The sequence below is a fragment of the Manduca sexta genome, chromosome 9 (genome assembly GCF_014839805.1).
Source record: "Manduca sexta isolate Smith_Timp_Sample1 chromosome 9, JHU_Msex_v1.0, whole genome shotgun sequence".
In the NCBI taxonomy this organism is placed as follows: domain Eukaryota; kingdom Metazoa; phylum Arthropoda; class Insecta; order Lepidoptera; family Sphingidae; genus Manduca; species Manduca sexta.
In genome coordinates this window covers 10,205,669-10,329,324 of record NC_051123.1, presented here as the reverse complement: position 1 = coordinate 10,329,324, position 123,656 = coordinate 10,205,669, and the positions used below count along the sequence as shown (strand labels likewise).

Below are 123,656 nucleotides of genomic sequence, written 5' to 3'. Positions count from 1 at the left end.
ATTCCACTGCGCTCGCCATCCTGAGACATGAGACGTTAAGTATTATGTCTAGTAGTTACACTGGCTCATACTGATTTAAACTATGCAGAAGGACTTTTCTTGATAAAAACATACATTTTATTGAATTAATACGTTATTCATTTTCAGGGCGAGCAATCTAAAGGTCTGAATTTTGGCCTCTTCGCTGGAGACAACAAGAGGCACACGAATCCTCTGTTTATAAAAAAAGTTTCTCGACATGCTCCGGTATTCATCAATATCAATTCTGGTCTTCCAAGGATCTCAAAACCCAGCTTACCCCTCCCCAAACTCCCTTCTAAAGCACTCAGGCTTGAAGAACCAAAATTACCAAAAATCAAAAAGCCTTTGGTCCGTAAAGTACCACGCTCGTTATTCGCACCAATGATACCGAAATTACCAATTTTGCCGCCTGTAATTCCCAAATTACCAATTTTACCGATAATTCCACCTTTACTTCCTCCATTCTTGCCGCCATTACCACTCTTGCCCATACCTTTATTACCAATACCAAAATTACCAAAACCTTTAAAAGTACCTATTCTGGGTAAAACTCCATTGCAAAGAGCTTTAGGTACCGAACTGAAGCCTGTTATTGTCCCCTTAGTCAGTTCCATTGCAGGTACTGTTAATGACAAAGTTTTGGAGAAACTTCTAGAATTAAAGAGAAAAGGGTCTCTAACCACAGCGGAATATATTCGTTTTAAAAAACTTTTATTAAAAAATTGAGCACGTAGTATTTAAATGTGAGTATTAAATGTTATAATTGTAGTTGTATTTATGTATTTATTGTTTCGTAGTAAAATAATATAATATGTTTTATGTAAATTATTTAGCGAAGGGCAGTATTTAATCATGTCAATATCAGTATACAATTTTAAGCAATGTGATATGTAATTCTAAATTGATGTATGGTTTTTCTTTCAAAATGAAGTGCATTTTATTATAAAGGGAATAGAAATACACATTAAATTATATTTTGATGTAATTTATATATACCAATTACTTGTAAAATATTAAGCAAGAAATGATCTATAGATAACCTGTAAAAAATATTTAAAATGTTTTTTTAAGTTCGTGATAATTACGTAAGCGTATTTAGTAGTTAAATTGTTTGTAATATTATATTTATATAAAGTGTGATATAATTCATTTATTATATACATTTTTTTTTCATTTATAACCTTTATTTAAATCAAATCATACTAAATATACCCTTTTATTTCAATTTTAGATATTGCTTACACAATAGAAGTGATATTTGAAATTTGGTAAAGTATTATTAACCTACTTTAAATGACCACTCTTTAAAACAACTCTCCATCGAAATACTCTCGAATATGTAAATAAAATTAATTATTACTTTCTATATTTAGGGTTACGTACCTCTAAAGGAACCTGAATCTACGGTCTCTTCCAATTTAATCGATCAAAATATATGACCGTTTAAGTCACATATTTTGCGATTTTACAAGATAATCAAGAACTATATGATACTTCCTGCTGACCTAGATTCATGAAATATGGCAAGAAGCAAAGTCTTACAGCAAATGTAATAGAAAAAAAATCTAAAATCCTTTAATATATATTTTAATAACTAAAAAAGCTAGTTTGTACGGAAACTCGCTGACCGGTTGTCAGGTTATTTTTTACTTCATGTGTGCTAGGCTCGGCACGTCCGTCTGGAAATCTTTGGAGGAGGCCTATGATCGGCGGTGGATTTTATGTGCCTGATGATGATGACTTTAAAATTCTTTATAAATATAAAATCGAGAAACTTAAATAGGTATTACAAAATAATACAAATATTAATTAGATTATTTATTTAAAAAAGTATAAAACATGTATATAAAAATTACTTATCAACACAAGTAATTCTATAACTTCATATTTATTAAACTTTAATTAATTTTATACATACAGCCAAATTGACGTTTAGTTCTCTTACGAACGTGACCTTGGCGCGTAATCTTATATTTATTGTAGTCTACTGTTTATCAATAATTACTAAAATTATATGTGCAGTTAGATCGTATTGCGTAAATATGTTTCACCAAAAAAACAAACGCTATATCAAGAATTAACTATAGGTTTGTTCGTAGTGATGGTTTTGTCTTAATTTTAAATGTAATGCATAGTTAGGGGATCTATGCCGTCTACGAGAGCACATCCGCCTTTTTGCAATTGTGGACCTTCTAAGCAAAGGACAGTTTTGATACCCATGTAGGTAAAAAAGTCAAAAAATGTCCTTTTTACTTAATAGTTTTAAAAGCTGTCCTACAACTAGAATGCTCGTGATTGCAAGAAAACGGAATTGCCCTCGTTGACGGAATAGGGCCCTCTGATACATATTCAATAAAATATAAGGAGTATTTACACTTTACATACGAAACAAACGCAAATCATTTTTACACAACACGGTCTAACGGGTATAGAGTTCTTCAATTAAACTTGACAAATATTTATGTCAGTCCAATTTATACTGTTTGCTCTTATCCAGCAGGACGTTGACTCCTCGCACGAACATGTCCTTGACCTTGGCGAGGTAGGATATGAGCGAATACGCGTACGGCCGGTCCTCGGCTCGACACGAGAAGCAGGGCTCCGGTATACGCGGTCGCAGCAACGATCCTTTGAGCAGTATGCTGCTCTGGAATGGATAATTGAGAATTAGTTCCATATGTTGGTTTGAGGTCAGGCCCTTGTCACTAAAGGGGTAGGCAGAGGCTAAGTTATTGATCTGCTCAGCTTATTTTGGTCCTATTGTCTTATTATGTAGATAAGTCAGTCAAATGTGGGGTCAGTACAAAATACTTTTTCAAATGATCTAATAAAAGCAAATGTTGCCAAACCGGAAAAAGGGACGATAATATGAAGTATAAAATTAAATACGCCATATAGGAATGAAACAGTAAATACTCTTCTAGTAAACAATAAATTATCTTGCACAAGAAGAAAAAAAGATTTTAATTTGATTTATATAACTAATACATTTGGATAAGTTTATCACACAACTAAATTGTGACTTGAATACTCCGGTACTTTATAATAATACAATAATAATATTAGCCCTATATTATACTGTCCGACTGTTAGGCACGGGCCTCCTCTGCTACTGAGAGGGATTAGGCCTTAGTTCACCACGCTGGCCTAGTACGGATTGATAGACTTCTCATACCTGGAAATTATTACAGAGAACTTCTCAGGTATGCAGGTTTCCTTACCATGTTTTCCTTCATCGTTACGCACTTAACTTCAGAAAAGTCAGAGGTGCGTGATCATGGGTTTGGAACCTGCGGACATTCGTCTCCTCAGTCCGTTCCACTCCCAACTAGGCTATCGCTGCTTGCCAAATTTTACCCAATCGAAAACAACAAAAGCTGATATAAAGTACGACGTCTATTGGTCCAAACGTTTTTGAATACCAATAACTGATGTTTTATTCTCCACGAACTTCAATACCAATTGAAACTCATACCTCGACAGCAGTCACGGCGACGACAGCTAACACCACGCACACCAGCCTTCTTAAATTCATTTTGAAAGTAAAACCTAGCTACCAAATACAGCAACACACTGGCAGTATAAAAACTACCAACAACCCACTGCATTATGTACGGATCGACACGACACAGTTATTGTAGATCAACACGTATGCATAGATAAGATGCGACTGATTAATTCTAAACGGTTTGTTGTGTAACTAACCTTGTTCGTTGTATCCGCGTCTTGAATTTTTGCTGACTCCGTAAATTTTGAAGTATTGGCAATGTAGTGATGAACAGTAGTGCGATTTGTACAATTTATTTATCTGACTGAGTAATCTTTAGGCCAGCTACATTTAAATATAAAATATATTTTTAAAATCCATAATTTTCAATTTTGTATGATGTACAATTGGGTATTTGACAAATTTTCGTAAAGTACTTTAAAATGTTCTAGAGTCACTAAAGATACGCTTGACAATTGTTTTTTTTATATTTAGAGCCATTTTAATAGCTAAAAGACAGTTTTAATAATTACATTTTGTGTTTCCCACTGAAACGCTAAGTCACGTGACAAATAAGGGGCGTGACGTCATGATGTAATACTCTTAATATAAACAATACGTGAGATTCGTTTATTATTCAAGATTATAAAAAGGCCAATACAATAAAATACCTTATAAGTAGCACACCTGATGGTATTATTAACTACATTTCTCCTGGTTATGGTGGCAGGATTAGCGATGTATGTTTGGTTGAAAATTGCAACTTTTAGATCATTGGGAACCTGGTGCGATTATACTAGCTGATAGAGGATTCAAGCATATTGAGCAACTGTTATTACAAAAGGGATGCAGTTTAGTGAGACCGCCAAGTGTATCAGTTAAGTCTAATTAAACCAAAGTTGAAGCTCCAAAAACTAAGGAGATAGCAAGTTTACTGATACACATTGAAAGAGTCATCCGACGTCTAAGGGAGTTCTCAATGTTTTTATAATAAGTTTGTAATTTGTAACCTTTGAAATTGTAAACAAATTCGGTTATTTACAATAAAAATTATTATTATTATTAATGTTAAAACCGCATTCAGTTGTCAATACAAATTTAATTAAGTTTTTGGACGATTGCATTGTTATTGCACGTGCCTTAATTAATTTACTAGGCTCCTTAATTAAAAACATTTGACGAATAAAAACAAAATTTAGAATATAATGTTTTATTTTCCTATATTAAATTATAAAAATAAGTTTTTACAATAGATTGTAAACATTATTCTTCCAAAACTTTACAACTTTAGATAAAATATCATTTACTTTGATCTCATCATACTCTATTGGTATTACATGGACTTTATAATTTTTTTCAAATTCCCAATCTGCCACACAAAATAAACCTTTTGTTAAATTACTCATATACATTTGCAAAAGAACTTAGACTGCAAACTTTTCTATGATTGTGTTGTTACATATATAGTATATAAAACTTTTTTGGCTTGTTGGACATTTAATTTCAATAACTGTGTCACCCTCTAAAATACCATCTGGCGATGCAGCTACCATTGGGAATTTTTGGCTAATAATAAAACCACATTCTGCAATCTTGTCATATTTTTTTCCAACTCCTTTCTTACTACTTCTTCCAATGATTTTCCTCTTTTCATGGTTGGAGTATTTGGTACTTTAGCTCCCATTATTAAGGCAACCAAGGATCCAACAGTTATTTTGCATCGTGAAACATCAAATGCTTTTGATGCTTTTATTCCTGAAAAGAAAATTCATTTTTTAAATGTTAAACTAGTGACTGTCTGGTGGCCACATATACATTTATATCCCCACTAGGATGCCCTGTAGAATGGGTGCCCAACACATATGAATGTGAACACAAACATCAAAGACTAGTAAAGCTACAAGACTAATTTACATTTTGAAATTGCATCTCACATGGAAACATATAATTCCAATATATATTAATCTAAGACAGCATTTTCCAACCTTTCTTAGCTGTGGACCACTAAATGAGCAAAGATGATCACCACAGACCTCCTTAAATCACAATAAAATGCTTCTCTTAAGCACAACCTGAAACTTCATATAGCTTTAACATTGAAATCAGCCGACTCTAGATATGTCCACAGACCCCAAGTTGTGAATTTTGCTCTAGAACATTGATTTTAAATATCTTATTAGTTCAATACTTACAGTATCAAATCACATTTAAAAAGGCAACATCACATTTAAAATGCAATCAAATACCTATAAATAAATAATACCTTAACTCATGCCATGCTTGAATTTCGTGTTGTGCTCGAGTCAGACTTTCCACAAAATTTATATTTTCTTGTGTAAAAACACCATTAATTTTGGCTAAAAACGTTTCACAGTCACTTCCTTTCTTATGCTTGATGCTCTAATAACGCATCGAGAACTGAAGAATGTCGGGCACTTTGTAATCAGCTTGATGTTTTAGGATTTGAGTTAGCATATGAATTAGCATCATCACCATACAACTGTCTTGATGATCTGTAAAAATAGAAATAAAGCATCACAGATAGCCACAATACGAGAAACTTTTCGTTGAAAAGATTTTACACAAATAACAGGTACCTAACCAGAGTAAGATTCTTATAAGTTATGATTTTATTGGTAACGTAATAAATGTATTATTTGTATTTATAGTCTACAAAGTAAACATGTACCTATCATATGCATGACACGAAGGTTATTTTATAGCAAAACAAAATAAGGCTAAGTACATAAATCAAACTGTAATCTATTGTGAATTGAACAAAATATCAGAAAAGGATAGTTTTGTACTTACAATGAAGTTTTCACGTTCCTCAATTCTGCAGAACAAAAGTCCGAGTTTGAGGCAAAGAAATTTGCGATCATAAAAGACACAATTTTTGGCAAATTTGCACTGTCCGCTTGAATAAAACCAATTTCCATGTTTGTTTTTCGGTGAAGTGCACTTTGGACACAAAATAATCAAATAAATATTAATGAAACATGCGAAACGCGCCAAAATCTTTTTGGGAATTACAAGACCAATAGACAAGACATTACATATAATACATCGTGACGTCACGTTCTCTAGTCTTGCTCGCTTGAGACGTTTCTTGTTAATGATGCACAGATTCAAAAACTCTTATTTTTATTTAGGAAAATAAAATATTAAATAATTTTTATTTGTAATTTAAGTCAAATATTCTTAATTAACACCTTAAATTATATAATGTTCAATACCAAATTTATTTATTTCTTTACTATGTCAAATACCCAATTAAAAAGAAAATAAAACAAAATAATGTTAATATATTTGAGAGTGTTTTTTGGCAATTTATCCACATTCATCCCATGATGTACTCAGATATCTACATACTCAAAGACTACTGCCAGTAAACCGAAGTAAAATTTAGGAAAAAATATGCTTACTTATAGATCATCTAGACTACTCATAGCCAAAACATAAAATTTCTATATACACATACATTCATCTCTATTAGGAAAATCTAAATTAAAAGCACTGTTCAACAAGTTAATTAAGTAATACTGTTTCTTTACTATGTCATGTTAACCACTACGTGATTAAGTGCAGTTCATGTCGAGCGACGGAAGACGTCGTGAGTGTGGTGGAGAGTACGGAACATGTTTCGGTACGTGGCGATAACATTGTTAATTGTGGTTCGTATCCATTATCTTTGGAACAGTGGCTAACATTTGGAAATTCGCAATAGAATTTCTGTGGTATAGTCAGGGGCCCTATCCCGCCTACGGGGGCATGTCCGTCTTTTTTCAATACCGGGCGTTCCAATCGAAGGACAGCTTTGGTACTCTACTAGGCAAAATAAAAAAAAATCTTCATTTACCTATACGGGTTTCAGAGCTGTCCTTCGATTAAAACGCCCGCTATTGCAGAAGACGGATTTACTCTATAGACGAGTCAAGACCCCAGGGCTATATTATTTCTTATCTAGTTGTAAACGTCCCTTTACTTGAAATTCAAATGCCTTCTTAATTCCTTATTTTATCTCCCGCTTTATTAACGAGGGAAGTGGACAATTAATGTTTACAACTCCTATTTTTTCTATTCGATTAATTTCGTTGCGGGGAAAAGACACATTAGTATTTTCTAAGACTCGCCGAGCTCCATCGGTCCGTGTCATATAATGCGTGCCTTTGCTGATTTTAGCTTATCAGAGTAATAATGGTGGGTGTGTGGAGGGGATGAGGTCTCTGATACATACTGCGATACCCACGTTTCGTTCGTCTATTGACTTTTCTGTAGTCAACATTTAATTGACTTATTTTCAAGGTATATTCAGATTTTTTTTGTTGAGATAAATAAAATTTTAGTTCCCATTTAAAAGGTAGTATAATTATTTTAGTAATGTTGATTGCATTATAAATTTGACTCAGTAATAAGATAAATAAGTTCATAGGTCAATCTTAAAAATATTAACATTGAGATCTCAATTACTACAAATGATGATTAAATAGAAAATTTGATGGCGTTTTGTCTATTTCCTAGTCTTGATGCTTTATTGAAAACCCTTCATAGTTCCTAATACCCACGATAGAGGGCTTAAGTGTAGAGTCGAGATTTTGTATGTTATTAAATGCAATTATTATTATTTTTTTTTTATTTTATTTATTTATTACATAAGTTAAAATTTAACAAATAAATACTTTTACAATTATTCTAGAGATCAACTACTATGCAATATTATTATTTATTTAGAGTATGTCGTTGGCGGCTGTACTAGTATTAACTGTGTCACAGCCGTCAGCGTCCTTCACCCTAAGCAGTTAACTATAATTTAATAATACATTTATTCGCAAAAGTACATGTGTGCTACAATAGCGGTTATTAAAGTAGAGAAATATAATTTTAAAATAAAAATAAACATTTATATATTACCACGGTACAATTAGAATCATGGTACCTATTTATTTACATATGAGTGAATATATGTGTGTGTATGTGTGAGTGTGTCTGCAGGTATGTATAGTACTTTATGAATTATGTAAAATTTGCTCAGTTTCATCATAGTTTTTGTTTAGAAGCCAATTTCTAATTTTATGCTTACATTTATTTAGGGTCAGAGGATAAATATAATTACCACTATTTGCAGTATTATATATTAGGTTACCATTCACGTAATACTGTCGACGACCAAGTGCCGACCTATGAGGAATAATTGAGATTTAATTTTACGCTATAGTAAAGTAAAAAAGCGGCGATAGCCTAGTTGGGTATGGAACGGTCTGCCGAGACGAATGTCCGCAGGTTCAAATCCCTAGGGCACACACCTCTGACTTTTCTAAAAAATCATGTGTGTATTCTTCGTGAATTTATCGTTCGCTTTAACGGTGAAGGAAAACATCGTGAGGAAACCTGCACATCTGAGAAGTTCCTCTATAGGAATTTCGAAGGTGTGTGAAGTCTACCAATCCGCACTAGGCCAGCGTGGTGGACTAAGGCCTAAACCCTCTAAGTAGTAGAGGAGGCCCGTGCTCAGCAGTGGGCAAGTATATAATACAGGGCTGATATTATTTATAGTAATCACAAATCCGAATGTGCTAGTACTTTTACGCACTTCGATCTCATGAAATTTGATTTGCATAGTTTATCGGTGCCAAATCATATAGTTTTACTTTTTATGCCACTGATTTTTAGGTTTGTGTACCTGAAAACCGCATGTATATTTTAATAATATTATCCATACTTCCATACTTCTAAATGCAGTGTCTGTCTGTTACGTTTTCACAGTTGAACAACTAAACCGATTATGATTTTGGTTGGTATAGACATAGTTTAAGACCCTGGGAATGATATAGGCTATTTTTATCCCTAAAACAATATAGCAGGCCTTTTATCTCGGAAAAAAAATCATGTCGGCCGAGCCGTAAGCAAAAACTAGTAGGTAATATTTTTTTTTCAAAAGCGCACTTGATCTACTTTCAACGTAAAGGTCGATTAATTAATTCTTAAAGGTATGCGTACAGAAAATTTTATTAACATTGGTTTTATTTAATTTTCATAGCTGGTACGTCAGTGCGCATGCGCTCCTTCGCCTCTACGAGTTACTATAGACTGCAGTGGATCAGATGAAAGGGTAAGATAAGAACTATATAATGAATCTACTTTCCGACATTCATTTAACCACGCCCTACAATAGTCATTTTATTTCTACTCAGCATAGCTGTATTTAAATGGTAACTAACAATGAGTCAACTTAGGATTGTAATCTAGAATAATACCCTATAATGTATCTTTGTAGAATGTATTGATAGTAATCTGTTTTGTTGTTCAAATAGATAATTAAATGGATTGCTTAGAAACATTAAGTTTAATAAACTTGTCGAGTATTGTAGAATTACTTACTAATTTATCTCATAGATCAACCCTCAGGGGTTAAATCTATATTTCCTTCTAACTAAATCATTTTATTATTCGATAACTTTACATATACCTTGTTTGTTTAATCAGTGATAATATATTCTTTCAGTCTTCATTTGGAGGCAGTCCCCGAGCATCATCAGAGCTCTTCAGTAACCGTCGCTTCGACGTCAATTCGTTTTGTAACCTCATTCACAGCGCCATACCCAAAGCAGTACAAGATGGAAAGTTCATTCTGTTGGACCCTGACGTAGATCAGATTGGATATAGTGATACACAAGTACCTATATCAGTGGCACCTCCAGAAGGATTTATTCCAAAACTAGCGCTAACAAAATGGAAAAGGCCGAAATTAAAAGTGCCGACAATGAAAGTGCCAAGGTTAAGACCACAATCGGACATGCTTTCCTTGCCGAGATTAGGATCTATATCTCTGCCAATTCTTGGAGATCCTGAAGAAGAGTCAAGCGCTGAGAAAATGGAAAAGATCAAAAAGGGAATACAGAAGCTACTTCACGTTGTTAAAGTACTTGGTCAAGTCGATCAGTATTTGTCAGAAAGAACTCGTATTGTTGTTGATAAAATATCGAAGACCCTGGCTGAATAAATTAAAATAAAACTCAATTTACTTTTTCTTAAATCATCCCAATTTATTTGAGGCTCTGGTTAGATAAGTAACGAATATGGATGTACGTAATGTATTCAATTTTAAAGACTAAGGTAAACTTAAACATTTGTCAAACTGCTGGTCTGTTTGTGTCATATGTGCGATTTGTATGTAGTCAGAAAAGGGTTTTTTTGCGAGAGAGAAAAAGGTTTTATTGCTATCACCACTGAAGCGAGAAGAATATAGCCCTGTTCTCAACCATAACAACACACTGGCCAAAACTTCACTGTGGCCCATTTAGGCGGATTATGTACGAATCAGGGTATATTAATCGAGGAAGACCCCAAAAGATTACCACAACCATATTGGTAGTCTATTAACAGATGAATGATTTCTCTATTCATTTTCCTCTTTAAACGACTTAATTTGAAGAAAAAATCAAATCTCGGACAAATTATGAGCACAACTCATACAAATATTGTTTAGTAGAAAAATAAATATGAACAATGGAATTTTGATGTATAATATTAACATGAATAAACTATTCAGCATGCTCTTTCCGAGAAATGTACGAAGCGAGGCCGGCTGACACACATTAACGCATAATAACCAGTATTCAGATCCGCTATGTGAATATTTTTTTATTCCTATTTATAGTGACATGAAACCATGATACCGGTGAGAAAGGTCTTATTTTTAGGATCAAGGACATGGTAGGATAATCATAATATGTAAGATTCTAATTCTCAGGTCGTATTTGAGTCTCTCATTCGGTACCATAGTATTTATATCTATCATCCACGGCTTCTATTTATCAGTAACCAAGTTGTTTTAGGATATTTCTAACTTTGCAACCATCATGATTATTCGGCATTTTGGACGATGAGCCATTTCAGTATTCTGTAATTAATCCTTGCGATTTCGACGAACCAATTTATTAAAAAAAAAAAAAAACCTTTATAAATTTATAATATAAATTTAATATATGCCTATGTATAGTACACACACAGGTACAATTGTTTGCTAGTAGTACGACAAAATTATACTGAATCAAAAAATCTTTTCATAATTGCCATATTTTTACAATCGTTTCAAAATATTTTTTTCAACTAGGTGGCGTTTAGAGCTGACGTTAACTTATAACTCTTTCCTATTTATCGCTTTCAATAGACATACTTATGAAGGTGTCCGCGTTAAGCAAATACGTATCGCAAAGACTCTCATTATCGAAGTTGTGTATTAGCTCTGGATCCAAATATGAGTTAACGATGGCGGCGCAGCGCGCGTCGCGGGCGGCGTGACCGAGCGGCGCGCTGAGCTCGTGAACCGACACCTCGCCGCTCGTGAGTGCGTTCAGCTGCTGCGGGCATGCAGGCGCCGCGCGGCGCGAGCGCAGCAGAACCACGCGCGAGCGCAGCGGCGGCAGCGCGGAGGAGTAGCGGCGCGCCTGCGCGATGCGCCCGAGCGCCGCCTGCAGCAGCGCGCGCGTGTACTGCGCCGAGTGCGACATGCACCCCAGCAGCGTGCGCACGCACTCCTCCACCTTCTTGTCCCATGAGTTACACCCGCGCAGCATCTCGTCCAGTCGTGCGCACTTGTCGCCCGTCATCAGCTTGAACATGTGCTCTAACACGCCGTTCTCTAGTTCTTCCTCGTTCTTGTATTCGCTTAATTCTTCTTCAAGCGCAACTTTTAATGCTTCTGGTTCGAGTCCGACACAAAAGATGGTACCAATCATTCCTGTCAAAATAAACCTTTGTTTATAATACATCGAAAAAAATTATGCGTTATTGTTAACTGATAATAAATAAAAAAATAAGCATCAAAATAATAGCAATTAACTTCAGAAATCATATTTTTAGAGTGTTTTATTTCCTTTTGTTTATCGTACAAGTACAATGTGATATCAATATCTAAAAGATTTTTGTTAGTCTAATATCTACTAAAGGAATGAGCACACGTAATCTGAATGGATGCTATTACATACATTTCTTTAACAATATATGTACTATGTAGGTACGTACCTTGTCCTTCAAATATAGATGCAACTTCTAATGCAACTGGAATTCCCCATTCGTATCCCAAAATATAAAAGTATTTTTTTAATCCAATCTTCTTCAAAAACACCTGTAACACAATGATAATAATATACATATTACATAGCATCGGAAGATCTTTGTTCCTTTTTATTTTCTCTGGATGACGGAAATTTACAAGGCATCCGCTAAGTTATCCAAAAAATTTCAAAAACTAAAACTACATGAGTATTTCTTACAAAGAAATATGTAAGTAAAAAAGGAATATGTAAGTACAAATATACAATTATAAACTTCATGCCAAATTGTAGCCAAAACAATTAACCAACGTCTAAAATTCGTAGAATGTATGTATGAGGAATAAAAAATTATACATACTTGAGCATATTTTTTGGCTGTTTCCTGAATAGTTTCGTTCGGTCTGTCTAAACCGGGCTGGAGTACGACAGCTGGCAGTTTGAGACGCTCGCACATATAGCCGAACCGACTGTGGAGGCCTTCGAGTCCCGGCACGATGCAGAGATAATTTAGAGTGACATCAAACTCGTCTTCTCTCTGAAATACATCAGGTTAGATATGGGTGAATTTCCCGAGACCGAAAATTGCGTGGCATCGACGATAATACGATCGGTAATAAAAACATAGATAAAATGTTCTAACATTTTTTTCTGGTTAGGTGAAATAGTAATCTATGTGTAGCACAAAATATTTTATTAACCGGATTAGCAGGTACTTCAAAAAGAAAAAGTTAAATCTCGAAATCTTTCATTGCCGTGTTTGTCCACACGTAACCTCGATGTATATTATACCTCATTGATAAATATCTATTGGTTATTTATATTAAAATCTAGTTTTATTTGATACGTGAATAGTTAAAGTATTGTTACGGAATACATTTATTCAAATAATTAAATGATACAACGAATGGTTAATAAAAATGCATTTGTCCTAGTACTACCTTTCATCGCAGTTGTCTAAACATGTTTAAGAATATCGTTTCATCTAACTATTTGCGACCACCCCCCCGCCCGCTGTGCGCTAAACATTGTATATAGTGCCGCCTAAGTGCTCGACGTGAAAGGATGTACGCACTACGCACATGCTTGCGTTTTCGCGCCATAAATGTAAGTATTCCGTTTTTATATTACTGGATATTTTTTCTTTCATCGCCGTGGATAGGTAACTTCTATTTGAAAAAGTTTGTCCTCTTGATTAAGCATTCGGTAGAACACCATTTCTCTTATGTTTATTTGTGAAGTGTTTATTACTTCGAATGATTAATAGATTTTTTGTTATGTTATATTTTTGCCTTGATTTTCATCGCCGTGCTTTCATTGCCACGATTTCCGTGGCCAAAATTTTCTATGGCAATGAAAAAGAAGACACGGCAATGAAATTTTCATTGCTATGCCTAGTAACACAATTTAGTTTCATTTCCGTGATTTATGTTTTCATCGCCAAGGTATAATTAGGCAAAGAAAACATCTTACCTATATGTATAGCTAGTATAGAATACTGACAGTACAGAACTCGTTCCGTCTTATTACAAAAAGCGAAATAAACCTTAGCTTAAACCTGTACTAACAAAACCAGGCTTATCTGGGAAACCACGGTTTAAATTTGTTCGTATTACAAAACTCATAAAAACCGTAGACTTCTTAGTACCGCCATTTGAACCATGGCCTATATATAAACCACAAATAATTACAAACAACATTCGTTCAATACGACATCATTCAATCGCAACGTTCAATATACCCAAAAAAAGAAAAACCTTTTCATACAATGTTAATCATTAAATAAAATTTAGGAGTATAAAAATATTCAGACTTGGTTATTTTGCTCCAAGATCAATAATAGTTGTAACTTCGATTGCAATTTTGTTTAGGTTTCAAGTTTTGACTAATGTTGTATTAGCTGGTAATACATCAAAATGCGTGTTACGAAACGTAAGCTTCCCGCGCATTATATGAAACCTTAACATTAAAAGAAAACTATTGCGGTGACTATTGCAAATACCTTTGAAATTTATTATCAGTGTCTTATTGTATAGAACAATTGACTCTTTGTATTATAGTGATGGATCAACGAAAGAAAAAAGATCTGAAAATTGGAGTACTGAGTCGAGTCTATTGAGTAGGCGTGGCGTTTCCAGTAGCTCAACGGCTTCAATATCCTCAATATCGACGGAATCTACCACGTTAATATCCATTTTCGATAAAAAATAACACGAGACAACGAAACAGACGCCAATTTAAGAGATAATCTGCCAAATGATTTGAAATTTGATTTGACATTTACGATTTAGACCATCGTCAAACTAGGGGCCGCCGAGGTTTAGGATTAGACCATCAAATAGTCCATGGTTTATCGTTAAACCACTTTTTGTAATACCATTTTTATATAAACCGTAATTTGCATAGGTTTAAACCAGAGTTTTTAGTTAAACCTCGTTTTGTAATAAGGCGGGTTAAGTTTACCCTCTGCAATACGATAAAAGCTTAAAGATAGACTTTGAGTTTTTTACTGTACAGTCAACTAACCTTACAAAATGATGTAATGTAACATTTGGTATTCCACCACACGTATACACACACACACACACATGCGCAAACATTCGTCCACACACACATACGAGAGTCTGATTTTAATAGTGATTTGTTTATTTTTAGGATGCCAAGATGCCTAAGCCAAAATTATCTGAAGAGGAGAGAAAGGAGAGGAAATGATTGGCCGAACAAAAGCGACGAGATTTCCGTGGATTGGTTATTTCATTTCCATGGCACCGACTTTTCATTGCTGTAGACGCTTGTTTCATTTCCGTGCACGCATGTTTCATCGCCGTGGCACGAAATTTTTAATCTGGTATATCTCGTTAGTTGTAAATGTTTTCTGCTGGATATTAGGCAATAATACATACATTTTAAAAAACATTAATAAAATCGAAATATTTTTTAAACAACTTTTAAAGATAAAAAAATCCACGGAAATGAAGATTTTTTATGGGCCTGTTGAAATTCACCCATATAGCAAATCAAAATATACACTGTAAGGCTCAATATACAATGGCACGAAGTCGAAACGACGCACCGGGTCAGTATACTCTATAGAAGATTTAACAATTATAGCTATTCCCATTAAGATATGCCTTAGTAATTGTGCTTCTCTATTGCTATTTAAATAATATAAACTTACAATGGATGTACTGGATGTGTGTGTAGGCAAGAACATGATTTCAGTAGTAGCGAGAAGTTCGTCAGATTCGACGTGAGTATAGAACGTTTCCAAACCCTTCATTTCTTTGAATTTAGTCGGTGTCATTATCTCTTCCATTTCTCTGATTCTGGAAATTAAAGGAAGAAGTAAAATTACAATTAATTTGTTCTCTTAATAATACAAATCTTCATTATTGTCACCAAAATAATTTTCATCTTGTTCATATCCCATTACTTTTAGATATGGTATGACACCAAAAAGGCAAAACACTAAGATTTTCATACCTCTCTATAGTTAAGATCTTAATATCTTCTTCATTGAACACGACATTATGGGACATCTCTAAAAAGGTTCGAACTCTTTCTAATTTCTCGTTTTGGATTCCAAAACTTTCAAGCGTATCATTATCTTGGGAGTCTTCAGGTATAACAATATCTGAGAACAGATTTATGTTAGTTAAGATGATACTCTGTCGTAATTACATAGAGATTAGTGGACGGCATTTTGTTGTAAGTTTACTGGTTGGTCTCGTGTGCAATAATCATTTTAGACAAGTACCCAATATATTTTTTAGCTAAAAGTAATAATCAATGTATCTGTGTTTAAAAGAAAACATTAAAAATTGATAATATGATGATTTCTTATGTTTACGCGAATGTTAGACATGGAAATAAAATTGTTTTACGGATTTTGTTGCGGTTATTTATATAATTATTTTCTGCCGACGTTTCGAAGACTTTGCAGCTTTCATGGTCCCCCCTGTGACCATGAAGGCTGCGTCTAATCGGTAAAATAGTTTTATTTCAATTGATAATATGACTTAACAATTTATGGCACTTATATTTGCAAAGTGTTTCGCTTCACTTATTCAGCATCAAAACCTGGAAAAATGAAAAAACCTCGCCATGTCGTGGTAATTAATATGTGTTACGAATCTCTTGTACTAAAACCATTTACTTTAAAACTAAAAATCAAAAGTGACGCCCCTAAAACACCTTTTTTATTTTGCTGGTCAGGCTTTAGTAAGTGTTAGCTCACAAGCAGTGTGCGTCACTAACCGGCGACATGAGCGATCTGTTGCAGCAGCGGCGCGTGTGGTGCGCGCAGCTGGTGCGCGAGCAGCGCCGGGTGCGGCGAGTGCAGCGCGCGCTCCGCCGCCGCCACCACGCCGAGCGACTGCGACGCGCTCAGCTCCAACCCTCCTTCATTCGCTGTGTTCTAGTAAGTGTTAGCTCACAAGCAGTGTGCGTCACTAACCGGCGACATGAGCGATCTGTTGCAGCAGCGGCGCGTGTGGTGCGCGCAGCTGGTGCGCGAGCAGCGCCGGGTGCGGCGAGTGCAGCGCGCGCTCCGCCGCCGCCACCACGCCGAGCCACTGCGACGCGCTCAGCTCAAACCCTCCTTCGTTCGCGATGCTCTGACAAAGTTCACGTATTAAGAACCGATTGTCTTGTAACAGCAGTGTCTTCAGGTTTTACTCTATCACCGTTTATGCTTTGGCTTTTTTATATCTTTTACTTTAGTTATTATTTAAACTTTTAAGATTCATGAACCGTAAATATGGCTATAAAGAAATTCAACAAATATCTACTATCCAATATCTACTACTGTTTTCTTTAACTTATCGTCTGACTTCAAGGTGCAATCTAGTGGCAATGGTAACTTTTAAAGTTCAAGGGGAATACTTTACAGCCCTAAAGAGGGTACGTACATTTGAAAGATAATAACACAATTTATATTAAGAATATACAACGTATGGTTACTTACACTTTCCATCATATGTACTAAATTGCAATAGGTAAAGAATTTCAATAATATGACTTACTGTTTCAATGAAATTGAACTTGAGCAGTGTTGCAGGATATCCATTACTGACACGATCTATACAAGTGTGCATTGCAGTCATATCTGAGCTTATAACTGCGAAGTACCTAGTAATACAAAATAGAAAATCTTCATATATACCAATAATATGTAATGACCCACTGTTGGGCATGGGCCACCTCTTCTGAGAGGGTTTAGCTGTAAGGCCACTATGCTGGCCGGTGCGAATAAATAAGAAATAAAAAAACATACCTTAAGTAAGGACATAGTCTTCTGGAAACCAAATCCAATGTATTCAGAGCTGACAAATATTTCTTATCGGAGTTGGCAGAAGCGTCTGTGGCAGTAACGTAAATACCGCTCACTGTCCCCAGACTGCAGACATTCTGCATCAGTGTTGATATTCCCTCGTCATTAAAATCTTCAGATGATGCCTCCACTAGAACACCTTGTTGTTGCCAAGAACTAAAGGAAAAACAAGTTTAATTTACGAATACGCAGTTTGCTACCTAATTTCAATAATTTTTTCTCATGTTATGGTTTGGTAAACATACGCCTGAATTATTAAGAATAAGATATTTAAAAATTCAATTACAGACAATTATGTTTGTCATTAGTCTCTGCTTTGAGCGTAAGTGTATATATATTTGCTTATATTACATCAATTTCCATTATCATTTAGTTAAAATGATTACTTATAGACTCAACATTTTGCCACGTCTCTTGATTTATATATTATGGTGCTATTATATATTTAGTTCTTTCTAACATCTTACCGAATTTTATAGTGTAAATGCGGAGTTAAATATGTGCAATGCATATGGAGTTTCCTGGCGCCACGGTTTATTAGTCTGTCCGCCAGGTGCAAGCCGAGTGAACTCCGGTCGCTCAAAATCAACTGGACCTCGTCAGGTTTGCAGCTAATTCTGTAAGATAAACTTCGTTATTGCAAATTTCTAACTATGATTAAATTATATGTCCTCGATAGAAAAGTCTGATAATGTAGGTAAAGCAAGCTTACAGATACAAATAAAAATATACGCGTCTGTAATATTCCGCACCTGGGCAGCACGTGCAGGCGCGAGTCGCGCAGGTGCAGCAGCACTCGGCCGCGGTGCGCGCTGGCCGCGAGCAGGCGCAGCGCGCGCGGCGCGGCGTGCGGCGCGTACGACACGCGCGACAGCGGACGCACGTACCCGCGCGCTATTCCCTCACTCACCATCGCGTGTAGCATCTGAACACACATTCACGCCCTTCATTTATTTGCTGGCGGCTTTTCTAATACAATTTTCATTTACAGGAATTTGATCAACTTTTAGGCTGGTGGAGTGTAGGATATAATATAATATTTCATACCCAACTACATAGCGATTAGTAACTACTTTACATGGAGCAGGCACACTCTATGTGTGCAAAAAGAAAGATACTACCACGAACGAAATATTAAAGCCAAAAAACCTTGTCAGTTTCCCTAGATTACACTTACCTACATACGTAAAATTCAAACTACGTCGCGTTTTTGTAAAATAATACATTATACATATCCTGTATTAAATTCTGCTAACCTTCGCTTGTCGACAAGGGTATTTTAGCTTTGATATTGTGCCCGCTTTTTGGTTGAAAACGCTAACAAACAATCCTCGTCACAACCCTCGTTGTGACGAGTTTCATACCATGATTGACAAAAGAATATACACTAGAAAAGACTCAAAACACACAGGGCTAGTCTTAGAATTGCCAATCAGCTTAAAATATTCGCGATATGCGTCTTGTACGTATGCCATATGTAAGTATAACTAACAACTCTACTGTGAATATATTCATGTCTTACCTTTATATCTTTTTCGATCCAGTTCTTTAATATTGAAGATATATCTAATGATACATATGATCTCGCATTGAATAGATATGACATCGGAAACATATAGTTTTCGTGATGAATAAGTTGGCACATATCATAGGTAGTGCCTGAACCGCTGCAGCACTGTAGGGACACCTGGGTAAAAGAATTATTGAATAAATTGTATGGCCCTTATCCAGATATAAATATTTGTTAATCAAAATATCTGCTTTTTTTAAATTTTGTTCATTGATTATCTATATTAAATATAAGGAATCTTAATGTGTAACAGCATCAAAATTGGTTTAATAAAAAAGACAACAATTCATATTCTGAATATTTGTTTCTTATGGACCATCATTGTATGCACATCATTATATAACGTATCTACGAAAACATGCGTTGATTTTCTATGTTCAATGCCCTAATAAAATAAATAAAAAATGAATTATTCTGTATTTTGTGCCACATCCTCACATTTTTCATATCTCCCCTGACATTGTTAATAACTATGTAACATCCTTTGCCGTTGGTAGCGCGCAGCACCGAGTCTCCGAAACTGTTGTCACGAGAATTACCGATGTTCTCTTCTGAAATAGAAGTATAAGTTTCCATAAGTCTTTGAACAAATATTGGCCTTAGCCCAATAATAAGGTCACCAATATCAGATTTAATTAGGAGGGTCAGAAATAAGAGTACCTTTTAATTGTGGGAACAGTCTCATCAGAAACTGTTTCTTCGCGACGTCACTTACGGTAGTGAACACTTGGTACCCCAGCCCTAGTCCGATGGAAATCGCTGCCTGCCCTAGGGCACCGACACCGCCATGTACAAACAAAGAAGATGCTTCAGACTTGTCCACTGTTCTGTCCCGCTGATGATAAAAAGACATTAGTCATAAATTATACATTAAATTTTTTTTAAGAAAATACATTCAGCGAGATAATGGGCAAAATATTTATAAACATAATGATAATCGATCCTATTTCCGATATGAAGATTGTGTGATTGCGTGTGAGTGTGTGTGTGCCTTTAAAATTTTAATTGAGAATATAAGGGAGACATGGACAATGTAAGAAGAATGAAAAACTTACCGAGATGGTACGTAAAAAGCAGTAGAAAGCTCTGAGATATGGTAACGGCACGGTGGCGGCGTCCTCAAGCGTCCAGTGTTCGGGCACCGGCCACAGCAGCTCCGGCGCCGCGCGCACCTCGCTGCTGCATGCGCCGCCGGACACCACGCCCATCACGCGGGTACCACTGGGAGGGACAATATTCAAATACAATAATTTGAATGACCTATCCATCGGGATCAATGTCAATTGAGACATCTGGTGAGCTTAATGTTATTTACCTTCATTTAAATTCGTGCAACATCTTGATTTCTAAACCGACTCGCACAATATATAGTAAATTCATATGTATGTTTGGATCTTTATTTCTACATAGCTTTCAACAACGGATCTCCTAAAATTAACTCTTCTTCTGCTTATTCAACGTCAGTACCAGAATATATTCAGATACATACATAAAAAAAGATTTTGTTGACGATTCTTTCTTGCTTAATCCCAGATAAAAAACAGTGTACTAAACTTGGACTGATTTATTTGTCAAGTTAGTTAAGTGTCATTCAATTCTATTTAGCAGTTTATGCATTATCTTATAAGGTATAAACGTCTTCACATGTCACATTATAATATTAGTAAGTTTAATATTTTGCTATCATAAATATCCATTACCTTTCTGTAACTCCGCTAAAATCCATCCCATATCCACTGCTGGTTGATTCATTTTCATTCTCCATTGGAACAGCACCAGTCGCTTTTAATACATCTACCGTGTTGAGCCCTGCATAATGAACCTGAATGAGAGTATAAAATCAGTTTGTTATTTAATAAAATCTTTATGCATCATGATCGAAAAATTGTATTGCGTCGATACGATATTGGAGAGGTATAAACGCAGATGGAATAAGACTATTGCTCTGAGTTTTCGAAAAGTCCTTCTTGGAGTGACATAGACTGAAAGTCAAAATGCATTGTAGTTACTTAAAAAAAACTTAAGGTCCGTATTAATTAATCAATCTCACCTTTGAGTAGGATCTCGAGTAGATATTTAATTTATTGAACTATTTGACAAACAAATATTAAGTTTTTATTTTAGAGGTTTTTCTCAGCTGGGTCGGCGTTGTTTAATTAACAAAAATCAGCTCTCAAAATCCATCATATGCTGTGACTTAAGAAACCAGTAACCAAATCTGTTTATTAAATAGCGACGACCTTAAGATCCTGACCTTAATTTGACAGCGTCTTAGCAGCTGATATAACACTTCATAGCGAACCTGAGTTGCATCTGTTAATACGGCCGAAGTATCGCGCAGATATTGTTAACTTGCTGCCGACAAATCTGAATACGACCACTAAATAATGGCTACTTGCCTTTACTTTAACGCCGACTTCAAGAGGTTCATGAACCTGGACCCAATGCAGGGAACTGATATCTCCAATACGTGCGCTTTGTAACATCCCTCTTGTCGCAGTTTCGTACTTCTCTTGTAATGGCACGTAATACTCTCCACCCCATTGACACTAAAAAAAAATATTTCGGTATTGAAAAAAAAATACTACTCACTGGATGGTTCTGTGGTATTTTAACTTTCACCTGGATAGGTGCTGTTTCTGTATGTCCGTGAATACGTATGTATGTAACAAGCTATGTGTTTTTTCGGGTTAAGAGGGTTTTGTAGCAATAATGAGACATAATGAGTCTTAGTATTATATATATACAATATTTTTATACAATGTCTCACCTTGTTCCAAACATTGAAAGCTAGTTCGATGTTGGTATCCATCTGCTCATCAGTACATTTTGTATCCATTACTACTAGAGAAACTTGGTTGCGAACACGTTCAGTTCTCCAAGTACGTACGAGGTCCTTTAGACCCTGTGGTGGTGGTTGAGGTGCCAGTACCAGCAACTGAGCTTGCGGCTGCATAGCGTCGCGCGTCGCGGTCACCAGAGGAATGTCAGAAGCAGAGGATACAGAAACAGCTAAGCGGTTTGAGGATACTTTTGAAGACCTCCAGCGGACCAACTGCAGTTCGTCACCAGCGCTCACCGTGCGATACACCGCAGACGGACGAATGCGTTTCTCCATAGTATTGTCCTCTTCGCTTACGACGAAAGAGTTTGGCTTCAGTGTTTGGTACAATATATGACAGATCTGGAAAATAAATAGGTAATTTCTGTGAGGTAATTTCCCTCTGTATAATGTCATTGATGAAACGATGAGCTCTAATATAATAAGTACTGATATTCAAAAAGGAACTTACATTATCATCTATCGAAAGACCATAGAGGAGAACGAGGTCAATATCAGCCAGAGCATCATTATTTTCTTTTATGTCTTGCATACTAACTTCTTTGTGTTTGAAGTTTACATTATTTATATCAATTAAAATATTTTTAATCTCTTTAAAAATCCTTGCATCCTTATAAGTCACGAGGGAAGCAATGTTAATGTAATTTCTGTTTAAATTTTCCGCTACAATTTGCAGATACACGTGCAAAGTAGAGACAAACTGAAATAGAATTTTGAAATTAATAAAGTCATGAACGCATCGAACAACTTTAGATCCAAAAGTTGACAGATACTAACGTCTAATTTGGCAGAAAATCGGGGCACAAATTGCAATGACTTTATAGCAAAATTATCTCTTGACTCCAGTGGCAAATCGCGAAGTTTTAAATGCTCTATTAATATTCCTCCACAGCTGTAATCATATTAAAATTATAACAATATAATAGTGTCATCTAAGCACACAACTGTATAACGTACTCGTGACGCTTCACTTAAAAGCTTTCAAACATCGATACATTTGTACTCGGTAGAATATACCTCAATGCTTTCGAACATAAAATTTACTGTTATCTTCGAAGTTTATTTCATATAAAGAATCCTCAACCTAAAGTTCTAACTCCCGTTATAACACAAGCTTTATATTAATGTCCCTACGGACCCAAAATATAGCACCAATATAGTTATTGTTCGCTATATTTAATCTGTACTCTACTATCAGTCTGGATTTTGCAGTATCGAGGTAGTAAAGGAATACCTAGTATATTTATAGACATCAGATACTTTAGTTCTTATAACTGTCTCGCCATCCAGATCCATGTGGTGTTTAGTGTTTTCTGATACGTTTATACACATTCTACCAATCTGTTTGGGCACTGATACGCCATCGTGAGTATGTCTCAGCGCGTTCAGCTGCAGCAATCCGTCGAGCAGTGTGACCCAGTTTTCGCGCCATAATATCAGAGCTTCCGTTATTGATGAGTTGGCACTGTGAATACTGCGAAAATCTCCACTAGCAAAAAAAAAAACAGTGAAGATTAAACTTATCTCAAAAAATTCTGATTATCCGTATAAAAGACCTTATTCCGGATAAAACTTTGCACTGTATGAAATGTTAATGTATCAAAGTTGGTTTAGTCATAGTACAGTTTGGCCTGAATAATTATTCTTTTAATTATAATAATACCAGTCCTATATTGTATGTTCCCTTAAGATATTTTTGTCATGTATATGACAAATGATATCTTGGAAAAATTTCAGGCATGTGCCTTACATTTAGAACCTAAGATCTTTGTCTGGAAAATTCATTCCATTACCAACAAGGCGTCGTCCTTGAAATCTGAATTCAGGATTTGACATGTGAAGAGATATATTTATTAGCTTAGAAAACGGTTTATAATTTAAAAAATATGGTCATTACAATTTCATTTATTTATGTCGATTATATATGTCTATGACACAAGATTTCACTTACCTGTACGAATAATCTCTATTATTCAACAATGTGTAAATGTCTTCGCTCGTGAGATTCATAATATCATTGTTATTGCAACTTTTAATATTTTTATTACATTTGTCGTCTATAAATCCGGTGGCTACTTTGGAGTTGTCATCCAAAACCTAAAAATCATGAATAAATGAATGAATAAATCCCTCCTAGCCGAATTTCGACCACGGCGGCCAATCTCAACGGAGATCAGCCATTATAGTGCCCAAGTGTGTGCGCAGTACACCGGTGCACTCTCATAGTTCGGTGAGACGGCAATCCGACATGACCGGAGAGAGATCAGGCGCAGGACCAACGGCTTTACGTGCTTTCTGAGGCATGGGGGTATCACACCTCCAACTTCCTGACTCCGAGCTGCGACTGAGTAATTTTTAAGATGGAAAATCCCAGTCACAATTATTTTGGCCCGACCCGGGATTCGAACCCAGGACCTCAGCGCGGTAGTCGTACTTGTGCCGTATACAGTTACAACTACGCTACCGAGGCAGTCAAAAATCATAATTCATTGTTAACAATCTACCAGGAAAGGAGTCCCTGTATGCGAGCTTCTATAATAATGCTGTACTAAGTGCAATATAACGCCCACATTAATAAATCAATCTCACGTTTGAGTTCGATCTCAAGTAGACATTTAGTGTATGGAGAATTGAACTATATTATATTTAACTGAAATTGTCATTTAAGAGTGTGTTCTCAGCAGAGTCGGCGTTGTTTAATAAACATAACTTACCTGTGAAAATTCTTCATATCTCATAACTGCATGCAATAAGATTTAAAGTTCAGGGGGTGAATCTAAAATGCCTTTCTACTATACAGTCGTTAATTCTAATAGAAAACACAAAATATATGGGAATGAGATATCCTATCGATGGGTCTATCGCTAGGATATGACGTTTATACGAGTATAACGTTAGCTTTAATGATTGAAGAAAAATATCTAATGTGTACGGGCACTGGATTAAATTGTTTTTCTTTGTCATCGACCGCAATCTATTAAGCAACTTCTTTGTTTAGCCATGCAGTTGTATTCTGATTACCTCAAACCGTCCAGTGCCTCTGTGCAGGTCGACGCTGAGCCGGAGCTGTCGCTGCTCGTGCAGCACGGGCTGCGCAAACAAATGCACGTCGCGGAACTCCACAGACACCTCCTTCTTAGGAACACCCATAAACATAGCGAGGGTATCCCACACAGCCACTAGCGCTGCAGCGAATGGATATAATGTTTTCCCTGGAATAAGTAAATAGTGATTTTTTATAATTAATTAAATAAAAGACGTAAATCTCTTAACTCTACAGCATGAATGATTTAGTTCAATGCCAACACAGTCTATAAAACTGACGTAAAGGGACAGCTTGCTGGTGCATTTCGAACATTGGGTAACACTTTTAAAAGCTGAAACACAGCCTCCCCTTCTTAATTTTTTTTGCCTAGTTCCACCTATCGGACAAGGAATACTTTTTTAATTGTTTTTTAATTTTTTGCTATTTCTTTTTTACATTTTTCTCTTATGTCTATCTTATCTATGAGGCTTACATTGCTAATCTTACTTTTCAGAATATCTAGTATTTTTATGCTTACTAGTATTAACCTCTTAACATACTTTATTTATCTATCTTAATTCTAGTTATCTTACTTATAAATACGTCACTTATTTCATACTACTTGCTTATTACTTAAAATATATTATATACCATTATATATTTAGTTAAATTTATCAGTATTCCTATTTATTACCTAACTCGCTGCTGTTTTAGAAAATTTTAAAAATGTCTGTATGTCTACTTTGTTCTTAATTATCTTATATATATTATCTATTGTAAGTTCTAACTCTATTCTATTCTCTAACTCATATCTTTTTTTGGCGTGTATGGGACTCTCGAGTAGGAGGTGTGGGAACGTCTCTCGAACGTCAAGGTCATATAGGCACGCCGGACTTTCCTTGAACTTGAATCGATGCAAGTACTCGGAGAAGGCGCCGTGTCGAGTTAACACCGCCGTCAGAACCGGATTCAGGACGATCTTGCTAATGACCCTGCGCGCCTCGGCAGCGTCTGGAAAGAACAGCTTCGTCGTCGAAGCTGTCTCTCCATCCACGTCTCTCAGATTCCCGACGGATTCTTAATATTGACTTCTTTCCTTTAACACTGACAGCCCAGTTAAGATCCTTCTGCTACTACAGCAAGATTATCAACTTGCTCTTTAGTGGGCTTAGCTTATAAAAAAACATTACCTCTCATAACATGTCCTCTTAAGTAGCTGTGTTCCTCATCGTAGACATTTAACACAAATTTGCACGATGCCGCCATTTTTCTGTGAGCTGATGTATATAATGGTAAGGGCCTAGAAAATTGAAAATTATTAAGTAATATCAATAAATTCTACACACAAATAATATGACCAACAATATTTAATTAGTACCATTTTTCTTCGTGTGCCCATTCCACTGTATGAGACAACATTGGCGTACTGGAAGACACTGGAAATTCAACTTTGGGATAGATCGCTTCCACTTTAGGCGTGTAGCCTGCCATGTACAATCTGAAAAGATTTTGAATATAAGTACTTTTTTTAAATTGATGCATAGGTACTACATATAATACAATATCAATACTAAAGTCTTTCTCATTAAAGAAATCGATAATTAACGACACCAACCGCTTTTTTCTTTTATCGACCACCAGAATAAACTAATTAAGGCATCCAGGTATGGATGTCAAACAAAATACTTTTACTGGTGGTAGGTCTCTCATATGTAAGCGGCCGCCTGGGTGGCTACCACCGCAATGTCTATTTCTGCCGCCAAGCAGCAGTGTGTAGTCACTTTTGTGTTCCGGTTTAAAGGACAGTGTAACAACTGAACATAATGAGACTTAACGTCTCATGTCTTAGGATGGCGAGCGCAGTGGAATACCTAACAATACTTTGTAATTTAAAGTGTTGGATGGTGTTTCTACGGTTTATGGACGGTCGTATCGCTTACCATCAGGCGAACGGCAAGCTCGTCTCGTCGTTCAAGCGGCAAAAAACAAAATTATAATATGTTTGGTCCATTTTCGTAATCGATTTGAATACATCTATTTGGATCGTTATTGAAATCGGCCACATTATGCTCCAGATGAGATGAAGTGGAGGTATCTTAATACGAAATGCCTGGCACTATGTCATCACATCGTCAAGCAAAAAGAAAGCAATGAACTACCAAATATAAATATGATACTCACTTTCCAATAGCTTCTAGGACCAAATACGCATTATCAGGATGACCACGTCTTGTGAGTGCGATGTTGCAGCAGCTCCCAGGAAGCAAGCGCATCAGAATGGTTTGCAATAGTCCATGCGGCGCGATCTCCACGAGGACAGCATTGGGCGGAATTAGGGCAGCGGTCTCTTCGAACAACACCGAGCTCTGTATGTCAAATATTTGAATAAAAAATATGCTATAATCATCTAAAGTCCTACCATCAGCGCCGTAGCTAAAACCTGACAGCAGGGACCTAAGCCAGGATAATTAACCGCAGAGAATCGTGACAAACAAGCAAATGAAATCATAGTAGTAATAATATTAAAAAAGGAGCATACAAAATTTCAAAAGACGTTATTGAAATCTTGCCTCTCCTTCACTGCCTCGTATTCCATTCTAATGTAGCGTCAACGTTATAAATTTTTATCCACGTTACGGAAAGAATTTGACTTATTTTTTACGGCCGGCCGCCTGATTTCAGAAATCTCCCCCATGTAAATGGCTGTAAATACGGCGCTGCACATTATATTGCTTCCCTTACCAGTAGGTTGTTGGTGTGGTATTCCGCTGAAGACAGTTTGGCGATTGGTTCGTTCCACCTGTCTTGTGGCACCGACGTCGACACCCATCGCTCGCTGCGAGCTCTCGGAGTTTTAATTACTTCTTCTAGATGTTTCAGCAGCGCAGGACCTACGTACATAAAAAATAATATTAATAATTTCTATATTTTTATATGCATTGTCATTTTTAAGATATGTGTAAAAATAAAAAAGAAGTAACTTAAACTAGTAAAAATAAAGGAAATATAATATTAATGGTAACGCTGCATTGATTGAAGGTGATAATGATGATACCAGCCTTATTTTATATACTGTCCACTATTGAACACGGCCCTCCTCTCCTACTGAAAGAGTTTATATCTATTGTGCTCACAGCTGGCTTAACACCGTTGACAGAGTTTACTTTCAACGTTTTTACGGATATCTCTGGATAACTTGAACCTTGTTTCGAATCCTTGACCCTCGTTTTGGCATTTCGTTTCAGTCCCAACAGCTATGTCCAACAGCTATTTTTCATTTTTAAACATTATTAGATAAAACATGTCAGGTACCTGCTTCAGCAATGTATCGTGAGTGATAAGCAATGTTGGAGCACGGAACTTCTTTCGCGAATATTCCTTTGGCAGTGAGCACGCCTATAAACTCTCGCATTACGTCCGTTGGGCCTGATATGGTGCTGGATTCAGAACTGTTGTGACACGCCACCTCGATCTCGGGCGGGCACATTTTCGAGATCTATATAATTTTGGTGATGTTAATATTACAAGGCATTGTGTATTTATATCTAATACAGAGGGCTTATTCTCTATGACAGTGTTTTAGTCTTGTTACGTTATATTACGTTAAACTAGCTTGGAATGCTATTGTGTATATCAATTTCTTTTGTCTTAAACGCAAACTTCGTAGTTCTAACTAACAAAATAACTTTATTTATTTTTAACATGAACCTGCGTTTGTTAGCCTGGCAAGGGCCGGCTTAAACAAACACACCGGACTTTTGGGTGAGCGCTTTAGGCGTTCGCAAATCCTGCAAATTAAGTGACCATGCTGAAGGCAACCCACTAACGGGTTACGAACCTCGGCTTAGGACGGTCACTGGGAGAGGATGAGACATCGACGATTATGCCATCAAAATAAGGCGTGGCATAAAGAATCAAGGCCCTGTAATATGTACAGACACTGTCAGTGGGTACACGAGAATCATGGCGCTAAAAGCAATTACTGTCGAACTAACATTTGCTTTCAAATTGCCAATGATTAAACTAATAGGCGTATATAACATTATAGAAGGTAACTGTAATACTATTATATTTTGTTATTTTACATTGTGCTTTGCTTTTTAGTTTAGGAAAATAATAAATATCCCTAGTAATATAAATAACTATTAATTTGTGTGATGTATTTGGCGCTCTATATTTAAATGTAAACGAATTTACAGACAACACGTCGCGGTCATTTGTGTCATAATTCATGTGCTTCTAGTAGAGCAAATACCTGACGGTATCCCAGACCCACGGCCACCATAGATCCTCGTATGAAAGGAGTCTGCACAGAGACGAAGCCCCGACTGTACGCCGACAGTATCATCTCCTCAGCAGTGAGACAACCGTCCGCGTATGCGCATCCGAGCTCCCCAACGCTGTGACCTGTAGGACAAATGGATAAATAACGTTAATAATGATTTCATATGTTTACGCGAATGTTAGACATTAGAATAAAATTATTTTTGGGATTTTATCGTGGTTTTTAATATTATAATTTTCTCCCGACGTTTCGAAGACTTTGCAGTCTTCGTGGTCACGGGGCAGACTGAGGTGTTGGTCATCCGAAAAGTTAAAGTCACAATATCTACCTACATTTTACAATTATACAATTTTGTTTTTTAAGTTTAGCTGTTGACGGTACGAATAAAAAAAAATAATTATAACCGTTTTAGGACCATATTAATTAATAAATCAATCTCAAATTTGAGTAAAATCTCAAGTAGCGTTCACTTAAGAGCTTGTGCTCAGCCGATTTGGCTGTTACATACTCAACACTGAGCTGTCAAAATCCGTCACAAAATGTGACTTAAAATGTCATTTGAGCTAATGTTAATATGGGTTTATTAAATACAGAGTATCTTAAGACGCCGACCTTAATTTTTTTGCTGCGTCTTATTTGATATCGCACTTGAGAGCATAATTTTACGGTCAGCTCTTAGTATTAGATACTCATCTACAGATGGAGTTACGGAAATAGTTTTTAAAATTGACTAATTACTTTTTAAGAAAATGTCAAACAGAGAAGAAAGGAGTACCTTTAAGTTCATAATTCTGTATGTATATATATACTCTTACTCTACAACATGGATGCACAGACCGCGGCCCGCGGGCCGCATGCGGCCCGCGGGTCGAATACTGGTGGCCCGCCGACAGCAAAAATAATACTCTCGTACATTCGAAAAATATTGAATTCTATTCCAGCCAGCCAGCTTATTTGGTTCTACCTATATATGTGAACAAACTTTTTCAATACTAAATAATAATAAAACAAAAAATCGAAACCGCCTTGCAAATGAAAGTTTGGAAGCAGTTTTACATGTTGCTACAAGTAAATTTGAGCCAAATATAAATAAAGATTGTAAGCACTATGCAGTGCCACGCTTCAAATTAATAAATTATTTTTCAATTTTAATAAATTATTATCAATTCTTTATTGTCTTTAATTACCTATACTTCAGCCGGCCGGCCCGCCATCAGTTCATGATTTGCCCGAGTGACCCCTAGCCGTAATAAGTCTGTGCAACCATGCTCTACAATATAATACTTACTCTATAGTCTACAATGAACACAATTACTAAAACCAATAACAAAAAGAAAGTAACTAGAAATGGCAAAAGTGTTCGCCCTTAAAGTTGTAAGGGGTCGAAAAAATAAACCAAGTGACAGTACAGAAAATGATTGTTGGTACCTATAATTTTGTCGGGTACAATTCCGAGAGCGTGCAGAACATCAGTGAGTCCGATCTGGATGGCAGCGATACCCACAAATGAGTGCAGGATGTTGTCGAACGTAGTTTTGTCCTCTGATGTTATTATATCCACGATATTTATACCTTTAGGTGCCAAAACTCGATCACATCTGTAACCCACAACATCAATATCAATAATCCTTTGTGTTAAAAAGTTAAAAGTATAATTTCCATGGTGTCTTACTACCGTTCAATAGCTGCTGCGAAGATCGGTATGCGCATGAGTTGCGTGCCCATGCCGACCCACTGGGAGCCCATGCCGCTGTACACGAACCAAAGAGGCTGTTTCGAGTTGTCGAAATAATCCACTTTCTCATGTAAGCTGACAGTTGAATCCCCTTTGGTATCTAATAAAATATAATAAAATATTTTTTTTAGGCTACTATGAACCTCAGGAGAACTTAATTTTTATAAAATTGTGAAATATGAAAACGATTTTCCGTTTGTTAACCTAGTATTACTAATCCTCTCGCCATGTGTCCTGTGATTTTTGTTTTGAAGACGTTGTGCAACAGAGCCAGCTCCTCAGGGTCCACGGGGCGAGACTTCAAATCGTCGATAATTTTCTTCACCGCGGACTCGTGGCGGCCGGAAATTGTTACTAGACGCGGGATGTCGCACTTGTAACGATTGAGATCCTAAAAGAAATATTCAAACCCAGAATATTACGTAGTCAAGAATTATGATATAGTTAACGTATCGAATTACTTTACTTAAGACTAGCTTTTGCTCGTATTAGTAAAATAAAATCTCAGAATAAAGTGAAAGCGTCACACAGGGCCTACTTAACAAGTTTCAAATATTTGTCTGAGTTGAATAGCATTTACTCAGACGTTGTGAAATAAGCCCTAACTCTATTAAATAATACTCCAAGACATGGCCTGAAAAATTTTGGAATAAGCTTGTGTTGAGCAGTAGACATCAGATAGCTGACAATGATTATGGTCTATCTATGTCAATTGATATAAATTCATTCCACAATTTAGACTTTAGTCCAGAGGTTCCCAAACGTTTTTCTCATAGACCACTTTCAAAATTTTGCTGGTTCCGTTAGACCCTCTGCAGGTAAATTGCTATCATATTCCCCAGAATATGCTAGTTTTACATGTAACACTCGCTGAGCTTCTAAAATATTATCTGCCTATATTGATAGGTAAAGTCAAGCCAACATTTTAATTTTTTACTACCAAAACCAGATAAATTTTGGTGTACCCCTGCTTAAGAATTGTGAGCTCCCATTTTATTCACTCCAACGTAGATCTCCAACAAGTTTCCCCTGGATCACTTTGGGAATCAATGCTTTATACGATTGGCTAATTAAAATCTAACCCCCTTATTCATAAACATTCTCAGTGCCCAACGGCACTGAGAAATAGACATAGGGCCGTTGTGATTGGTTATTATTGTTGTATTTCAATATTAGCCAATCCCAACGGCCCTACGACTACGCACTGCGAAGACTGCCATGCCGTCAGCACTGAGAAACAGACTTGTTATCACAGCCTTACTCGATCGTTCGATAAAAAACGTCTATGAATAAGGGGGTTAATGTCTTCAGGAATTATTTAGATTTATCTTAACAGCGCATTAAATTACCTTGGGTTTATAATGGCCATGTAAGAGCACGTGTGCGTTTAAGCCAGTGACAGATATTCCATTGACAGCGGCGTATGAGCCTCCAAAGGGTGCGTGGTCAGTAAGAATCTGGAGTCGACCCTCTCGAACAGCTTCCACATCTCGCCTAGGAGTTTCACAATGCAAGTTCCCAGCCAATAGCCCTTTATGGTATCCTAACAAAACCTGTTCGAATTTTAATATTAATACTAATTATGCGAACGTGGTAAAGTGTAATCACAAGGCATGTACTTACGGATTTTAACCATTGATATTGATATTTACTGACTTTTCAATTACTTATTTATGGGTTAATTCTACCAATCTACCTTCACGCAGTCGTGATTATACGTAATCCTACAAATATTATAAATGCGAAAGTTTGTGAGGATGGATGTATGTATTTTTGTTCCTCTTTCACGAAAAAACTATTAAACGGATTTGGATGAAACTTTACAGTAATATTGGTTACACATCAAAATAATACATGGGTTACAATTTATAATGATTTTGTGTAATTTGATCATAATATAACGATACGCATAAAGTAAGTAGGAAAAAGAAATGTTGTCTTGGCGTACACTGCCTAACCGTTGGAGTTAGACAAAGATGATGTACTGTAAGATTGTTTGTCTTTAATAGTTCTAAATAAAAGTCCACGACAGCATAAATCTATTTTTTATGTGGAAGCCACTATAACCAAAATAGTGAGCTATTTCTGTCTGTCTGTATGTTATCGATTTTTTTAAAATCTACTGAACATATTTCTTTAATTTTGTATCTATTTCTTTAATTTCTCATATAACATTTGCAAAAAACAAAATATTTTTTATTATACAACTACAATGAATTGAGTGACATCCACCTTCTGAAGGCAGTCAAAAGTAATATACCTATCTGTTACCTTTGTTATGCTTGAAATTCCTGAAGCAGCTTCACCGTATCCTATGTTAGACATCACACTTCCAACCATAAGAGGATGTTCTCTGTCCTTGCAAAATACTTCGTCAATAACTTCCAACTCTGATTTATCGGCATCCGCAACGGCTGTGGGACACAAATAGATATTAAGGTATTCATTATATAGCCTGGTAATACCTTATTTTGGGGACGCTACCTTTGCCTTATTGTTTAAAAATATTGTTGCCAGTACAAGGAATTAATTAGCTCTATTTTTCACAATACAATAATTGTTTTTTATTTTCCTGGTTTACCTATATTCCTTTAGTCGTGTCGTTATCACTATAATTATCAGCGATAGTTGTACATAGATCCTTTCCAGAAAATTCCAAATTGACCTGTTGGAAACGCCCTGTATTCAGCGACCTTCTGCGTCCTTTAGTAGGTAACTTTTTGATTCACGTTGTTTTAAGTACTTAAGCATATTAAAGGTAAATGTTGTGTATTATATTCGAAAATGAAAAAAGTTAACAACATAATAAAACAATGTTCGGTCAGAGAGACAAAGATGAAAATTCTGAAGTAGTTAATGAATACAATGAAGTACTAATTCGAGTATTCATGTAGATAACCAGACTCAACTTGAACCCTATTCACCACCACATATACACATATACACACATGCACACATGCACACATACGTGCACGCACGCACGCACACCCTCACGCTTGCACTGATGTTTCACATTTCTTTATATAGTTAATAACGTGGAATATACATTAGTCTCCTACAAAACAGGCAGCTGTCGGAACCTAGGAAATGTTAGTATGATCTCAATTAATTTTTATTTTAAAATAACTTAACAGTCATATTTTATTTCAGGAGTAAAATTGTTCTTTTGGTAAATAAAATGAAAGTAAAAATAAATTCGTTCTTATGTTACCTGACCCGAAGGCTTCAACATACTCCACAGTACTAGGAGGCACGCCTGATTCCTCGTAAAAATTCTTTAGGAAATTAATCATAACTCTTGGTTCTCGATAAAATCCATATCGTGGTCCTGACTCGGTGTTCATTAATTGAGTGAATTCGCATTTAATATGACGCACTTCGCCATAAATTCTATAACAAGGAAGATAATTACTCGCCTCTTCCGACCTTATATCATTACACATTATATTTTTAATTCGTGTCTTGCTAGAAACTATGAACTGAAAGTTCCTGGATTTCATTTTCGGGCGATACTTACTGAGTTTTTCTTTGATTTTCCCTTGAATCTACTACACCGGTCTTAAATTTGGTATACAGGTAGAAAGAGAGTAAAAATAAGTAGGCATTATGAAATAGAAACAATTTCTTACCTTAAGGCGTCTTTGGCTTTTTGTATGAAAAGTACATTTACTGCCTCTGACTTGGCAAATCCATCAGCATTCTGATCGAAAGACTTTGTTTTACCATCTCTACATAAAGCCATGATTCTGAAAGAATGTAGTAGTTGAAATTAAACTAATTTTCGGATTTTAAGCCGCCTAAGAAGATTAGTCAATTTTTACCATCTGTCAAGTGTCACATACCTCTACAAGAACCGGGAGTATACAAAATAGATTGCAACTGTGGCCTCTCTTATATCGGGCAAACAAAAAGAAATATAGGGACTCGCGTAAAAGAACATATAGCTGACGTGAAACACCGACGCTCGACGAAGTCTGCAGTCGCTGAACACTCTGAGGGAGGCGCCAATCATTATCTACGACTAGACAAGCCACAAATCCTCGCCAAAGAACACCGATTCCTGCCTAGGATGATTCGCGAGGCTATTGAAATTAAAAAACATCCTAATTTCAATAGGGAAGATGGTTGGAAGCTTGCACAAGCATGGGATCCAGTTCTACATTTAATTAAATCGGAACCCAAAAGACCGGCTGCCAGACTTCAAGACACTGTGAGCTCATTCTGCGTAGATCGGACCACAAACAGCTAAAAATTTCAAAAAAGTTGTATAATTGTAAAATGTAGGTAGATATTGTAACTTTGACTTTACGGATGAACAACACCTCAGTCCCCCCCGTGACCACGAAGGCTGCAAAGTCTTCGAAACGTCGGGAGAAAATAAAACACTATTTACCGCGATAGAATCCGAAAATTAGTTTAATTTCAATGTCTAACATTCGCGTAAACATAAGAAATCAGAATGTAGTAGTATTAAAATTAATGTAACCCTATTTCATAGCTATCGAAATGTAGGTGTGATTTGTGAATTGTGTGATGTCATGTAAACAGGGTTATTTGGACAGTATGTTATAAAATCAAACTATAAACTCGTATTCTTGAAATTAACATTCATAATAAGTTACTCTAACTGTAAATGTAAAATAACTTTACACGTCCGAAAACCATAATATGGTAGCAAGTACCAACATCAGAATTTCGGTCAAAAAAAACACACACCAAATTTGTAATAAACTACGCGATGATAAAAATTTCTGAAATGTTATACCAGGATTTTTGACAAAAATATTATTCGTAGATTATTGTGGCACAAGGTTAGAAGAAGTAAATTTATTAACATAACGTCAAAACGACCCTTTATGTATGTAGTACCTTGAATAATGCAGCGAGGACTGTGGATGAAGACATACATGAGCTCCACCCACGATAGCAGACTCGCAGTCACCTCTCTTAATAGCCAAGTAGGCCTGTTGTAAGACTCCGAGGGAACTACAACAGGCTTCGTCTATGGACACTGACGGTCCTTTTGCATTCAGCCAATACGATATTCGATTCGCAAACATCGCTTTATTGCATCTGCAAGTAAGAAATAATTAATTAATGAGTCGGTTATATTGAGTGCGAGGATGATAAGCGATACTTAGAGAAATCCTCCAAGAGTAACGCTTCATTTTTCCCGCCTCGCTTGGAGCAGCAAAGAACAGAACCAATGGAATATTTCGTACCGTTTGAAGTTATTAGGTATTCAACCTCACATAGCTGCTGGTGGTAGGATATATTTTTAACCGCCCGGATAGCGATCACCGTACACGAGGTGTTACAACCAGCCATAGAGGCCCACATAAGTGAGGTGCGTTCCGGGATCAGCATGTGTATATCCCGTTCCAACAGGCCGGCATAACCAGTGTCGAAAGCCGAGGGATAGTCATCCCTCGTCAGTTGATATTTTATTGGACCTCACTCCACTTTCCATCAGCTGCAATGGAGTCAGTTTGCCGTGCCCAAATAAAAACAAATAGCCAACATACATAGCCGAGTTTGGTATGGCTAAAATATAAACCAGCGTCACTCACCCTGCAATACCAAATCCCCATCTGACATTAGAAACGTAGAAAGCAATTTTCTCCGTCTCAGAGAAGCAGGAGCCAATGAAGACTCCCACTTTCCTCCCCGAAAGTTGCTCTGGACTTATACCTGAAACAATTCAAATATATCTGTACGCTATGACCTATTGTACAGTACAAATAGGGTATTTGACTTATTTTTATTTTTAACTTTTATAAAGTACTAGCTTCCGCCCGCAGCTTCGCCCGCGTGGATTTCGGACTTCAAAAATGGAGCCGGTCGCGAACGTTCGAGAATGTTCGTTTTACGAAGCTACTCGCTACGTGATTCGCTAGCCTCTAGGTGCCAAGGAAGCCGCCTGCCTGTGCGTTCGCGACCTTATATATATACAAAAACTAGCTTTTGCCCGCGGCTCCGCCCGCGTTATAAAGTTTTTCAGGCTAAAGTTTTCCGTTATAAAAGTAGTAGTTTCCCGGGAGCCTATGTTCTTCCCAGGGTCTCAAACTGTCTCCATACCAAATTTCATCTTAATACGTTGGGTAGTTTTTGAGTTTCACACGTTCAGGCAGATAGATGCAGCGGGGGACTTTGTTTAATAATATATTTTTTAGAACTTTTTAAGAGGAACAATCCCGTCATACATCATTGTTGCATAACTTTAACCGTTTACGCAGCGCACGCAACGGAAGCTCTCAAAACTAATAATATTTCCTCGATTTGCAACATGTTTCATTAATGTTCCGCTCCTATTGGTCATAGCGTGATGATATATAGCCTATAGCGCTCCACAAATAAAGGGTTATCCAACACAAAACGAATTTTTCAGTTGAAACCGGTAGTTCCTGGGATTAGACATTACTGCTCCGCTCCTATTGGTCATAGCGTGATGATATATAACTTTGAGCACTCCACAAACAAAGGACTATTTAACACAAAAATAATTTTTCAGTTTGAATCGGTAGTTTCTGAGATTAGCCATTACTGCTCCGCTCCTATTGGGTATAGCGTGATGATAGATAGCCTATAGCACTCCACGAACAAAAGGCTATCCAACGCAAAAATATTTTTTCTGTTGGGACCGGTAGTTCCCGAGTTTAGCCATTACTGCTCCGCTCTTATTGGGTATAGCGTGATGATATATAGCCTATAGCACTCCACAAACAAAGGGCTATCCAACACAAAAAGAATTTTTCAGTTCGAACCGGTAGTTCCTGAGATAAGACAATACTGCTCCGCTCCTATTTGGTATAGCGTGATGATATATAGCCTATAGCACTCCACGAACAAAAGGCTATCCAACACAAAAATAATTTTTCAGTTCGAACCGGTAGTTCCTGAGATAAGACATTACTGCTCCGCTCCTATTGGGTATAGCGTGATGATATATAGCCTATAGCACTCCACGAACAAACAGCTATCCACTGCAAAAAGAATTTTTCAATTTGGACCGGTAGTTCCTGAGATTAGCGCGTTCAAACAAACAAACAAACAAACAAACAAAAAAACAAACAAACAAACAAAACAAACAAACTCTTCAGCTTTATATAATAGTATAGATAATCCTTATAGCATGATTCAGTATTCACGCGTGATGGCTTATTATTAGCGTATTTCATGTATAACATTGGTGTTTCTATACCGATTTCTATGATTATTTTTTATGGAATATTTAATGATGTAAACTTTTTTAATTAGGGATGAATGAGAGTGTTATAAACGTAAAAGTAGATAAATATAATGAGAAAGCTTCGAACTGCTAAGCTATCGGGAGTTACACGTGTTATTGTTAGTCAACCATAAAAGATAGACATATGCTGTCGTGGGATATTTTTTACATAATTTTAAGGAGAACATTTCCGTCATACATGATTTCTGTGTAGCTTTAACCATTAAGGCTGCACACGCGACGGAAGCTTAAAAAATGGAGTAACTTCTCCCGTTTTCCCAACATTCCCCTTCACTGCTCTGCTTCTATTAATTGTAGCGTGATGAAAAGTATACTATAACCAGCACAGGAGTATGAACAATAATTGTACTAAGTTTCGTTAAAATCTGTCGAGTAGTTTTTGTTTCTATAACGGTTATACAGACAGACAGACAGACAAAAATTTTACTAATTGCATTTTTGGTATCAGTATCGATCCGTAATCACCCCCTGATAGTTATTTTGGAAATATATTTCATGTACAGAATTGACCTCTCTACAGATTTATTATAAGTATAGATGTACGTCGTATAAATTTAAAACAGAAGAAATCTGGTGAAAAATCTACAAGTTATAAACCATTGAAATTAGGTGTTAGGGCAGACTGTCAAAAAACAGGAAAGGGACGAAATACGTGACGTCAGCGAGCATTACGCTGTGTGCGAAAAAAGAGATGGAGCGATATCCTCACTGCACGTAGCATTTAAATTTGATTTACTGCCTCTTTTCTTATCGAATTTTGATGCTGTTTTCACAGAAGGATTTCTTTTTTGTATTAAATACTATTACATATTAAAATATGCACTAAAGCAAACATAGTCAAATACTGAAATATTTTATTAGCTCGTAGTCGCAGATTTGGCCACCTCACAATATTTTAAGGTAGAATGACAGCAGGTTCTTAATCCACACGTACTTTTTCTTTCATATTTGAAATTAATTCGATAAAGTATGTCCCTATTTTTTCAAAATAAATGTTCCACTAACTGCCGTGCTCAGAGATTTCACTTAATTTTAATGATTGTTAACCCCATTTTTTAATTAGATTATTTCTCAAAATGGTCAATGAATTTTTATTTCAAAAGCCGCGTTTTTTATTCAACTTTCCCAATATTTAGCAAAAAATATTAGGCGTTAATTTGTTATCTATAGGAAAATAGCAGTATAGCAAAATTGTTTGAAGATCATTTAAGTTACGTGAAGTCTAAGTGTGAATTCAGTTACTTTACCATGCACTCATATAGAATATAAGATTTATTCGCTTTCATCTCTTGGGTTCTATTCACATTTGTGTACTCCTTTCATTGGTACTCACAGAATGTGACATTAATAATTTTATATTATAGTAAGGAAATGTATATCCTATTGGAGAACCTTATTTAAATAAATAAAATAAATACTTATATCATATTCAGCGCTTGGAAGTCCATTGCAGAAAATAGACCTTCCCTAAGGATATGCAGACCAACCTGTCAGTAGCGGCCTCCATCCTACATTATAATGACGTATCTCCGTACAATAAATAGAAGAATGGTACTACGAAATTAAACTTAATAATAGTTAACTGTGTATAATGTATTACGCTGCATAAATAATATGTTATGGATATATTATGATATATCCATATAAATTGTTTCTAATGCAAATAAATTTAGCATAAATTAATACTAAATATTCATAAATGAAAATTAAGGAATTATTATGATAACAATGGATTTGAATATAATAATACTTTTGACCTCACTAAATAGTGATGAATTTTTAAAATCGCTGTGTATAAACACGTCATTACATGGACAGAAAAATAGGAGAGACTAAGCAAACTTAGGACTTTAGTGTTCATTAAATACCCACTTACATAATGATTTCTAATGTTAGTCATTGATATAAAACTATTTTTCGGATTTTAGTCAGATTGATTTTTCCTAAACACATCTCCAATGTTAATGTTATTGTTTTTTTTCACTGCAGTATCAGCTCGTAGATTAAAATATGTACTCGATATGCCACACGAACATGGTTACAGGGAGCAGACCCTCTACCACATCATGGCACGGAGCATACCAGACTAAAAAGGGTGATCCCTTCGAGGATAAATGCGTGATGTGTGCAAATTAACATATTAATTACGACGATTGATAAGTAAAAACTATCGAGAACAAGTACGTCTTTCAAATTTAATAATACATAACGCTAAGCTTACCAGCGTCATAAATAGCTTGATAGGATTGTTCGAGCACCTTGCGCGCCATAGTATCCATAGAGATGCCGAGACGATAATGGACTTTGAAGAACTGCGCATCAAACCGGTCCAAGTCAGGCACCATGCCAGTACACTGGGCCACTTCAGGATGACTGTACTTCCATCGCGTGCTGTTGGTCTTTATTGGGTTTATCTGAAGAAAGGGTATAAAATTAGTGTTAAATCTCTGCACCTGATGGAAATAGGTGTCCAGTCCAGATATAAATCAGATATCTCGATGGATCCTGGAAGGCAAATCACGTAGGGTATCATTGCGGATTTTACATCTTGTGTATCGTAGTCGCTATCCGGGCAATATACAAATATACTACCACTCCTGATCCCTCTCAAGTCACCTCGGATTACAGTCCCACCTGACTATGAGAGTGAAGGAACAGAGAATACACATGTGTACTGCGCACATTCTTGTGCACTATGACATCTCCTGCGTACCACCTGAATTCGTTGAGAATGGCCACCGTGGTTACTACCACTAGCATCTAGAGGCACAATCATAGAATTACCGTAGGTACTAGTAATTATAAGGATTATTACTCCCAAATGCTCGACGAGCTCTAAGGCTGAGTATCTCAATGTGTAATGCTATGTATCCGAGCTTACAAGAATAGCAATAGCGTGTTTAAAGGATAATAATACTTATAGTTATAAATCATAAGGTGACTTTCCCGCGTTATCTAAATCGACAGATTCCAAAGGGGTGGTTCCATGTTGCTTCAGAAAAATTAGGTAAAACAGCTTTGTTCCGTTTAATACTATCAATAATATTAGTGGCGACTTCATATCTTATACTAGTACTGCTATAGTATAAGGTGTCGCGCTGATGCTGACAACTTCTAAAAACAATACACTATGAAACTAACAGTTGCTTAGGTTAGTACAAAACTTTTTATCCGAATAGACTCGACTGAAGCCACAAGCAAAGAGTAGATAATTAATGATAGTATACCTTATTGTATAATATATCCGAGAGGTCTTTGACGGAATGAGACTGAGGATAGAGTCCCGCCATCCCGGATATGACTATTATGTCGCCGTCGGCGGCCGCCGTCTCAGTTTTTTGCGTCGCTGGCATTTCTTTAGGCACAGGCGGCATGGTTTTGTTCCAAGAAATATATTTATGACTTATAAAACTTTAACGTATCAAAAATAGGAACTAGTTTCGACCGCAGAAGATTGAAACTAAAATATTTTAAAAATTTTCTTACTTATATACTCGAGTTAGTAATTTGCAAATAAATGAATTATCCACACGGTTACATACATTAATTACTCGGTTTACATAATATTGATGTTACTATTTTTCAATATCGATAAAATGTCTTGTGTTTCGGTTGGAAGGACATTGTAGCCAGTGAGTGCAGTGGAATAACAAATAAAACTTTGTAATTCAAGGTGTTGGATGGTGATTCCACTGTTTATGGGCGGTCGTAACGCTTACCATCAGCCGAACGGCAAGCTCGTGTCGTCATTCAAAGCAATAAAAAAAACTTCCAACGATGATTTAATAACTTTTCATCCGACGCAAAAAGAGGTTATAAGTTTTACGTGTGTATCTATCGAATCCTGCACCGAGGAGGTGAAAATGCTTCTTCAGCGGTCTCCTGACGCGACGATGATTGGGAAAAGATATGACAAGGCACTTATAATAAGCAAAGTACAAAGAAACATTTTATTTTTTGTTTTTTTTTTCGTGGCAACTGATTTTTTTATTAAAATTATCGCTTTAGTCGTCATCACGTATCGCAATTAATAAACCTCTGATTATTGTAACAAAAATCACGTAATTAAGAAATTCACTTCGTAAAATAATTATATCTGGTCTCCTCCCTAAAATGCTGGAAATGCATAACACAATAAATAATGAATTATTACTCAATATAGTATATAATAGTAATTTCTTGCTATATGGTAATCAGTTGAAAAATTTGGACAAAAGCGACATGCATTGGTGATATAAATGATTTGTATGCTTAGGTCAATTATGTTGGTTTAAATCTGAATAACAATGTAAAGTCTACAATTATATCGCAAATATCCGATATGTATATATCAGCCTTTACTTGCCACGGCTGCTTCAATTAAGTCAGAACAAATAGCAGCGTTTTACCTTCAAATAAAACGCATGTTGTGTCCGGAGACTCATTCGGGGTCAGGTAAACATAATTTGAGTTTAGTAACTTACGTTTCCGCGTCACATCTCAACGTAGGAACATCCGGTTATCCCTACTCTTGACAGCTTAATGACGTATTTCCGATTTCCGTTCACCAGGTGGCTGCGGCACGCTTTCTTGCTCATTGCGACCTCAAAAAACTTAAAACTTATTAGTTAAACACCAGGCAGCCTTTATAATGGTGACCCTGAATGAGTCTCCGGACACAACATGCGTTTTATTTGAAGGTAAAACGCTACTATTGTGTCCTTCGGCCTCATTCGGGGTCAGGTAAACATAATTTGAGGCTTTGTCTGTTATCTAACCGGCTGAAAACAACTTGAAAATGCCTACTTTCTTCAAAGTAGATTTCAACCATCCATGGATTGGTTTAGCCTCCCTAGACGGGGATATATAGCCTACCACTAACACAGACAAGAGGCAGTTTTAGCAACGTCTTAAGGTCAAAAGTCGAATTCAATTGTCAAGATTCGCCCCGATAGAACGTAAGAAACCATTTTATTATTATTTATATGTTAGCACCATTATTCTCCCACGAGAACGGGGGAAAGCCATTTAATGCAGGCCTCTGAGCCAAGCGAAAAATGTTTGTTTGTAAATGAATAATTAATTTATGTAGATAGAAATTGTCTAACAAGTCTGTATTTTTTTACCTTTTTCCTTATGTAAGCTATATAAGATAAATATCTAATCAAGATATATATCGTGCCAGACGCTAAGCAAAGTTATATCTGTATTCTAAGACTCATAGTAACAGAATAGTAACAGGAAAACTGCGCGAACCCTAAAATTTTATTCAATTTTAATTCTAGAAAAGTCTGTTGCATAACCAGCAGACTAGGCACAATGGAACCCAAACAGGAGTTAGGACACTTGTTACCATCTTATTTCTATATAACGTAATTGTTTATGTACTTAAAAGATGCTCTCATTGTATTACATAAGGAAAAAGGAGCAGTTTAAAAATAGGATGGTATGATAACGTAGTGCAAATCTGCCAAATAACTAATAAACTTACTCCCTGATTGAATAACTATTTTAAATTTGAAAGACTAATCCAAAAAATTCTGCCATATTAGCTTATGGATATTAATACCTACACCTGCGACTATCGCCAATCCTCTCAAAAGAAGATACTTGTTCTTCAGATCTTTATGTTAAGGAGTTAAACCCGCCTTATATCTGCAATATCTAGCAGTAAATGTCATTCGGGAAAGGCTCAGCTAAAGAAAGAAGTTAAGAATCACTGGAAAATGTATCTTAATTTTAATGACAAATTAGTTCGCTTTGTATAAAGTAAACGGATTAATAGGTTGGTAATTATATAAACATGCCTCATCCTGGGGGAGGATATCTGATATAATTCATGACCCGGTGCCGACTGAGACTGGTCAGTTGACATAGGTAGTATATTAACCTCAGGGTACGCCCCTGAGATATGGGTTCTTTTTTTCCAGAAATAAATTTAATGAGCACCGATTTTATTATAATATAAAAACTACAGATTTTGCGAGCAGCACAGGACTCGGAATTAAAAATGCTCCGTGCGTATGCTCCTACGGAAGGCTCCGTAGCTTCTATGTCGCACCTCTGTGGTACACGAATTAAAATTAGTCACTATAATTAATGATCATCATATCAAAATTCCTCACCATGTGGTGGAGGAAGACTAAGTTATAGCCAGGGTACACCACCTCGGACCTAGGAGATTTTCTCACGCCCAGAGAAGATAATTTGACTGTAATAAATATTTTGTATTAAAAGGCTATTATAAATAATACTTACACGGAGGTATTTCCTTAAACCACGCTTTGCCACTTGAATATTAATAACCTCCTTTTGTTCAACTATTTCTGTACACACAATCCTCCTGTTATAAACGGGTCCCCGCTATTGAGGGTAGTCTGATAAGTATTATTCATCGTATAATGTCTTAATATCAATACCAATTATTTTAGTTCCACTTTACCAGCATCTTCGGCTCAGTCAACCACATGCCAGCAATCCTGTTGTATTATTTCACTCGGCATTAACATTGCACGAGTTAAGGTGGTAGCTCAAGGTCCATTTTCATACATATTGTTTCGGCTTTAATAAAATTTCGTCATATTAAATTTTAAAGGCCGAAATATCCATGATTATTAATTATTTTTACATTTTTCTTTCAACTGCGAGAACTAATCACTAACTAGACGTGAATTTAAATTCTTTACTTGCCAATACTTGTTTAGTTACCCAGATTAAAGCCGAAACAAAATGTATGAAAATGGACCTTGAGCTACCACCTTAACTTCCCGCCGAGGGTAGATAAATTACTATAAAGACTGCATTACGTCCTTCACTTCAGGACCGATACAACTTTACAACACAACCGATACAACTCAGTTCAGCCAATTGTGGCTGTTTTTGATAACCCTTTTGTAAAAGGCTGTTGGGTATGCACTACATCTTTAAAAGTTCTACTTAAATGGCGCGCATTTGTACTTTCGGCCATATTGTTACTTTATAGTCAGGAAATGTTGGTACTACAGTAAACCCACTCATGCAAGATATATTCTGTACGCGGTACTCTCAACAGATAAATGTGCAATACTCACTTAACATACATAGACGATACAAGTAGTATTCTATCTATGGACAATATTCACAATATAATATACTTATATTTGGTGAAAGATACTCACAATATCTGCGTAAATATAGGCACATACACCTTGGTGTTGCCAGCCTTTCAATGATTTCGCGACACATATAACCGAACCGATTGTGGAGTCCTTCGAGTCCCGGCACGATGCAAAGGTAATTTAGGGTGACATTAAACTCGTCGTCTCTCTAAAATACATAGTAAAGCTCAATTTACAATGGCACAAAGTCGAAACGACGCATCAGGTCAGTATAGTGCCGTGCTAAACACAAAAGTGGTATGTCAGGGAAACCTTATTTCGAGATAATCGAAGTTTTGTAAATATAGTTTTATAGTTTTGTATGTAAAACTAAGATAGAGAAGTTCTTTTAAGTGTTTTTTAACAAATTATAAACAATATATCGTGATTTAGGTAAGTTCATTGGATGGATATTGACGACATATCAAGTTTTAGATTTTTTTGAGATACCACTTTTGAGCTTAGGACGGCTGTATGCTCTATAGAACATTTAATAATTATAGGTTTATCCATTAAAATATGCCTTAGTAATAGTGTTTTTCTATTGCTTAGTATGTGTAGACAAGAACATGATTTCAGTAGTAGCGAGAAGTTCGTCATGTTCGACGTGAGTATAGAATGTTTCGAAACCCTTAATTTCTTTGAATTTAGTCGGTGTCATTATCTGTTCCATTTCTCTGATTCTAGAAATTAAAGGAAGAAGTAAAATTACAATTAATTAGTTCTCTTAATAATTCAAATCTTCATTGTTTTATCAAAATTATTTTCATCTTGCCAATGTCCCATTACTTTTAGATACGATATGACACCAGAAAGGCAAAATACCACGATGCCCATACCTCTGTAAAGTTGAAGAATGTGATATTGCTACTTTTATATTATAAATAAGACATGTGTGTTTTTGGAGAATCTTATTTAAATAAATAAATAAAATAAATATTTATATCATATTCAGCGTTTGAAAGTCCACTGCAGAACAATCAATCAATCATATAGGATGCAGGCCGCTACTGACAAGTCTGTATATCACTGAGGATATACAGACCTATCAGTAGCGGCTTGCATCCTATATTATAATGAGGTATCTTCGTACAATAAATAAAAGAATGCCACTTCGTAATTAAACTTAATAAGTAATTAATAACTGTGCCTAATGTATACCTACGCTGCGTAAATAACATATATGTACATAAATTGTTTCTAATGCAAATCTATGTAGCATAACTTAATATTAAATATGTATAAATAAAAAAATTAAGGAATTATCATGATAACAATGGATTTGATTATAATAATACTTTTGACCTCACTGAATAGTGATGAATTTTTAAAATCGCCATGTATAAACACGTGACATAGATGGAAAAGTGTGAGAGACTAAGCGAACTTAGGGCTTTAGTGTACACCACTACCCACTTACATAATGATTTCTTATGTTAGTCATCAGATTGTTTTTTTTTCTAAACACAGTTGCTCCAATGCAATAAAAAAAGAAAAAATATGTCACAACTCTAAAGATTAAGATGGAAAACTATTTTTCTTATCTTTAGATAGGTATTCTGTGTCGTCTCTTTTCTTTTTTCTAACCTTGTGACACATACAAACAAATAAAGCACAAAAAAATACACCTTTTGCCAAGAGCGTCGCCAGCCGATGAGGGGGTCAAGTTGATATGGAGAATGAGAAAAGTATGAGAGCACATGTTTCTCCGCCAATCCCCCTCTCCCGCTTTAACAATAACATAGAGCAGAGCATAATTGAGCTTACGGAATACTAGGACTGGAATTGGTAAATTCATTCGAGTTTCGACGTACCTACGGGGATGATCGATCAAGCAAGTTAGGTAAAGACAATAGGATTTAGGTTGCTTTACATTTGGTAACTTTTTGACCCCTCTTGGCGACGCACTTGCGTTTTGGTTTTCGTTGTGTGTGAATAATCGTTATTGGGATTTTCTGTTCAGTATTAGCTCGAAGATTAAAATATCTACCTGATATACCACAGGAACATGGTGACAGGGAGCGAACCCTCTACCACATTATGCGACGGGACATACAAGGCTAAAAAGGGTGTCTAAGTTGCACCACACCCTATCCCTTCGAGGATACATGCACGATGTGTGAGAATAAACGTATTACTTATTTTTGTTTGAATGATAGACATGCTTTTAGTTCGCCTGATGGTAAGCGATACGACCACCTATAAACAGTAGAAACACCATCCAACACCTTGATTTACAAAGTATTTGTTTTTTACATGATGTTAAGCCTTATTATGTCCAGTAGCTACACTAGCTACAATGCTCTTTAATCCGGAACAATATAATACATATGTATTATACATATTATATTATTATTTGTCCTTTAAGTAAACACTTACACACAAATAAACACATTTTATCTTTTAGGTTTCTCTTCGTGGCAATTGAATTTTTTTATTAAAATTTTTGCTTTAATCCTCATCATGTTTGGCAATTAATAAACGTCTGATAATTGTAACAAAAATCACTTAACTAAAAAACTAACTTCGTAAAATAATTATATCTGGTTTCCTTCCTTAAAATGCTACAAAAAAAATAACACAATAAATAATAAATTTTAACTGAAGGCAATAATAATAATTTCTTGCAACATGCTCATCGGTTTGAAATTTTTACAAAGGCGACATCCATCGATGGCAACTGATTTGTATGCTTAGGTCAATTATCTTCATTAAAATCTAAATAACAAAATAAAGGTTACAATTAAGTATATCGCAAATATCCGATTTGTTAAATATTGTCCACCTTTAACTGTTACTATGTTTGCTTCAATTAAGTTAGAAAGCGAAAGTTTGTCTGTAGAAAACAAATTAAATATTTCTAGTTTTCAGTTATGGATCATTGCGGGTATATTGGTATACAATCAGTTTACACCGCCATCTCGTCAACATCACTGGAACTGCGAGAGGAATATCGGTATTTAGGAAATAATGCCCAATCACACTAGATAGCGATTGACAATCCTGAATTGGGGTAGCAGAATTTGCTTGGCGCGCAGTATATATACCATCTCCGAATAGGAACTATCGGAGAGACCGCTGCCGGTCAGGCGCAACATCTGTAAGGAATTTTTAAGTCATCTATAATCCTGATCAGACCTTAAGTCATATTATGTATCGTAAACAGACCAAAACTGATGAATATCTGAATCGTGAATCTCATCACCAACCAAAGCAAGTGCGCTATGGACTAATTATTGTTTCAGAGAGCACATAAGAAAATCTGTGACGAGAAACTAGTTGAACAATAATGATAATTACAAGTTATTTGTTATAAATCTCGGCCTGCTCTTACTATATGACCTCTTGGCGAAAGTAAAATAGATTGCTTCGTAGTAATTAAGGTAAAAACAAAATGAAACATTTTATAAGCTTTTAAAGAATTAGTATATTTATTAAAAATAATTGGAATACAAATTTCTCAATTTTTATATTATTGTTGAGTCGAACAGAGTTTTCAAATAACATATTTCCTAAAAATGGTTCCCTCTAGTTGTAAACCTCGTCATTAGATTAATAATAATTATTACGTTATAAATATTTACTTAATTACTCTTATAAAGTCCATTTACCATTAGGCATTGTTAATAAATATTAAAAACTTATTATAAATGTATGTGTATTATTTAATCAAGGTCCTTACTAGCATTCATAAAGGTATCAGCGTTAAGCAAATAACTGTCACAGAGATTCATATTATTAAAGCTGTGTATTAGCTCTGGATCCAAATATGAGTTAACGATGGCGGCGCAGCGCGCGTCGCGGGCGGCGTGACCGAGCGGCGCGCTGAGCTCGTGGACCGACACCTCGCCGCTCGTGAGTGCGTTCAGCTGCTGCGGGGATGCAGGCACCGCGCGGCGCGAGCGCAGCAGAACCACGCGCGAGTGCAGTGGCGGAAGCGCGGAGGAATAGCGGCGCGCCTCCGCGATGCGCCCGAGCGCCGCGTGCAACAGCGCGCGCGTGTACTGCGCCGAGTGCGAGACGCGCCCCAACAGCGTGCGCACGCACTCCTCCACCTTCTTGTCCCACGAGTTACACCCGCGCAGCATCTCGTCCAGTCCTGTGCACTTGTCGCCCGTCATCAGCTTGAACATGTGCTTCAACACGCCGTTCTCTAGTTCTTCCTCGTTCTTGTATTCACTTAAATCTTCTTCTAGCGCAATTTTCAATTCTTCTGGTTCGAGGCCGACACAAAATACAGTGCCAGTCTTTCCTGAAAAAAATGATTTATTTTCTATAATATATTAATGGTTAACTGCACCTAAGTACAGTTGACACCGTAAACTTTAATAAATTGTAATTCTTGCAACCTGTGCTCCACTTTTATAGAATATATAGGTATTTATCTATTTGAAATCTTTTTCCATATAAATGATTTCTAAATATAAATAAATATAAAATATTAAATATAAAAAAAAAACTAAATATAAAATTCTACATATAATAAACGCCTTAATTAATACTAGTGGTCGCCAGTTTCCGGAATTCGACTGCAATTCACATTTATTTTCATCCTACGATCAACAATGATCAAAGACTTGCTTGCTTTATGAACTTTAGTTAACTACTCCAAATATAAGACTCCTACGTGCGCGTAATGTGCTTAAAAAAAATGTACAATGGTTTTTCTTCACATATTTCCATCCATTTAAATATTATATCACTTTTATATAATATATATTTTTTTGTTATTTTATTAACTATATTGTAAGCAACAGATAGAACTTAAAAATTCCATTTCGCACATTCCTAATAATCATATTATAAAGACCTGTACAGATATTTACACTTTGTGCTATTAAAATGACGCAGGTATGTATTTACCTTGGTTTTCTAAAATAAAAGCTACTTCTAACGCCATTGGAACGCCCCATTCGTATCCCAAGATGTAAAAGTTGTCTTTATGTCCTATCCTCTTCAAAAACACCTGTAAAACAAATAATGCAGGAATATACTTTCTACAAGATATTGTCTTTTTTTTCATTAGCGTCTATAGTAATGTAGGTAAGAAAAAGTGAACATACTTGAGCATATTTTTTGGCTGTTTCCTGAATAGTTTCGTTCGGTTTATCGAGACCGGGCTGGAGCACCAGTGCTGGCAGTTTGAGACGCTCGCACATATAACCGAACCGATTGTGGAGTCCTTCGAGTCCCGGCACAATGCAAAGGTACGTCTGGTTGACGTCAAACTCATCGCCTCTCTGAAATATGTCAGATTATTTGTGGCAAATCCAAATATGCATGATTCAAAAAGCTAAGCATATGAACCGACTAACATTATATTTATGGACACGAAAGTGACCCCACCACACGTAATTGTAAGTGGATTATGGTCTAGATTGAATATCCCCTGACGAGGCTAGATTACCCATCGCTAATCGACACAATTATGTGTGCCAATTTAAAATCGGACATACACAGACTGATCCCTGTACGTAACCCTTAAAACCCACCTTATATACGGTTGTCGCTACCCAAGTGAATATTTAATTAACACATGCAAATATAACTGATGCAAATCTTTTAGTTGAATCTAAAGCTTCAACATTAGCATGGTTATTATATAGAGACGGTGCATACATACACACCAAGAAGTTTATATAAAAAAGGGAGGAAATACTCTTAACACCCTGTGAACACAAATAAATTAAAATAAACGTACGACATTCGACATTCTCTTGCTGCACACGATTCAAGACAATTTGACAGAGGGTTATGTAGCAACATCAAGTATATTTAGTCCAGCATCATGTGCGAAACCTCTTATGTTTCTTCTAACTATTAAAACTAAGTTAACTAAGCCAACTTTAGAGTGTCTTAAAAGTTTGGCGACAATTGTACTAAGAAAACGAAACAGTGACTGCGAGGAATTTGTCTTTATGAATTAGGCGCAAATCGAAACTCACCATTGATGCACTGGATGTAAGAGTTGACACAAACACGAGTTCAGTAGTGGCGAGGAGTTCGTCAGGGTCCACGTGAGTGTAAAAATTTTCTAAACCCTTCAACCCATTGAACATTGTTGGTATGACTGTTTCTCCTATTTCTCGGATTCTGAAAATGAAAGGTACAAAGGGTCAAGTATTCATTATTTATAACAAACCATTAATAATATAGACCTGGCTAAAGTAAAACGCATTACTCAAACCAATACCTCTGTATAGTTAAGGCCTTAATATTTTCTTCGTTTAACACAATGTTGTAGGACATCTCTAAAAGTATTCTAACTCTCTCCAATTTTTCCTGTATAACTCCAAAACTTTCTAGAGTAGCATCATCTGCAACGTCTTCGGAAATACTAATATCTGAAATAAGGTTGATATTAGTGATAACGCATTAAATTAAACATTGAAATGGTGTAAAATTCGAAACGTAAGTGGACATTCAACACCAAGGTGGACAGACAACCTGCTTAAAAGTCAAATAGTGTCTCTTTCAACGGGTTGGTCTAGATATTTGGAGGAGTCGTATATTCAGTAGTAGACATTCTATAGCTAATGATGATGATAAAAATCCTCTAGCTTCTAGTGACAAGACTTTTTATAAGATGACTTTATGTCAACTTGTGCATCAGATTAACTATTTGTCAACAAGGTATGTTACATCACCATAATGAGCGCACTATTTTAAAACATCATACTATTAGACTCCAACCCTCCTTCGTTCGCTGTGTTCTAGTAAGTGTTACCTCACAAGCAGTGTGCGTCACTAACCGGCGACATGAGCCATCTGTTGCAGCAGCGGCGCGTGTGGTGCGCGCAGCTGGTGCGCGAGCAGCGCCGGGTGCGGCGAGTGCAGCGCGCGCTCCGCCGCCGCCACCACGCCGAGCGACTGCGACGCGCTCAGCTCAAACCCTCCTTCATTTGCTACACTCTGACAGAATTTACGTAATATTTGTATGAATGTGACAAATTGAAACGATTATTATCGATTATTTATTTTTGCTTGAGTTTTCTTTTGATATTAGCGTAGTCTCCTGATATTGGTTTGCAAAAAATGGCTGCTGTGGTTGCACCTCTGTCTTCCCGTTCGATAATAAAATTGTCATGTTAGTTTGTTTTTTGTTTCCTTGTCATAATGCGGATGACTGCAAGTCTACACGGTGCATTTTAATTTTTTTTTGATCTTTTTGGTGAGTGCTTTAGGCGCTCGCAGCCCTTGAAAATTAAGCGGTCATGCTGAGGGCATCCCACTAACGGATTACGAACTTCAGCTTAGAGGGTCTACTTCGAAAAACGAAATCCGAAGTTTCGGATGACGGATCGCACGTTTTGTTACTACGAAGTGTTACAGATGCGATCTGTTCATCGCAATATTTCAGACATGGAATTTGTAAGAACTTATTGGGTTTCGCCATCCCTTTTAAAAACAATCAGCGAGGATATAGTTCCACTGCTTTCTCTAAAAAAAAATATACGGGGAATTGATTCTACCACTCAGGTAAGCTACAAAACGGTGACGGAACCGAATTAATTTGACAGTAAAGTTAAATGCGAAGTTCGTCGTTTCTTCGTTTCCGCATTCGAAAGGGAACGCGGCGAGATCCTCAGTGGAAAGGGCGGAACTGCGGTCTCATGAAGTGTGAGAGTTAAGAACTCGTTTTTACGACGAAGAGCCTGTGTGACATCGTCCACAGGGGCTATCAGAACTAAACGCGGCCGTCTCCATTTAGCGCGATCCAATGAAGAATTTGTATCTATATGTTTACGTATTTTAATCTATGTGCCGATATTATTGGCGTACCTGGTTTATTTGTAAATTGTTTCTGCACAGAATATAATAAAATAAAAAATATCACTTACTGTTTCAATCAAATTAAACTTGAGCTGTGTTGCAGGATATCCATTACTGACACGATCTATACAAGTTTGCACTCCAATCATATCTGAGCTTATAACTGCGAAGTACCTAGTAATACAAATATAGTCATTAAAGTTCCATATTTCAAAGGTTCTGATTATGGAATTATAATTTATAACAAACAAAATAACAAACAGTAAAAATATTTAGTATATAGTTACTACCTTAAGGTCGGCCATAATTTTCTTGATTCTAAATCTAATTTATTCAACGCCGATAAAAATTTCCCATCAGTTTTGTCAGAAGCGTCTGTGGCGATGACGTAGATACCGCCTACTGTCCCCAATCTGTCGACATTACCCATGAGGTCCGATATCCCCTCTTTATTCAAATCTTCAGATGATGCCTCCACTAGAACACCTCTTTTTTGCCAAGACCTAAAAATAAACAAGTGGTTTTGGAACAAAACGGTTTTTATTATTATTATTTAATCTGATTGATAAAACATAATACGATGTAGGTACTCTGCTATTTAGATAGCAGCAGCTTAGATTTACCCTTGGCATTGGTATAGCATTAGGCAGACCGTTTAATTTGCTCGTCTGTTTACTAAGACGTTTTGCTTTCGCCTGGGGCCTCCCGTCGTTTAGGGCCGCTGAGTGTGATACGTTGTATTTTTTAAAGATCGCCACAATTATAGGTCCAGTAATGTTGTAAATACGAGTATATGTAGTGTTTTGTATTGTTGCCTACCGTAGCTTGTAGCGTAAATGCGGAGTTAGAGAAGCGCAATGCACGTATAGTTTTTTTGCGCCAAGGCTTATTAGTCTGTCTGCCAAGTGCAAGCCGAGTGAACTCCGGTCGCACAGTATCAACTGGACCTCGTCGGGTTGGCAGATGATTCTGAAAGATAAAGATTCTTTCGGTATTTTCTGACTATTTTTAACATATTTTATGCCATCTACACAAAAAAGATAAGTGCGTGTAATTTTATTAATATTCCGTACCTGGGCAGCACGTGCAGGCGCGTGTCGCGCAGGTGCAGCAGCACTCGGCCGCGGTGCGCGCTGGCGGCGAGCAGGCGCAGCGCGCGCGGCGCGGCGTGCGGCGCGTACGACACGCGCGACAGCGGGCGCACGTACCCGCGCGCTATTCCTTCACTCACCATCGCGTGTAGCATCTGCACACACATTCATACTCTTCATTTATGAGTTAACGGGTAGCCGTAAGACAAAACAGCACGCAGCATACCGTTGCTTTCCTAATATAATACTATTTTCTTAGTGAAAAAGGACCTACCCACTATTTAACAATATTTTATACCCGACTGAATACGGATTAGTTGCTGGAATGTGACTTGACATTCACTCGACTGAATAGTCGAGTGAATGTCAAGTCACATTCCATGTATATCCAGTAGGACATTCTACCAAGTCGACAATTTCCCTTACAGCTTAAAATATTCTCAATCACTATGTACTGCATGCTAAGTACAACAAAACCAACTCTACTGTAGATAAACTCTCTTCTTACCTTTATATCCTTGATAATCCATTTCTTTATAACCGAAGATATATCTATGGATACATATGATCTCTCTCTGGATAAATATGACATTGGTAACATATAATTTTCTTGGTGACTTAGTTGAGACATATCATAAGTTGTGCCAGAATCGCTGCAACATTGTAAAGATACCTAAAACATTTTAATAAATTTGAATCTTGCTAAAAAAGCTAGTAAAATAACAAAACATAATCATTTATTATACAGGGCTATTTCGACGTTCAGTTTTGCAATGAAACCACATACTTATCTTCTTGAAATTAACACTACAATAAGTTACTCGAACCGTAGATGTAAAATAAAATAGGGTAAGTTTCGAACAGAATAAATATTAATTTATAATTTTTATTTGACGTAATGCAACTATTACTAATCAAAAAGAATTAGTCCCAGCGGCAACAACACTTTTTCAATTAGAAATACTCTCACTCATGGCATATCCGCAATATAATATAAACTACAAATAATCGGAACGTAAAACCGGAACTTTTAGTGATAATATTATTTATTAATGCATGATTGTTGGAACAATGGAAGAAGACGTGTGGATGAGTATATGGTTTCATTTATTAACACAATTTCAGAATGAATTTTGTGCCTCATCCTTACATTTTTCAAATCTCCCCTTAGATTGTTTATAACTATGTAACATCCTTTGCCGTTGGTAGCGCGCAGCACTAAATCTCCGAAACTGTTGTCACGAGAATTACCGATGTTCTCTCCTGAAATGAAACTATAGAGTTTTCAACCAGACTTCTACTTAGTATGTTTGAATTGTGAACAAACATTGTCCTAAATTAGTTTCTGGAGTTATATCACTATCATTTTAATTTTCGTAATCTTAAACTATACATAAAAAGTGTATAGAATCAAATTCATATTATACTCGTATGACTATTGCATTATTTATAACGAAGACAGTTTATAAGTTTTATTGCTTGCATTGCAATTTCACTTAAGTAAATAGTAGAATCGAGTAAAATAAAAACCGGACAAATCCGAGATGAAGTCCTGTACCGTGGGTGCCGATAAAACTGGTAGATAGATGACTATATATTTACGGTTTTCAATTTTTTTTATCTTTACATATGCTGTAAGATATTGCTTCTAGCCAAATTTCATGGTATTGATTTCTTAGTGAAATCGTAAAATATACAACATAAATGGTCAGATTTTTTCATCGAATTAGTTAACAAGTTTGACTTTTTCACAGCTGAAAAAGACTATAGACCCGAGTATTTTATAAATTACAACTTAATACCATTAGGCGCTGCTGAGAAAAAGTATCTTCAACGACAAGATAGTGAACCTATAGGGGTTCCTTTCGAGTTACGACACCGTAAAATAGTAACTTTAGAACTTATCAGTAAGATCATCACAAAATTGTTAAATACTTTTGCATTGTTTTGCTACTAAAGACAATTTTGTGCTAATAGCAGCACTTAAAATCCTTCGTTCATTAACTTATCCAGTGTTGGTTTTGTTTGTCTCTTGGCACAATAATATTTGACGTAATCAAACAGCAATAATATTTCGACGGGTGAAAGACGGGCAAAAGTTTTTCGAAACAAATGTCGCTTAATTTAATTAGCCTATCAACCGTCGATTTGTTGAAACACACACACATACACACACAAAACCCAATACTTTGCATGGAATAATTTTGTGCTACGGAAAATTCCTTGTGCAATGTGGCCTAACCATTTGAAATGTGATTTAGTCAATATCGACTTGATAGTTACTCCCGCATCAGTAGCACTATAAGATCGTAAGCCTATATCGAGACCACTGTCTCTAGCCGAGTACCTTTTAGTTGCGGGTACAGTCTCATCAGGAACTGTTTCTTCTTGACGTCACTGACAGTCGTGAACACTTCATACCCCAGCCCTAGCCCAATGGAGATCGCCGCTTGTCCAAGGGCTCCAGCCCCTCCGTGTACTAACAAAGTATATTCCTCAGACTTATCTACTAATCTGGTACGCTGAGAAGAAAAAAACCTTACGTCAAATTCACAATTGACTTTTGTAATGAGTAAGACCGCTATAACTACAGAAAACTTTGTTCACTTAAATTTATTTGGACATTTTTAATAACATTATCAGATTTTGGAGAAAAATATATTCAGCAAGAAATAGGGCAATTTACAAAAATATTATACTTAGATTTAAAATAATGTACAAGATAAAGTTATGAATACCTGAAATGCTACAATTGGAATACTATATAAAGTGTGGGAGATAATAAAGAAACTCACTGAGATGGTACGTAGGAAGCAGTAGAAAGCACTGATATAGGGTAACGGCACAGTGGCGGCGTCTTCGAGCGTCCAGTGTTCGGGCACCGGCCACAGCAGCTCCGGCGCCGCGCGCACCTCGCTGCTGCACGCGCCGCCGGACACCACGCCCATCACGCGGGCACCGCTGCGAAAAACAATAAATAAACCTTGGCAACTTGCACCATAGGAGCCAACGCCGAAAAATACGCAAAGACCAAATAATTTTGTTGTTTCTCTCATTGCAAATGGAGACGAGGTAACAATGACTAAATGAGCTAAAATTATAAATTATTATTGTAAAGTATTAATTCTATCTCTAAAGCGATATCAGTAAACAGTGATCAAAAATTTTTGTTACCTTTCTGTAACTCCACTGAAATCCATTCCATAACCACCACGACTGGATGATTCATTTTCATTCTCAAACGGAATACGACCAGTTGCTTTCAACATGTCTACTGTATTCAGTGCTGCATAATGAACCTGAATGAAATAAAATCATTTCTTGTGCTTTATTACCCCTAAAATGACTTATAACAAACCTTACAGCTCGCAGCTGGGTAGGTTTTACCCTTTTTAGTCATAGTCAAAGAGGCTAAAGTTTATTAAACTTTAGCCTCTTTGAAACTAACTAAAAATGAGGCTTGCGTACGTCAAGTTTTATAGAACTAAGGTTCTCTAGCAAGCTTGACACCACATGTATCTAGTTTCTTTCGATTAGCTAAAATCGAGAGAATTCTGTAGTCTCATTCCTTGGTGAGAGGCAGACATTCTTTGGATAGACCAAGAGCCGACTCCTGCAAAAGTTGCGGTTGCATGCACTTGCGCACCCCGCAACCTTCGATATTAGGCAGAGATAGTCGAATGGCGGGGTTTTAGTTTGTAAGACGGTTTATACCGGCGAATCTAGAAGAAATCCGTAAACGGATTTTCCCGAGTTAAAAAAAAGCTCTGAGCCTGCCTAGGCCTTTTTAATAAGACAAACAAAGACTCTATGTGATGTAGTTTTTGTGAAGAAATCACTTTACCGCACATCTTTTTATATTAAAAACAATACGGTAACACAAAGTAAGTCACGTACGTTTACTTTAACGCCATCATTAAGAGGTTCTTGACCCTGAACCCAGTGCAAGGATCCAATATCACCGATGCGTGCGCTTTCCAAGATCGCTCTTGTGCCCCTTTCGTACTTCTCCTGTATTGGCACGTAGTACTCTCCACCCCATTGCCCCTAAAAAATAAATATGATCATATTTAAATAATGCCAGATTTGCATTAGGTTATGCAATCATGGTCTTTACTTAAAGGCGCACGGCTTGCTCATCCTATATTAGTTATATAAAAAACATCTAATGACTCACCTTGTTCAAAACGTTAAAAGCTAATTGCATGTCTGTGTCCATCAACTCATCAGGTGATCTAGAATCCATGACCACTAGAGAAACTTGGTTGCGGACAGGCTCGGTTCTCCAAGTACGTATGAGGTCCTTGAGACCCTGCGGTGGCGGTTGGGTTGTCAGCACCAGTAGGTGGGCTTCCGGTTGCATAGCTTTGCGCGTCGCGATCAACAGAGGAATGTCAGAGGCAAAGAATACAGAGACAGCTGAACGGTTTGAAGATACTCTTGATGGCCTCCATCGGACCAACTGCAGTTCGCCACTGACGCTCACCGTGCGATAAACCGCAGACGGACGGATGCGTTTCTCCAAAGTGTTATCTTCTTCACTTACAACGAACGAGTTCTGTCGCAGTTTACGGTACAATAGTTGACAGATCTGTTGAAAAAATAAATATTTTTGTGGACAAAATGACATCAGTATCATGTGATAGGCCGCCAAAAGTAATAGAAGTCTTGGAAATTAAGAGTAAACTTACATTATCGTCTGTAGAAAGACCATGAAGAAGGACGACATCAACATCAGCCAGAGCGGTGTCAATATTTTCTTTTATATATTGTATATTAATTTCTTCATATTTGAAATTTATGTTCATTATATCAGTCAGAACATTTTTAATTTCTTTAAAAATCTTAGCATCCTTATAATTTACAAGGGAAACAATGTTAACATAATTTCTATTCACATTTTCGGCAACAATTTGAAGATACACGTGCAATGTAGAAACAAACTGAAATTAAAATTTATAATAAGACATTGTGCTCAGGACACATTAATTAAAAAAATATGTATAAACTGGCGTAAAGTACGAACGTCTAAATTGTTGCAAATGCGTGGAACAAATTGTAATGCCTTTAAAGCGAAATTGTCTTCAGACTCCAGCGGCAAGTTTTTAAGTTTTAGATGCTTAATTACGATGCCTCCACACCTATAAACATTAAAAAGGCAGACATATAATATGTTACAATTGAAATCCGTTTTTAGTCAGAACATGTTTTCCGAAATTAAAATGAATTAATATTGAAGAATAAAATAATGGATAAATTAAGATGGTACGCCGGCGCAAAAAGTACCTGTTTACAAACTGATTTATGACTTATGCGATTATTCTTATGTCCTTTAAAATACGTAACAACTTATAATGATCGATATTATGTTTGGCATAAAGTAAAATATACCTCGTATAGTTGTAGACGTCATATACTTCAGCTCTCATAACTGTCTCGCCATCCAGATCCATTTTGTGTTTGCTATGTTCGGTGACGTCTATACTTAAACATCCTATTTGTTTAGGTACTGAGACGCCATCATGTGTTTGCCTCAGCACGTTCAATTGTAACAATCCGTCGATCAGTGTAACCCAATTATCTCGCCACAACATTAGAGCAGTCGTCAGCGATGAGTTCACACCATGAATACTGCGAAAGTCTCCGCTAGCGAAAAAAAACAATTGTTTTTATAATATTACATATTTATAATATAAAAAGTATGTTATTAGCCAACCCAGGATGAAATATATAGTATTAATGTACGAAAAAATTAGATAGAGAAATATTAAGAGATTGTAAACATATTTATTAGAATACTATGTATGAAGTGAAAAGATGTATTTAAATATTTATAAGAACAAGGCGTAAGACACTACTGGTGGTAGGAATCTCATATGTGAGAGACCGCCTGGGTAGGTACTACCAGAATGTTTATTTATGCCGCCAAGCAGCAGTGTGTAGTCACCGTTGTGTTCCGGTTTGAAGGACATTAGAGCCAGTGTAACTACTGGAAATAATGAGACTTAACTAAAATACTGTGTAATTCAAGGTGTTGAATGGTGTTTCTACTGTTTATGAGCGGTCATATCGCTTACCATCGGCAAGCACGTCCTTCAAAGCAACAAAAAATAAATAAATAATGAGACAAGATGCTTTTCGACATGCGTTAATAGTCCATTGAAAAGTTACATTTGAGGTTGCGTTTTTTAGAGGACGCAATTTTATTTTTTTGAAGTGTAGGGGGGGTCAGTCTAAAGTTAAAACCAAGTTTGTGGGGTCACCACCCTTGTCCCACGGCCGCCATCTTGAAAATAGGGGTTGAAATGGTTTTTACGATGTATCTCTTAAACTATTTATCTGACAAAAAAAATGTATGAACATTTTTTGTTGCAAATTAAATTCTCTACAACACAATATTATCAGCTATTCTTACAATAAGAGAGATTAGAAATAATAATAATAATAGCAGGCAGATGTTCTTTTGTTCCCTAATGGTCCCTTGGGTATTTGGGTATTAATGAGAGTACAAAAAAAAGTATTATGAACCTTATAAACACACGTTCTGATGACGTTGCAATGGACATTGCTTAACATTGAATTTCTTAACATTTTCGCTTATAACTTTTTTATTTATAGTTCTATGACAAAAGTTACTAGACCAAAGTTGTAGAGAATTTAATTTGCAACAAAAAATGTTTATAATTTTTTTTTGTCAGATAAATAGTTTAAGAGATACATCGTAAAAACCATTTCAACCCCTATTTTCAAGATGGCGGCCGTGGGACAAGGGTGGCGACCCCACAAACTTGGTTTTAGTTTTACACTGACCCCCCCTACACTTCAAAAAAATAAAATTGCGTCCTCTAAAAAACGCAAGGTAAGGCCTAAAAAATGTAACATTTCAATGGACTATAACCCCAACGTTTTGTATGAGAATGACATATCCTAGCGATTGACTTGTCAATTATACACGTCATTCCCATACAGGTACATTTTCCTATTTTCTAGTAGCGTAAAGCTCTGGTTTCCTAAAACAGCGGTACCGTCATAAAGCGGCAGTAATACAGCGGCGAATGACGTCACTAGAACGTTATTATATAAACCAAATGTCGTGGTTTCCTAGAGTGCGGTATTTGCTATCGTAACGTCAAAAAGCGGTACCGCCATTTGCATGACGGCCGTCTTGTCGGTGTCGAATAGTTTCTTGAACGTTTTTCTCGATAGCGGTGAAGCCATTTTCGTATTGTTTTGACCGGACGACGAACGAAATGAGTTCCGACTCCAACTGGAGCAGCGAGGACGACGAAATTTTAATAGATTTCATACATACCCACGAGTGCAAGATGCGTGCGACTACTCCTCTAGTGCTCATTCACAAATCATAGCTCCTTCTCCTCAAGACATTCATTTAATTACAATGGATGAGCATCCAGGCAGTCATGCAGGCATGAAGTAGATTGCATCTACTTAAATGAGCAAGGCCAAAATATATAATTAATTTCGCGAACGTCTATGTATTAGGTCCGTTAAAAATAAATATTTAAAAAAAAAAATATTATTGTATTAACTTAGGAATCTACTTAATAAGTAGCTTAATACATAGCTTTTTTCTGGTCTTATTGAATTTTTGTGTCTGTTGTATGGTTTGTAACTCAAATCATAATTTATGTGGTAAGTTCGTAATCAAATAATACTAGTTTTAAGCTAAACTATTCTCTGAATTTCTCATCATAGCTTTGTAGACGGCGACGTACTAAAATCTCAAATACACCTTCTGTACCAGCTTTGATTAAGTCATCTTTCTCCATACGACTATTTTCCTCGTCTGATAATAGTTCATACACCAAGTAAATTATTAATCCAAAGTATATCAAGGTCGTCCTTTTCTCCCCTATAACAGATACGACTTGGTGGCCGTAACGGTGATGGAACTGTCCACGTGTCGTCACCGTAAAAACGGCCGTCTTTTTGCGTCCAAATATTGCGTCCGTCATGTGACGGCACCGCTATTCTAGGAAACCAGAGCTTTATCGATTGTAGTAAGCATAAGCGAGAAAGGCATTATGTCTACGGACCCAGATAAAACAAGAAGGTTTTAGCAGCTTCAGTGACTAGGGCCGGCGCATACATGGCGGAGCGCAGCGCAGGGAATTTACTTTCGCTATTTTGTCGTTATTAGTCGTACTGTACAGTACTGTCGCGTAGAAAACAGAACGTACCAATTCATCATTTTATTTACGAATGCAGGTACATGTTTCTCGTAGACATTCGTCTCAGCAGTCCGATCCACACCCAACTAAGCTATCGCCATTTCTACTACCCAGGTGCTCCAGTTTTATTTGTCACTCAGATGTTTATGACGCTAGATTTCACATACCTGTACGAATATTTTTTTATATTTAACAATGTGTAGATATCTTCACTCGCAAGATCCATAACATCATTTGATTTTTGTTCTGACAGGGTCGTAATATGTTTATTGTAAATAAACCCTGTGGCCACCTTAGAGGTGTCATCCATAACCTGAAAACAAAGTTAACAATTGACATTTATCTTTTTTTAAATAAAATGGAGGTACAAGAGACCATTTGCCAGATATTCCGAAATTAGGCTGAGCTTGTCTTAAGAAACCAATTACATAGTGTTACATCATTTATAATTTATCAAGCGTGCGTTAAAGTATGTATGCATGTGGGCGTAATTAATCATAATCATATTCACATAAAGTCCACTGTTGAACATAGGCCTCCCCTAAAGATTTCCAGACGGACCTGTCGAAAGCGTTCTGCATCCAACGTGTTCCTGTGACCTTTATCAAGTGGTCTGTCCACCTTGCAGGTGGACGTCCAACGCTGCGCTTGCCGGTACGTGGTGTCCACTCGAGAAGTTATGTGTGTAATTAAGTCCTGATGTTTAAAAGTTATCCTTACGACATAAAATTCAGAGAAGTTCTATCGATCTTTTCATCTGATGGTGAAGTTTGTGCCTATGAAACTCCATGAACTGTACTGTGACAAACCATTTATTTCTTTCTTCCTTTTTTGAGGAGACGCATGCTTACCGCGGCACCTTGCCAGTTTCAAAAATGCGGTGGGCATGCGTTGTTCTACCTTTCTTTTGTTTTTTCTTTCTGATTACCTCAAACCGTCCGGTGCCTCTGTGCAGGTCGACGCTGAGCCGGAGCTGTCGCTGCTCGTGCAGCACGGGCTGCGCGAACAAGTGCACATCGCGGAACTCCACCGACATCTGCTTCTTAGGAACACCCATAAACATAGCGAGAGTGTCCCACACAGCCACCAGAGCTGCAGCGAACGGATAAACCATCTTCCCTGGAAAAACGTTCAATTACATATTTAGCATTTGATATATTATTATCTAAAGTAGTTATACAGAGAAAACATTCGTCTTACGTATGTTTATAATGAACAAAGTCAAAAACTTTTAAACAATTTACAAAGTTATTTTCCTAATGGGAAGCTACATGACATTGCTATTGACTTTGTTTTATCTCACAAAAGCGTGTTATATACGCAGAAATATTTTTTCTTGGGATAAGGTGCGGGTGTTGGTGATATGATATTTAAATTGGAAAAGTTTCCAAGTTCTTCTTATATTGGCTGTTCAGACACCTGATAATAATTCATCACAACATTTATTTGCTAATTTACCAGTGTACAGGACAAAATGCATCATAAAAATATTGGACGTACGGACTCAATTTACTAGCCCGGAAACGAACCTAGCTAGCGGATTCTTATCATTAGCATAGGTACATGATAGATATTAAGTCACGTAGTAAATAATAATATCGAATAACCGCAGGTTCCCCTTATGTTTATTTTAGAAGTAGAATCTAAAACCGCCCTTACCTTTAACAACATTTCCTCTTAAATAACTGTATTCCTCATCGAAGACGTTTAATACAAATTTGCACGATGAGGCTAATTTTCTGTGCGCCGATGCGTATAATGGAACGCTCCTGTAAAATAAAAAATAAAAATTTACTGTAATATTATTCTATTTAAATCTCAGATTGAAATATGACGCAATAGGTTATACGTATCATTTTTTATGATGCTTGTAAAAAAATGATGTAATTTTAAAATCAAACACAAATAGCACAGTCAGTTAAAAACAATTACAATTATAAGCCTGTAAAATTCGATCTCCGATTTGATCCGTTAATGTAAAAAACATAAAAGTTATGTTATCGGGCATTACTATGCGGACGAAAGAAAGAGATAGTCGCTATCCCCACTACGTACGCATTACAAAATTTTAAACATTGGTTGCTGTCCCATTTTTAACCCAATTTTAAGGCACAAAAGAGATTGTGTTTCGTATTATTCCCTATTATCTATAGAATTATGGTCAAAATAGAACATAGTACAATAAATTAATATAATAAACCAATTCATGTAGTTTATTTGGTACCATTTTTCCTCGTGTGCCCATTCCACTGTATGAGAAAGCATCGGCGTGCTGGTGGACACTGGAAATTCAACTTTGGGATAAAGAGCTTCTATTTTAGGCGTATAGCCTTCCATATACAATCTGAAAATAAGTAGATTTGCGAATTAATTAATTCAACACAAAGCAATATTGCTTGTTCACGTTATTTAATAGCATGAAATATTTATACTGACTTTCCAACAGCTTCTAGAACTAAATACGCGTTATCTGGATGGCCACGTCTAGTTAGTGCGATGTTACAGCAGCTCTCAGGCAGCGAGCGTTTTAGTATAGCTTGCAGCAGTCCGTGGGGCGCTATCTCCACGAGGACAGCATTGGGCGGAATCAAAGCAGATGTCTCTTCGAACAACACCGAGCTCTATAAATAAAATGCATAAAATATTTTAAGCCCGAAAGTGAATATCTGTCTTGGTCATCGTTGGCGAATAAAATAAATTCTGATGAATTTTAATATAAGGGCAGTTTGATGAAAGGTGTTGGATATAATATCAGCCCTGTATTATATACTTGCCCACTGCTGAGCACGGGCCTCCTCTACTACTGAGAGGGATTAGGCCTTAGTCCACCACGCTGGCCTAGTGCGGATTGGTAGACTTCACACACCTTCAAAATTCCTATAGAGAATTTTTCAGGTATGCAGGTTTCCTCACGACGTTGTCCTTCACCGTTAACACAAACGCTAATTCATAAAGAATGCACACATAATTATTTAGAAAAATCGGAGGTGTATGCCCTTGGGATTTGATTTTGGAATAGGAATTTGACATTCGTCTCGGCACTCCGTTCCACGCCCAACTAGGTTATCGCTGTCCACTCAGTTAAAAATAGAGCCCAATACTATATATTTGTCCACATCCTTACTAGTAGGTTGTTGGTGTGGTATTCCGCTGAAGACAGTTTGGCAATTGGTTCGTTCCACCTGTCTTGTGGCACCGACGTCGACACCCATCGCTCGCTGCGAGCTCTCGGAGTTTTAATTACTTCCTTCAGACGTTCCAGCAGTGCAGGACCTTTAAACGAATAAATGATGATCCTTACAGATAAGCGTTCCCTTATCTTGGCAAAGTACACACTGGATCTGATAGTAAATACAGTTCAATCAGAAAAATCTTTAATTTGCTATATTTCCACACTGTTGTCATGTAGTGACCTTCAAGATTCTTCCCGCCTCAAAAGCCGGCAATGCCTTAATGATCTTCAAGAATAAAACCACCTATTCCTAGACGAATTCTTAGAAACGTATTGAGAGAATTTATTACCTGCTTCGGCGATGTATCGTGAGTGATAGGCAATATTGGAGCACGGGACTTCCTTCGCGAATATTCTTTTGGCAGTGAGCGCGCTCACGAACTCTCTCATTACGTCAGCTGGGCCTGATATGGTGCTGGACTCAGAGCTGTTGTGACACGCCACCTCGATCTCAGGCGGGCACATTTTCGAAATCTGTACAAATATATTATTGTGTTACGATTACTTTAAAACCTTGATAATATAATAAATTTAAGTTCAGATCACAGAGTAAAACAGTTGAACAGAACCAAAGTTTTGTGGTTTGTGCGTTGTCAGTTTTAGAACATGTTGTCGGGTTTAACAGTAATTACAAATTAAATGATAAATCAAATACAGCACAGATATGAGTACCTGATGATATCCCAGACCAACGGCAGCCATCGATCCTCTTATGAAAGGAGTCTGTACAGAGACCAAGCCCCGGCTGTACGCTGACAGTATCATCTCCTGTGCTGAGAGACAGCCGTCCGCGTACGCGCATCCGAGCTCCCCCACACTGTGACCTAACAATAACAAGTACATTTAATCTTTACAATTAAATAAAGAATTAAATAATGCTTATTAAACCTTCTGAGAGTATATTAATTATGTTACTAAAGGGGCCAGCATGTTACATGCTTACTATATAGTTACCTATATAGAGCACTAATTCCTGATTACGATTACTAGAAAAACCCAATATCACTTTTCCCGATCCGGGATTCGGACCTCATGTTGTATCGTGCCACGCCCGCAATACAACCACGCCACCAAGGCAGTCGATATATATTCATACAATACCTATAATTTTGTCTGGTACAATTCCGATAGCGTGCAGGACATCAGTGAGTCCAATCTGGATGGCGGCGATACCCACAAACGAGTGCAGGATGTTGTCGAACGTAGTTTTGTCCTCTGATGTTATTATGTCCACGATGTTTATTCCTTTAGGTGCTAAAACTCGGTCACATCTGCAACCCATAACATCAATATCAATAATCCTTTGTGTTAAAATGTTAGAAGTATAATTTCCAAGGTGTTTTACTACCGTTCAATAGCTGCTGCGAAGACCGGTATGCGCATCAGTTGCGTGCCCATGCCGACCCACTGGGAGCCCATGCCGCTGTAAACGAACCACAAAGGCCGCTTCGAGTCGTTGAAATAATCCACTTTCTCGTGTAAACTCACAGTCGAAGCCGCTTTGGTGTCTAATAAAATAAAATTTAAAATTATATCTTCCTTTTACCTAATTTTGCTAATTCACTATTACAGAAAGAATTTTCAGAATTAGATGGAAAGTTCTAAAGACAATTCTCTACCTCCAAACTTACAAATCTACGATCATAACTAAAATCTATGCAATCTATCCCAACCTTAGCAACCTCAAGACAGCGTTTAAAGCATGAACTAAATTCCTTAATGCCTTCCTAGGAAAAACTCAAGGTTCTGAACCTTAGCAGACAGGAGAGGAGAGAGAATCCATCCGTCGAAGAGGTCTATTGCAATTTGAACAGCTGTAGCTTATAGCTTATACAACTACGAGATAAAGTGTAGGTCCACAAGGCAATGATTGAATCGTCTGAAAAGATGGACAAAGCCAGAGAGAGATAATAGTCTCCCACGAATCATTAAATATTTATTTGGGCACAGAATGTTACAGTAACTCCTCGCAAGCGGTCCATGTGCCAATAATCCGATGCGCGTTCGTCAAATTTGGTCGCATACTTATAAAAACGATTTTCCTATACCTAAGATAACAAATCCTCTCGCCATGTGTCCGGTGATTTTTGTTTTGTAGACGTTGTGCAACAGAGCCAGCTCTTCAGGGTCCACGGGGCGAGACTTCAAATCGTCGATAATCTTCTTCACCGCGGACTCGTGGCGGCCGGAGATTGTTACTAGACGCGGGATGTTGCACTTGTATCGACTAAGATCCTGAAATAAAAACAATTAAGTATAAACATAGTTAATAAGAACTTAGCGAACTTTATTTAAATTTAGCTTATTCTCGAGGCACCTTCTTCGTGGATGATTTTTTTCCCTGGAATGATACTAAATTTTCTGGCTATTAACGTCAATATTTTATTCTGATACTCTCTAGTTTAAGTAACAAATTTCACAAAAACAAATAGAAAGAGTTATGCGTGATTTTTTTAAAACCTGATTCGGAATGTTAGGAGCATTAAAAAAAGAACTAAATAAATCTGACCGGCCTCGACGAGCCATGCCATGCCATTTGAGAAGTCGAGTATCTGACTTCTCAAATGCTGCTTACAAACAAATAGTATTTTTTTTTTTATATAGACACGAAAAAGTGAACTACTGCATCTATTGGTAAATAGAGTTGAATCCCGAGTCAAGACACAGCATCGAGTGACGAAGGATGAATCTCTTGCCAGTCGACATAATTATGCCAGCCTATTTAAATCCGAATATATGTACACTGGTTAATCCCCGAGCGTGATATATTTAGGTTTCCCAGTTTAGTTTTCGTGTTTAACACTGTATAGAAATATTCTACTGCCAGCAACCGATATTTTCAGATCTACAGCTTTAATAAAATAGTAGGTAAGACCGTACCTTAGGTTTGTAATAACCATGCAGAAGCACGTGTGCGTTCACTCCGGTGACAGACATTCCGTTGACGGCGGCGTACGTGCGTCCGAACCGCGCGTGGTCAGTGAGGATCCGCAGCCGGCCGTCTCGAATCGCCTCCACGTCCTGCCTCGGCGTCTCACAGTGCAGGTTACTCGCTAATAGACCTTTGTGGTACCCCAACAAGACCTGTTTAGATGAATATATTATATTAAGAAATGTGCCCCATAAAAATAAATATTCTTTTTAAAAAAAACCCGTGACCTTTGTTACAGCGGATATCCCTGAAGCAGCTTCACCATATCCTATGTTAGACATTACACTTCCAACCATAAGAGGATCGTCTCTGTCCTTACAAAATATTTCGTCAATAACTTCCAATTCCACTCTATCGGCGTCTTCCACAGCTATTAAGAATAAAACAAAACTTTATTTAATGTAATATGAATCTGAAGTACATAAAGCGCATTTCCTTAAGAATACATAATTTCCAGTCTTTATAATGAGACGTTATAGCATAATATGTCACAAATAATTAATCCTGCCTACTTAACATCTTTTAAATAGGAACTCAAAAATGTTTTCACATGGTTACAAAAATATGGAGACATTACCGATGCGATTAAATAGAAATTAATTGTAACTCCTTATTCAGATACTTTTCGAGTACAGACGAATAGTCACGAACACGAACGTATAAACGGCTTAATCAGGTGTATTCGTTACTCATAATCCATAATCATATTCGTGCACGAATTATTCGCAAAGTTATTCGCCATTAGTTTAACAGACGTTTTCAATAATCGATCCTAATGTCAATCTTTTATCCGATTCCGAGAATGGACCAATCAAAACGACTCATTTCTAAACATGTCAAAAAGAACTTTGTCCTGATTGGCGCATTTTTAAAATAGATCGAAAAAAGAGATCGAGGTCGATTATTGAAAATGGCGAGTAATGAAACATAAAAGTTTAGAATGGTTAATTTATATCGAGTCTATCGCAAAACGAATCTCGATTAGGTACTACTTAGCAATAAAATGAAGCAAATGAACTATTCCTATTATTACCTGACCCGAAGGCTTCAACATACTCCACAGCATTAGGTGGGACACCGGATTCCTCGTAAAAATTCTTTATAAAATTAGACATTACTCTTGGTTCTCGATAAAATCCATATCGAGGTCCGGTCTCAGTCTTCACCATTTGAGTGAATTCGCATTTTATATGACGCAATTCGCCGTAAATTCTACAAAAGATTCCATATTTTACGTATTCAAATTATATGTAATATTAAATATTTATAGCGGGAAATACGTTTGTAAGGTTAACTCACAACAGTCACTTACGTAAGTGCTACGTAATCTGTAAGTTGTGAAAAATAAGGATGTTTTTTCCACAACCAACTTACAAACCTGTTTATAATTCCATTAGTTTTTTTTTTGTGAACTGTTTACTACTAATTTACTCAAATAAAACCTATTTTAATTTATATCCTTGGTAAAGTGTCAGGGTACGTAAACTATACGATCGCAAGAATCCTTAGTTGTAACATGATTTGCCGTAGATTGGATCTCACAGCAGGATTAACGTTATATAAGTACCCGATCGTAATATGTAAGCTAAATTGAGTACCACACCGAGCCTACATTGGCGGGGTGTTAGAGTATAGGAAAACACTGATGGTAATTACATTATAATTAATTATTTCATACCTTAAGGCGTCTTTCGCTTTTTGTAGGAAAAGTACATTTATTGCTTCGGACTTGGCACATCCGTCAGCATTTTGATCGAAAGACTTCGTCTTACCGTCTGCACATAACGTCATGATTCTGAAATGTTAACAGAGTAAAAGAAAACATCCGCTCAGGGCATGAATGGCTGTCATCCAATACCTAATTATATGCCATTATTTTGAATTATCCCATCTTTAATGACAAATCATGATTAAAAACTATAAACATAAAATCGTAATAAATATCAAATTCATGTTACGTAACTTTTACTGTCGTTTTCATCAAACGATCTCAATCTTAATCTTCCATCCGATCTCGAGAACAAATCGATCAAAATAAGTCAATTGTAAGCATATGTAAATAACTTTACTGTCTTTGGTCCATTTTTGCGATAGATCGAAAAAAAAAACAAGAGGGGTAATTTATCCAAAACGGCGTTAATAAAGATAGCATTAGTAACTTACTCAATACTTAAAATAATAATTTATTAATAGTATATAAAGATGTGTTATACCTTGAATAATGCAACGATGACTGAGGATGCAAACATATATTACATCCTCCGACTATCGCAGATTCACATTCTCCCCTCTTTATAGCCAAGTACCCTTGCTCCAGGGCCGCGAGAGAACTGCAGCAGGCTTCGTCTATCGCCACCGAGGGGCCTTTTGCATTCAGCCAATACGATATTCGATTAGCAAACATTGATTTATTGCATCTGGAAATAACATAAGGGTTTATAGAATAAATAGGTTTTAATATAATATAACAATATCACATCTAATCCATCACGATTGCTAAGAACGTTTACAAGCTGGCTACATTATGAGGAAAAGACGTCAAGAAAACCTGTCCGGCCAGTTAAACACTGAATAAGATATGTCATATATACACTCACCCCGCAATACCAAATCCTGTTCTGGAACTAGCAACGTAGAAGCAAGCCTTCTCCGTCTCAGAGAAGCAGGAGCCAATGTAGACACCCACTTTCTTATTCGAAAGTTGTTCTGGACTTACACCTGGAATAAGTTATCAAGTATAGAAATATATTTACTGTTTCGCCTGTATAAATATCCTTAGGGAATAATAGTTCTCTTGTAGGTACAGTAAACAGTTTTCCTATTAAAAATAGAGCTATCTTTCCCAAGGGATTTAATAATGTTGCGCTCTCGTTCTAGATTAGGTCCTACACAATCCCGCCCTGTGGAATGGGGGCGTTTGGAGAATTCCACCACGGTATCCCCTGCCTGTCGTAAAAGGCGACTAATAGGGGCCATCGGGGGGTCGTCGGCGGGCGGCTGGGGGCCGTCCGCCCTTAGTGTACGTTGTGCACATCTCGCACATTGTGATGACCCCCAAGATGGACGGCAGCGTGGAAGGTAGGCCTCATGCTGCCGTTGACGCCGAGAGCGTCCTTCGGTTACGCGGGGCTTCTGAGCCCCCATAGGAGACGGGCCGCAACAGGCGGCACCGCGCAGGGACGACTGCGGACGAAAACTTAAACATTTCAGTCAGAGGAAGCCCACAGTCGTCCCTAATGCGCCGAAGACGGCCACCGTGGAGTTTTAGTTGGTATGCCGTGCGTGTATATAGGTTAGGGACTCGGCCCGGCGGTCACCCGAAGGTCAAGATCAAATCCGGGTGGCTCAACGCCGGGCCGTAAGGCACGGTGACCCCAACATAACCGCTCAGTCCCCCCCCCCCCGAAGGCTGGGCGGTAGTCATAAGGCACATTCTCCGCGAAAACAAAAAAAAAACGTCCTACACAATAGCAGATTAAAAACTACCGTCTTGTACCTTATTTAGCACTAGCGTTTAACTGGCTCTCCAGAACCAGACCAAGGTTGGTGCAACTATAAATCAGTGGGAATCCGCGGACCATTTACCGGTGTTACTTACCAGCGTCATAAATGGCCTGGTAGGCTTGTTCGAGAACTTTCCGCGACATGGAGTCCATTGCGGTGCTGAGGCGGTAATGGACCTTGAAGAACTGCGCATCGAAGCGCTCCAGGCCCGGCACCATGCCGATGCACTGCATCACTTCAGGGTGGTTATACTCCCAGCGCGTGTTGTTGAGTTTTATAGGGTTCGTCTGCAGAGAGATAAAAAAAACATATTTTTTTACTAACGTGAATACTAATTAATTCTGAAGAGTATTTCACTGCGCCAACTACGTCTATACCGGGAATGAACTTTAGCTAGAACGAGTCGCGAGTACTAGCGTCTTCATAAAATATGTATCTAACGTTTCATTAATTCTTTTACTTCGTAAAAATCATTTATCGCATATTTTGGCATAAGGGTACATACAGGGTCACTTTTACATCGTATTACTATATCAAACTGCATAAATATTTTGTTGAAAATAATACTTTACAATAAATTGTTCGAACTGTATATGGGTGTTTCTTTAATTTTATGCAAATTTCATATTATAGGCAGCAATGAGAAGTATGCACTTTAAAGACACTCAATATTTTTATATTATATGTTCGATATAATACTATTTAATTCCTTGATTAGGGCCTAGGTATGTATAAAAGCTCATACTTAAAATTCCATTACCAACACGGTCCGACACTTGCATTTTGGAAATTGTTAGTTAATAACTTAATATTTTATTGCTTTACGACATAAATTTTAAATTTACATATTTAAAATGCATGTTAAACAATAAAGTGATTAATATAAAAAATAAGTACCTATCATTAGATATTATTTACGTTCAAAGGGATAAAATACTTATTCTAAAAAAAATCTTATTACCATCCATTTAACTTGAAATTATAGAAAAGGCTAATAATAAATGTAATATTTCTAACGGATACACTCTCCCTTAGTTCACAATTCCCATTAAATTGACCCTACACAATAAACCGGGCCGCCTCAAAATCGTTCAATATTCATTAAATTTCAGCACGAATGCTCGATAAAAAAAAAAGTTTGGGTCGCGCGATGTCAACAAATGTAGCCGTGCGCATTGCTTTGAACAGTGACTTCCTGTTTCCTCGGTATTCGCGTACATTTCTTTCATTTATTTGCCGCGTCATCCCCCGCAGTCACAAGTGGCCGATTTCGTTGATATTCGTTGCTGCGCTTTACATCAACATCTCACTGAAGTCAAAAATACATTCACACCCACGCCATATTGGCGGTAAACTACAAAATATAAAAAATCAGATAAGTAAAACCGGGAATTTTGGTTATTCATCTATGATTTTTGCCACAACATTTGCAGAGGTAAAGTCGAGTATGTGGTTTCGTTTAGTAATGCAATATCAAAACGACCCTGAACGAACATATGAGTCAGTGGCGTACCTTGTTGTACAATATGTCGGACAGATCCTTGACGGAGTGAGACTGAGGATATAGGCCCGACATTCCGGAGATGACGATTGTATCGCCCTCAAATGGCGCCGCCTCACCTTCTTGCTTTAACAGCATTTGTGGCACAGGTGGCATTGTTCTATTATAAAAAAATACTAATTAGAATGCAGTAGATAATTTTTGTCTTTGGAGAGGGACGGCTGGTCTGGGCTAGAACTACTGTCTCTCAGAAAATCTATGTAAAGTAACAGCTGACTTCCAGGAACTTATATTCTTTTTCCTTAAAGTTGGCAGTGGATCCACGATCCGTCTCATTTTGCAATTACTTTGACTGTTAAAATCACTAAACATGGAGTGACCCACCTCATGCATGTTTGCAATAATAACAATACCAGCCCTGTATAATACACTGTCCCACTGCTGGGTACGGACCTCCTCCGCTACTGAGAAGTGCAGGTTCACTTACCTTCGATATTATTGTTTGCAATAAAATAAAATCAATTTAATTTGTATACCGGTACGAGTCTTCAGTCTAACACAAAAAATACCAAAGTACTTAAAATAGTTTATAATGATTAACACTTATATAGGTACACAGAAATCAATGCATTGTAAATAGATTCACATTATTATAATACTAGCGGTGCAAAGTATTCAAATGATTTTTAACGCTGTGTATGTTTGTTTGTTTTTGTGACTGTCCCACTCTAACGTCGGTACAAATGAACCAATTTCGTTTAAAGAGTTATGTATCGATTTATGTTTATAGTGCGATGGAAATAGACTATCTATATTTTAATTATAAGCTTATTCATTTTTAAAATAAAACTATAATTTCAATAACATTATGAAAATGCCAGTAATTTCTAATTCAGTAATAAGTGGATCGGTTAAATTTAAAAAATTCTCACAAATGCTTCGTTATTTACAAAATACTAATAAAAACTAAATTAGGTAGAATACCTATCTTTTTGAGATATGAAACAGTCTGAGTATGCCCCATTTACTCTGATATATGCTTAAGGGACTTCTAAGCTCTTACAAGATTGAGTGCATAAATGAAGTAGTAAACAAAGCTGTAACTTATGTAATATATGGTATATCGGGCTTCTCTTTTTCGGGTTTTTTGATCGTATTGACACGCAAAACTTACCTAAAATGTAATTTATTTATTTATAAATTGAATGAAACTTTACAGCACTTTGCCAAAACACTTACATCTAACAAAGTATTCGAACTCTAAATTTAACAATATTAAGACAACAATAAGAATAAAATAAAATTCAAAAAAATAACTAAAATTATTTCCAATACTTAACTTACTAAGGAACATTTTAAAGGAAATAATAAAATAAAACACTTCGAATGAGAACCTTCTCCTTTTTTTAACTCGATTAAAAATCTACTAAGATACTTTGTTCTGTTCAGCATCGGTGTTGAACTCACGACAAAATATTTATTTACACTTGACAGTGTTACAGTGGTCGTGGCCAAGCTGCTGCTAACGTTGCGTATGGAAATGGCATATCCGAGCGATAGAATTATCGTTACGGTATGTTATTCCCATGCAATTATATTGTTTTCTATTAGCGTTAACGATTGTAAAAAGTTGTCTTGCCTACGGCCTATACAAAACGAAAAAGGGATTCGAAAATATGCTTTACAATAATCCTTTAAATCATCATTATGGTTCACGCAAACGAAGTGGCGGGCAACCGCTAGTTTTTGATTATAAAAAAACATCTATTCCTTTATTGCATTCAATTGACTTATTCAGTCCGACGTTAGGTATACATTAATATAATTAATTATAAGGTAGATACCCTCTTTAAACGTACATTTGCTTGTAATATGCTAATAGTAACGTTGTCCAATACAATAATTGCTGCTTGCCTACGTTAGTGTGTTTATTTTAATGAGGTGCAAGAACAACACCGTTTAACATATTGTTTTGATTTTGTCATTTTCGAAGAAGGAAATCGGAAAACTTCTATTAACTAAATCTAATAAAGAACTAAATAATATTCGATTCAATTAAATTTGTCCCAATATGACTTCATGTTCTTGTTTATGATTTATTTAGTACTAGATTGGGCTGGGTTTCCCCCGCGTGAAAGAGTTTTTACGGATAAAAGTACCGCTATATATTTTCCCGGGTAGAAATCAGCCTAAGACCTTCACGGCATCTTAAAGTACATATCTCCATACCAAATATATTGCCCAAACTTATATACACGCCCACTGCTGAGCCTTAGCTGCTTAGGCCTTAGTCCACCACGCTGGCCTAGTGCGGATTGGTAGACTTCACACACCTTCGAGGGCTGATATTATTATTATGGTCAATTCTCTTTATTTTAAAGGTATTTTTTTTACATTTTTACATATACATTTTAAAAAAAAAACATGCATATAAAAATATAAAAAATGTATGACCCTCCGATGGCGAAGCGCAAGACCCAGGCCACCGGCGGTTAGGGATTCAAAGTGAGGAATCGCCTTACAATGCGCGTCGTGTCCAGCAATACTGCCTTCTGCATCTGGCCTCCGACCCAACGGCCAATTGAGAGCTTCCGAAGATGTTGGTCGAGGCTCTTTGGTATCAATCCATGCGCAGAAACGACAATCGGAACAATAATTGGAGAGTCCACATCCCACATGTCGGTAACCTCATGTGCCAAGTCTAAATATTTAGACATTTTATCCTTTTCGGCTTTAACAAGGTTATCGTCATGCGGAATGGTGACAACAACAAGTATTGCCCGGCGCGACAATCGATCTACTATCACAATATCAGGCTTATTGGCAACAATTGTCCTGTCTGTGATAATAGATCGATCCCAATACAGCGTTGCATGATCATTTTCGAGAACTGGTTGTGGTATATACTGGTAATATGGTACTTCAGAAGACACAAGACCATATCGAAGAGCAAGATACGAACAACCGGAAATTACATGCCTGATTGATTCACCAGGACGATGGCATGCCCGACAAATATCGACCGTACCGTCCTTCAGGATGTATTTCCTATAATTGTTCGTTTTGATAACTTCGTCCATAATTGCAAAGACAAAACCCCTCAGTTTCCCCAAAGAGGTTACCAAAACGTAGCCAAGATACGGACGCAAGCTGGTCCACATCAGGTCCATGAAGGGCCCGATAGAACCGACCGTGTAATTCTTTGCTCTTCCATATTTCCCTGCGCTCCCTTATACCCAATACCAGAGGTCTCCGCCAGTTCTCTTTCGCCAAGGAAAGCGGGGTTAATCCTTTATCCACCATAACTACAATCCTATGCATGCCCACTTCACTGTGAAGGAAATAATCCCTAAGATTGCACACCTCGCGGTTATTATATATATTAATTCATTGTTTTGTAGAAGTTAAAAACACGAAAAGTGGACTGATCGCTTGGGAGTGTCGACCAGATCGGATCACTGATAAAGCTAAGTACCTAGTGTAAAGTGTTCGTTATTTTATTTTTATAGAAGAATTATAATAGTGATATTTGATTTTGTTTTGTTCAGTTCTAAATAAAGAAAATTTATGTTGTGGGGATAAATTATAATAAAAATTCATATAAGTGAAAATTATTTTAATTAATATATTACTGTAAGTTTTATTTAACAAATACCATTGCAGTAAATGCAATCATAATAAAATGAGCTCTAATAATTTATAAAAACCACCCAATAGATGATTCTTTATCATACGCCGCCGCCACACACAGACAAATATTTGAACAAAGACTTTGCCACACATTTGAACACAGTTACAGACACTAACCAAATTTAATTTTTTATGGCTTTTACTTTTAGGTTTCCATATAATCGGTTCTTCTTCAAACAACTCGGTAACTTTGAACGCTTTGATGTGTGGTCGAAAAACCGATACCGAATGGCAAATACGCAAACATTTAAACAAACCTGGCACAAACACGCAAATACCCGTGCCACATGAGTTCAAACAAGTGTTCAAATATTTTTGCTATGTCTGGCGCCGGCAATATACGTAATATATCTGATTTTATGCATAGGTAGTAACCAAATATTAGTTGGAAGAATTGTTTATATTTTACACAAAATATTCTAAACAAATTAAAGATGTAAGTACTCATGGTTTGGAAATATGTATTACGTTTTATATGTACATACATAATACAGCCAGGGGTGGCCTTAAAATAGGCGAAGCTCTTGCCGGGAGTTAAAAATCATTCCCAGTGTCAAAAATTTCATAATTCTTTTATGTTGGTTAACTGGGTGGCGATTTAAAACACAAGTTGTTCCGACGTGGTGCACGAAGCCCCAGACAGTTTCCGAATTGTCTAATACCTATAGATTTATAAAAATCCTACTAATTTATAGATTCTATCTATCTATAGATTTATAATAATTCCTCTTATTACAAACGCGAAAGTTTGTGAAGATGGATGTATGAATGTTTGTTCCTCTTTCAAGAAAAAACTACTGAACGGATTTGGATGAAATTTTACAGTAATATAAATATATAATAACTCATAGGCTACAATTTATAAAGATTTTGTGTAATTTGGTCATAATATGACGATACATACCAAGTAAGTCGGAAAAAATCATCTAAAAAAAAGCTAAAAAAAATTTTTCCTTTTCTGTTAAATTAGTTTTAGGATCCATTGAGGCTAGCATAATCTTGTAGAATTGTTGTTGTTAAAAGCATCTACGCTTATTCATTAAATAAAGATGATAAAAAAAAATGCCTTACGATATTATAAATACCGTCGAGTACGATGGTAAAAGCGGACGGTTATGTTGAACTCATCGGTTTAACGACCCAGTGTTACGTCGTTTGGAAATCATTAACATCCGATTGAGCGTCACGCTGAACCCAACCCCAAACATTATACAGGGTCATTTTGACACATACTCGTCTTCATCATTGCTGACATTGTGCCAATAAAGAATATTTTCACCAAAAATCCTGGTTTTAGTTTTCGGATTTTTGATAATTTTATAGTTTTATGGCGTGTGTGTGTATGTTTCTGACGGCAAGATTGCCGCTGCGACGAATTTTCTTAGAATAGTAGTGGCATCAGGGCGCGTAAAATTAAAATTAGGCACCTACGTTGTATTAATATTCATTTTGTTCGAATCTTACACTTTTTTTATGTTACATCTACTGTAAGTAACTCATTGTAAAGTGTTATTTCCAAGTAGATAAGTATGTGGACGTCATTTAGTAACGCGATGTCAAAATGAACCTGCTTCCACTATAAACCGGCATACCGACCAAAACCCCGCGGTGGGTTCGATCTGCAACCTGTATTATGACTAAAACGTCAAAAACAACTTATATTACCACTAATAGGTAGTAGATAGGTACTATTATTTATTATTAATTAAAGGTAATACTGATAGGTCTCACATATGTGAGAGTCCGCCTGGGTAGGCACCATCGCAATGTCTATTTCTGCCGCCATCAGCAGTGTGTACTGTTGTGATCCGGGTTAAAGGATGGAAAAACATCTCACGTCTCAGGATGGCGAGCGCAGTGGGAAGCCAAACAATACATTGTAATTCAAGGTGTTGGGTGGTGTTTTTACGTTCGTATCGTTAATTGATTTGAAAGAAATTTAGCTCATAGATGGACTGTGCAACAAATATAGCTTAACTAGCAATTTTAATTAGGCACCGACTCCAAAATTGGTATCCAATATATACCTGTTATGTGAAATTATTTTTTGGTTTTGAGTGGTTTTTGAAAGCGGTTTAATTTTTTGTTAAAATTATGTTTATTTTTTACTTTTTTGTGTTAGTTAAAAATAGACCGTCTCGATGGCGTAGTTGTGTTTTGCTTACGATACGACTATCGCTCTGAGGAGTTATACCTCTGAGTACCACCAAAAAGGGGAAAAGTTGTGATGCTAAATATATGTATGTAAGAAGTAGATTCAAGCAAAACACAGCTGATATATTTGGCTCACAGTACAACTATCGCGCTGTGGTGTAACACCTGTGCCTACCCCTGAAAAGGGGAAAAGTTGTGATGCTAAATATATGTATGTGTCATGATTTCTGAATATTATGGAATATTAAGAGCGTTTACGTGCAGCGCGCGAAGTCAACTATAGGTAATTCTTCGCAAAATTCACTCACACAGAACCGTGTGTAGCTGTGTGCGTAGAGTTAGCGCGTCGGCTATCTTTATAGTCAGACCAACCAATTTTGATCTTTTCGCTTTAATTATCTAATTGGAATGTAACGTATGATTTATGAATTTATGATAAATGAAGAATTCTATTATTAAATATATAAGAATTCATCATGAAATAGTTTACATGTATCATTTTGTAATTATAAAAAATAAATAAACATTTATAACAAATTTTAACGGCAATTTTACAAATTGTTATTTTCACTTTTTAATTGCAAATGCTTAAAAATTTAAGCATTTGCATTTAGAAAGTACCCTTTAGTAAAGTGGAGCTCATCATGAAGCCGAAAGATAGGCACCAGAACTCCGTAATTAGACAATATATCAGGAAATTTACTGTGTTACGATGTTTATAATGGACCACATAATTACTCCATAGATCTGCAGTTTTTAATATTTAGCGTATTGAAAGTTTTAATTAAGTTATTAGAAATTACATATTGGAATTTATATTTTGAGTCAGAAGGTGTATGTAATGAGATGTCATTTTTAGGTGTATAACTAAGAAGTGAAAAATAAAAGACTTCTTTTTTCGGAAGTTGGTTATATTTTTTTGGATAGTTTTTTTTTTAATAGGTAGTGCTTCTCAGAGACATTGATCATCAATCGATCGATTGTACATCCATGTATAACAATTTACCAGTTTTGTATCCATAGTTTTGCATAATATTTGCGACAATCGACGAAGCAAAATAGTTGGTTCTGTACTTTTTTTTCGACCAACAGCAGTCAGCTATGACTGTAAGTATGGGAATACCGTCTTTTACATCGCCACAGGCAACATCTTTATCAGTTTCTTCCCTAGCGGCCTCTTGCATCCTTTCCTCTGCAGCTAATTTCAATCATTTAGCTAACTCGTCGTAACATTTCATGTAAACATTTTGCGTAAATATTGGTAAATCTATGGAAGCTAACTGTTCATTTATATTTGATCTACCAACTCCAGTCATCATAGCTCCATTCACAGCTCCACGATATACGTCCATACTATCAGTATATCTCTTAGCGCTTAAATAGCTTAAATTCCATATTGCACATATTACACTTCATTAAAAATGTTGACTGCAAGCAAACTTTATTCTCTTTCAATAGTTGTAAAAGTTCGATACTACAACCTGTTGCTCTGTTGTGGTTATTGGGTGTTTTAATTTGATCCAAGAAATATTGAAAATCTATAATTTTGCGGCTTTTAATAACCTCATTTATTTTGAGTGTAATATCTGGCTCGATTACCTAAAAATTAAAAAGGAATATATAGAATATACTATTATGGTTATCGAAGTTTACGCAAACACTACATACTTAAGTAAAACTGCATATGGATCTAGACGCATTTAATTTATACAAGTATAATGACGCCGAAACCTGCACAGGGTTAAACGTCAGGATAAAATTATATGTAAAATTGATGTGAGCGTGTAAACCTAAACTAGTCCAAATAGTTAAGAAGATAGGTATACTAACTACTACTAGTAGTTTTATTCACTAGCTACATAAATTACCAAATCACTTATTTCTAAGGTTCAAAGAGGAGAAAGATATAGGATTCCGTCTCTCGTCACTTGAATTCTTAACAATGCGCACCAGTGAACACAAAAACCTTGTTATTTGAAAGTAAGCGTACCTATGCATTATGCAAAAAAATCAGCCAAGTGCGAGTGGGACTCGCGCACTGAGTAATTTGGCGAGTTGTAAACGTTTTGACAAAGGGACAGCAAAGTGATTCTATAAGGCTAAGAACTCACGAAGCGGTTTTTACTCGCGCCCGCCGTGGTTGAGAAACGGCTGTTTTATTTCCAAACTCATGACGACCGGAGATCTGTGCGATTTGTAACCGTCGCGGTTCCGATTATGTCCTGCAAACTTGGCGAGCGATTATCGCAAGGCGGGCCGGTTACAAGACGGACAGTTAACGGTCAGTTGAGTTCCAGAACGCCATGGATACATATCAGAAACGATCACGATGGAGGAAAATGGCGTCGGATTTCTGTAACCACCCCTCCCCTACCGACTACTGCAGTCGCCCACCTACTAACCGCAGAGCACGCTGGTGCTACCGTGGCCCGCACGATTCTACTAGTTGGCCGCCAATACAGCGGGTACCGCATACAACCGTGCACGCCGCGGGCGTAAAACGAATTTTGAAATGTGCATTTAGTCCATTGAAATGTTACAATTTAAGGACTGAATATTGCATTTCTTAGAGGACGCAATTTTATTTTTGGGCCATGTGTGGGGGGTCAATAGTAGCTTAACCTCAAGTTTGTGGGGTCGCCACCCTTGTCCCCCGGCCGCCATCTTGGAAAAAGGGTTAAAAACATTTTTTTCGCGATATCTCGGAAACTATGCGTCTTACAAAAATTTTGTAAAGCCATAATTTGGAGCAAATTGTTTTGCCTGCAAATATGTTTTTTTTTCTCCTTTATTCCCAAATGGTAACTCAAACCTCTTCTACCTGCATAACATTCGATAAACTAAATTTGGTAAGTTCTATGACAAAGAAAAGAGTTAGGAATAAATAAGTAAAGTTGTACGAATTTAACAAAAAATTTGTAATAATATATTTACAATAAAAAAAAAATCAAAAATAAGTTAAACATTTTGTTTCGACCGGATTCTCATGAGCATTGACGAACCCGGTAGACTTTGGAGCGCTGTAACAGTGTTTTAAATGAATGAAATAAAAAAAAATATAGGGAACAATTTTCCTCAAAAGATCATTTACAAGTTAGTTTGAGGTAATTTTTTTGTAAAATGTATAATAAAAAGTTATAGAGCAAAAAAGAAAACTTTTATAAACATTTTCTCACATTTTTGCTTATAACTTCTTTAATTTTTAATTTAGGGCAAAAAGTTATATAAACATATTTGTAGGCAAAACAATTTGCTACAAATTAAGACTTTAAAAAATTTATGTAAGACGCATAATTACCGAGATATCGCGAAAAAAGTGTTTTCACCCCTTTTTCCATGATGGCGGCCAGAGGACAAGGGTGGCGACCCCACAAACTTGAGGTTAAGCTTCTATTGACACCCCACACATGTTCTAAAAATAAAATTGGGCCTCTAAAAAATACAAAGCTCATGTAACATTTCAACGGGCTAATTGATTTTTGACATATATTTGCATGCTTTTGGAATTGCGGGCCCGCAATCGCGGGTAAATACCGCTTTGTGAGTTTTTAGCTTAAGGTTCCATTTTTTCCTTTGAGTAACTGTTGCTCAAGTGTTTAATGAGTAAAAAAAGCAACAACCATAACTACAGACGCATGTTATAACATTAGTACACCAATCTTTTAGATCTTGCTTTAGCCGAAGTTTAAGCGTTGTTGCGTTTCCTTTTCTTGCCTAGAAATAGCTTTACTTCCCATTGTGTCTGAAACATAATAATGTAATAATAATTTATAGTAACTACTAAAATTATTGTCACTCATTAAAGAAAAAAATATTTAACTTACTAAAGTACTAAGATGTGGCAATCACTGTATACATGTGACTATTTTTTCTACGCACAGCAAAAGCCAACTGCAGTCTGGCCGGAGCGACGCGCGATACGTACTCTCTCTAGAAAGCCTCAAGGCGGACTAATTTGAAACGTTTTTTTTTTTTTTTTTTTGATGTTGACTTACGTTTGGTAGCCTGGCAAGGGCCGGCTTATACAAACACACCGGTCTTGCGGGTGCGTGCTTTAGGCACTGCGAGCCCTTAAGTGACCATGCTGAGGGCGACCCTCTAAAGGGTCACGGCCTCGGCTCAGGACGGCCACTGAGAGAAGATGTTTTGGGGACATCAACGATTATGGAATCGCGAAAGGTGCGCAAGCGACCTAACTATCTATCATGATTACATCGGCGCCCGGGCCGGAATTATCAGAAGGGTCGGGAGGACGGGGGACGCGGCGAGGACGGAGCAGCGGTCGTGTGAGTGTTTGAGCTCGTGCTTTCTACGTATTGCCAGAGTTATATCGTCCTCTGGATCTGATAAGTATTTGAAACGATTTGCGCGTTGCGTTTTATAGTGGTATTTAAAATATTTATAGAAAAATAACAGAACTAATTTTGTTGAATTTTTAAATTGTATGTTTTTAAGGAGATGTTCTTCCATTATAGTAATCCAATATTATATTCAATTAAGTAAGAAATAGTGATAAAAAAAATTCATTTAAATGACCATTATTTCTGAAATTTTCGAATTCTTTGATTTTTTATTTCTCATGAATTAAACATAAAAAGATATTTTTTCTCTACTAACTTCTTTCTTCAGGATCTTTTTAGTTAGATAAAAATAACATATTGTTATGCTCCTTAGTGGTTTAAGATATTTTGAGCTTCGAAATAGACGTTCGAAGCGCAAATTTGAAAACCTCTGCTCAGTAATCATTAAAGAATTTACAAATACTCAATAAACCTAAAAATTTTCTCTACTAACTATTTAGACAACAAAATTTTCTATAATAATTACTAATTCATATGTTTTTAAAATAATGTTTTGATGGATATTATCTCCTTCGAAAAGTGCTGTTTTTGAGACATACGGCGCTCGGATGCGTAAACGCTCTTAAAACAAAATTAACATATCAAAATCAAATCCAAAAAATACTGTCGCATTTAGCTTGCAATTATGATCTTAAATTTAAAAAAGTACACAATTTGATGTTAACGTTAAAGTGGGTAGTATAAAAACAGAGGTAATGTTCGGCTTGCTGGCGCAAAGTCAGACAGTTCTGGTTGAGCATCGGAAGCGAAAGTAGTGTCTAGTAAGTGGTAAATGTAAAAGTGTTCTAAGAAATAAATATTCCAGTACTAAGTGTGGAAGAGCTGTTTTCTTTTCATTTCAGAAGTCGGATCAACCCAAAAAGGTTTGTTGGTAATCTTTACGGAGAGTGAGTATGTAAAAGTTTTTTTTTTTTTATGAAGTAAGTATGTGAGTTCGAAAATTTCTCTCTAAGGAATAAATTTCATTTCAAATTTTATCATGTGGCGATTAAGTGTAAGTACGCGGCACATTGCCGGGGTTACCCCTGGCAGTGCCGTGGGCATTGATGTTATAATATGCAGAATATATTGTATAATGTAAACCGACAATCCGGATTTCCATGTCTTGGTGTAAACGCCGCACATCATGTCGGGGCTACTCTCCGATGATGTATGGTGTAGAATGTATATAATATTGGCCGTGAAAAGCGCTTAATGTTTTACAATATTGCTAGAATTATTGCGTGCTTGATCGGGGCTACTCTCTGGTAGTGCGGAATATTTTCTACAACCTAGTCATGGATCCTGGCGCGCAATGAAAACAATAATTATCATCAATATCTACGTCCTCACATGCTTCTGTGTATGTATATGTTATATATTAATTGTAGAGTAGCCATTTGAAGTTGTCTCATAATATGAAAGACTGAAGGTATTTCTTATTATATGCATAATGTTGGGATTAGTTATGATAAGATTTGCGTTTATAAATGTTTTAATGATAAGCGAACTATGTTTGTTCACTGAATATTATGGACGTACTATGTGGCTTCGTCGGTTTTTTTTGAGTGGGTATGGTTCCCGCTGGATTTTGGGCGAGCCACTGGTCGTCGGATTATGTTAGTGGGCGTACTATGTGGTCTCACTGGATTTTTGAGTAGGTATCGTTCCTACTGGTTGTTGAGTGAGACAGTAGTCGTCGGATAAAAATATATAAATCGATAAAGAATTTATTGAAAGTAAAAAAAAATTAATTATAAACATTGTTGAGTTTTTATACTATTTTTTTCTTAGATTATATGACTAAAGTAGTTCCATTAAATGCAATAAAATTTTATTATAAAAATTAGAGTTGAAAAACATTTAATTTAAAAATTAATTTAACATTATAAATATATAGATTTCTAATATCTATTCCGAATATAAGGAGAGGTAACCATTGAACGAAGTATGTCTGATGATTACTAACTGTTTCAGAGAAGTGTGATTATGACTTCTGACTTGGAGACAGGTACTCCACCTGGGACACCTCCAAGACGTCGGCGTAAATCGAAAAACGCGAAGGCTAGGCGCGTAAGTTCATCGTCGTCTAGCTCCAGTGATGTCACACCAAGGAAGTTACGTAAGCGTACGAAGAAACGTTTAAGCAAGGATATTTTAAAATTAGTTAAATATATAGCGGATGGTTCACCGAAATATCCCTGGAATAATAACAATCTTAACAATGTTATTCCGGAGTTTGACCAGTCGAATAGGACTCAAACTATTGAAACCTGGCTGCGCAAAGTGAACGAATGCGCCGTCATATACCAATGGGATGAAAAACAGATTATCCATTTTTCTTTACAAAAATTAGCCGGCCTAGCAAAGAAATGGTTTGAATCCCTACCTACAGTTGTCTTTACTTGGGATGAGTGGCAGGTCAAACTTAAAAGGCCTTCCCAAGTGAGGAAAATTATGGGCGTCTCCTGGAAGAGATGTTGAATCGCACTTCACGTAGTGATGAGTCTTCGCGAGTATTTTTATGACAAATTAGGATTATTCAATAGATGTGAAATTAGTGGTAAAAAGGCTGTTGATTGTATTATATACGGAATCACCGACCGTTCTATTAGGAATGGGGCCCAAGCACAAAGTAGTTAAGAGCCAGAGGATTTGCTTCACTTTCTTGCTTCTCAAAAACCGCAATCGTTACTCAATAGTAAATTGCATGACCGAACAAGTTTTGTTGCCAGATTAAAATTATCTTATTGGTATTATAATAAAATCTAAAGAAACAATAATTAAATAACTATTCGTCTGTACATTAAAGAAATAATATAAATTTTAAAAGACATAGTACATATTGCTTACTTAAAACTTTAATGTACAATGCAATTACTAATTTATGTATAGCGCATATAAAGACATCTTTTATCGGTTGTTTAGATTAAAAATCGTAAAAGTGACATCTAGTGTGGAATAGAATATAAACTAATATTTCTTGTTAGGGCTTTTATTTGTTCTGACTAGATGGCGTTATAATAATTATTGTAAATTTTTCTAAGTGACATCTAGTGTCGAATAGAATATAAACAAATATTTATTATTGGGGCTTTTATTTGTTCTGACTAGATGGCGCTATAATAATTATTGTAAATGTTTCTAAGTGACATCTAGTGTCGAATAGAATATAAACAAATATTTATTATTGGGGCTTTTATTTGTTCTGACTAGATGGCGCTATAATAATTATTGTAAATGTTTCTAAGTGACATCTAGTGTCGAATAGAATATAAACAAATATTGATTACTAGCTTCCGCCCGCAGCTTCGCCCGCGTGGATTTCGGACTTCAAAAATGGAGGAGGTGCTCAATTTATCGGGATGTTTTTTAATGTATGGTGGTATGCAGGTGGTCCGAGTGTCCGGTCAGGGTCTGATGATGGGATCCTGGTGAAATCGAAGAAAGCATATAGCATGATTCAGTATTCACGCGTGATGGCTTATTATTAGCGTATTTCATGTATAACTTTGGTGTTTCTATACCGATTTCTATGATTCTTTTGTATGGAATATTTAATATAGTTAACTTTTTTAATTAGGGATGACTGAGAGTGTTATAAACGTAAGAGTAGACAAATATAATGAGAAAGCTTCGAACTGCTAAGCTATCGGGAGTTACGCGTGTTATTGTGAGTCAACCATAAAAGATAGACATATGCTGTCGTGGGATATTTTTTATATAATTTTAAGGAGAACATTTCCGTCATACATGATTTCTATGTAGCTGTAACCATTAAGGTTGCACACGCGACGGAAGCTTAAAAATGGAGTAACTTCTCCCGTTTTCCCAACATTTCCCTTCACTGCTCTGCTCCTATTAATTGTAGCGTGATGAAAAGTATACTAAAGTATAAAGCACAGGAGTATGACAAATAATTGTACCAAGTTTCGTTAAAATCCGTCGAGTAGTTTTTGTTTCTATAACGGTTATACAGACAGACAGACAGACAGACAAAAATTTTACAAATTGCATTTTTGGCATCAGTATCGATCCCTAATCACCCCCTAATAGTTATTTTGGAAATATATTTCATGTACAGAATTGACCTCTCTACAGATTTATTATAAGTATAGATAGATAGATTAGGGCTTTTATTTGTTCTGATTAGATGGCGCTATAATAATTATTGTAAATTTTTCAGTCTACTATTTCTACCTTTGCTATCTACTTCCTTGATCTTAACTTTATGTCACTTGTTTTCTTTTTCCCCTAATAGGTGTAAATAATCTACCGAAGCTGGAACATTCATATAGAGGACGAAATGCTGCTTATAAAGTTGTGACAGAAAGAAATAAATATATGTAAACCGGAAAATACTCAAACCGACTGGTGAGACGATGGAATCTGGAGATTACAGAAAAAATTGCAAGTAGTAGAACCGAATAATATTTTTATCACTGAAACGAAATTGTCACATCACAAACAAAATATGTATGTATGATTAATGTAGGAATCTGTACATGAAATATATTTCCAAAATAACTATTAGGGGGTGATTAGGGATCAATACTGATGCCAAAAATGCAATTTGTAAAATTTTTGTCTGTCTGTCTGTCTGTCTTTCTGTCTGTCTTTCTGTCTGTATAACCGTTATAGAAACAAAAACTACTCGACGGATTTTAACGAAACTTGGTACAATTATTTGTCATACTCCTGTGCTTTATACTTTAGTATACTTTTCATCACGCTACAATTAATAGGAGCAGAGCAGTGAAGGGAAATGTTGGGAAAACGGGAGAAGTTACTCCATTTTTAAGCTTCCGTCGCGTGTGCAACCTTAATGGTTACAGCTACATAGAAATCATGTATGACGGAAATGTTCTCCTTAAAATTATATAAAAAATATCCCACGACAGCATATGTCTATCTTTTATGGTTGACTCACAATAACACGCGTAACTCCCGATAGCTTAGCAGTTCGAAGCTTTCTCATTATATTTGTCTACTCTTACGTTTATAACACTCTCAGTCATCCCTAATTAAAAAGTTAACTATATTAAATATTCCATACAAAAGAATCATAGAAATCGGTATAGAAACACCAAAGTTATACATGAAATACGCTAATAATAAGCCATCACGCGTGAATACTGAATCATGCTATATGCTTTCTTCGATTTCACCAGGATCCCATCATCAGACCCTGACCGGACACTCGGACCACCTGCATACCACCATACATTAAAAAAACATCCCGATAAATTGAGCACCTCCTCCATTTTTGAAGTCCGAAATCCACGCGGGCGAAGCTGCGGGCGGAAGCTAGTAATCAATATTTGTTTATATTCTATTCGACACTAGATGTCACTTAGAAACATTTACAATAATTATTATAGCGCCATCTAGTCAGAACAAATAAAAGCCCCAATAATAAATATTTGTTTATATTCTATTCGACACTAGATGTCACTTAGAAACATTTACAATAATTATTATAGCGCCATCTAGTCAGAACAAATAAAAGCCCCAATAATAAATATTTGTTTATATTCTATTCGACACTAGATGTCACTTAGAAAAATTTACAATAATTATTATAACGCCATCTAGTCAGAACAAATAAAAGCCCTAACAAGAAATATTAGTTTATATTCTATTCCACACTAGATGTCACTTTTACGATTTTTAATCTAAACAACCGATAAAAGATGTCTTTATATGCGCTATACATAAATTAGTAATTGCATTGTACATTAAAGTTTTAAGTAAGCAATATGTACTATGTCTTTTAAAATTTATATTATTTCTTTAATGTACAGACGAATAGTTATTTAATTATTGTTTCTTTAGATTTTATTATAATACCAATAAGATAATTTTAATCTGGCAACAAAACTTGTTCGGTCATGCAATTTACTATTGAGTAACGATTGCGGTTTTTGAGAAGCAAGAAAGTGAAGCAAATCCTCTGGCTCTTAACTACTTTGTGCTTGGGCCCCATTCCTAATAGAACGGTCGGTGATTCCGTATATAATACAATCAACAGCCTTTTTACCACTAATTTCACATCTATTGAATAATCCTAATTTGTCATAAAAATACTCGCGAAGACTCATCACTACGTGAAGTGCGATTCAACATCTCTTCCAGGAGACGCCCATAATTTTCCTCACTTGGGAAGGCCTTTTAAGTTTGACCTGCCACTCATCCCAAGTAAAGACAACTGTAGGTAGGGATTCAAACCATTTCTTTGCTAGGCCGGCTAATTTTTGTAAAGAAAAATGGATAATCTGTTTTTCATCCCATTGGTATATGACGGCGCATTCGTTCACTTTGCGCAGCCAGGTTTCAATAGTTTGAGTCCTATTCGACTGGTCAAACTCCGGAATAACATTGTTAAGATTGTTATTATTCCAGGGATATTTCGGTGAACCATCCGCTATATATTTAACTAATTTTAAAATATCCTTGCTTAAACGTTTCTTCGTACGCTTACGTAACTTCCTTGGTGTGACATCACTGGAGCTAGACGACGATGAACTTACGCGCCTAGCCTTCGCGTTTTTCGATTTACGCCGACGTCTTGGAGGTGTCCCAGGTGGAGTACCTGTCTCCAAGTCAGAAGTCATAATCACACTTCTCTGAAACAGTTAGTAATCATCAGACATACTTCGTTCAATGGTTACCTCTCCTTATATTCGGAATAGATATTAGAAATCTATATATTTATAATGTTAAATTAATTTTTAAATTAAATGTTTTTCAACTCTAATTTTTATAATAAAATTTTATTGCATTTAATGGAACTACTTTAGTCATATAATCTAAGAAAAAAATAGTATAAAAACTCAACAATGTTTATAATTAATTTTTTTTTACTTTCAATAAATTCTTTATCGATTTATATATTTTTATCCGACGACTACTGTCAAACTCAACAACCAGTAGGAACGATACCTACTCAAAAATCCAGTGAGACCACATAGTACGCCCACTAACATAATCCGACGACCAGTGGCTCGCCCAAAACCGACTGGTGAGACGATGGAATCTGGAGATTACAGAAAAAATTGCAAGTAGTAGAACCGAATAATATTTTTATCACTGAAACGAAATTGTCACATCACAAACAAAATCCTACATTAATCATACATACATATTTTGTTTGTGATGTGACAATTTCGTTTCAGTGATAAAAATATTATTCGGTTCTACTACTTGCAATTTTTTCTGTAATCTCCAGATTCCATCATCTCACCAGTCGGTTTGGTATTTTCCGGTTTACATATATTTATTTCTTTCTGTCACAACTTTATAAGCAGCATTTCGTCCTCTATATGAATGTTCCAGCTTCGGTAGATTATTTACACCTATTAGGGGAAAAAGAAAACAAGTGACATAAAGTTAAGATCAAGGAAGTAGATAGCAAAGGTAGAAATAGTAGACTGAAAAATTTACAATAATTATTATAGCGCCATCTAATCAGAACAAATAAAAGCCCTAATAATAAATTTTGTTTATATTCTATTCGGCACTAGATGTCACTTAGAAACATTTACAATAATTATTATAGCGCCATCTAGTCAGAACAAATAAAAGCCCCAATAATAAATATTTGTTTATATTCTATTCGACACTAGATGTCACTTAGAAAAATTTACAATAATTATTATAGCGCCATCTAGTCAGAACCAATAAAAGCCCTAATAAGAAATATTTGTTTATATTCTATTCCACACTAGATGTCACCTTTACGATTTTTAATCTAAACAACCGATAAAAGATGTCTTTATATGCGCTATACATAAATTAGTAATTACATTGTACATTAAAGTTTTAAGTAATCAATATGTACTATGCCTTTTAAAATGTATATTATTTCTTTAATGTACAGACGAATAGTTATTTAATTATTGTTACTTTAGATTTTATTATAATACCAATAAGATAATTTTAATCTGGCAACAAAACTTGTTTTCGCGAGAAAACTTGTGATAGCATCGTGAATATTATTTTGATTGTGGCATGAAAGTGTATAAAAACAATAAATTTGTGAATTATTTATTGTGTATCGTATTTTTTTAGTGATTTGTAGAAAAACCATCGTCCTCGTGGAGCTGTTAAGGAAACTGCTTGCCATGGCGGGCCCGTCCGACGGCGATCCCGACGGATGGGTCGAGTTCTGCGAGCGTCAGGCCAAAAACACCGCTCAGGACTTCGCCAAGGCTTGCTTACAGTATATACAGACCGGGAATGAAGCGTCGGCGCGACCACCGGCTACCCACAAGGAGTTATTAAAAAAATTCGTTGATTGTTTTACCGAACAGTTCGAAATTGAAATCGGAAAATTGAAAGCTCTTCACAAACTGCCGAACGGGACGCACACCGGCCACGATGAGAGTGACTATTCGGAAGACACAGATTCTCCGAAAACGCAGCACAAGCCATTCTTCAGAAGACTGTCATTTAAGGGTTTGAGACGAGGCAAAGGTTTGTTCCACAAGCAAAACTCAGATGAAGTGGAACTAAACAAGCACAAAACTAAGCTTGCTAAAATAGTGGTAGAATGTAGGAAAGAAGGCTTGGTCAATTATTTAACTCCTGAGAGTTTGGAACAGCCAAGTGGCCCTCAGAAATGGGAGAAATGTAGGTTAGCACTAGTAAAGACAGTGGGCGGATATATGTTGGAGTTTTATTCGCCTCCTAAGTCCCAAAAGCCTCGCAGCGGCGTGTTTTGTTTTTTAATATCGGAGGCGCGAGAGACCACGGCATTAGAGATGCCAGACCATGAGAATACTTTTGTGTTGAAGGTATGTTATGGTGGTATTAAAGTTGTATTTTTTATTGATTTTTGATATTTTTAAATATAATGATAATTTATGATCATTGATATAAAATGTACACCCAAGACAGGCTGTAGTTATTCCTTATTATGTTTTAATGCTATGGAGATCAGAAAACATGCATTGTGATATAATATTTTACATCACAAACATTAATGAACACATGACATTTTATGTCCAAAGGCAGTTTTCAATTTCTGATATCTTATTCAGACCATTATTAGGAGTATATCATTTTAAGCACAAATTCCAACCTGATTGAATATTTTTTTAATGGGACTCGCTAACCTACAATGCTCATCCCAGGAATTAATCTCAGGACCTATCTGTTTTACTACTAAACTAATGTGGTGATTTCTTATAAGTATATTCTATTTAGTTAGGGACATGATATATGTCCCCTGGGATGGACGACAGTGTGCTGTTGGCCTCACACTGCCGTAGACGCCGAGGGCGTCCTTCGGTGCGCGGGGGCTTCTGAGCCCCCACCCCCATAGGAGACGGGCCGCAAGGCGGCACCGCGCAGGGGCGGCTGCGGTCGCAGACTAGACAACTTCAACGTCAGAGGAAGCCCACAGCCGTCCCTAATGCGCCGAAGAGGGCCACCGCGGAGTTTTAGCTGGTAGGCCGTGCATAGGTTAAGTTGTATAAAGGGTTAGGGACTCGGCCCGGCGGTCGCCCGAAGGTCACCATCAAATCCGGGCGGCTCAACGCCGGGCCGTAAGGCACGGTTACCCCAGCATAACCGCTCAGTCGCCCCCCACGAAGGCTGGGCGGTAGTAATAAGGCACTTTCTCCGCGAAAACAAAAAAAAAGGGGACATAATATATGTCCTCAGAAGTGTTGCATTATCAAAAATCATAATGTTTTATTTGATGACATTAGTTTGACTGAAAATTCTAACTCCAGTATACATAGATATTATTTATCTAAGGACAGAACATTACTGCAATAACAAGTTTGTTTCTCAGTGCTGACAGCATGGCAGCCTTCGCAATGCGTAGACATAGAGCCATTGTGATTGGCTAATATTGAGATACAACTTGAATCTAGTTGGCTATCAGATAAACAATGTTGAGAAACGAGACCTTATGTTATATGTTATCACAGTAATGCTAGGTCCTTAGATAACTAATGTCTATGAATAAGGGGGTAAGTTTTTAAACATCCTTTGATATGCCACTCAATGCATGTAGTTCATTAGTTTTATTTTTTAAATAGTAAGAGCTTGTTCCGGAACATCTGCATAAATGCAAGTTGAATATAGTATAGAGTGACAAAATACACAAAGTCTCAAGCTAGCTCCCAAATAAATGAGTAAGAAAAAATTTACTATCTGCATTAACTGTAATACATTTACATTTACTTGAACAGAAACAGACTGAAATGATAATATTATGGTAAATAAAGGCTTGCAATTAATATTAATCAGATAAATTTTATTGTATGTAAATAACTTAGGAAAGATATTATGTGGTCAAAAGACTATACAAAATATTTAATCCTTGTAATTATACTTAGGTGAAGTGTGTTTATGATTTTTCACTTTAATCTATCAGACAAGGAATATATTTTATACATGTTATTATTATTTACAATAATATTATCTATACATGCAATAACTTTAACAATTAAAAATGACTAAGTTATTGAGATTCCAATAAGAAATAAATTTATTCAACAATTATAATAGTCCTATTTAATTTGTAAAATGAAATTGAATTCTCACTTTAGAATCACAATTATTATACCTATCACAACACCTAAAATTACAATGGATGGTATAATTGTTATTATGTCAAATCTCATATATCCACAATTTTAAATAATATAATTAAATACATTGGCAATACATTCACCTGTGAACAAAAACATTAATCAATTAACTTTTGTTAAAAGCACAGGGAATATAAAAATAATATTAGTTACATTACCCTGAGCAGGTACAGGTATTGTGAAAAGCCATTATTAAAATTAAATTAATATAATACTAGGTATTGCTCTTGGCTTTGTCTGTGAAAAGCGATTATTGTTGCAAAGGTCCCTAAAATACTGTAGTGCTTCATAGCGCCATCTGTACGGCGCCAGCTACATTTACCAAAAATTATATATTATTTACCACGAGAACAAATCACTGGGATAAAACATAGCCTAAATAATAATACAGAATTTGAATAAATTTCATCCAAATCTGTTTGGTTGTCTCTGTATTTATTATTAGAAAACATTCAAATATTTTCAAAAACTTAAAAATTTATAGTATTCTAAGATATATGTACCTAGTAGGTAAGTATTGAGAATTTCAATATGAAAACATAATCTCTGCACATATTTTCAAAATGTGGTAATCAGTCATAACTCATAACATTCAAGGAACTCCTTAATGTCATCCCTATTATATCCAATAGTTATAATTTAAATGATACTCTTTTTTATATAAATTTAAATGTATTTTTTTTTGGGATGAGTTTCCATTCTACAATAAGCTTATAAAAATAAAATGAAACTGGGAACACCAAGATTTGCCGATGGTGTTACTACTGTTTATCGTCGGTCGTATCCCTCTCCAACAGGCGAGTGGCATGCTCGACTTTCATTAATTTGAAATAAATAATTCCTATCCCAAACGACGACTAAACTGATTACGTGGCTCATTTTAAACTCCAGGCCGACAACAACATGGAATACGTGATAGAAGCAGGCGATGTGGACGACATGAAGTCCTGGCTTGCGACCATCAAGTACTGCATGCGGTCGCCACCCACGACTCAGCCGCCGCCCGACGCGCTGCCTGGTGGGTTGGACCCGGCGCCTCCGGACCTGCCGCCGCGCCGCGACCTGCCCACCAGCACGAGCAACCTGGACCTGGCTACTGACACTCCTGAAGAGGCTGAGCTAGGTAAGCATGACGATTTTCCTGTACGGCAGTGTCTTCGCTGTACATGAGACCTGATTTCCACGTAACGCACCTCATCGCGTTTATAACGATTGAAATTGGCATACAGTGATATAAATAATAATAATAATATCAACCCTGTATTATACTGTCCCACTGCTGGGCACGGGCCTCCTTTAATACTGAGAGGAATTAAACCTTATTCCACCACGCGGCCTTAGTGGGGATTGGTAGACTTCCAAATCTTCCTTACCCATGCTTCACTTCATTCTGTTTAAGAGCGTTTACGTGCCGCGCCTGAAGTCAACTATAGGTAATTCTTCGCAAAATTCACTCACACAGAGCCGTTGCGTAGCTGTGTGCGTAGAGTTAGCGCGTCGGCTATCTTTATAGTCAGACCAACCAATTTTGATCTTTTCGCTTTAATTATCTAATTGGAATGTAACTTATGATTTATGAATTTATGATAAATGAAGAATTCTATTATTAAATATATAAGAATTCATCATGAAATAGTTTATATGTATCATTTTGTAATTATAAAAAAAAATAAACATTTTTAACAAATTTTAACGGCAATTTTACAAATTGTTATTTTCACTTTTTAAATGCAAATGCTTAAAAAATTTAAACATTTGCATTTAGAAAGTACCTTTTAGTAAAGTGGAGCTCATCATGAAGCCGAAAGATAGGCACCAGAACTCCGAAATCAGACAATAAATCAGGAAAATTACTGTGCTACGATGTTTATAATGGACCACATAATTACTCCATAGATCTGCAGTTTTTAATATTTAGCGTATTGAAAGTTTAAATTAAGTCATTAGAAATTACATATTGGAATTTATATTTTGAGTCAGAAGGTGTATGTAATGAGATGTCATTTTTAGGTGTATAACTAAAAAGTGAGAAATAAAAGACTTCTTTTTTCGGAAGTTGGTTATATTTTTTTTGGATCGTTTTTTTTTTAATAGGTATTGCTTCTCAGTGACATCGATCATCAATCGATCGATTGTACAACCATGTATAACAATTTACCAGTTTTATATCCATAGTTTTGCATAATATTTGCGACACACGACGAAGCAAAATAGTTGGTTCTGTACTTTTTATTGACCAACAGCAGTCAGCTTTGACTGTAAGTATGGGAATACCGTCTTTTACATCACCACAGGCAACATCTTTATCAGTTTCTTCCCTAGCGGCCTCTTGCATCCTGTCCTCTGCAGCTAATTTCAATCATTTAGCTAACTCGTCGTAACATTTCATGTAAACATTTTGCGTTAATATTGGTAAATCTATGGAAGCTAACTGTTCGTTTAAATTTGATCTACCAACTTCAGTCATCATAGCTCCATTCACAGTTCCACGATATACGTCCATACTATCAGTATGTCTCTTAGCGCTTAAATAGCTTAAATTCCATATTGCACATATTACACTTCATTAAAAATGTTGACATGCAAGCAAACATTCTCTTTCAATAGTTGTAAATGTTCGATACTACAACCTGTTGCTCTGTTGTGGTTATTGAGTGTTTTAATTTGATCCAATAAATAATGAAAATCTATAATTTTGCGACTTTTAATAACCTTATTTATTTTGAGTGTGATATCAGGCACGATTACCTAAAAATTAAAAAAATATATAGAATATACTATTATTGTTATCGAAGTTTACGCAAACACTACATACTTAAGTAAAACTGCATATGGATCTAGACGCGTTTAATTTATACAAGTATAATGACGCCGAAACCTGCACAGGGTTAAACGTCAGGATAAAATTATATGTAAAATTGATGTGAGCGTGTAAACCTAAACTAGCCCAAATAGTTAAGAAGATAGGTATACTAACTACTACTAGTAGTTTTATTCACTAGCTACATAAATTACCAAATCCCTTATTTCTAAGGTTCAAAGAGGAGAAAGATATAGGATTCCGTTTCTCGTCACTTGAATTTTCTTAACAGTGCGCATCAGTGAACACAAAAACCTTGTTATTTAAAAGTAAGCGTACCTATGCATTATGCAAAAAAATCAGCCAAGTGCGAGTGGGACTCGCGCACTGGGTATTTGGCGAGTTGTAAACGTTTTGACAACGGGACAGCAAAGTGATTCTATAAGGCTAAGAACTCACGAAGCGGTTTTACTCGCGCCCGCCGTGGTTGAGAAACGGCTGTTTTATTTCCAAACTCATGACGACCGGAGATCTGTGCGATTTGTAACCACCGCGGTTCCGATTATGTCCTGCAAACTTGGCGAGCGATTATCGCAAGGCGGGCGGTTACAAGATGGACAGTTAACGGTCAGTTGAGTTCCAGAACGCCATGGACACATATCAGAAACGATCACGATGGAGGAAAATGGCGTCAGATTTCTGTAACCACCCCACCCCCTACCGACTACTGCAATCGCCCACCTACTAACCACAGAGCGCGCTGGTGCTACCGTGGCCCGCACGATTCTACTAGTTGGCCGCCAATACAGCGGGTACCGCATACAACCACGCACGCCGCGGGCGTAAAACGAGTTTTGAAATGTGCGTTTAGTCCATTGAAATGTTACAATTTAAGGACCGAATATTGCATTTCTTGGAGGACGCAATTTTATTTTTGGGCCATGTGTGGGGGGTCAATAGAAGCTTAACCTCAAGTTTGTGGGGTCGCCACCCTTGTCCCCCGGTCGCCATCTTGGAAAAAGGGGTGAAAACACTTTTTTCGCGATATCTCGGAAACTATACGTCTTACAAAAATTTTGTAAAGCCATAATATGTAGCAAATTGTTTTGCCTGTAAATATGTTTTTTTTTCTCCTTTATCCCGAAATGGTAACTCATACCTTTTCTACCTGCATAACATTCGATAAGTTAAATTTGGTAAGTTCTATGGCAAAGAAAAGAGTTAGGAATAAATAAGTAAAGTTGTACGAATTTAACAAAAAAAAATTAATAATATATTTACAATAAAAAAAATCAAAAATAAGTTAAACATTTTGTTTCGACCGGATTCTCATGAGCATTGACGAACCCGGTAAACTTTGGAGCGCTGTAACAGCGTTTTAAATGAATGAAATAAAAAAAAATTATAGGGAACAATTTTCCTCAAAAGATTATTTACAAGTTGTTTGAGGTAATTTTTTTGTAAAATGTAAAAAAAAAGTCATAGAGCAAAAAAGAAAACTTTTATAAACATTTTCTCACATTTTTGCTTATAACTTCTTTAATTTCTAATTTAGGGCAAAAAGTTATATAAACATATTTGTAGGCAAAACAATTTGCTACAAATTATGACTTTACAAAATTTATGTAAGACGCATAGTTTCCGAGATATCGCGAAAAAGTGTTTTCACCCCTTTTCCATGATGGCGGCCAGGGGACAAAGGGGGCGACCTCACAAACTTGAGATTAAGCTTCTATTGACCCCCACACATGTTCTAAAAATAAAATTGGGTCCTCTAAAAATACAAAGCTCATGTAACATTTCAATGGGCTAATTGTTTTTAGCTTAAGGTTACATTTTTTCCTTCGAGTAACTATGCTCAAGTGTTTAATGAGTAAAAAAAAGCAACAACCATAACTACAGACGCATGTTATAACATTAGTACATCAATCTTTTAGCTTTTGCTTTAGCCGAAGTTTCAGCGTTGTTACGTTTCCTTTTTTGCCTAGAAATAGCTTTACTTCCCATTGTGTCTGAAACATAATAATATAATAATAATTTATAGTAACTACTAAAATAATTGTCAATCATTAAAGAAAAAAATATTTTACTTACTAAAGTACTAAGATGTGGCAATCACTGTATACACGTGACTATTTTTCCTACGCACAGCAAAGTCCAACTGGAGTCTCGCCGGAGCGACGAGCGATACGTCCTCTCTCTAGAAAGCCTCAAGGCGGACTAATTTGAAACGATTTGCGCGTTGCGTTTTATAGTGGTATTTAAAATATTTATAGAAAAATAACAGAACTAATTTTGTAGAATTTTTAAATTGTATGTTTTTAAGGAGATGTTCTTCTATTATAGTAATCTAATATTATATTCAATTAAGTAAGATATAGTGATAAAAAATAATCATTTAAATGACCAACATTTCGGGAATGTTCGAATTCGTTGACTTTTTATTTCTCATGAATTAAACATAAAAAGATATTTTTTCTCTACTAACTTTTTTTCTTCAGGATCTTTTTAGTTAGATAAAAATAACATATTGTTATGTTCCTTAGTGGTTTAAGATATTTTGAGCTTCGAAATAGATGTTCGAAGCGCAAATTTGAAAACCTCTGTTCAGTAATCATTAAACAATTTACAAATACTCAATAAATCTAAAAAATTTCTCACTAACTTTTTAGACAACAAAATTTTCTATAATAATTACTAATTCATATGTTTTTAAAATAATGTTTTGATGGATATTATCTCCTTCGAAAAGTGCTGTTTTTGAGACATACGGCGCGCGGATGCGTAAACGCTCTTAAGTGGAAAGGAAAATTAAATATACAAGGAAAATTATTAAGAAAGTGTGAGGGATTTTCCTGATTTCACCTACAAATTAGCATGAATATACATGAGATGTAGTAGGAAAGAATTATGCACTAAAACAAATTAAACGTATGATGCGTACGTAACTTGAGTCGTTTGCTTTAGAAGATGCGTCATTTGCTGTTAGTAGCATATATTTTGTATTCGCTCGGATAACGACCACCGTCCACAAGGTGTTATAACCCGCCATTGTAGCTCACGTAAGTGTGTCGCGTTCCGGGATCAGCCTGTGTATATCCGGTTCCCACAGGCTGACATAATAGAGGACCGGCCTATGCTTGATTTTGTAAATTATTCTATATGTAATGGTTAATAACACGAAAAAGAAGCACTCTTGTGAAAACTGCATAAAAATTGGTTAAATAATGAGCGAGTAATTCATATTTAAAATGTTGTAATGTGCAGAAGTGGGCGCTATGTGGGGATATCGCTTCATCTCTTTCTTTCGCACGCTTCGTAATACCCGATGACGTCACATGTGGGTATTTCGTCTCTTTTCTGTTTCTTGTTAATTACCCCTTCCACCGAAGTTCAAAGACTCATAACTTGTTGATTTTTTACCGGATTTTAATAATTCCTTCTGTGTTATAATTTATATTTATAATATGTAAATATTTGATAATAGTGAAGAACAAATATGAGTCCGGTACCCTATTGTGTCGACTGCCGAAACGTAATTTCTCGTCAGTCGACATTATAAGGCCAGTTCCAGAGGGATCCTGAGAGCAGTAGAGGAGGCTCTTGCCCACCAATGGGCCAGTATATAATGCAGGACTGATATTACCTATATTATATATCTCCCTGGATATTATAAACATTTTTACGTTGTCAGGTTCGATAGCGGAGGAGGGGTGCGAGGTGCGGGAGGGTCGGGAGACGCGCGGGGCGCGCGAGGGTCGGGAGGCGCGCGTGTCGCTGGCGGAGTGGCCGTGGTTCCACGGCACGCTGGCGCGCGCCACGGCGGCGGGCTGCGTGCTGGCGGGCGGCGCGGCGGCGCACGGCTGCTACCTCGTGCGCCAGAGCGAGACCAGGCGCGGCGAGTACGTGCTCACCTTCAACTTCCAGGTAACCAGCTCTACTCGACTCTCTTGTGTACGGGCCGTAAAGACGTTTCTTAGTTATGGCGCCTCGGGCCATGACGTTAAGGTGCTCCTCTAAGCAAAACGACTTGCTAACAGTACTTTTGAAATCTAGAAATAAATAAACTTTTAGTTTCTACAGTATGTTATCCTTGTTTTGATAGTTAAAAAAAATAATAATGGAATATCGTGTTATTAATTTGAAATTAATTTTTTAAATAAATTATTTGTAAATCTTTGGACATCTACGCTGTAACTCTTGCGCCGACATCGTATGGAATGAATGTTCAAGGCCATTTGTCCGAGGGAGGGCATTAAGTGCCTACAAATCATTCACAATTACCCGAATCATTTTATTATAATAAAGTCGATACAGTTCATGCGATCTTAAGTTTTTTTAATTTTAGTAACATTTTTGTAATTAGGTTATTCACTTGCAAGGCTTTTCAGCCCGGCGGCATCGCCATGGTTTATACTACCGTCACAAAAACTACTGAATTCTCTATAAGGGGAGATCGACCATAGACGTTCAGAGAGACATAAATCTCGTCGATATTTTGGAAACCGTCTTGAAACTACGAAACAATTATTAAAAAAGCAATTAGAAATATTACTAACGACTAAGGTTCAAGTATCGATCTAAAATATTCATTCAATATAAATCGATATCCAAAAATTATCGCTTTCCATCATTAATATCAAGGAGAAACTTAAAAAGTTTCAATGATCCGTATCATGAAACTACGTATCACAATCGATCGAATTTATTGCAATACTTTACAATTACCAATAAGTACTAGATTTTGTTGTATTCAACAAGTTATTTGTAAGAGGTTCGTTCACACCGTCCGATGTGTTTGTGTCCAGGGCCGCGCGAAGCACCTGCGCATGACGCTGAGCGAGACGGGGCAGTGCCGCGTGCAGCACCTGTGGTTCCCGAACGTGCACGACATGCTGGAGCACTTCCGCGCGCACCCCATCCCGCTGGAGTCGGGCGGCGCCGCCGACGTCACGCTCACGGAGTACGTGGTGGCGCACCACGCCAACCCGCGACAACAAGTGAGCCACGCTGTTTCATAGCTACACACGCGCCTGATTGCCGGTTATGACAATGTGGTCGATCAAATTGGAACTTTATGTTGCCATAAGGTTCATTTTGAATTGAGTTTCATTTTTCCTATAGCGTAAAAAAATATTTTCTATGTAGTGACAACCCTAACTTTTATGATGTCACAGTAAACAATAAAATAATTACTTCCGCCATAAAAATCTCAAAAATGCATCCTTTCTCCGATTTAATCAATCACCATTGTTGTAATTTACAATTGGGAATAAATTATTTAGTTATTATTATATTAATTTGTAATAATTGCTCACTTATCAACGGATAAACGTCACGTTAAGTTCTAATCACGCTGCGATGTCCAAAAAGTATGAGAACTGAGCGGTGTCAGGGAAAAAATAATATTCTCTATGAACGTGCTTAAGCTATGTTTAGACGGAGCGATAATCGTACACAATAGTTGCTAGCAATAATAGTTTCTGTCAAGACTCATATATGTCAACGCGGGCGAGAATTGCGTCGGCATTGCGCATGTTCAGACGGGGTAATTTTTTAAATTAATAATTACGTACTATTGTAATTACTAGCAATCATTTATCTGTCTAAATGAGACTTGTCACTAAAACTCCAGTATATCAAAAACTGTTTCAACAAATGTTATAACGACTTGCCGTTTTCCCTGACAGCGCACGGTATCGCCACTGCCGTGATGAGACAAATATAAAACTGTTTTGAACAAAGCCAACAAACCGTCCCACCGATCGCCTAACGACGCTCTGAGCTTCAATCCAAAGTTTAAAACGATAAATCTTGAAGCGATAGAGAAAAGGCAAAAATCTGCGGACATTAAAATAATCTATGGCAGAAATTGTCGCTACCTTGTTGTGTGACAATGTATAAATGAGCATTTTATAATTGGAACATTTTTTTTGGAGCTTATGAATTGTCTATGGGCCCTATATATAAATTGTTTATCACTGGGTGTTTGATTTCGAAATTTGTGTTCTTAAAAAAAACTATGCTCAGATTTTGTGCTAACTTATCATAGACTAGTTATTTCGACATTAAACCCTTTCAATAGTTCAGGGTCTTCATTTGGTTTTTGTCTATGGTCTATTGTTGTTACATGTTGATTGTTATTTGTGTTGTTTATAGCTATGTTGTAGCTTATAAACACGTACGCTCAGCATCGTGTCGTATATAAATGTTATCAGACTATAACTGAAATAATTATACTCACCTATCACAATATGGCTGACTGTCAAAGCCTCAAAACGATTTGTTGCGCAGTAACCATTGCGCAATATTATTTTTATGACGTTATACACATTTTCCTACTTATGTAATAATTATGATTTATATTTTACCCTAAGCGGCGATAGCCTAGTTGGGTGTGGAACGGACTGCCAAGACGAATGTCCGCAGGTTCAAAATCCAAGGGCACACACCTCTCACTTTTCTAAATAATCATGTGTGTATTCTTTGTGAATTTATCCTTCGCTTTAACGGTGACATCGTGAGGAAACTTGCACATCGGAGAAGTTCTCTATAGGAATTTCGAAGGTGTGTGAAGTCTACCAATCCACACTAGGCCAGCGTGGTGGTCTAAGGCCTAATTCCTCTCAGTAGTAGAGGAGGCCCGTGCTCAGCAGTGGCAAGTATATAATACAGGGCTGATATTATTATTATATTATATATTTTACCCTCGACTGTATACTAAGTACATAATATAATTTATGTATAAATACATTTATTAAACAATTTCTAAGTAGTTATTTTCGTAAAGATCTTTTTATCTAACAATGAGTTGCACAAAAATCAATTCGGCATAATTATCCCGGCATAGCTGGGCTCGATGTGGTCGAAGCCCATCCCAGAAAAAGCCTTGAGCTTACAGGTTCCCGCAGGTCTATCTTTGAATTCGGCGACCTTTTTTTGACTTCTGCCAGCTGTCCCCGTAGATAAAATCCAATACTACGCTAATGAAAAGCACCATAAAAAAAACGCATTTTTCGGTTCTGCAAACATATAAGCCATAAAGTATGAGCTAAGGATAAGGTCTTTATTATAAATTATTGATAACCCTTCTACTTAAATTATATTACATGATACAAGGAACCATAGAGCTTATAATTCACAAACTGCTCAATAAAAAAAAACATCATGTTAAGAATAATGAATACAATAATTATAATTTATATCGCCCAACACAAACTTCATTCAATAGCATCCCACCAGCAACAAACAGTCGATGGTCATCCATTATAACCAGGGTCTACCATCGTTCCAAGAGCGCTTGAAAATTCGTATCAGACAAGCCGCACCGTGACCTGAACCTTATTACAAGGTGATACGGTTCACGATCGCTATGCTTCTATCACTGTGTCGGAACTTGAATGGTTTTTTAGTGGATATGATATTTGTATAATTAAAATGATAATACAGCATCTGAACATTTATATACGGAACACGAATGCTTTCGCCTTTCTTTGCCAATCATAATTATTTTGTAGGGGAACGAATGTCCATAATATTGTACTTTATACGATGGCTATTAACGTCATATAGCTTTAATATTTTTTTTTATTATTAACAAATAATTAGGTACCGCACGAACAACTACGAATGACGTTATAATTGATGTCCACCATTGATTCCGAATCGTGCATTTTATTTATTGAACCACCATAAATTGTTTATTTATATTTATATAATAGAATCAATGGTTTTAAATTAATAAATAATAAGTGTAGTCCATGAACGGAAAACGATCTTGTTTTAGGTTTCGCTTATTACCAGTGGAGTCTTGTGTTTTAAAGTGTCGCATATTTGTATGTTAATACATACAAAGATGCAAATATAGTGTGTAGATGATTATATCTTCGCTCAATTTTGCATTTTATTGCAAAAATAAATCTCAATAATGTAGTGTTACGAAACTTTACGAGCGGACACTGCCTTTTTATTTTCGAGTGAAACTCATCTGTAATACCAGTTAATGAGGCGCATGTTATTATATATAGCCTTGAAAATATTCTAAAATTGCTATATATAACATAAGAGTTATAATTTTATAAACGCATTTAGAATTAGCACGTACAAGATGCATAACTCTTGTTATTTTATTTTTTTTAACTTAAACGTATGCCAGTTATAGGTACCCAATGGTAGTGTAGTTTAACATAGTAATAAGCTAGCAATCGGCAATACGAACAATTGATTACGTGAAAAGTAAAACATCTGCCTCCCTTTTTATATCAATACAAACTAAAGTGAAAACGATACGCGGGATTACCTAAATAACTGAAGAATATCAACTCCTTTAAACAAATAAAATATATGAAAAAATTATTCTTATAGCTTGATTTTCGTGTGAATATTTGGTAATTTTATTGGTCGCTAAAAAAATATAGACAATATAAATGATAAAAAAAACTTTATTCGAATCTCGTCATTTTTATTTATTTTTAATACAAATGTAAATCGGGGGTTTTAGTGCCAAGGGCGTTTTAATTTAATTTTTAAATATATTTTCAACTACATGCTTACCAAGAAGGGTAATAAGGTCGCGCTGTTTATGAATTCGAATTATATTTAAGCCATCTAGAAAAGTCGCTTATGTGCTTGGTGCTGCGAACAATAAATTCTATAATTTTCAATGTAATAACTACATATATAGGTACATGTTATTGGCACAGCAGCGCCTCCTACTTTCAAAATTTAAAACAATTGTAGGTTTTCTGAAGTAAGTTTGATTTGATATACACTATTATCTGTGGTAAAGACATACAAGTTGTAAATTTCCGCCACAGCGCGCGCTGCGATCGCTTTACTACACCTTTACCGTGCACTTTGCATATAGCCAATATATTTTTGTCTTCATTGATGCACACGAAAATAAATCTTAAACACTTGTCTATTACGCACATTACAACAGTTTTTATAAATGTGTAAATTTGTTCTTATACTTTAGCAGAAAGGAAAGATCGTAAAAACCGCGTCTTTTGTCTCCTGTCTAAGCAATTTGCTTTCGATAGATAATTTGTGGTGAAAATGTATTTATTAAGTACATATTCATTTTCATTAACTTTTGGGTGCGGGCGTGGGGCCGGGATGCAGGTGTTTGCTTTTGTAAAATTTCATTGCCGCGCTTTCATCGCGTATTCTATAATTTATAAGTTAGTATGAAATGACGGACTGTTAATGTTACAATGTACTAACAAAATGTATTTAGAGAGCGTACTTTAATGTTTATTTGTACAAAATCATGTTCTTCCGAGCTTTAATTTTAATTTCTTGGTTGTACATTTTTATTATTATTAAACTTTATCAATGGAATGGCTTTGTTTTCTTTTATTTTGCCTGTTTTTTTTTCTTCGTTGCCTGTGTGTTGTGTTGTATGCGTATTCATTTTGGTAAGTTTATTTCATCTTTTTTTGCTTTTTATTAGTCAGCTTTTGTAATGAAATTAGTACTAGGCGTCGTAAACCAGAGATGGTGAACCTTTAGCCCTGTCCATTAAACTATAAAAAAAGATGTTAGTAGTTGGTAAAGTTTCGCCATGGCTGGTCCAGTGGAAGGTGATTGTGGTTTCCATGAGTGGTTTGTCAGCAGCTGGGCGTGACGCACGGCAGCGACGTGCGCATGCGCCGCGCCGAGCTCGAGGCGCTGCTGCACGCCAGCGGCGCGCACGACCCCGTCCGCGCCGTCGACAACCAGTACAGCTTCGTCTAACGAACCCTCGCCTGTGGAGGCCGCCGCGACAAACTGCTCGCCGCGATACGCTCGCTATGCTACTCACGTTTCGTCGAAGATAATGTCGCTGTTGTGTAATCTATGGATAGATATTAATTACCAATTCAGAACGTCTATTCACGTTACGTCACGGCCTAGTGTTGACCTTTCCCACATCTTGACGTAATAAAACGTCCGTCAACAAACTGCATTGTGACGTTCACGGGACGCGGATTAGATTAGATCTTTATCCAATGAAGGCTTGAACGTTGACAATTCAAATTATAGACATGTGTTTTAGCGAAATGTCCTCCACAGAGGCATGTTAGAAATCTGTACGTCGAATACAATTTGGTATACGACATTCTGAGTCGGTTACCGATATTGCGTCAATCTGTACTGACATCAATGTAAAAATACTTGTCAAATGTATGCACGTTAATTAGTGTAAGACATTTTCACATAGGTATGTGTTGGTATTTCTAATGTGAGTTTCCTTGAAATAAGCATGTTTAAATGGGCACTAACTTTATAAAACCATATATTTAACTCAACAGATGTTGGTCACATTGGTATAGTTTAGGTTTTCTATTCAATCAAAGTGCGGAATATAGGTATGAGCCTCACTCGTTTATTGACGTCATTAAACGTCAAATAAAAAATACTGCGTGGTTACACTACATTTTTACGCTATTTTCAAATACTTTAAATTCCGTCAAATTCCGGCTGGCGTGTGTCGAAACTGCTTTTGGATCAAACCGTCGAAAGTAAGTATTTAATAAGTATATTTTTCTAACGGAAAAGTTTGCAATATTGTAAAAGTTTGTAAAGCACATAGAAGCCAACATATCGAATTTCTACGACTATGGCTGACATTTTTCATTAAATTAAATATCGTCTTAATTAATAATACCTGTGCCGCGCTCGTGGCTTCGCCCGCGTTATTAAGTTTTTTTTTTTTTACAACCGTCCTTTATATTTTCCTGGCGTAAACTGGAGCCTAAATTTTAAGTAACAATACGAGGTGTGTTCAAAAAGTATCGCGAATTTAGAATTTTCGCGGGTTAAGTATATTCGAATTTCGATTTTTTTGTGGCGTTATGTTGATACATATGTCTCACTTATGCTGACAAGTTCGGCCATTTTTAATGTTCAATAAATTGTCAACAGCTGCTTTGCTTGCACGTGTTTTGGTTCGTCTTCGATTTCTATCTATTCAAAAAAATGGAACAAAGAACCTGTATCAAATTTTGTGTGAAAAACGAAATTAAGTGCGCGGATGCATTCCGAATGTTGACTGTGGCATACGGAGAAGCTACTTTGGACAAAAGCAACATTTATCGGTGGTACAAAATGTTTTCAGAAGGCCGAGAAGATGTGAACGACGAAGAGCTTGCCGGACGCCTGAGCACTTCAACAACAGACGAAAAAATTGATGAAGTGAAGAAAATGGTATTGGCCAATCGTCGAATCACCATTAGAGAAATTGCCGAGGACCTAGGCATATCGATTGGCTCGTGCTATTCGATTTTAATCAATAACTTGGGCATGAAACGGGTCGCCGCAAAATTCGTACCAAAATTGCTCAATTTCGATAACGCCCCTGCTCACACATCGCTGCTTGTGCGCGACTTCTTGGCCAAAAACAACACACTAATGATACCGCAGCCACCCTGAGACTTTTTCTTGTTCCCGAAACTAAAGAGGCCTATAAAAGGACGACGCTACGCCACGATTGACGAGATAAAGACGGCATCGAAGGAGGAGCTGAACAAGACACAAAAAAAATGATTTTTTGAAGTGCTTCGAAGATTGGAAAAAACGTTGGCACAAGTGTATAATATCCCAGGGGGATTATATTGAAGGGGACAAAATAGATATTCACGAATACATAAATAATTTTTGAAAATACACAAAATTCGCGATACTTTTTGAACACACTGCGTACATTGGTAGAAACTGCACTCAATTCCATGCAGTATTTTTGCATGCTGCATACAAACATGTAGGCAGACAGACTCGTAAATTCCTAAAACTTGTTTTGGCTTCTATTGCTATAATGAAGACTCCCCCATATTTTATATGCTGTGGATAACGGTGCTGGTTGCGCATTTACAGATTCGTTTTTATTTATTTTTTTATATTTTATAATGTGTAACCGTTTGTTATCCTAAATAAATAAAAAAAGAATATGAAAAAGTATCGTCGATTGTAAGTAAACACGACTTTACGATTAGTAACTTTTTAGAATAAGTTAGGAGTGGAAATGTGCAAAATCCTTAATTTTGTGCAATAAGTGTTTATAATACTTAAGGCTTAGCCAAATTTATGTAAGTTAAATGCTTATTTAATTTATTGATATTTATATTATAAATTGTATCTATTCCCTTTCTATTCACCCGACGTAATATAACGTAACCAAACGCACTAAAGACACGTCTTACAATTATTTAAATAAGTTGTTTGTGGATGTATTTGTAATCATAATATTATGTCTTTTAGAAAGGGTTCATATTTAGTTAATCAATTATAAAAGATTTTACTGCCACGGAATTATAAACGAACTTAAAATAAATTTCACAAATCAAGGCTAAAATCACTAGATAAAATGTAACCATAATTTATGGCTGATTTGGTTATGAAATGCAAACTAGTTGGCCAGGTGGAGGAGCTACTCAGAACTTGTGTCTGCTAATCCTATGCAAATAGGATCTACGGGGCCGTTGTAGCTAGTAAAATGCCTCCATACTAGACTGATAAATACGATAACCTAATATGGCAAAAGAGTCTAGATACGGCTCCAGAATTACATAATATGAATATTGTGTATTTGGAGTGAATAATAAAATATTCATATATCTATGTCGCTGTTGCGTAATCTATGGATAGATATTAATTACTAATTCAGAACGTCTATTCACGTTACGTCACGGCCTTGTGTTGACTTTGCCGACATCTTGACGTAATAAAACGTCCGTCAACAAACTGATGTTGAGGGGCTCCTTTATCCGCACTTAGCCCGTAGTAGATCGGGCCGTTGTGCGTAAATATACATATTTAATAATGGACTGAATTTTTCTGCGGATATTTTAACTTTCGTCCAGCTTTGTCAATGTACCTAGATTGTATCTTAGTTTTGCACGTTATATAAATATATTTAATTACAATGAACTGATACAGTGCTATCGATATATATGATACTTTCCATAATATTTTTCGGATAATATATCCGAATTTTATGTAAAACTAGGTTTAACAGTTCTGGTAACTAACAATTGGGATCCCGTAATAGCAAATCTATGTGATGACGTCATGAAACAGGAACGTGGTTTCTGTTAGTTAGTGAAGCTAGTCAATGACTTACCTTACGAATATATTACGTACAAAGCATACTCAAATTCACAATGTTATATATTTGTACTTATGGCGTATGTTAGTCTAAAGGACGGTATTACGAAAAAGTCGCTAATTATATTCTAGCCAAATTGTAAGAATCAATAGTTCTTACAGAAGTAATGGTTGAAATCAACGTGGTGGATATTTTATAAAATATTTGTCGATTATTTCGCAGATATTCTTTAGTGTAAAAATACCCGCATATTTACATGTTGTTGATATTTGTAGCGGTGATGAAACACAATACATTTATTTATTTGTTTATTACACACAAAACAGGTTATAATCATGAATGCATCATATTATGACATGAAAAATAATTCCTGGACTATAATTATAACCCAAAACATGTGTTCTAGAGAGTAAAAGTTACATATAGCAAGTATATATAAAAACATTTATTACTCTGTTGTCCGAATGGTGTTGGAATCATGAGTAAGTTAGCATAATGTGAGCACAACCGGAAAATATCTTAAACAATTAGGCAGTTGACTATGCCATTTCAAAATTATTAAGTATTTTCTATACGAAAATATTTATTTCATGAATTTATTAAATTAGTTTAGTTATTTGAAGATAAAGAAAGTTCCTGCGGAAACGAAGGCGTGTTTTATCTTTAAAACAATTTTAATTATTAATCCTTTATATAAGTATAGTCAACTACCTAATTTTTCATTATTCATGCAGAAGTGTAAACTACGTTAAAGGACCCCAATCTTGAGTAAAAAGGATTATGTTAAGGATAATAAAGTGTCAAAAATATATCGTTCAATATAATTTTAAAGATCCTGTTATACCCAATTCCCCTCATTAAAAAAAAATTGTAGCATTCAAAAACAACGCTCAAGATCCGTACCTTTATAACAGTGGTGGCTTCGGCCACATTGAACATGTAAAATATAAACATTCCTTGTAAGGTGTACCTATGTAATTTTTGAAAAAATGAAATATAGACACTATATTTTGCATATTATGTTTTATTTTAACTTAATCGTCTAGTAACGGTACAATGTAAAACTCTGAGAACATCTGCCGTTGGTCTTCCTTTTCTAGCTTGAGTTGGAGTAATAGAAGCCCGTTAGAACTGCATCTAAGAACTACCTGTAATTTTTTTTACTTCTTACTTGTAATAAAAATAATGAAAATCGACTAACGGGAATACTCGTAAAACGACTATAATAAGAAGAATCAAATTCTTTAATGCATCCATTATACCTTTTAAGTTGGTTAGATAAACTTCTAAAGCTAGCGCGTTCGACACACTCAGTTATGTTAGTGTCTACGAACCAAAAAAATAGCATAATGTAATTATGACGTTTTTTTTAACGGACTGTATAAAAACATCGATAAAAAAGTGTTGGTGAGTATTGTGAAAGTGCCAGATTTAGTAAGCCGACCTTTACACATTTGTATTGTTTTTAAGTACGCAACGCTAGCGCTACAACCCATACTAGGCGTTTAAAAACTCTACAGTTGCGGAAACACACGTCTTGTGTAAAAATTAGCACTACAGCAAAATAAGCTGTGTTTTTTGTAGACGGTACACAGAATACACACCTGTGGTGTGGTCCGTGTACTAATCGTTTGTCTGCGCTAAATATAAAATGAAGAGATGAATGGCTAACCTAATGGTATGTTCTACGATTGTCCATAAACAAATAAAGGGACGATAAATAATCATCGATGGTCTATAATCATCGATTTTTTAATATCGACGTTTTTTATAATCGTACATCGATATTTATGAAACGATGTATCGATGACAGCACCGATACATCGTTTCATAAATATGACAATATATTTCTAATATCGACCATGCCTGGTAACAAGTATGAATGACCATTAGGAATACCTTAGATGATATCGCAAGAGCCTTCATTATAAGTCGTATGTGAGGCAGCTGGTACTTCAAGGTCACTGGATTCTCACATGTAAAGCTCTGCACCATGTCCGAAGACTTCGGTACGTCTATACACGATCGGTCCTGTTGAAGTAATATTTTACTTAGTTACAGGTTTTATGTGGAATATTAACACGAATGCAGTGCTAAAACATTGAACTATCCACCAATGCACTCGCCACGCGGAGAGAGTTATCTCGTACTGGCGTTTGCCCGCGCAACGTGAGTGAGAGACAGCCTGAGGTTGTCAACAGCACTGTTGCGTGAGCCGCAGTCAACGAGTTAAGTACTATGAAAAGAAGTGGATTCAAGCAAAATGAATCTTTGTCAAGATCTTCAATAATTTTCTTTGTATTTACTAGAATCCGCCCTTCTTACTGGATGCTAGCTGATTACGGCAAGAGCCACCATGTTCAGCGTATATAAAACAATTCGATCTTATAAATAATATACTCCCTGTATCTGATCCATTGGGTTCGGATTATCAGCCGTTTTCAATATACGATCTTAATCTTTCATCAGACCATGAAAATTAACCAATGGAAAGGTAATTTAAAGCATTTAAAAATACTTTGTTATGATTGGTCTGTTTTCATGATAGATTGGAAAGAGCGATTGGGATCGTTTATTGAAACGCCTAAATGTATTTACAAAAATTTGCTGCAGCCATATCGCGATGCTCACCTGCATACCATAAGTAACAATGCTGACGTTAGGGTGCTCCGGAGACAAATGCAACTCTATCACGTCGCAGGAGCGTTCCAAGTCCGCCAGCAGGCCTAGAAACGCCGGTGCTTTGAGTACTAGCTTGGCCACTTCAGCGGAATCCTCGTCTCGGAGTTCGAGCACGGAATCGGCGTTCTGTGTTGATATCTCACAGTCTGTCATCACATTGTTCACAGATTGTGGTTGTAACCTGGTGAAATTATTATTATTGTAGAATAATGTCCATATGGCATTACATTACTTTGCCGCGAATATATTTTTTTATTGCCTCTGAAGGCAGTCGAGCTGACAGCCAATCTGATGGTGAGTGGTGAGCGCCGCCCGTAGACGTCGCCAATGTCTAAGCCACAACCAAGTCGCTGCCTACCTTAAAAAACTTTTTTTACGGAGTTATAATGAAAACACTATATCTGACCAACAAATGTCATTGCAAACATTGTCATGCAACAGGAAGATATTGATAATAACCTTAATTAAAAATCATGTTCCTTAGTACTTAACACTAACATGAAGAAAGCTTAAACCTGGTTAATATATCTCATTCTCTCTCAGAAAACACAAAAAATTAGTACAAATGTGGAGCTACAAGTAAAAGTTAGTTTATAATAAAATGTTAACTCTTACACTAATAATAATGGTGAACCCTCACTCCTGTAATACATCTTCAAGCTGGACTCCTCACCGGAACCAAATATATTTAGACACTCCGATAACACTGCTATACTTATCTGAAAAAAGAATATGAATATTTTTTTTTTATAAGTTACAATTTTTTTTTAATAGGTCAGTCTATGTTGTCTCCAGAATAAAAGCCCCACTGCGCACTTTGCAGATTAAAAGTAGCCTTTAGGACTTGTTTTACCGTAATACCATGTATCATACTTATTGTTTTTTATTCTTATTTTAGTATTATATCTATATAGTACTTATGTAGATAAACTTAACCATATTCACATTGGCTTGAAACATGTTCCCCCAAGTATACAGCTTATAATTTTTTTTATTGCTCATTAATACCTAATGATGCAGCTTGTCTGTAGGTAAGCAATAAGACAGCCTAAATAACCCCCTCAAAGGCATTTCTTGCAACATACCTACCAAACTTGGAATTACTAAGTACTATGTGGCATCCCACTGCACTCATCACTCTAAGACAGCTATACTCTAAGTGTGTTCCGCGGAACCCTAGGGTTCCGTGATACCTCTGTCGGGGTTCCGCAAGAATTTAGAAAAAAAAATCAAAACACCTCTCTCTGGTCGCTCCGCAGCCGCGCGGACTTCTCGGCCGCGCGGAGACAAAACGCTATGAACGTTATTTATTTATTTATTTGTATTTGTAGAAACATGTGTTACAATAGCTGGTACAATATCTCATAAGTTTGGTATCAACAATTTTATACTTGTACAACCCGTTCGCTCTAAGTTTGCCGGTCTGTGGAATGCGCGTACCCTCCCCCACGTGACATCAAAACTTATAATGTGTCATAGTTTTACCCAAATATGTACGTACACAATTTTTATTGTTACAATTAAATAAAAAATATTTTTTATTATGTTGACGCCGAAGCTAATTAGAGTCTCCAACTGTCTGACATCAAACCTGATATCAACCAATTGATAAAAGATAAAAACAGTTTCATACCTCCCACTAGTTAGATTTTTTCTTTTTAATGTTTTCTATTATTGTCCTTGCCAAGTGGTGAAGTAAATAATAATTAGTAACTGTTACATTGTACTTTTATTATGCTGATTAATAAAAAATACACTTATAAAAACAATTGTTTTATTGTAGGGTTCCATCAAGTATTTTGCTTCCCAAAAGGGTTCCGTCATTTAAAAAGTTTGAGAACCACTGCTCTAAGACATAGAATGTTAAGTCTCATAATGTCCTGTAATTACAGCTACAATATCCTTCAAACCAGAACACAATAGTGCACTCACACTACCTGGCGGTATATATAGGCAACATGGTGGTATCTACCCATACTCGTCGCATATGAGAAACCTGCCACCAATAAAACAATAATTTACCTTAAACATAACATCCACATCGTCCCGTACATGGTATTCTGTAAAGTTATCAGATGGAACATATGCTGATGCCTGAACACATTTACCTTCTTCAACAGTGAGCTTCAGACCTTCAGGGAGTGCGCAGAACACGGCTGTCTGGAAATATTATAGGAATGTTAATACTTCAAGTAAGAAAGGTATATTGTAGCATTGACTAAAATATGAATCAAGAAAGTGTAGAGTTATTGGATGTTTTGGATATAATATTATAGAATACAAAATACAAAGAGGTACTACATATTGAAATACTAGACATTACATGTTTAAATAATCTTAGAGTTGTATCTACATGGGAACCTTCTTTAGAAGTTCCACATTATATATTTCCAAAGTAGACAATGTCATAATACAGGACTTTAGAAGTTCTACATTTAACCCAAATGTACTCTGCAGAATAAAGCTTTCTTATAAACATCCAAACAGCTTTACAAATTGACAGTTTAGCTATTTTTATATGTGTATACAGCAAAGTGACTTCACTGCACCTGATCGTAAGTAGAGTGGGATACAATAGAACATTGATTGATGAAAAATAATTGCTCAATAGTCAACACAATTATACTGGCCTGTAGGAAATGGGTATTCACAGGCTCGTCATCAAAATCCTTGTTACATTTAAAAAATACAAACCTCCTGAAACTGTATGGCCTTTAACAAGCTACATAAAGTCTTGCCAGAATCCATGGAAGCCGTAAAATAATACTGCGAGTTTACATCATCCATTTTGCTCCAATTCATACATAGACTTCAATAGCATCAAGTACTGGTCTGAAGTCACTTCGTGCACGACCGTTCTGCCCAGGATTTGCGCGAGTCTTCCCGCCAAAATATGCTTGCATGTGACCTCAATCCTCTTTTCTATTACTTGGTGTTTGAAAGCCTGGCACGAACAATAATTTATTCTTGGAAAAAGACGATAACATCGGTCGTTTTCGCCATTCACTTCTATTAATATACGAGGCTTGTTCGCGTAAATTGTGAATGTTGAGTATTTTTCTAGTATGTCCAGTGCTTTCTGCAATGTTACTCCGAATATTGAATACAATGATAATAATTCTTCATCTGAAACTATAAAAAAAATTATCTTCAACATACAAGAAGACGAGCAATATAATTGTATGTTATTTACTATTTACCTTGCTTTATTGTCGCTTTATTAATGCGGTCCTCTATTTGTTGCAATATTAACTCCGAAAAATCTTGTACAGAGAGAGAATCATGACTCATTACAAATAAAAAAATTAAGAATCATATCATACATTGAAGATAGTCCAAAAGTATTTAAACTACCAAAACTGAACTTGCAAACATTGTTACGCATTAGAAATTTGAAATATTCTTATATTATGACTTTCACCGTTTATTAATGATTTTGTCAATGTCCATTCGTAATATCAAATATTATAAACGATTTCTATAAATCAATAAGCAGTTAGTAGTGACATAAAATCCAATTAAAAATTCTATAAGATTCTATAAGAAAACGAAGAGAATTATAATTTTTTAACAGTAGATATTCTGTCAAAACTCAAAATTGACAGTTCCCGCCACAACAATAGTGAAGTCAGGTTACTCTTTATGTAGTTAATAGGTTAATTGAAAGGCGGGTATTAACTCGCTACAAAATTAATTTAATACCTTGATTTAGGTGAAAATATTTTATCGTTTGTATTATTATAAAACTAAATTTAGATTTCTGTTTCGAGTTAAAAACGCACCTCTCGCTTTTGACAACAGTGTCGAGTTGCGCGGTTATTGTTTATGTTTTAATTTCTTATAGTGTTAAACTGTGTTTTGATTAAAGTTTTTTACATTTGTGTTGTGTAATAAATAATGGCGTAAGTATGCGTGCAAGTTCTAATGCATTTTTAACTAATTATTAAACTGTGGAAAAAAAAGCAATTCTAAAAATATATAACTTTAAGAAATAAAGTTATTTAAGTGCCCTTTGTTTTATAATTTACAGTGAGTTGTCTCGTCGAAGAGTTAATTATACTCAATAGGAGAAATTATGGGAAATTTTATTCCAAAATAAATCATTGGCAACGGGATACAACAAAACTTCCCAAGCTAGAGAATTTTCGAGTGTTTTTGCCCGAAAGCAAGTCACAAGTGGCCACTTATACTTTCTAGGAGCACACATGCTGCAAAACTATTACATTTTAAAATTGATATTGCTCATTTTTTGTGTTTAATAACAAACAAGACCAATCCAGGCACAAAAATACTAACTTGTTTTGAATCGCTTATTTTGACAGAAAACCGACTCAGTTTAGGTTCAATTGTATATAATGGTACGACAAAGAACGAATGATAGTAGATTCCGATTCAATATTGAACTTGATTAGGCGGTGACGTATATTGGTCGTGTTTGACGACATTATGGTACAAAATAGCGAACCAGTTCAGTCGGCCTAGCATGCGCATCACGAGATATCTCGAGAACGAGAGTAGACAAATTGTCGATGTCGATTAATATCTCGTTTTCTCTAACATGCGCACCACGATCGACAAATTCCTCGTTGAAGACATAAGTTTACTCGTGAAGACAAACCGATGTTGCCGATTGAAATATATATTCTAAACATTTTATTTTCTAATATAGCTACAATGGTTTTAGTTCATTCCATTTTATAGATCTATGATCCAATTAGGTTTTTGACGTTTTATGTGACAGTTTATGTCATAACAAAGAGCATAATGTAAATAAAAAACGTAAATAAGTAAACAAATTCAAAATTAATAATAATATTGTACAATATAATAAGGATTCTAACACAAAATAACAGCTCCGCCCTATTTTGGACTACGAAATAACAAGACACAAATCAAATAAAATCTAATAAGACAATTATTTGTACGAGTATATGGTGCCCAAGCCGAACTTTACCTCGGGTGACTACGCCCCGCCGTGAGAACGATGTACCATAATGCCTAATGGAATCAGTAGTCCAATCGGGAAGGAGATGGCTGTGGCTTTGGACCTCACAAAATACCCAATTGATGTAAGTATAGTGAAATAATAACCTTATTAGCAAAACACCAATGTTGTAAGTTGAACTTTGCAGCCACAAACCTCAAGTTTGTTCTTATTCGATGGTAATTGATGTTTTTTAGTATTAGTGTTTATTAAAATATGAAGTAAGTATATATTTTCTTTTTGTTTTAGTTCCGTGAATCAAGTCCCTCTACATTCATTGGAATGTCCCCAGCCCAGCAGTCAACACCATGTTGAAGAGCTTACCAAATACTACTCCCAAAAAGTTTTTAGTTGCTCGGTTTGAACTTAATACTTTTAATGAAAGTATGTATTTTTATAACCAGTTTTTTTTAAAAAAAACTACATTTTTTAAATACTTAATATCATGTATATATATTTCGTTAGGTATCTTTATTTATACACTAGATAAAACATCTGTATGTTAGGAAATTTGGTTCTGTTCTGTTGTGTTCTTGTTCTGTTGGTTTAGGAAATTAATAATATAAGTAAACTGCAGCAATTACTTGAGAGTGCAATTTCTGTTTCTTGTAAGTGTTCATAGTATTTCATTACAGTAATTGTAGGACATTTGTTGTATAACAAGTTATTATGAAATATTATATTGTTCTATTCTATTTTGTGTAGAAGATTTTGTTGTAATAATGAAAACTATCTTGATATTTAAAATGTGAATATAATAAAATATACATTATTTACATAGGAAAATATCTATTTATTATAATTGAGGTCATCCTGCTTGAGAGACACTTGCAGGTACTGATAATTGTACAGGTTCTTCTCACATATGATGGTCATTTATAATAGTTTCCTCCATTGGAACACTGTAACATAAAATACTGCATTACCTACAGTTACTTAACAATAGTAATATAATGTGAAGTTGTACCAGTGGTAAAATAATATAGTCAAACAACAATTTGAAACAGTGTATAACCATATATCCATTATTGTTAAGTCCATCAGTATACAATCAGTGTAAATGAAGTTTTTAATAAAGAAATAAAGCAAGATATTGTTTGTTTATATTGTTAAGTTGCATAGTAATAGTATCTTCTCCGATACCTGGCATTCACATTAAGAGTTTTGCTGTTTGAATCCATAATGTGACATTTTTTGGTAACATATAGGTACTAGTTTTGCAAAACATAATGGTAAAACAAGTTACTCATTTGTATTTGTAGTATTAAAATAAACAAAATTAAAACTGCAATTAATCTGATTAAATAGCTCTTAGTACCCTCATTAGTTGGCACACTAATTTCATTTTTATGAAAGGTAACACGCTATGTATTAATTGTGAAGATATTTCTCAAAGTACATTCATTTTTATTTCTATTAACTCTAATAATTAATTAATGGTACATTACCAGTTGAACCTTGGTGTTGCAGGCATCCTTCCTCATTTTTTGATATTGTGCACTTTGTGGCTCATTAGGAGGTAATATTTTTATATGGGTACAATCTAAGAGCCCTAACATACTTTGCACGTAAAATTCACGAGTCTCACCTAAAAAAAATAAGTAAACAAATTCAAAATTAATAATAATATTGTACAATATAATAAGGATTCTAACACAAAATAACAGCTCCGCCCTATTTTGGAGTACAGTAACAAGACACAAATCAAATAAAATCTAATAAGACAATTATTTGTACGAGTATATGGTGCCCAAGCCGGACTTTACCTCGGGTGACTACGCCCCGCCGTGAGAACGATGTACCATAATGCCTAATGGAATCAGTAGTCCAATCGGGAAGGAGATGGCTGTGGCTTTGGGCCTCACAAAATACCCAATTGATGTAAGTATAGTGAAACAATAACCTTATTAGCAAAACACCAATGTTGTAAGTTGAACTTTGCAGCCACAAAGCTCAAGTTTGTTCTTATTCGATGGTAATTGATGTTTTTTAGTATTAGTGTTTATTAAAATATGAAGTAAGTATATATTTTCTTTTTGTTTTAGTTCCGTGAATCAAGTGCCTCTACATTCATTGGAATGTCCCCAGCCCAGCAGTCAACACCATGTTGAAGAGCTTACCAAATACTACTCCCAAAAAGTTTTTTAGTTGCTCGGTTTGAACTTAATACTTTAATGAAAATATGTATTTTTATAACCAGTTTTTAAGAAAAACTACATTTTTAAATACTTAATATCATGTATATATATTTCGTTAGGTATCTTTATTTATACACTAGATAAAACATCTGTATGTTAGGAAATTTGGTTCTGTTCTGTTGTGTTCTTGTTCTGTTGGTTTAGGAAATTAATAATATAAGTAAACTGCAGCAATTACTTGAGAGTGCAATTTCTGTTTCTTGTAAGTGTTCATAGTATTTCATTACAGTAATTGTAGGAAATTTGTTGTATAACAAGTTATTATGAAATATTCTATTGTTGCCTAAATTTGTGTAGAAGATTTTGTTGTAATAATGAAAACTATCTTGATATTTAAAATGTGAATATAATAAAATATACATTATTTACATAGGAAAATATCTATTTATTATAATTGAGGTCATCCTGCTTGTGAGACACTTGCAGGTACTGATAATTGTACAGGTTCTTCTCACATATGATGGTCATTTATAATAGTTTCCTCCATTGGAACACTGTAACATAAAATACTGCATTACCTACAGTTACTTAACAATAGTAATATAATGTGAAGTTGTACCAGTGGTAAAATAATATAGTCAAACAACTATTTGAAACAGTGTATAACCATATATCCATTATTGTTAAGTCCATCAGTATACAATCAGTGTAAATGAAGTTTTTAATAAAGAAATAAAGCAAGATATTGTTTGTTCATATTGTTAAGTTGCATAGTAATAGTATCTTCTCCGATACCTGGCATTCACATTAAGAGTTTTGCTGTTTGAATCCATAATGTGACATTTTTGGTAACATATAGGTACTAGTTTTGCAAAACATTATGGTAAAACAAGTTACTCATTTGTATTTGTAGTATTAAAATAAACAAAATTAAAACTGCAATTAATCTGATTAAATAGCTCTTATTACCTCATTAGTTGGCACACTAATTTCATTTTTATGAAAGGTAACACGCTATGTATTAATTGTGAAGATATTTCTCAAAGTACATTCATTTTTATTTCTATTAACTCTAATAATTAATTAATAGTACATTACCAGTTGAACCTTGGTGTCGCAGGCATCCTTCCTCATTTTTGATATTGTGCACTTTGTGGCTCATTAGGAGGTAATATTTTTATATGGGTACAATCTAAGAGCCCTAACATACCTTGCACGTAAAATTCACGAGTCTCACCTAAAAAAAAAATGATTCCATTATCTATAAATCAAAATACTTCAATTGATATTAAACTCAGCTACTTATGTAATTAAGTATGTAATAAATATATTCAATTACCTTTAAACGGACGGCTATGCCTTTGGCTTGAGACTCCAAATCGGGAGCAAACTTTTCTTTAATATACAATGCCATTCGTTTTGTAGCAAAGGGATATCATAAATCAATTAAGTATAATATGTCTTCTTTCCACTTTACACGCCTCTCGTTTGTCGTATATCGATATTATTTTACTATAGTAAGATACCACCATCGCGTTTTAACGAATAAATTAAATTGATAATTTTCTCGGTTTATCTCTTCGTACAATATCAAAGAAGACAAATATCTCGTTTACGTGTGTCAAAAAACGATAAAATTATTTGCTCATGTTAGGGTTTGTAGACAAAAATACCACAGATTAATAAAACATTAATTTTTCTCTACTTTTCTCGTGACAAGTCGAGAAAATGAGCGCGCATGTTAGTGTCGGTAGACATATAGAGATAAACGACAAAATCACGAGAAAATGTGTCGACAAAATTTTGTCGTCGTGCGCATGCTAGGCCGGCTGAACTGAGTCGGAATAAGAAATGATGGTAGGCCCACAGCAAAGGCTAGCTGGAGTGCCGGAGCGACGAGCGATACGTCCTCTCTCTAGAAAGGCTCAAGACGGACTAATTTGAAACGATTTGCGCGTTGCGTTTTATAGTGGTATTTAAAATATTTATAGAAAAATAACAGAACTAATTTTGTTGAATTTTTAAATTGCATGTTTTTAAGGAGATGTTCTTCTATTATAGTAATCCAAAATTATATTCAATTAAGTAAGATATAGTGATAAAAAAAAATCATTTAAATGACCAACATTTCGATATTTTTTCTCTACTAACTTTTTTCTTCAGGATCTTTTTAGTTAGATAAAAATAACATATTGTTATGTTACTTAGTGGTTTAAGATATTTTGAGCTTCGAAATAGACGTTCGAAGCGCAAATTTGAAAACCTCTGTTCAGTAATCATTAAAGAATTTACAAATACTCAATAAATCTAAAAATTTTCTCTACTAACTATTTAGACAACAAAATTTTCTATAATAATTACTAATTCATATGTTTTTAAAATAATGTTTTGATGGATATTATCTCCTTCGAAAAGTGCTGTTTTTGAGACATACGGCGCGCGGATGCGTAAACGCTCTTATTAATGGTTGATTTAGTAACGGGCTGTTAGATTTCCTTTATAGGACGTTCGATATTTTAACACTCGTGTTAATTCTAATGCCCGATTACTTAATGCCGTTTAATTAAGAAATTGGTGAAATTGGACCTAAAGTTTAAAATAAGCTTTTCTGTGGTTAAAAAAGCTGTTAGATGAATCTTTAAGTTAACAAGGATTTTGTAGCCATTGCTATTAATTAAGTGCCTTAAATAAGTGCAATAATATATAATAATAAGTTTAAATTAAAGGTATTACAAAGTGCTGTAATAATTTTGTGATTTGCTGGAATTACTCGTTGATCTTACTTATTGTTTAAGAACAAAATTTAATTTAATAAAAATATTTATTTGAAAGAAATCTAATTTCTTAGATTAGAGGTTATCAATTCGACGTGAATTTTTTTTGTATGTTTGTTACCTCAGAACTCATTAACTTATGAACCGATTTGGAAAATTCTTTTTTTATTCGAAAGAATTTCTCTCCAGATTGGTCCTATAAAATTTTTTTCAACATCGCTTCGGTAGTTTGGTTTTAAAATTAAAAAAAAACTAGAATAATTATGTCGTCCAAGAAAACGAAATCGCGAATTTAGCTTTCCTGTGACGTATTTAGTTATGTTTTTGCATTGAGTTTGGTTGACTGTACTTCTCACATACTTAGGTATATATATAGCATAACACCTTTTCCCCGTGTCAGGGGTAGGCAGAGGCGTAACATTTCATCGCGATAGTCGTACTGTGTGTGAAACATATCAGTTGTG

At 35.9% G+C, this 123,656-nt stretch overlaps 6 protein-coding genes across 7 annotated transcripts; 2 read left to right on the top strand and 4 right to left on the bottom strand.

Moving 5' to 3' along the window:
- Positions 1 to 7,043: 7,043 nt before the first annotated feature.
- LOC115450925 lies at positions 7,044 to 10,525 on the top strand (the record flags this gene model as incomplete). Its single annotated transcript, XM_030179097.2, has 3 exons — positions 7,044 to 7,154; positions 9,546 to 9,617; positions 10,011 to 10,525. Coding segments are annotated over 3 exons (681 nt in total), but the record flags the coding sequence as incomplete, so codon positions are not given.
- Positions 10,526 to 11,658: 1,133 nt separating this feature from the next.
- Positions 11,659 to 16,100, bottom strand: LOC119188855. Its single transcript, XM_037436896.1, has 5 exons — positions 16,045 to 16,100; positions 15,740 to 15,887; positions 12,923 to 13,099; positions 12,533 to 12,635; positions 11,659 to 12,248 (listed from the first exon to the last, which is right to left on the bottom strand). Exons 1-5 carry the CDS (start codon positions 16,098 to 16,100, stop codon positions 11,659 to 11,661), a joined length of 1,074 nt encoding a protein of 357 aa, XP_037292793.1.
- A 3-nt stretch (positions 16,101 to 16,103) lies between these two features.
- On the bottom strand, positions 16,104 to 45,118 carry LOC115450927 (fatty acid synthase-like). The gene is made up of 36 exons (XM_037436809.1): positions 44,837 to 45,118; positions 43,063 to 43,191; positions 40,821 to 41,013; positions 36,921 to 37,041; positions 36,220 to 36,423; positions 34,980 to 35,096; positions 34,562 to 34,740; positions 33,622 to 33,764; positions 32,700 to 32,903; positions 31,555 to 31,741; positions 31,291 to 31,450; positions 31,044 to 31,213; positions 29,586 to 29,737; positions 28,643 to 28,826; positions 28,073 to 28,221; positions 27,512 to 27,696; positions 26,709 to 26,828; positions 26,521 to 26,630; positions 25,327 to 25,517; positions 24,257 to 24,402; positions 23,540 to 23,794; positions 23,083 to 23,197; positions 22,757 to 23,005; positions 22,234 to 22,647; positions 21,863 to 22,012; positions 21,164 to 21,285; positions 20,519 to 20,684; positions 20,124 to 20,298; positions 19,902 to 20,014; positions 19,416 to 19,580; positions 18,646 to 18,818; positions 18,361 to 18,510; positions 17,837 to 18,049; positions 17,586 to 17,691; positions 16,819 to 17,177; positions 16,104 to 16,195 (listed from the first exon to the last, which is right to left on the bottom strand). The coding sequence occupies exons 3-35, from the start codon at positions 40,942 to 40,944 to the stop codon at positions 17,013 to 17,015; spliced, it is 5,577 nt and encodes a 1,858-aa protein (XP_037292706.1). The 5' UTR covers positions 40,945 to 41,013; positions 43,063 to 43,191; positions 44,837 to 45,118; the 3' UTR covers positions 16,104 to 16,195; positions 16,819 to 17,012.
- A 4,079-nt stretch (positions 45,119 to 49,197) lies between these two features.
- Positions 49,198 to 74,095, bottom strand: LOC115450916 (fatty acid synthase). Its single transcript, XM_037436808.1, has 39 exons — positions 73,952 to 74,095; positions 72,533 to 72,725; positions 71,532 to 71,652; positions 71,148 to 71,351; positions 70,613 to 70,729; positions 69,968 to 70,146; positions 69,162 to 69,304; positions 68,883 to 69,086; positions 68,051 to 68,237; positions 67,351 to 67,510; positions 67,104 to 67,273; positions 66,675 to 66,826; positions 66,293 to 66,476; positions 65,895 to 66,043; positions 65,207 to 65,391; positions 64,995 to 65,114; positions 64,430 to 64,539; positions 63,699 to 63,889; positions 62,938 to 63,083; positions 59,970 to 60,224; positions 59,605 to 59,719; positions 59,270 to 59,521; positions 58,756 to 59,169; positions 58,476 to 58,625; positions 57,753 to 57,877; positions 57,374 to 57,539; positions 56,926 to 57,100; positions 55,729 to 55,841; positions 55,087 to 55,251; positions 54,561 to 54,733; positions 54,307 to 54,456; positions 53,778 to 53,990; positions 53,556 to 53,661; positions 52,467 to 52,626; positions 51,908 to 52,058; positions 51,660 to 51,807; positions 50,778 to 50,954; positions 50,578 to 50,680; positions 49,198 to 49,966 (listed from the first exon to the last, which is right to left on the bottom strand). Exons 1-39 carry the CDS (start codon positions 74,093 to 74,095, stop codon positions 49,380 to 49,382), a joined length of 6,957 nt encoding a protein of 2,318 aa, XP_037292705.1. The 3' UTR covers positions 49,198 to 49,379.
- A 17,960-nt stretch (positions 74,096 to 92,055) lies between these two features.
- On the top strand, positions 92,056 to 111,591 carry LOC115453607 (SH2B adapter protein 1). Of its 2 annotated transcripts, none has more exons than XM_037436670.1 (5): positions 92,056 to 92,918; positions 95,619 to 95,850; positions 101,222 to 101,454; positions 102,336 to 102,527; positions 107,143 to 111,591. In XM_037436670.1, exons 1-5 carry the CDS (start codon positions 92,247 to 92,249, stop codon positions 107,263 to 107,265), a joined length of 1,452 nt encoding a protein of 483 aa, XP_037292567.1. In that variant the 5' UTR covers positions 92,056 to 92,246; the 3' UTR covers positions 107,266 to 111,591. The 2 variants fall into 2 exon arrangements, with proteins under 2 accessions (XP_037292567.1, XP_037292568.1); XM_037436671.1 differs by having other exon boundaries at positions 92,247 to 92,918; positions 107,146 to 111,591.
- Positions 111,592 to 111,618: 27 nt separating this feature from the next.
- Positions 111,619 to 117,865, bottom strand: LOC115453606 (cell cycle checkpoint protein RAD1). The gene is made up of 7 exons (XM_037436672.1): positions 116,497 to 117,865; positions 115,991 to 116,428; positions 115,319 to 115,456; positions 113,912 to 114,015; positions 113,246 to 113,477; positions 112,514 to 112,645; positions 111,619 to 111,762 (listed from the first exon to the last, which is right to left on the bottom strand). The coding sequence occupies exons 2-7, from the start codon at positions 116,096 to 116,098 to the stop codon at positions 111,649 to 111,651; spliced, it is 828 nt and encodes a 275-aa protein (XP_037292569.1). The 5' UTR covers positions 116,099 to 116,428; positions 116,497 to 117,865; the 3' UTR covers positions 111,619 to 111,648.
- Positions 117,866 to 123,656: the final 5,791 nt, after the last annotated feature.

Excerpts from the sequence above, each read along its gene's own strand:
- LOC119188855 (XM_037436896.1), bottom strand. The coding sequence starts at position 16,100 with ATGTCCCATAATGTCGTGTTCAATGAAGAAGATATTAAGATCTTAACT. Across the intron at positions 15,888-16,044 it reads AAGATCTTAACTATAGAGAG|AATCAGAGAAATGGAAGAGA; the intron begins GTATGAAAATCT and ends TTTAATTTCCAG. Across the intron at positions 12,636-12,922 it reads CAGCCAAAAAATATGCTCAA|GTGTTTTTGAAGAAGATTGG; the intron begins GTATGTATAATT and ends ATTGTGTTACAG.
- LOC115450927 (XM_037436809.1), bottom strand. The coding sequence starts at position 40,944 with ATGGTGCCTGACTTGGACCGGTTTGATGCGCAGTTCTTCAAAGTCCAT. Across the intron at positions 20,299-20,518 it reads GCTTTTTACGTACCATCTCG|CGGGACAGAACAGTGGACAA; the intron begins GTAAGTTTTTCA and ends TTTTATCATCAG. Across the intron at positions 19,581-19,901 it reads TCAGGGGAGATATGAAAAAT|GTGTCCCTACAGTGCTGCAG; the intron begins GTGAGGATGTGG and ends TCTTTTACCCAG.
- LOC115450916 (XM_037436808.1), bottom strand. The coding sequence starts at position 74,095 with ATGCCACCTGTGCCACAAATGCTGTTAAAGCAAGAAGGTGAGGCGGCG. Across the intron at positions 53,991-54,306 it reads CATTTACGCTACAAGCTACG|GTCTTGGCAAAAAAGAGGTG; the intron begins GTAGGCAACAAT and ends GTTTATTTTTAG. Across the intron at positions 49,967-50,577 it reads TTTTATTTTAGAAAACCAAG|GAAAGACTGGCACTGTATTT; the intron begins GTAAATACATAC and ends CATTTTTTTCAG.
- LOC115453607 (XM_037436670.1), top strand. The coding sequence starts at position 92,247 with ATGGCGGGCCCGTCCGACGGCGATCCCGACGGATGGGTCGAGTTCTGC. Across the intron at positions 92,919-95,618 it reads AGAATACTTTTGTGTTGAAG|GCCGACAACAACATGGAATA; the intron begins GTATGTTATGGT and ends TTTAAACTCCAG. Across the intron at positions 95,851-101,221 it reads TCCTGAAGAGGCTGAGCTAG|GTTCGATAGCGGAGGAGGGG; the intron begins GTAAGCATGACG and ends TTACGTTGTCAG.
- LOC115453606 (XM_037436672.1), bottom strand. The coding sequence starts at position 116,098 with ATGAATTGGAGCAAAATGGATGATGTAAACTCGCAGTATTATTTTACG. Across the intron at positions 115,457-115,990 it reads AGGCCATACAGTTTCAGGAG|ACAGCCGTGTTCTGCGCACT; the intron begins GTTTGTATTTTT and ends TAATATTTCCAG. Across the intron at positions 114,016-115,318 it reads ATGTGGATGTTATGTTTAAG|ATAAGTATAGCAGTGTTATC; the intron begins GTAAATTATTGT and ends TTCTTTTTTCAG.